A 144,179-nucleotide genomic window follows, 5' to 3' on the forward strand; every position below is an offset into this window, starting at 1 on the left:
TTTGGTATCTGTATGGGGATCTATACCTGGCTTCTTTGCAGATGGTACTGGAAATCAGTAATGCCCTCCACAAGCTGTCTGGTGCCTCTTCTTTGAAGTTTGTCTCCAAGTCACCACTTGAAGCCTGGCACACAATTTTGGCCCCTCCAACCCAGAGCTTGGAAAAGTTACTTTTTTGAACTACAACTCCCATCAGCCCCAGACAGCATGGCCACTGGATTGGGCTGATGGGAGTTGGAGTTCAAAAAAGTAACTTTTCCAAGCTCTGCTCCAACCTAGGATCCTTCTTAGATTAAACTGCCAGAAAGGGCTTATCAAAGAGCAAAGGTCAACCAAGGAACAAAACACTGATGTTTATCTTTACTTTAGAGATAAGTATTTATTGTCCTTAACCATGGACATGGGTAGGGGAATAAGCTTGCTAATTTATTTATTTCGGTGAGGCTCATGTGCCTTTTAAAGGTGTATAGCAGGCAGAGATCCACTGGTACTGGCTATGATGCTCCAAAATGCCAGATCTCACCGAACGAAGGAAATAGAATCTCCGGCTCCATTGTAGAAAATCAACAAGAGTAAGCAAACGATAAACATTGGAAAAAGCAATATATTTTCTTTCTCTCTCAAAACATAACAAACACATCAGACACAATTGACTCTCTACTGAGGTATGCTGATTAGATGGGCTGCTGGCTTAAAACTACAACAAAGTGCTAGAGCACGGAGGTAGAATATGTTGGCATCTTTAAGACTGACTATTGAGGTTTTCTCCACAAATCTTCAATGATATGCATTTGTCCACATTATAATATAATTCTAGGCTCACCAGCCTACTCTCAACCCCTAAAGGGCTGGCGCAATACCATTTAACCTATAAAAATAAATAAAAAAGAGGTTTAGATGAGAGGAGAAGAGGTCACAGCACCTTGTGAATGTATACATTTTGCAAGCTGGAGAGTAATGCTTTCTACCATGCTTAGTACTTTCTCTTAGGCATAGCTTTTATATGCTGCTAAAGAGATCTCAAAACCTCTTACCGCTGGATGATGCTATTGTTGAGCTGGAGATTCTGAGCTACTATTTTCATCTGGTCCTGAAGCTCTTGCATTCTGTTCAACACACACACAAAAAAACCATTGACACACTTATACTTCTGCAGTTTTCTCCAGCCAAGTGGCAACAGTGAAAGTTGGTTGGGTAACTTAGTAGAATGTGTGCACATACCCCCTCAATAACTGCCCACAGGCCACGTTCTCGCCTAATGAGCCTCTCCCATTTGATCTCTACACCACCATCTCTTTCACATGCCATCAACAATTAGCCCCACAGTGTGCTCTATGCCCTATTTTCAGTTGCTAAGTTCCCATACAATACTGTGTACATTTACAAAGAAACACAATTGCTGGGACTGAGATGGCAGTAGCCACCCCCATAAGTAACCAATATCTGATGCTGTAGCAATGTTTGGTTTAAGATCAGTGCTGCACAACAAGCTGATGACTACATAACCAGTTTGCATAAGTATGTGTGCATGTGAGCAAATTTTCCATTCATTCGCTTATTATCTATCATTGTGGATTGGATTTTTATGCAGCAATTTTCCGTGGCTATTTTTGAAAACAGATTTTTTTAAAAAAAATCTGCCTCTAAAATATTGATATTAAGAACAATAATTCCTATGCTCCTATTGGGTGACAGGGCGGGATATAAATCTAATAAATAAATAAATATATTTATATTTCTTTTCATTTAACAAAATTTCCTTTCAAAATGTCAGTATTTCCTTTCAAAATATTGATAATATCAAAATATTTTGAGGGAAAAAACAGACTGGTAAAAGCAGCGGCTGGCAGACAAAGAACTAGAATCAATACTGGCCTATTAAGTTGACTGAATGCTTTAGAAAAGGCACTGGCCAACGGATCCCATCCCTAATCTTTATTATGGTTAACTAATGATAGTATTTATATGGTTTTAGAACGATGAAAGCATTTCCTCAATGTTTTATTTGTTAAACAAAACTTAATTACTTATACCTACTACCATGTTTCCCTACATTTCTTGACAATTTTCTATTGAACAGCAAAGTACAGAAAATAAAGGTACTACCCATACACATTCTTTTCCCAATAACAAAGAGGCTTTCATTTTTTCCAAGAGAAGTATGGTGCATGCAAAATTGGCTTGAAAGCTGCAGCTTGTGCAGAATGCATCACCTAAACTGTTAAACAGAATAGCCTGTTAAGAGCATATTACACAGTCCCAAAGGAACTGCACTGGTTGCTGGTTTGCTATTGGGCCAAGTTCAAGGTCATGTTGACATATGAAGCCAATATGGCTCAGAACCTAAATACTAAATGGATCACCTATTCTCACACACACCTGCCTAGATGATACGATTGTGTGGGGATGACCTCTTAACTGTGCCACATTCATTGAGCACTTGGATTGTGGAATGTCCTTCCCTTTCAGCTTCAACTAGTGCTGACCCTGAAGCCAGTTAAACAGATAGGGTGGTATCCTACTCAGTTGATGGACATAACCAACTTAGGTTCATTAATTTCAGTGGGTCTACTCTGAGTAGGACTTAGCTGAACACAACCCATATTTATTTACCTAGAGTTTGGGCTAAATTGTATTGTTGAAGATGGCTGCTGTCCTTGTTGGTTTGTTGTTGTTTTAAGGTTATATTAGTTTTATATGTAAATGTGGGTTTAATATGTTTTATGCATTATGTTTATTATACCCTGCTCCGGGATTGAATTTTAATGAAGAACAGGCTACTAAATAAATAAATAAATAAATATTAAGCGATAAAAAAGAAATACTACTCCGTTTCAGAACATGGTTTTCTATTTTCTCAAGGGTGTGCATCACTTTTTCAAGGTTACCTCTCTTCTGGGACTGCCTTCAAGTCGATCCCGACTTATGGTGACCCTATGAATAGGGATTTTATGGTAAGCGGTATTCAGAGGGGGTTTACCACTGCCTCCCTCTAAGGCTAGTGCTCCCCAGCTGGCTAGGGCCTGCTCAGCTTGCCACAGCTGCACAAGCCAGTCCCTTCCTTGTCCGCAACTGCCAGCTGGGGGGCAACTGGGCTCCTTGGGACTATGCAGCTTGCCCACAGCTGCACAGGTGGCAAGGCAGGTGGCAAGGCACGTAACCCCTGAGCCACTCACTGTGGGGGTGATCTTTAGCTGGCCCTTGACACCCAGGAGACACGAGCAGGGATTTGAACTCACAGACTCTGGACTGCCAGCCAGGCTCTCCTCCCCACTGTGCTATACCAGCTGTCTACCTCTCTCCTAGGGTGCCCTATTTGCTTACATTTCTGGTCACATGCATTTTTTGCTTCTTTCATTCACATATTTTGTATCTCTGTAAAATCAAAGCAGGTAACATGGCCTTCTCAGTCTGAGATTTTTCATGAAGTACTGATTGTAGCCGGGTGGTGAAGAGACTAATCAATTTTCAAAAAAATTATTTATCCTTTTTAAAAAATTGTGTATGATCATGTTTTGGTCACAGAATATTTTGAAAAGCTTTCCCTAATGATTCTTAACTGGAAGCCAGGCTCAGCCTGGAATCAGCATCCCTGTGGAGAGTTTCCTGATCTCCAGCTTTTAATATAAACCTCAGACTGCATTGTGTGCTGGCCATCACTTAAGATAGGGAGCAAATGGTGAGAAACCCCATTGCAGACCACCTGAAAGGAGGTTATGGAACATTAATGGACTACAATTTGAGTACCTCTGTTCTAGAATATATTTTTGACTTTGTAGAATGTAAGGTAGATATTATAACATCATTAGTACTTATTCCTGTTTTTATCTTTTTTTAAATAATACTCTTTTTTGTTTAAGTTTTTTTTATTATATTGTTTTGTTTTTATGTTGTACTTTTTATACAGCTTAGAGATTTTTAAACATTAAGTAGTTTGGAAATGCTTTTAAATATATAAATAAAATAAAAATATTTTAGAACCTATTAAGTTTTCTGATCTTTCACACTGGACAATACCTCTTGTTCACCCAGGCATTTGCAGGTTGTTAATAATACTGAGACTGGCCTGCATCTGGCTGATCTACTGTGGATTTTGATGTACTTTATTGTGTTGATTTTATTGGAATCATACTGTGTTGCTGTGAACTGCCCTGGTATTATTGATGAAAAACAATATAGAATGTTTTAAATACATAAAAATAAATAAATGTTATAATACAGCTCACATGACATGCACACTGGTCTGAGGGGTGGTGGATATTTAAAAATGTTCCATATACAGCTTGTTGCCCATTCTAAATTATTACAAAGGTGTAAAGAGAAGCACATCCTGAGAACATCCAGCTTCCATATCCCTTGATAGTTACAGTTGTACACACATACCCAAACACCACATCTTGGTGTTTCTGGTTCAAATAAACTTGGGTAGGTGCAGAAGGTGTCACTTTGCTTTGGAGGATTCTCTGAAGTAACACATCCAAAGCCTGTCAAGAAAATGAAAAACACCACAAATCAATACAAGCATACCAAGCTCTTTTATGCTTGGTACTTATTTATTTTATTTATTTGTTAGATTTTTATACCGCCCCACTAGCATAGCTCTCTGGGTGGTGTACAACAGAAGGTATATACAATAAAATCACATAAATCGGTACAAAAACATATATATAAAAATCCACAAATCTAAAACCAAATTGAACATATTAAACTAAAATGCCTGAGCAAAGAGAAAGGTTTTAACTTGGCGCCGAAAAGATAGCAATGTCGGCGCCAAGCGCACCTAAACGGGAAGACTATTCCACAATTCGGGGGCCACCACTGAGAAGGCCCTAGTTCTTGTAACCATCCTCCGAGCCTCTCTATGAGCTGGAACTCGGAGAAGGGCCTTCGATGTTGAACGTAGTGTACGGGCAGGTTCATATTGGGAGAGGCGTTCCAGAAGGTATTGTGGTCCCGCGCCATATAAGGCTTTATAGGTTAAAACCAACACTTTGAATCTGGCCCGGAAACATATAGTTAGCCAGTGCAAGCGGGCCAGAACAGGTGTTATATGTTCGGACCGCCTGGTCCTTGTTATCAGCCTGGCCGCCGCGTTTTGCACAAGCTGTAGTTTCCGAACCGTCTTCAAAGGCAGCCCTATGTAGAGCGCATTGCAGTAATCCAATCGAAAGGTTACCAGAGCATGGACAACTGAGGTGAGGTCTTCCCTGTCCAGATAGGGACGTAGCTGGGCTACCAACCGAAGTTGGTAGAACGCATTCTGTGCCACCGAGGCTACTTGAGCCTCGAGTGACAGGGAAGGATCTAAGAGTACTCCCAGACTACGAACCCGCTCCTTCAGGGGGAGTGTAACCCCGTCCAGAACAGGGTGCATATCCACCATTTGATCAGAGAAATCACCCACCAACAGCATCTCAGTCGTCTGGATTTAGCCTCAGTTTATTAGCTCTCATCCAGTCCATTATCGCAGCCAGGCAACGGTTCAGCACCTTGACAGCCTCACCTGAAGAAGATGAAAAGGAGAAACAGAGCTGCGTGTCATCAGCGTACTGGTGGCAGTGCACTCCAAAATTCCTGATGACCGCACTCAGCGGCTTCATGTAGATGTTAAAAAGCATGGGGGACAGAACTGACCCCTGCGGGACTCCACATTGGAGAGCCCACGGTGTCGAGCAATGTTCCCCAAGCACTACCTTCTGGAGACGACCCGCCAGGTAGGAGCGGAACCACTGCCAAGCAGTGCCCCCAACTCCCAACTCCACGAGCCTCTCCAGAAGGATACCATGGTCGATGGTATCAAAAGCCGCTGAGAGATCAAGGAGAATCAACAGAGTTACACTCCCTCCGTCCCTCTCCCGACATGTCATCGTACAGGGCGACCAAGGCTGTCTCGGTGCTAATAGCGCCTGGAGCTGGGCAGCTTGAAATTATTAAAAACAAAGTGCTTTTAAAAGTACCAGAATCAAGTAATATGTATGAAAGACACAGATGCCACTGATATCTCTAGGGGAATCAAACTTTAAAAGCACAAAAACAACAGAGTGGAATGTATGGAATGATTCCTTCATGTAGCAGTTGAAGGTAGATTCTATTTCCAATAGATGGTGCTCAAAAAGGACCAGCCCTATTATTATTACTGTCTATATTAGGCTGGATTTAGGCAACCATGTTATTCATACAGTAATTGCAATTATGACTTCATTGCTTTTGACATTTTAACCGTTCATCATGTGATGACTCTCCAGAGGACCATCCTTTAATTACATCACTGGTTAGAACTTCTGCTTTTCATGAAGTCATCACAATACAGACAGCGTGTCAGTCTGAATTTATTCTTCAGTCATGTACTCCCTACAGTCTGAAATATCTCTGTGTTGGTCAAGAAGACAGAGAAGACCCTGAAAGCTGCTCTAGTATAAGGTTGTATCAAGAAAAAGACAAGAGGGATGGTAGACTCTTCAGGAGTTGTGTGTGGAGGAGCAGACTGAACTTAAGAAGAAAGAGCAGTCCTCAAATCCCACACGCTGCCCCACCACTTATCCTTGGGCAATTTTGTTTCATTTTTCTGGTCTTCTACTTAGTTATCCATTAACCTCACCTTTCAGAGAATGGAGCCAATCTAGAGTCTTGATTTGGCTGAATATATGAAAGTAAAAGCAATCAATTTCTATGGCAAAGTTACACATGGAGATCACGATGATTTGGATAATTGGGGTATTTAAAGCAATTGAGTACAGATAAGGAGCTGAATTCAACTAAGTCATTGTGTGAGTGGAATAACTTCCACTTGTGCAATTGAACTTTCTGTCTCTCTCGTGCATGCTGCTCTGCTCCCAAACCTGCTCCAGAGGGTTAGGGGAAACCCCAGGGCAGATTTGGTTTGTGCACACACAGAAGACATGCTGGAGGATGATGGGGAGGAAAAGTTCCATTGTATGAGAAGAAGTCATTTTGCTTGCACGCTGTCTTTGTTGGTTACAACCCATGGATTAGAGCTATAATAAATTGTCAATAGTTAAATTTAGTTTCAAGTTGCTGTTGTTTACTACAATGGCTTGAAGAAAAAAAAGTCACTGTACTTTATGAAGGTAATCCTGGCATCCTGATGTCTCTGCACTACAGGCAGCTAAAGATCTGCTCAGTTTCTTCAAATTCTTCCTCATCTCAAACACCTTCCTGAAGGAATAAGACAACAACTGAAGTCAAATAGCTGCTAATTTATTTTCTTCTATGAGGCACTTTGAGCTTAGGTTGCTCTAAAATGGAAAAGCATAAATGGTCAGCCACAAGGACTTATCAGGCACACAAAGTTCATCATGGACTGAACAGCCAAGCCATATAGCATTAATGATGTTCCATAAAAGTTATAATTTTTCCTTCTGGGAAGCTCTTTAAGATTTCTTCCCCATCTCATAACAGCAGTCACATCTAGCTGATCTTTTTTTATAGTAAGAAAGTAGAGGAAAATATAGGTGTGTCATGATTTAATATATTTTAAAGATTTATAAGTGGTTTTGGGGTGGAAGACCAAAGCAGAATACACTAAAAAATTAAAATGAATTAAGAATGGTGAAACACACAAAATGAAGAGAAAGCAGAATAAATTCCATTTTATTCTCCTCTAAGCCCATGGGCATTTATAAAGGAGATAATAAGGAACTTGTTAATCAAGAACAAAAAAGGCAATTAAAAATAAATATATACATACACACAAAAACCCTAGAAATCAAGGCATTGCTGAATATTAAGAAATAGTAAATGAAATCAAGCAATATGAAGTACATAGATTAGTTAACCATATAGATTTATCTATATTATTATCTTTTTTGCAAGATAATGTATCTGCCAAAACTGTATCTTGGGTATAAACTGTTAAATACTGGATGTTAAAACCTATAAACAGCAGGGGTGTGAAAACTCTATAAACTCTAATTTGATTATTATTGATAATAATGGTAATAGAAGTAATAAATTATTGATGATTAAATAAAGGGGATAGTTTTAAAGTTAAAAACACAGAGTGTGATCTAAGCCTGACTGATTTCAACAGGAAAGCTGCTTACTTGCTTAACTCCTTTCCAATGAAATCAACCTAACAGTGCAATCCTATATGCATCTACTCAGGAATAAATAATTTAATTAAATGGGGTTTAGTCCCAAGTAAATGGATATAGGATTGCAACCTTAAAGCATGCATCTTTGGCTAGATCAGGGATCGCCAGCCTTTTTGGACCAGAGGACACGTTTCAAATTTTGAGAGAGTGCTAGAGGCAGCAGTTACAAAATGGCTGCCATGGGTGCACCGCGTAACACAAAATTAGAGTAGTAATGGGGAAGCTTTTCCATAATTGTATTTCCATACTAGAAAAGGCTTGACCTGTTGAATCTCTGCCTGCCATAAAGCTGTTAAAGGCACAAGAACCATGTTTTTCCCCAATGCCACCCCTAAACCAAAGCCTAGGTTGCCATCCTCTACCCACTTACCTGAAAATAAACCCCATTAAACACGAAGAGAGTTACTTCTGAGCAGACATCGTACTGTAAGTTAACTATATAGTGCATTCTTTCCTCTTTCAACAAGCCTTTTAGGTTGAGACCTATCACAGTCTGTGTCTGTGTTAGAATTGCTTAATATGCTTTTTAATAATGTTTTTAACCCTTTTTTAAAGTTTTTTAAAAAAATGTTTAATGCTGTTTTGTTTCAATGTATTTTAAGATCTGTTTTTATGATGTTTTAAAGTGTTTTTAGCGCTTTGTTTGCCACCCTGGGCTCCTGCTGGGAGGAAGGGCGGGATATAAATTAAATAATAAATAAATAAATAAAATTCTTAATGAGTCTCTGGTCTTTAGCTCCTCCAAAGCAGAAAACATGCCTAGGCCTCTTTGTAAAGTTTTCACATAAGCCTTTTGGGGGGAGGTGGATACTTCTAACATTCACCCACACTTATTGTGTAGCAGTATTTGCAGAAATTTCCTGGTTGCTAGGGAAAAAAAGGCAGTCTATGAAGATTCCAAGAACTGGGGAAAAAGACAAAAAAAGACAAGTGCACTAAACAGGAGGGCAAAACAGCAGCTCTTTAGGACCTCAGGGATTTCTATTGTCATCCAAGCAACTCACTTATTAATCACAGCTCAAACTTCACTCATTGGCTAATAACACTAACAGGCAAGAGGAGCCAAGTTGGCTCATTTCACATAAATTACTTAGAAGAGTGCCTGCACATTTTGCTCCATAACTTACTTTCTACGTGGGCTAGACAATTTTTTTTTTAAAAAAAGAAAGCTCAGTTTCTGGGCTACCTACTGAAGGCCTTTGTGGGCGTCATGGCACATGGGTGACAAGTTGGCAACCCCTGGGCTACATCATATTCAGACTTATTAGGCAGCTCAGAAAGTATTTAAATCTGCAGCTGGATACCTGTCTTTCACTCATGCTATCTGCTAGAATGCAGTGAAATTATCTAGTAGTTGTATGCAACATGACAACTCCTAATATAAAAGCAATTATATTTTGCTTCAGCATTATTCAGAGGTGGAACTGATTTCTGCATATGCTTTCAATATCATCATTTCTTAATTTGATTCTTAACACCTCAGTTTTGACAACCCCATGACAGCTTATGTCTTAGCAAGAAAAAACTAACCATGACTAGGGATAAATGGATCTATTTGTAATCCAGTTCTTGTCCCTTTCACAAGTGTTGATCTCTTTTACACACAGATTTTTTTCAAAAGAAAAAGCTGTGTAATTTTTTAAAAGTACTTACAAGGTAGTCCGAGGGCTGACTTTGCATTTCCCCCCCCGCCTTCTTTTAAAATATATTCTACCCACTTGGAAAAGCTAAAAAGTGCACTGCTATTGTCCTGCAGGATGAAAATGGGAACAAAAATGCCCCTGGAACTCTGCAAGTGACAGGACATGATTATATCCTTTCTTTTCCAGGGACGTGTCATTTTTTCCCTTCACTTCCAGAGTCCCAGGGATGTTTTTAAAGCAATTTTCACTGTGTGGCAGCAATGATACACTTTGTAGACACCCCAAGCTGCTAAAATACCAGTTAAAGCAACAATAAAATAAATAGCCAGTCCTCAGCCCACCTTATGGAATTCAGTGGACTCCAGATTCTGAAGGACCACAATCTAATCCACATATTATCTAGGAGATGCAGATCAGGTGAGCCCATTTTGGAATTCAGTCCCACTGAAGTCCTCAAGCATCCTTAATTGTGACTGGTATTATCAGAATCCTTCAAGACCATTGAAACTCAACTGAAAAAGCTGCTGTGTTTCAAAAGCATTTTGCAATTAAAAAACCCAGTTGCGGCTGCAGTTACTTCCTTAAGTGACTGCACTTTTCTCCAATGTAATAAGTCAATGCATGGCTCTCCATCACCATTGGGCAATTTGCTCTTTGCATTATTCCCCAAACACCATTTAACCTAAAATCATTCTTTCTAAGTGCTGCTCTTTGTCTTAATAATGGCTTCATTCCAATCCAAGAACGTTGCTTGATGCTGAAAACAAAGAAGGCCATCAATATTCCAACTCAAAGGCTTGGGAAGATTTGCAATGTGTAGTCTACTGAAATGAGTACTAATGTCAATTCAACAGTATGCTTTTATTTATAAAGTAAACTATCCCGTTGTACACTATATCATGAAGAGAAAAATAAACTCTCATGCCTAGTTAATTCCAAGGTTTCAGAAATGCACTAGACATTAATGAGAAAAATGTACGTAAGTGAGTTTGACAACCAGTCACAGAGGTTGAAAAGAAGAAATGCCCCTTTAATAGAAAGGCAATGGGTCCTATCCAATGAAGTCATTCTGCCAGCATAAGGTCTTCTACCTGTGCAATTGAACTTCCTCTCCTCTCCCTGCATGCCCCCCAATCTGTTCTGGGTTTCCCAACTCTCTGGAGCAGATCAAGGGGTGAGGGGCACATAGGGGAAGGAGAGGGAGAGAAAGTCCCATTGCACAGGTGGAAGCCACTGTATGAATGGGATGACTTCATTGGATACAACCCAATATTGTTAACAAGCACCATTTCACCTCCATTTTGTCTCCATGCTATCACTTTAGCTCAAAAGTCTTCATTTTGTCTGGAAATGTTAGCTGGCAATCTAAAAATTAGGACAGAATGCATCTTGCAAGTCCCATCAATGCTCTATATTGAAATGTAGATGGTGATGTGTTTTAATCTTTTTAGTCTGTTTTTTAAACATTTTAAAAACAATTTTAATTACATGTTTTTAAGTATTTTTATTATTTTTTTTGTAAACTGATTGGTCTCCACAATCAAGCGGTATATAAATGTTAACTAAAAATAGAAGAGAGTGTTATAACCCTATGAATGACAGATGGTGAATTTGTGGCCTTCCAGATGTTGCTGGACTTCAGCTCCCATCAGTCCCAGCCCTCCTCATGTGTAGGCACTCCCCATAATTGGGACACCTGGTTGTGTGGGTACACATGAGCAGGCACTCCCATGTTGGCCTTTCTGTACAACTGTACTCAATTTGTGGTTGGGGGGGGGAGGAAGACCCTTAGCGGAGGTACAAGCCTGGGCCAGTTCTGGTCTGTACTTGAGTACGGATACATGCAAGTAATGAATATATAGGGCTTGTATCACTTATCAATCAGCTATTGAGGCTCTGAAGTATTGTGTGACTTTCCAGTTGGTGCTAACTAGGATCCACCTTCATCAAGGAGGATAGTGATTCACTACTCTTTTTTGGACAACTGAAAATGTTCCTTCTAGCTGCTATACCACTCTTTCGGTTTGTCTAAGTAGTCTATAGTTTTGTCTAAAACTATAAAACAACAACTAGATTTCTTACCAGCCTTTCACCATGAGGTCCCATGGTGCGTTACAACAATTTAAAAATGCATTATTAAAAGCAGTTAAAACAAATTACAATCAAAACAAAAGGTGGATACTAAAATATTTATATCAGGTGTCAAAAGCTAGGGTAAAGAGGTGCTTCCCTTAAACCTGGTGTGATTTTACAAGAGCTAGAATAAATTCAACCTGACTAACTCTTGAGACACCTAGGTTCAGGCACTCAGCAAGACTGCTCTTACACTGAGTTCAGGGTCTAAGACCAGCTATATAGTCTTTAAAAGAAAGACAAAACAAAACTAATCATCCCTGCCTAGGAAAGCCTTGCTGTAGCTATGGAATGACAGCTTTCCTCTCTCTAGCTTTCCAATTACCTCTCCTCCTCCCCTCCTTTCTCCCTAAACACTGAAGCATCACCATGCTTGGCTCTCTTTCTCACAGAGACCTGAGGATCTAATTCCCCTCCCACTGAGGGAAAAGTCAAAGTATAATTTATCTCATTTTCAAGATTTATACCCTGCCTTTCAATCAAATGATCTCCAAGGTGGCTCACAATGAATTCTAACAATATAAAGCAATTAACACTTCTCAGGTGGAGATTAGGAACTGGTAGCAGGTGACTATGCTGAGAATCTGGTCCCTCAGCTGCAGACAGTAACCAAATATGCATGAGCGTCCATGTGAATTATGTGAGGTTTTTATTAGGGTTGGTGAAATACTAGATTAAATTTGGTTTTAGCCTCATAGTGTTTGGCTGCCAATGTTGCAATGTGGTTTTTTGTATATGTAGTTAGAGGATTGTTGGGGTCATTAATTCCTGAGAGTGAGTATGTGTTTGTGGGGGGGCTGAGTTCAGGCGAACGAGTGCAGGTGTAAGTTGACTGAGGCACAGGTGTGTGAGTAGATGTGGAATTAATGGGTACTGAGTGAGCAGAAGTGTCTTAAATGAGCAGAATCCTATTTTTGAATTCTGGTGTTTTATATACTATATGTACTCTGTTTAATTCAGAAGGAAGTTAGTAAACCGCTTGTGATCTTTTCTGATGAGAAGTGGCATATAAATACTTGAAATATAATAAATAAATTTGCTATGGTGAGTACTCTCTTGAGATATTTGGAGCGGGGAGATGTAAAGTGAAGGCCTTACCCCAGCTTTCCTGTGCTGCCATCCTTATGAGGCTTGGCAGCAAGCCCAGAGGGAAAATCCCCTCCCTGGTAGAAATGTGCTTTGACGCATCACAGGATGCAACTGTTAAGGGGTGGGGCTTCTTTTTACGCAGGCCAGGTAGAATGAAGCTCCCCTCTTGAACACTTCTCTTTTCATCTCGGCCTTCAAACTGAAGCTTTTTCTTTCTTCTAAAATTTGTGTCTATCATGCTTGAATTAATCCTACACATATGTAATTCAATACAGCAACATATCAAATTGTACTTCTGTCACATAAGGAGGAGCCTGGAATGGGAGGGAAAGTATGGTGTAGTAGTCAGAGTGTGGACTAGAGCTGGGAGACCAGAGATCAAAGTCCTCTACAGCCATGAAGCTCACTGGATGACCATGGGCCAGTCACCATCTCTCAGCCTAACCTACCTCATGGGGAGAGGAGGAGAACCATGCATGCCGTGAGCTTCTTCGAGGAAAGGTGGAATATAGACATAATATTAAATAAATATTATTGCTTTAACAACAGCCAGTGAGAGTATGCAAGGAACACAGTTACCTCATTCTAGTTCCATGGGCCAAAAGACAAGCTTGATATTGCTGTAAACACTTATCCTGGAAAACTGAAAGGACTTTTTTGGCTAAATGTCCTAAATTCATCCTAAAAAATGAAACAAAATTAAATGTGCATTATTTCAATTCTTTTTATCATTATTTAAGCTTTTTTCCCATGGAATTTTATTTTGAATCAGTATCAAAATATAGGCAAACACATACAAACATAACAATACAACAAAACCAAAAACCAGGAACAATCCTTCATTTAATTATTTATTAAATTTATATCCTGCCGTTCCTCCCAGAAGGAGCCCAGGGTGGCAAACAAAAACACTCGAAAACATCTTAAAAACAAAAGACTTTAAGACATATTAAAACAAAACATATTTAAAATCATATTAAAACAAAACAGCTTAAAAAAACAGGTTTTAATTCCAGCACAGATGCAGACTGGGATAAGGTCTCTACTTAAAAGTCTTGTTGAAAGAGGAAGCTTTTCAGTAGGCGCCAAAAAGATGGTGCCTATCTAATATTCAAGGGGAGGGAATTCCAAACGGTAGGTGCCACTACACTAAAGGTCTGCTTCCTATGTTGTGTGGAATGGACCTCCTGACAAGATGCTATCTGCAGAAGGCTCTCACCTGCAGAACAAAGACGATCTTTCAGGCCTATGTTTTATCATATATAAGTTATATACAGCACATATATCAGCATCATATACTGATACACACCTCTAATTGATTGGAATTTCAACCAAAGTTTGAAGGGCTTCTGCACAGGAAATAAATGGGAACTATGTTGCCATAATATCTTTTTCAAAGTGAGGATTCTTTGCTTATTGCAGTGGCTGAGCAAATCTGTACATAATCATTTAAGCGTTTTTCTAAAGGGATTCTCACAATATGAAAGACTGGATTATTATAAAGCTCAGTGCAAACTTGCCATTGTTATCCTGCAAGTAATGCTTATTGATTTTTAATGAGACACAAATGCCAACGATCAAAGCATGCTCCTGTGCTGCTAAAAACCAACAGGATATTTGCCAAATCCCTTTGTTCAGAAAGAAATGAAACCTTTCTGGGTGATAGTGAAAGGACATACTGAAGTATCTTCTCATATCCATCCAGAAGTTAAGGGTTGTATTCAACATAGCACTAAGTAAGTAGTTCTGTCAGCACAAGTTTTTATGCTTGTGCAATGGAACTTGTCCCCCTTCTCAGAACAATTGTACGTTCCATGTAAAGCGACCCTAATGAGAAAAGGAATCCAAGATGGGTGGGAGTTTCTAAAAAAAGGAAATTCTAAAAGTGCAATGGCAAGCAATTCCAACAAGGAAAAAAGCGGGGAAACAACAGAAGAAGCCAATGTGGCTTCATAAAAAGCTTAGAGAGGACCTGAAAACAAAAAAAGGACACATACAGGGAGTGGAAAGAAGGCCAGGCCACAAAGGAAGAGTACAGGCAGGTATCACAGAATTGCAGGGATGGTGTCAGGAAGGCTAAAGCTGAGAATGAGCTGGGGTTAGTGAGAGATGCCAAAAGGAACAAGAAAGCTTTCTTCAGGTACGTCCATAGTAAAAGACAGAGAAAAGAAATGGTGGCACAGCTACCCAATGAGGATGGCAAAATGATAACAGATGACAAAGAAAAGACAGAAGTGCTCAATTCCTACTTTGGCTCAGTCTTCTCCCAAAAAAGGGGCTATGACCCTCCCGGGAAACATGAAGTAGAAGGGGCAGGATTGGAGCCTCAGATTGATAGACAAACGGTCAAGGAATACCTAAGCAGTTTGAATGTTCAAACTGGCAGGGCCTGATAAACTGCATCCTAGAGTATTGAAGGAACTGGATGAAGAACTCTCAGAACCGCTGTCTATTATCTTTGCGAAATCATGGAGGACTGGTGAAGTGCTGGATGACTGGAGAAGAATTAATGTTGTCCCTATCTTCAAAAAGGGCAAAAAGGAGGAACTGGGGAACTACAGACCAGTCACCCTAATATCAATCCCTGGAAAAACTCTGGAGCAGATTATAAAGAAGTCAGTCTGTAAGCACCTTGAAAACAATGCAGTGATTACTAGGAACCAACATGGTTTTATGTAGAACAAATCCTGCCAAACTAATCTTATTTCGTTTTTTGATCGGGTAACCTCCCTCGTAGACTGTGGGAATGCTATGGACATAATATATCTCGACTTCAGCAAACATTTGACAAAGTGCCCCATGATATTCTGATTAGCAAGCTAGCTAAATGTGGGCTGGTTGGAACAACTATCAGGTGGATTCACAGTTGGCTCCAGAATCGTACTCAAAGAGTGCTTATTGGTTCCTTCTCTAACTGGGCAGAAGTAATGAGTGGGGTACGACAGGGCTTGGTCCTGGGCCCAGATATGATAGCACTCTTCAAGTACATGAAAGGTTGTCACATAGAGGAGGGCCGGGATCTCTTCTCGATCATCCCAGAGTGCAGGACACAGAATAATGGGCTCAAGTTGCAGGAAGCCAGATTTCGACTGAACATCAGGAAAAACATCCTAACTGTTAGAGCCATACAACAATGGAACCAATTACCTAGAGAGGTAGTGGGCTCTCCGACACTGGAGGCATTCAAGAGGCAGCTAGATAGCCATCTGTCGGGAATGCTTTGATTTGGATTCCTGCATTCAGCAGGGGGTTGGACTTGATGGCCTTATAGGCTTCTTCCAACTCTATTATTCTATGATTCCCCTCCCACATATTCCCCCTAAGCCTGTTCTAGGGGTTCCACGAACCTCTGGAGCAGATTTGGTCAGCCTGCAGAGTGTGCGCGGGAGGAGGAGGAAGTTCCATTGTGCTAACAGTAATCCTTGTGCTGAAGGGGCAGGTTAGTAGAATACCACCCTAAGTGTCCAGTTACTTCCAGATCTCAAAGGCATTTACTTTCAGTAGACAGACTTATTTCAAAATTGACTTTTAGCATGACAACCTACCTATGATCATATGGGGGGGGGAACCATTTCTCCCTCAAGAACTTCCAGCCTGCCATCTTCTGAATGAGGAACAATTCATATTAGCCAGGCAATTCAGCAGCCATTAAATGCATGTGGCTGGTCTGCAAGTCACAGCAGTAATGCATGCAGAAGAGTACTTTGAATTGTGTATTTACCTCATATGGGCAACATTCTCAGTGGTGACGTGGCACTAATGTAGAAAGCACCCACACAATCTGGGCTACTGAAAGACACATAGTTGACACATGCATATACATTACTTGATTACTGTGTACTTGTTGCTTGACAGCTGATTATGAAGTAGAATTTGGGATGATGCAAGGTGATATTTATTTCTATTTCTTATTTATGACACAAAAGTGCTATCCATTGTGTTATAGTTGTGATAGCCTATTTACACATGCAACTCATTTTTCATGTTACAGTCATCATGTGATGAACATCCATGTGTGAACCATACCAAGTGTTTGGATCTTGCATTCTTTACCATATGAAGCTCAATCACACAAAATTGGTTCCTTAAGCAGTTGCCAAATTCTCAGGACACTTTGTGAATCAATTTATGGTGATTATATTTTTATTCTCCTTTTCAGAGAAAAGGTCTCTCTCTCAAAAATGTCTCACTGCAATACGATATTAAATGTGCAAGGCTGTGGGCAGACATGGTACACAAATGAAAACAAGACAAAGGCTATGGATAAAAGACACACAGGAGGAGTAGAAGGGAAAGGTCAAATAGGGAGATCCGTTTGACAGTACTAGAACACAGAGGTAACTTGTTAATAAATATTTACATCTAATTGGGGCCAGTTTGATCTCTCACTGCCTGTTCTTGCTATGATGGATATGATGGAGCTACCTAACAGCTGTTGATCTTCTGGCTATTGGTGAGCCAGGGCAAGTGACAACTGGAAAAATGTTCTTGATGGCAATAAGGGATCACTCAGTGACAGACCACAAGCTTGGCATGAGGAACATCCCTGATTCAATCCCTGGCATTTCCAGTTAAAAGGATCAGGCAGCAGACCTTGGAGAAGTACTGCAAATCAGAGTAGGCACTACTGAGCTAGATGGATGAATACTCTGACTTGGAATGGCAGCTTCCTATGTTCCTATGAGGAGAGGAAAGCCAGCTCCCTGTAGCTGCTCATTATCTCAGTGGATGGCAGGGGAGAAGCTAGTCATCCCTTGCCTGTGGGAGGAAGGGAGTTACTCTACAGACACAAGGCAACTGTAAGGTGGTTGTTATGTAATTGCCTCAATGAAATTATATTGACTGATATGGAATGATTGATTTATGGACCAGACCATCTTTGCATGAGCAACTCGGGAAAGTTTAATGGCCAACTGCAGACTGATAGAATACAAGCCAGAAGTGTCCAATATTCAGCGGGTCTGTTATACACCAACCTTTATACTTACTTATCCAGCTTGTGGATCTGCTGTTCATTGTAGCCCAGGCCTAGAAAGAATACACAACTTTATTAGATTTGCCAGGATATGACACTGGAACTTTCCAGCTGATAAAGAATGGAGAGATTCACAAAAAGTGTATATTGTGAGATGGCCCAATAGGAAACAGGGAAGTGTTGCTTGTCCAGTGAAAACCAATGGGTGTGTGCGTGTGTGTAGATTTCCAGAGGAGTAGCTGTCTTGTAACAAAACAGTTAATACAACAAAAACCTTAATGACTAGCAGATACAGGGTAGTATTCAACTAAATAATTGTGCAAGCAGAATGACTTCTGCTTGCACAACAGGACTTTCCCCACACACATGCCCTTCACCATCCCCAAATCTGCTTCAGAGGGTTGGGAGAAGACCCAGAACAGAGGGGGCCCAGAACAGAACATAGGAGGAGGAGAGAGGGAGAACATTTCATTGCACAAGGAGAATTCCTTGCACTTACTGTGTTGAATACATCCATGTTGTGAGATATCATCATCATCATTTAAATTTATTACACACCCTTCACCCAGAGGTCCCAAGGAGGGTCACAGCACACTACCATGGACTAGAACTCACTTCATCAGGTGCCATGGAGTCTCCTTTAAAAACACAAGACTCACATTTTCTTTTACAATGCCAACCACTCTCAGCAAGAGTTCTTCAATGGATTCCCAAACATTATCCTACAGAATACTGATAACCTCCACAACAGTCGATCAGCACTGTGAAAATGCCAAGCCGTCAGACACCAGCCACTCCTACTCCAGTTCTTCCCTACCTCATAGGTGGCCCAGGTAAGATTGGAAAATAAGGGGAAACCCATGTGCACTGGGCTTGAGCTTCTTGGGAAAATGACAGGATACAATTTAAAAAAAATACAAATATAGAGTACTGCTGGTTGCATTTTGGGGTGGAAGTGGAGACTTCAGATTTTAGCCAGTATGACCTGGGAGACCAGTGTTTGATTCCCCACACAGCCATGAAGCTCACTGGGTGACCCTGGGCCAGCCACTCCCTCTCAGTCTCAGAGGAAGGCAATGATAAACCACCTCTGAATACCACTTACCATGAAAACCCTATTCATAGGGTCAACATAAGTTGGGATCGACTTGAAGGCAGCCCATTTCCATTTTGTCAAGGCACTAAAAAACCCTGGAAACCAGTTTCCCAAGGACAGAAGAACAGCCAAGAAATGCATTACCTAATATAAGTACAATTTATTGTGCAAACCTGGATAAGTGAAGTGACCCATACACAGAACACTAACTCAGGGCTGGCTCCAGGTTTGAAGGAGCTGTCAGAGGAGCTTACCTGGCTGTGGCAACAGACAGTCAAGTAAGTACATTTAAATTTCCCCAAATCCTCTGGAGCAACACTACATCAAGGGCACTGGGGAAAAATCAGAGATGGGGTACCTGATGTTACTGTACTACAACTCCCATCATCCCTCACCATTGGCCTAAGGTTTTGGGAGTCCAACAACATCTGGAGTTCCTGATTCAATAGGTGTCTAGACCTAGCATCCCAACACTGGGAAAACAGAGCTGGCAGCAAGGAGTCCTGCCAAGATACTGGAGCCCTGACAGCTTTTCAAAGATGCCAGATGCTGATGCCAGCCCTGCACTGAACAAGAAGTGAGTCATGTTTCTTAGTGCGAAGCATGCTCCATCAGCATTGATGATTTCCCTTTACAGGCCCTTTCTCCTTTATTATACCCAACTGTGGTACATTCTAGGCTTTGGGAGGACCCCAGGGATGGAAAAATAAAAATAAAACAAAGCTCTCAACTTTCCCCTTTGTTAAGAAAGGAGAAACTTTGCAGGCACTTAAGAATTAATAACCTTTTGTCCCCCCAGAGTCTACACAGGCACTTAGTAGATATGAGCGTATGCACACAAAGACAACCACAACTTCCATGGTTTTTAGATTGGGGCAAGCAATCTTGAGATCAGTTGTAGCTTTCAAAAATGTTATCTTATCTGTACAGGTGCTGCTGAACAGATGGGTAGAATCCCAAAATATAGCAGTGCTCACATAGTATTTTGCTTGTTTCAAGATACTGCTGCTAAGATACCCTGGTTAGTGCTATTTTAGTATTTCAAGTGACCTGAGTAATCCAAGCCTTTTAAGATGCACCTCTTTTGGCAGCAGCTAACAGGCTCTGATGTATACAATCTGGGCAGGCTGATCATTATAGCAGAGACTAACATCATCAGCCACTCACCCCTGCATTTCCGAGCCTTCTTGAACTGGTTGTAGATAAGCTGCATCTTGTCAAGGCAAGCCTCCATCAGCTGGATGCTGAAAACCCAGTTATAAGACAGAAAGAAATGAACTAATCAGTTAAATCACATCATAAGCCAGAGACTGTGTCTGCTATAACAGAAGTCCCATTGGACCTGGTCCAGCAAGGAACAAGTGGGAGGCAAGACAGATATGGCAGTTAACTATCACAGTTAGATCTGGTCTAAGCACAGTCTTTGGATCACAAGAGGCAAGGCTGGTATGAAGAATCTTTACCAGAAATCTAGGATCTGATGTATGATCATACAATTTTTCTTGCAACCTGTCAATAATGTCAACCCACCAACACCTGCCCACCCCTAGAAAACAGAAACAAGGGAATCAGCTGTGGATGGAAAGTAAGATACATTGGCCTTTCTGGTGTATCTCCTATCAGTAAAATCTTGGGTTGCATCAGATATTGGGTTAATGTCTATTAACTCATTATGTGAAATATTTGTATGCCCCCGTCTCCTCCTTTCCTATTACTCCAGCATCTGGTCCATTACACTCTTTTCCATAAGTCTTCATAGCATCTTTGCAAGGAAAGGAGTTGAGTTGCTAATCCTATTTTACAGATGGGGAACTGGAGCACAGGCAGTTTTAAAAGACTTGCTAGGGCACAAGTACTCAGACAGAAGAACATTGCAGCTGGTTTTAACAATGTCCATCCTGTACATTCAAGGTTGTGATCCCCAATGAGTATTTAAATTAAACTGTTTTGAAATATATTGATTCACATGACGAGTTGTGGTTGGATTATATTGACTTTATTGATATCTGATTTCTGTACCTTGTTGGTTTTATGTTTGTATCTGTTATATATTTTTGTTTGTACTGTTACTGCTAAAATAATTAATAAAAATCATTAACAAAATAACAATGCCCATTCTGGTATTTTCAGTCTGTGGTAGTAAGGCCAATGTTGTTATCGGTTTTCCTGTACAATCTCTCAGTGCTGTGCCGGACACTGGAATGATCTATCCAGTGGAAGCCTTAACACTAATTGAGAATATGTACCAATCACTTTCAGCTGCCCACCCCCAAATCACTATAACTAATTAATGCAAGAAAAATAAACTAAATGATAAGTGATTTGCCTTCTCAAGCATGTTGGAGCTTCTCTTACACTCCTTGCTCAGCATTTTTTAGCAATGGAACTAAAATGAATTGTGTATTTATGCACCAATGTGAAATGTTTCACCCATGTACAACCCAGTATTGTACACAACTGCTATGCTGGCAAGCAAGAGATCAGTACAGGTTGTGCATGGCTGCCAAGGATTGAGAGCGCCAGGTGAGAAGAACAAATACATCCAAGAACACACACAAAACCCTTTAATGCTTTTTTCCTTCCTGTGATGTTAGTCATGGAGATTTCATAGCTTACAAGCCTCACTTCTTTCTCCAGCAGTTGTGCAGCAAAGGCCTTCAGAATGTGAGACTGGCTACTCACCAGCATACATTCATTTATTTAAAATATCACACAATAGATTCCAAGGTGGTCAGACATAGAAAATTAAATAAATAAAACTGTAGCATTAACAATAATATGAAGCAGCAGCTAAAAATATATAGATCACTAAGACATTAAATACATGAAAATGCCAGAGAAAATAAAAATGTTTTACCTCAGTGCTGAAAAAATGGTAAGGTAGGCATGAGTCACATCTCTTGAGGGAGGGTGTTCTGTTAGTGGGACAGTACCACCAAAAAAAACCCTTTGTTTTACATAGCACACTTCAGATAAGGAAACCACTTGGAGAAGAGCTTCAGCAGAAGTTCTGAAGACATGGGCAGGCATCACCCTTCTAGACCAACTGATACCCAGCAAACTGCTCCCAGGCCCAAGATAGTTTTCTATACAGGACCTTTCACTTTTTATGTCTATTATATTGCCCTCTTCCTGGCCCATACCCTACCCATATGATGTCCATCCATATGATGCTCTGTAGGTCAGCTGACTGCCTAGATAGGTCACATGATACTCCTGTAGGTTAACCATCCATATGACCTTATCACAACTCCAGGAACTCACTTCTGGTAGTCTAAATTATAAATAAAGATTGCATGCTGTCCACCAGCCAAGCTCCCATTACAGGTATGGGAAAGTGTTTCTTTTTAAAGTTATATGAACCTGTCAGGAAAGCCTTTAGCAGTAAATTGCTGCCTGAAACATCCCAGGGAATCATTTCTTTCCTGCATATATGCCAGACACTTTACCTTTTCTATACTGCCCCTTACATCTCATCACCATAATTTCATTACTTTAAATGTGATAATGTTTAGGCAATCAATTGGAGTTATTGTTAGATTGTTATGTCTTGAAATGATTTGAAACAATTGTTATGTTTTCAAAATGATTGTTATTGATGTAGTGATTTGCATTTTTGTGCTATTGTAAGCCACTTTAAGCATATTTATATGGAAAAGTGGGATATAAATTCAAGTAATAAATAAATAATAAATTCTCACTGTAGTTGCTTTCTTTCAGCTAGGTGCACGGGTGCAAGAGGGAGGCATAGTCAGGCACTACTCCATTAACTGAGAATACAATTACTCCCTCTTTGTCCACTTCAGCTTTCACCTCTCTAAGCTTTCTTCCCAAGCCATATTATTAATGCTGGCCAATAAATGGCTTTGTGACACTGACTATGATGAACACACTATTAAAATAAGTGACACGGTAAATATAGCCTTGATTAAACTCCAGCCACTGGGGAAGCAAACAGAAGGCTTCCAAGTGCAATCTCTTCTGGCTCTACTGTCTGGAAAAGTTCAGCCCATCCCTGTCTTTGTTTATACCTTAAATCTGTCCCACAAGATCCATAATCTAAGCAAATGACATTGTCTATTCAAGCTTTGGGTAATAACAGTCTTGAGACCAGGGGCGAAAGCATCCCTCAGTCTACCTATAATCTTCCAGCAGGAAATAGCACATTTTCTACAGACTAAGAAAGAGTGACTGTCCACACAGAGAACTAGTTCCTTGTAAATGCCAATAACCAAAGCTATTATGAGCAATACCACTTGAACCCATTAGACTGACATGGGCCATAAGAAAGATGATAGAAGGGATATTGTTTTATCTGGTACTTATAGTGGTTGTTTAAAAAACAATACCTAAAATTGGGCTTCTTTTAATGTTCCTTTTTTATTACCTGCTTTGAAAGCCTTTTTTGTAGAAAAGTGACATTTAAATATTTTAAATAAATAAAATTGAGCCATTTAACCCGTATTGCTTTGGCTACTTCAAAACACATAGATCAGATGGTCCATCTGCAAGTGCCTGGTCAGAAGAGACCACTTTCTAAAAGGAGATCTATAGTGGGTTATCACATAGGCCATAATATCCTGACACTAGGAAAAGACTATCCCTCTTTTATCAATAATATCTCTTGCAACCGTTAGAATGGGCTTATTGAGAGACATGGGTTCTTACTGGATGGGTACCAGGAAATCACTTGTAACAAGTGACATGTCTCTCCACCCCACACTGCTGGTTCAGCATGGAGGCATCAAACTGAAATTGGAGGGTTCAACTTATTTATTAATTTAGATGATTTATATACTGGCCTTTCACAATCCACAGCACCAAGCAAATTGCTAACAATACATAAAATCCATTAAAAGATAACAACCCTTTAAAAACACATAACACCACATCACTGAAAATCAATTACTAATAGCAGCAGTACTCAGGTCTCTGTTCCTCCAAATGATTGCCAAAAAGATACCTTAACAGCCTAAAACTATTGAAAGACTGGGCCAGGCACATCTTAGCAATGAGGGGCTTCCACATATGAGATACTTCCACTGAGAAGGTCCTTTCCCGGACCCCCACACCATGTACCTCATACCAAAGAGGGATCACCAGAAGGGCCTCATGTGCTGATCTTAGACTATAAGGCTGTCAATATGGAAGACAGTGTTCTTGTAGATACTTGGGTCCCAAGCCAATTAGGGCTTGAAATGTCCAAGTAGGTTCTGTAGCATGTAGAGCACTTCAGAAATCTAGGGCCACAGAGGTGGCAGAAAACAGAATAATGATCTTCCCATCTCAGTTGATCTTTAATAATAATCCTCCCCGTGTTTCCTCCATGATCACCACCCCCTGTACTGTATTTATAACAAATGGTTTAATATCACGAAAACACTGTGGATTTTCAGGGATTGGATATTTAAACAACAACAACCCTTCTACTAAGTATTACAGTTCAGGCTTATGTATATACTCAGAAATAAGCCCCACTGAATTCAGCTGGACTTACTCCTATGTAAGTGTGTTGCAGCCTTTAACACTGGAAATTATATTCTACCAACCTTCTGACTTCTTTTATTTGACTCATTTTCTTTCCCATTTCAGATAAAATGCATTGCACAAGTGATTGGTGTTCAGAGATGCTCTGGGAACATTTGGAAATTTGTTCATCAACCTGAGCCAGGAAAGACAAAACGTAAGACCACTGAGGTCTCATTACAAGTAATCTACAATTTTGCAGTTGGTTTTCAACCAACCATGTACATTTCTCTCTCACTCACTCACTCACTCACTGTTACTGTCATGCTGAAAATATTTTTGTTTCACCAAGGTGTTTTTTTTAAAAATAGTTCACTAAAAGCCTCCATTGTTTGAACTTCTCTGGTCACTTCACAATGACATGTCTCCAACAAGACAGCATTGGCTCAGTTCAGATTATTGTATCTTGGCTTAATAATAAGCCAAGATATGATGCACAAGCTTTTTCCCTGTGTGTTTCATCCTTGTGCCACACTTCCCATCTTCTCTTCTGGGCACACTGAAATAAGCCAGGAAGTCTTTAGTTCACCAGAGTGTCCCATTAAGTCTGAACCAGGAAACTGGCTAACATGTTTGGAACAAGGCAGGATACAGTTTCCCAGTTCAGATGTAAAGGGATGCTTTGGGAACATTTTTACTAGGAGAAAGGGTGGGATATAAATTTAACAAACAAGCAAGCAAGCAAACAAACAAACAATTAACAGAAGACTTCTGGGGTTAATTGTGGCTGGCTGAGGAGGGAAGGAGGGATCCATGTACAAGCATCACTAATTAAGTGAAAATAGACTGGGACAATCCCTGAGTAGGAAAAAGAATGCATTTGAAACCTGGACCATTTATTGCACAGTGGAAGAAGTCTTCTGCTTGCAAATGTACCGAGTGGGCATCTGATACCACAGCAGACAAATTCATGGAGGATCAGGCTATCAATGGCTACTCGGCATGATGGCTACCTGCAATCTCGGAGGCAATATGTCTCTGAATATCAGTTGCAGGCAAAAACAAGTGGGAAAAGTGCTATTACGCTCATGTCCTGTTTATGGACTTCCCATATGCATCTGGTTGGCCACTGTGAAAAGACAATGATGGATGAGAATGGCCTTTGTCCTGATCCTGCAGGGCTCTTCTTATATTTTTCATATATGTATCTGGAGCAAAACAAACCATTGGCCCACATTTTCAGGATGTTCAGAGCACCCAACATTGGATTATTTGGTACTCTAGGAGCAGGAGCTGCTGCCATACTACTCTCTCCCAGGCTACAAGGCTAATAAGAGATGTCACGGGCACACAGGAAGAGCCCAAGCAAGTTGCAGCTCTCTATCAAGCCAGCATTCCCCAACTTCCACTATTGTGGGGAGGAGTCACAGTTTGGGCTTCTCACATTTCCTTGGTGGCACTTCAGCAGCTCTTCTGCTACTAGAGTAACACTAGAACGCACCCTGCAAGCGAGTGTGAGCTGTGTCACCCTAGAAGCCATAAACTCACAAGGTAGGCTTAGGCAAGTTACTATTCTTCTCTGTCTCAGCCCCTCCTGTGAAAATAGGAAGCACTCTGAACACTTGGATTATGCTTTATGAATGCTAAGAATGACATATTACTTTCAGCAATAGAACAGAGTACACTCTTTTCCCTACATCCAGATGTGGTTGGACTACAGCTCCCATAATTCCTGACAACTGGCTATGCTGGATGGGGTTGACAGGAACTGGAATCCAACAACATCTGGCGGGCCACAAGTTCGCCATCCGTTGTCTCAAGGAGGTTACACCTTTGATGTGCAGAGATAGTGTGTGGAATAGCCCTTAGTCTCTCCTGCACAGGTCTTGATTCGAAGAGCTAATCAGCATCTCTTGCTCACACACATACATTATGCATACATTATTATAGATGTCCGTATCAAGAAGTTCTTAGATACAATCCAACTTTATCATAAGGCCTTAGCTCTCGTAGTAATGCTGAGCAGATATGTATAACCATACATCAAAAAAGGATCACCAGTGATTCCCTTAACACACTGATATTTATCAGTTGTTATATGGCCTCTCCTTTTCCCAAACAGCTTTGGCTCAGGTCAGACCTTCTGCATATAAAAGATATTGTCACACAGAATTCTCAGCTGTCCAGTTGTTGTTAACAGGTGATCATTGGAATAACTCACAGCTTGAAGTCTTGTTTTCATTTCAGCTAGACCTTTAATCTCTGGAATCTCAAGGTCTCCAGCAACAGTCTCAAATCTATTGTGGTGAATGGAAAGAAAAAGAAGTTTCAAAGGGGCTTATCAATCTCTAGAATGGCAAAGTAACCAAAACAGAAAAAAACACTCAATTTACCCAAGAAATTTCCACAGATACCAAGAGGAACTATTGTTAAAAGTTTTCAAAATGGCATCAGGAAGAGGTATGTTTCTCACCACCAGCAGCATAACTCTCATGCAACAGGTGTCCATATACAGCACTCTTAAATGCAATGGATGTCTTGCTCATGCCTCTGTGTGGTGGAAATCTGAAATCATATTTTCCCAGCAAGGAAAGGGGAAAGGAATTTGGAACTATACACAAACTGTGGAGAAAGGAAAACCAAAGCTTAGGAATCAAAGATGGAGGACAGACAGAAAGAAGACAGGGACAAAAGTGGGGCAGAGGAGCAGCTGTATTTGGAAAGGAGAACACACAGTGAGTAAATGAGGAAGGAAAGGTGAACTGGGATGTATGGAAGAGCAGCCAAGGTGTCAACTGGGGAACTGAAGATTGGGCATTTATTGGTTCATTTCCTGGCAGACAATAGCACTAGGTAATTATGGGCTTATAAAAACATTCATCCTCCTACATATTTGCCCTTAAAAAATTAGTAAGTCTTTTTCCCCACTTGACCAAAGCTCAAAATTATAGTGTTGGTCTCTGACTTCATCTTTGCGGCTCTACTATTTTTGCTGTATTCTATAATACAGAATATAAGAAGTCTCAGCCAGACTTTGAACAAATGTTCAAAAAGGACAGTCCCCTCTGTTACTGCTGACACCACCAAGAAAACCAGGCTGTTTATTGCACCCTTTCAACCAAACTATGTCCTCTTTCTTTGGCCTTAATTGTCTGTTAGCACAACACAGCTGTAAACAGCAGTGAGTCTTGATGTACTTAATAGGCACTAACAGCGGCCTGCTGTGGAAAATATGATATCAGAGCTCCTCCAGATGGTGATTTTCCACATTCCTGATTCAGTAATGTACTGTACAAATGGACAAGTGGGAAGCATTCCAGAAAAACCTAAGTTTCCTTTTTCCCAGGACAACCCCGCAGTGAGGGTATGACAACCATGTGGATTACAAGCTACACTTGACCCCAACCAAAGTGTCTTAGCTGAGTGCAGAAACAGGACTGAATTGACATATGAACAAATACATGTGAAACTGATATGAAACAGTTTAATTCTTCCATCCCTTGTTGCAGCCTGCTCCTACAAATATCAAAACACACAGGAGGAAGACAAACCTGTCTTTTGCCCTCTCCACCAGCCCTGGTGCCAGAGGCTGCTAGGCACTTGAATCACTGCAGCCCTTTCTATTGCTTATATGGCAGATAATTTTTAAAAAAGGACTGGATAGGCAATAAGACATAGTGAAACCTGAATGATCTAGATGAGCATCTCTCGCTCCTGGGCTGGCCAGGCAATGCACTTTGTGCTTCAACACACTCCTTGTACTGCAGAGCAACCTGCACATTTTGTCAGTCAGCACCTTTGGCAGGGACATATGTTTGTAACAAATCAAAATCTATGAACACAGGAAAGCCAGATTCTGCAGCAATAACTCTTTTCTGGCATATCTAATATTTGATCCATTTACTGATGCAAAACAATATTTTTTCCCTTTAAAAATAATCAAGGATCACTTTCCCAGAATACAAAGCAGCTTCTCACATCCCATTCCCAAGACATGAATATAGATACAGACATACGTACACACACAGAGCAAAATAAAAGGGAACACAGAAACAAAACCTAAATGCAAAGCGAAAAGCCCACTACACCCATGACAAGAGATATGCTGGTGGCAGCATCACATCTACAACTGAAGAGCAACACTTACAGCAGCAAGATCTTCATCTCCTCTCCCTGAGAACAACTAAGTATTGCCACTGTATCTTGCTTCTTCTCTAGAATCTGCAGGCATTTTGCTTTCAGGGTCTCACTGCAAAAAGGCAACATCACAATTTCTGATTATTTTGGTTTCAGATCACTTGCACAGACTGGTGTTTATGCTATATCGACACTTGTTTCATACTTTCCCACTTATTCCCTGTAAAAAAAATGGAGACTACTTCTTTTGACAATGAAGAAGTTAACAGAGTCCCCCGCCACTTGTTCCCAACCTTTAAAAGTACATGGATTCTCCCCACCCTTGCAACTAAATAGCAACCTGGGAGAGATTGTGATCTGGAAAATGGTGCATGGGAAAAGAATTAAGCACCACCTTTCCACTCCTGCTGCCTGGAAAAAATGCAGCTCTAAGCAGAGTTCAGTTGGGGGGGGGAATGGGACTGCCAATCACAGATCTCTCTTGTAATGTGAAGTTTGGCCCTTAGCAATCATTGTGGGGTTTTTAAGGGAGCTATCAGGAGCACATTGGCTTGGTCTAATTTCACAGACATGCCACTGATTTGTTTGCAATGTACTTTAGAAAGACAAGGATGCTTTGACACACACACACACCCTCCATACCCTACAGCAGGGGATGATCCAACTGATGTTCTAAGGACCTCAACACACATTGTCCAGCCATTACAGCCAGTTATTGGTTTCCCATTAGGCTCAGAGGAAGGCTAGAGAGTAGAAGTACCAAGGCATAACCTCTGTACACAAATAAGAAATGCTAGGCTTGGAGAAAATGGAGGTGGGGGTACTTCTGTCCTTGGTGAAACTGCTTCAAAGATAAATACCCTTCTACCCTTACTGACAAATATAGTTATATTTCTGTTTCATAAGGTTGTTGGTTTTATTATTTTTATATTGTATGGATGTGCTGTATTTTAATGGATTGCTGTATATTGTCCTGGAAACCATTGGGCTGAAGGGCAGGATATAGATCTTTTTATTATTTATTTATTTACTTACTTTGGCTAGCATGTTAGGAGTGGCAATAGGACAGCTTCTTTCTTTCTGCCACTGCGAGTGGCATCAATGCTGGGAGGAACAGCAGGATATAAATCATATAAATAAATAAATAAAACATTGGTGTTGGCTGCCTAGTCACCAAGGGTAGAGCTGAGTAAGGGAGGGCCAAGCTGAACTACCTGGGGTTGTTTCTGAAGGAAATGTATGTCTCTTCTCCCTTCCTCAGCTAAATATAAGCTCATTGCTTTGCCTAAGGTGCAAGTGTTTGAGCTCTTGTCCTGTGATTCTTTACCTGTGGGGAAGAGCCTGTGGCCAGCAAGATCTGCAGATCCAACAAGAGAAGAACTACATAATTGACCTCTTTGTTGACATTGTTCACCATAAATCCTGAGACTTTGTGATATTAGTTGTTGATTAGCTTCTGAATCCAATTCAAGCTGTTTGTGCTAACTTATGAAGCCCTAAATGACTTGAATGTCAAACATTTGAAGGAGCAACTCCTTCCATATTAAGTTACCCAGATATTAAGATTGGCTAGGGAGCCAAGTGAATTTTGGAGGGGCATTTGTGTGTGAGAGGGCCCATCTTTGTCATGGCCCCCAAGCTGTAGAATGTCCTTGGATCAATATTATCTGCTTTTAGTCAAAAGGTACCAATGAACCTATTTTTCCATGGGAGGTTGTGGGGGTATGTCCTGCTTTCAAGTTAGTCACCTCCTTCCAATGTTGTTTTAGCTGTTTTAATTATTGTTTTAATCTTTTTATGATTTTGCATATTTTATAGTGTGAGAGCTTCCACCCTCCCACTATGGATCCCAAGAGTCTTCAGAGCCCTAGGGTTCTACTGCCTTAAAAAACCCACTGGTGGGCTCTTCATACCGACTGGAGCCCTTCTGAGATCTGTTTATTTAAGCAGCCTTGCTTCCTCATTAATCTCTCTAACATCAGGTTTGTAACTCACCTCATCTTCCTTTCCCTCCTTGACTCACCACTGGGGTGGCTAGTCCCAGACTCTCTGTTTTTTCCTGCCTTCCACACTATGTCCTAAGCTACTGTTGCAAGACTTTCCCATAGTCCAGCTCTTTACTCTTTTGTTTTTCTTCTACTCCTTCTCTGTCCTTGCTCTCTCTTTCCTCTTGGAATCTCCTCTAAATATGCCGCCCGCCATGCCTTTATCCTCTGGCTGGTCAAGTGTCTCTTCTTCTTTGGCAGGCCTGTCCTGTCCAGCTTCTTCTGGTTTGTTCTCTTCACCTCTGCAGCTGACTATTGGGCTGACAACGTGAGCGGGAAAATTTAGATTTGATGTTATATTGTTTTTATGTATGTACTACCCTGGGATCATTTGAGGAAGGACAGGTTATAAATGTTGCAAATTATATATGTGACATGCCTTGGCAAAGGTGCAGTCACTCTAGATCTAAACCTTGTACGATTCTTTTTTTAAAAAATTGTGTTTCACTTTATATAATTTAAATAGTGATTTCTGCTATTGCTTTTAATTTTTAATAGAGTTCAGTTGTACCAGTTATTCACTTCTTATAACAGGTAAGACCAAATGCCCAGGTGAGCCCACGCTTAGTCCCTTTGTGCCTAACTCTAAACAGAACAGAATTTATTTTTCTTGTTTCCTGAACTGCAGGATAGGGCTATATCTTTTACCCCACAGTACTTAAGAGAATAATTTCTTCAGCAAAACAATTTAGTCCTACAAGCTAATAAAATAGCTTCTATGGCCAGCCCACATCCTGGGGGCGAGAGACAATGGAGATTCAGGACAGTTGTGATGCATCAGTTATGTTACCTTTTGAATCTCCACAGCAGCACAATTAATCTTAAACACACTGAAAGCTTATTTTCAAAAACTAGAATTTTAAATGTTGACAACTTCCATTTCTGAAAATGTATGTTTACCTTACTCTTGGATTATCTTGTTTTTTTGTGAGTTATGCTGTAATGACCATTAGCTACAAAACAATAAAAATCCAGCTGAATATTTTCAAAAACTAAAGAGAATAGATATAGGGCTTGTTTGCACATCACATTAAACCACAGTTAAATTGAACTAGGGTTTAAAGGTAAATATGTAGAGTGCTGGTGCTTTCTTCCTCTCTTGCTCCTGCTGCTACTGTACTGACAAAAACTAAGCCATGCTTTGGCTTAGTGTTATGCCTGAATCAGGCTCATGATTTGTTCCTCCCAAACAAAATCACAAGTGGTTAAGCCAAGAACAAACTCTGGTTATCATTCATGGTTTGTTTGAAGAGAAAAACCAAGGGCTCAGTTTGGATGTAATGCTAAGCGAGACCATAGCTTGTTTCCAGAAGTGTAGCAGAAGCAGAAGCAGAGGAGGAGTAAAATCCATGACTTTAGCAGCATAATTAGGACTGTTCTCATTGGTTAGGATGATCTAGATAGAGCAGTAGAAAACTCACAACAGAGGGAGCTGCCTCATAACTAAGGCTCTGGGTGCCTTGTGTGTGTTCTTCCACCCACTTCTAGTGATTGGCTTAAGCCCTTAGGTTTACAAGATCAATTGCTGGCTTCTTTTTCAACACTGCCCAAACAGGAACAGATGACACAGCTGACAGATGATCATTTTTACAAGATAAGCTTTTTGTCCTTGGGAAAGCTCCAGTTCTTCATCCATACTAAACTCTGATGTTCAGTTGGTGCAGCCTGCCCACCATTTTGCATCCTCCTGGATGCATTATGGGGGAATGGTGGCTGCCACAGAAAATAGAGAATTTTCAGCTGTTAAGAGGTCTTCTTTTTTTGGGGGGGGGGCAAGAAAAACAACACTGTCAGATATTGTCTCAGAAAAATGTCTTCTGAGGAATTTCAGCTCAGTTCTAGTCCCATCTCCACTCCAGTAAAGAAAGCTGGACACTACTGCTCTAGAGTTAACACTACAGTCAAAGCAGCCTTGGTAACCTAGACAACTACATTACATGAATAGTGATTAGAAGTCTATACCTATTGATATAAACCCTCTTCTGTAAAGGACTTTGAGCGTTTTTGTGCACAAGATTAGAAGAGATTGTCCTAAGAATACTGTGGAGTTCATTAGTTAACTGGATTCTCCATAAAATGTATGGAGCAGCCAGTAGCAGACATTGGTTCTGGTCTATTAACCGACTGTTTCCTTCAGCTCAGCTACTCCTTCCCACATTAGCAACATTATTATCTCTGTGCCTCCTTTTGACATTCTGTATTCAGAAAATAATTCCTAACATGCTGGAAAGTGTGACAGTTCAAGCTACTGTATCTATTCATTAAACACACACACACACAATCTTGAAGAGTTATTTTGTACATACAGTAGTTATAGGCTTAAAGTCCATAGGCATGTCTGCACAGACATAATAACTGCATCAATTTCCATATTATCTGCCCATTTATTTCTGTAACATGAAGCAAATTCACATTGTTTCACTGACTAGGCTGGAAACTAGTCATTTTGAAAAAAGCAAACTCGCAGGGAGGAATGAAAATTGATTTGTTCATCACAAAAGTTTCATTTTACATAAGACGCTGAATCTTTAAAACTCTTACCCAAAGCTCTTTCAACTGGATCTACTGGCACTGTTTTAATAAAGTACCAAGTGAATATATTCACTCAGTGTCTAGTACATGTATAAATTGGGTAAGCAGAATAAGCAGCACTGATAAATACCTACACTCTGGTCACTAAAATGCTTGGGTGTGTTCTTCATTACAACTTTCTTAAGAAAGAAAAGCAGCACTTTTGTATGTTACTCTATAGAAGGATTACAGGGACCTTATGCAAATAGTCAAACTCACCAAGTAGAGAGGGATCAGGATTGCACTGTCCCATCCTGCACTCCTTGGTGTAGCCCACCCCAGACCATCTGTGTATTGAAGCTAACGTTTACAGAAGGAACTGTACATATAGCGCCCCATGCACATAGATCTGATTTGTGCAATCTCTATAGCTTGATTTTGCAGTTATCAAATGACACAGCTGGGTCTACACTACTGAATGTTCCATGTGTATTCATCTGTACATGTGCAAGCCGATAGGTCCAGTACATGTAGAAAGCTCTACATGTGCAGACAGGAACAGGTGCCTGAAGGGAGGAGGGCAGCAAGATAGGTCAGCACAATCCTGATCCCCTTCATATGGCAAGTCTGAATGTTGAGCTAAAAAGACTTTGTCTGAAAAAGAAATGGGGAAAGCAAAAAGGAGACAATCAGTGAAAATGTGTCCTGGGCCACAGGACAACCCCACGTTTGCTCATTTACTACAGTAGGCAATGCTGATGTATGGTGTAAAACAAAAAAGGACACATACAGGAAGAGGAAGGAAGGCCAGGCCACAAAGGCAGAGTATAGACAGGTAGCATGAAATTGCAGGGATGGCATCAGGAAGGCTAAAGCTGAGAATAAGCTGAGGTTAGGGAGATATGCCCAAAGCAACAAAAAAGCTTTCTTCAGGTACATGCATAGTAAAAAACAGAGAAAAGAAATGGGGGTACAGCTACTCAGTGAGGATGGCAAAATGATAACAGACGACAAAGAAAAGGCAGAAGTGCTCTATTTCTACTTTGGCTCAATTTTCTCCCCAAAAAGGGTCTATGACCCTCCAAGAAAATGTGAAGTTGAAGGGGCAGAATTACAGCTTGAGCTTGATAAACAAATGGTCAAGGAATTCCTAATCACTTTGAACAAGTTCAAATCTGCAGGGCCTGAAGAATTGCTTCCTAGAGTATTGAAGGAACTGGCTCAAAAACTCTCAGAACCACTGTCTATTATCTTTGCGAAATCATGGAGGACTGGTGAAGTGCCAGATGGCTGGAGAAGGGCTAACATTGTCCCTATCTTCAGAAAGGGCAAAAGGGGGGACCTGGGTACTACAGACCAGTCAGCCTGACATCAATCCCTGGAAAATTCTGGAGCAGATTATAAAGCAGTCAATCTGTAAGCATCTTGAAAACAATGCAGTGATTACTAGGAACATTGATTTATGAAGAACAAATCCTGTCAGACTAATCTTATCTGGTTTTTTGATCGAGTAATCTCCCTGATAGACTGTGGGAATGCTGTAGACATAGTATATCTCGACTTCAGCAAAGCTTTTGACAAAGTGCCACATGATGTTCTGATTAACAAGCTAACTGGATGTGGGCTGGATGGAACAACTATCAGGTGGATCCACAGTTGGCTACAGAATCATACTCAAAGACTGCTTGTCAAAGGCTCCTTCTTAAATTGGGGGGAGGTAATGAGCAGGGTACCACAGAGCTCAGTCCTGGGCCCAGTGCTCTTCAACATTTTTATTAATAATTTGGATGAGGTGAAAGGAATGCTTATCAAATTTACAGATGATCCAAAAGTGGGAAGGATAGCTAATACCCTGGAAGACAAAAACAAAATTCAAAGTGATAGGCTGGAGCATAGGGCTAAAAACAACAGAACAACATTTAATAGGGATAAGTTTTATACTTAGGAAAAAGAAACCAAAAGCACAGTTATAAGATGGGGGACACTTGGCTCAGTAATGTGAGAAGGATCTTGGGATTGTTGTTGATCGCAAACTTAATATGAGCCAACAGTGCGATGTGGCTTCAGAAAAGGCAAAGGCTATAGTTTCCAAATCGTGTGAACGATTAGTTCTTCACTATTTGGCAACGGTTAGATCTCATTTTGAGTACTGCGTCCAGTTCTGACCATATTTTAAGAAGGATACAGACAAACTGGAACAGGTTCAGAGGAAGGCAACAAGGTTGATCAGGGGATTGGAAACAAAGCCCTGTGAGCAGAGACTGAAAGAACTGGGCATGTTTACCCTTAAGAAGAGAAGACTGAGGAGAGATATGACAGCACTCTTGAAAGGTTGCCATGTGGAGGAATGCCAGGATCTCTTCTCCATTGTCCCAGAGTGCAGGACACGGAATAATGGGCTCAAGTTGCAGGAAGCCAGATTTGAACTGAACATCAGGAAAAACTTCCTAACTGTTAGCAGCAATATGAGAGTGGAACCAATTACCTAGGTAGGTGCTGGGCTCTCCAACACTGGAGGCATTTAAGGGGTAGCTAGACAGGCACCTGTTGGATGCTTTAATTTGGATTCCTGCATTGAGCAGGGGGTTGGTCTCAATGGACTTATAGACACCTTCCAACTCTATGACTCTATGACCAGCCACAAAAATGTGCATATTATAAGCTGTTTGGGAAGACTGGAGGAAATGACCTGATTTGAAGCTTAATCAGCTGCAAAAACAGACCCTGCTCTCTTGCTTAAGGACCAGTAGGAGACATTTTATTTACCTCACCCAATACAGGCCTCTGAGAATGAGCTCTTGACACCGCAGAAATGACTGAGATATCCTTAATGTCTGGTGAGTTGCAGCAAGGACATCCTGAAGTAGAAAGCAATAGCGTATATGACTGTCCTGTATGTTGAGATTTTAGTTCAAAAGCAGGTAGACTGCAGGGCCTCCACCTTGGCTGAAAGCTTTCCCTCACACACATGTACACACACACACAGAGGCATGATCCACATCACACAGACGCTACACAGTGGGTGAGGATCTGGAGGTCAGGACACCAGGAGTGAATGGGTGGCTGGGATGGAAGGAGAATGCTGGAAATGAAAAGGATTGGCCCCCACACAGGAAATTCTCTCTTTCTCCCTGCCTGAGGTCAGCCATGTAGCTCAATAGCAGAGCACAGATATGTGAGCATGAGCTTTGGGACAGTGAGGTGGAGAAGAAGCAAGGTTGAGGAGTGGATATCCTCAGCTGGAAATCCTTTTCTTCTAAAGCAAGAGCAGCTAATGTGTGGCTGTCAGATGTTGTTGGACTCCAGCTCCCATCATCGAGGGAGATCTGGATCATGCTCTTCACATTTTAATATCCATTAACACTTTGCTGCACAATAAATGGGTGCCACATTTCCACACACTGATGTTCCACAACACTGATTTAAAGATATTTTTGTTAAATACATTTCCCAAAGTTAAAAAAACCAGAAGTAAATTCTCAGTGCAACAACTTGTCTATTTTGTTTCATTTTCATAGTAGCAAAGAAAAGATGTAATGAGATCAAGGCTTCAGAGAGTCACTGTCTGAAGCAGAGGTATTCTTACAATGTAAATCAGCTGGGGGGAGAGTTTTGTTGCTTTCTGTGGAATATGTGTAAGAAATGTAGCTTTGATGGCTTTTAAAAGGATTAGACATGCTGAAAGATTTGTCTACCAATGGCTATTAATCATTATAGTTAAATGGAACCTCCAAGTACAGAGGAAGTATACCCCTGAAAATTAGATGTTGGGGACCGGCAGCAGGTGAGGGTTGCAGCCTTGCTTGCCATTTGACTGCCACAGTTGGAAACTATTTGATTAGAGAGTCTTTGGGCTTCATCCAGCAGGGGGCTTATGTTCTTAAGCTGCAGCCACCCCAGAGGCAAGGCAGACATGGCTGGAAAGGAAACTGGAATTGTTTGGGAAATGTTTTTCCTACTCTTCTGTCACTTGCCTTACCTGGGGCTTGTACTGGTACAGTTCATCTCTCTCTCTCTCTGATCACAGATTTAGGCTCCCAAGCAGAATAACCCAACACAAGCCCTCATGAGCGAAGAAAAAGGATGGGCTGAAGAACCTGCTGCCTTTCCCAGCTATTCCTAGATACCAGCCATAAATCTTCAATTCCTATATTATCTGGGTGAAAAACAGACAGGGAGCAACCATTCAAAACTGTCCCTTGTCTTCTTCAATTTGAAACCAGGTTTTACCTTTGCTGTGCTGCAATCTGCTATGACATCAACTTTAGGGAGGAATTTGGGGAACTCCAAAGCCGCTAGAAAAATAAAATAAAATTAAAGTGCAAGTTTAGGGTAGCACCTTTTCCCATCCTTCCATTGCAATGACAGTACACTACTGCAACAGAAACCATAGCGAATGTTTCGCAAAACGTACACTATTAGGAAATAAATGCTGTGACTCTGCAGCTGTGGAGCTATAGTGACATCTAGTGCCCACAATATGCAATCCACAAATACTGACATCTATGTAACGTTGTTACTTTTTTAGTTGTCACACCATCTGCTACAAAGTAAAATACCATGTATTAATTAGATATCTACAGGCGGGCCCCGCTTATACGGCAGGTTCCGTTCCGGACCCCCACTGTAAAGCGGAAATCGCCGTAAAGTGGAACCCCATTGATAATAATGGGGCGTGTTGCGCAAAAATGCCGCAAAACCGCAAAAATCGGCTTTAAAAAGGGGAATTAAAGCCGCCGCATTAGCGGAACGCTGGTAAGCGAAGTGCCGGTAAGCAGGGCCCTACTGTATATATGTACAATGCCTCACTCCTAATGTGTTTTCGATATGTAAGTATTTATATACCACCTGTCATGAAAAACATTCAAGTGGTGTATAAAAATAAAAACAATACAAATATACAGTATACTAAAAGAGAATATAACACAGGCGGCCAAAAAGCTTTAAAAAATGACTGACATCATGAATCATCAAACACCGAGGCAAATGAAAGGTTTTCAGCATGCTGGGAGGTGTGTGTGTAGGGAGAGAGACTATTTGAGTGGGGACACCACCACAAAAAGGCCTTTTTTCTGGTTATTACCACATGGACATCTGCAGGTTGTAGTTCAACCAGGAGGGCTTCCAATTATGACTGCAGTGATCAGGCAGGTTGATATGGGAGAAGGAAGAATAACTACATGAAGTAGACAAGACTCAGTATCATGTATCCAACTAGGGACTGAACTGGATTTTTTAAAGAAAAGAGTATGAGACGCCACAGAATTATGGATCTATTCTTTTGTTGGCCATTTATTCCAACAGAGGGCAGCATAGCATGGCCATCCTGGCTACGAGCATATCTATAAGAAGCAATTCACGTTGTAAAAATATATTTGGACATAAACTCCATATGGGTGACACTAACTCCAATCAGTCTGTGGTGACGCAGGGAACTTCCTGGGTCCTACCTCTGCTCCATAAAAACAGGACTACGATACCAAATTTTTTAGGGAACAAACAAGTATAAACCTAGCTACGAATGCATAGTTGTAGTAAGCAACTGCTAAAGGTAGGCAAAAAGAAAAAAAGGCAATGCGCATGCCAAACTACGCAAACCCACGATCTCTGTATTTCAGCATCACTGGATCCTCTGGTTCTGTGCTCAGCATGATCAGAGGGCAGGTTTCAGTGGTCTTGGGGAAATGAGAAGCTTGTAAGTTAGGCTCCAGTTCATATGAGTGACCCTCAAAGAAATACTCCTGGTGATGGGGGGCTATATTTGTTTGCCTGAAGACTTCTTCTAAAAATATGGTGGCTCTGGAGAACACAAAGCAAAGGGATAATGGATCAGTGATTTCATGTACAAGGAACCTGTATCCATTCTTTATCCAATGCCAGGCAGTGGCACCCTCTCTAGAATTGCCTCCTCAGGGAAACTTTCCAGGCCAGCTTTGTTCTCACCTTCAAGAAAGTAATCAAAATGTCCCGATTCTATCATCATCATCATCAATTACCCACCCTTCACCCAAAGGTCCCAAGGCGGGTTACAACCATTTTAACATGCAACATTAAAAACAATTTAAAAACAACCTAAAATCCAAAAATAGGATGGGTCCTAAAAATACATGTCTCAGATGTCAAAGGTCAGGGTAAAGGTAGGTACTCAGGAGAATGCAGATGACTGCTGTCTTTAGCTGAGTTAAAAAGATCCAAGGCAGAGAAGTGAATGGCACCCTATGCCCCACCAAGTTGAGCTCCATAACACACAAGGCCAGCCAGGTTATTGGCAGAAAATCCTACAAGCACCTCTTCTTCTGCCTGGCAGTAAATATGTAATAATTCAATAGCTAAAACTTTGCTGCCCTTTTATGACACTGAAAATCTACTGCCTGAGGTGTCACCCCACTCTGCCTTATAGTAGGAGTGGCCTGGGAGATAGGGGATATTCTATCTGCTGTTGTTCTGTTAAGGGGTTTAAATTGGATTTTTAAATAATTATGGTTTCCAATTACCAATTTTACTTAGTTGTAAATTTTAGGTGCTTATTGAAGAGTATCAAAAGTATTATTGTTGTTTTGCATCATGAGGGCCTGTCGGGCTACATGCAAGAGTATAAACAGATTAAAACAAATAAGAACAAAAGCTCACCCGAGAGCATCACAACCTTGCTTTAGAGTTACAATTTTTGATCTGCTAGATGGCTGCACTGAGTGCAGAAGAAACTTAAATGCATCTACACACAGGAGACCGAAACTGGAATTTAGCCTAACATAGTTCTTTTCATTTCAGCCAACCATTTCATTTCAGTAAGGCTCTATACCTTTAAATATTATCAAACAGGTATCACAGAGACTTACTGAAGCTCACATAAGATGTCCACTTTAGCTTCCTGAGTCACCTTGATTATTTTAACAGAAATGCAGAATAAAATGTCCAAAATAAATTAAGATAACAATAACACTTATGGGACTAATCTTCCTCCCAGAATACTGGCATTCTGCTGTACTTTTCTGAAGACCAGGCCAAACAAAAAACCTTGATAGTGGTGGATTATAATGATAAAGATGATGATGGGTTGGATTCAAGGGAGAGCTATGTCATTGGTTCCATCAGCACAAGGATTTCTCTTTGGGCAAATGAATATTCTCCCCCTCTCCACCCCATGACCTCAATTTGTTCTGGGGGTTTCCCCAACTCTCTGGAGCAGATTTGGGGATGGTGCAGGGGAGGGGCGAAGTCCTGTTACACTAGTGCTAATCCTTGTGATAACACAATTATTTGGTTGAATTCTACCCAATAAATCTAGAAAATGATATTTTATTGAACCCACTTCAATTGATGCAGACTCTTTCAAGCTTTCTGCTTGAAGCTACTTGGAATATTCTATGTAAAATTTAAATAACTATCTTGTTAGTGACCACTCTCCCCTAATGCAACAATCATGGCACTAGTCACTCAAGTGAACTGTGACTCACCTACTGCTTCCTAGGAGTCAGCAATGTTTTGTGCCATGAGGAATTACTTCTGCCATGAAGGTCAGAACATGGCACCCAACACATAGTACATGGAATAAGTTCTCCATCAATTGTTATTCATAAAAAATTGTCAGGCAGTTTAACATTATGTGTATCATATCTCTAGATTTCATCAGAAACTGGGAGGGAACAGTAATTTAAGAGTGACTCTACAAGCACTTGTTTTGTATATAGTTGTTCCAAAAAATCCACTGCCAGAGAGATAATAGAAAGACACATTAGTAGTTGATTTGACCAAATGTCACAACTCAATATTCAAATCCAGAACTCATTTCCCCACCTCTAGAACGCAAAGTGCTGTCACACAGCAATTCTGAACATTGTTATTCATATGCAGCTTATGCTTTTTCAGCTATTTGATAGCTAATTTGCCAACCTATAGTAAAATTCTGGCCTGAGCATTAGTTCAGGACATTTGGATTCTACTCCCTTCTCTGTCCAAAGTAAGAACCCTTACGTGTTGTAGGAGTGGATGTAGATCTGATGCATGGTAGCTTGCGGCAAAGAGAAGATGTGGACTATCATCCTATGTAAGATGTCATTAGTTTCAGCAAAAAACTGATCAAAGCCCCAACACTCCTCTTGATTAGCTTCTAGAATGTTTGCGAGGATGGGGACGAGCTGTCTCTTCAGTCCACTGTAAGGAGCAGAGAAGAAAACCCATATGTTATTCCTAGTGTTACACTCACCCCAATTCTCCAAGCCGTGAGAAGTGCAGTGGAGATTGGTTTCCTTTGGAATAAGCTCATATGAGACTTCTGGTATTTAGTAATATTTACATTAACTTACAAATATACAGTTTGAGCCCAAGTGGAGATTCAGAGCATTAATAGCCCAATAGTCACTCCTCCCTCATCAGATTTCTATGAAGGGGCCTTACTCCATAAATATACTTCCAGAGCTCGTGTTCTCTGACCTGCAGCTTGTCACTTGGCTGAGCCTGTCTCTGAGGAAATTACTCAAGCTGCTTGCTTTGTTTACTCATTGAAGCCAGCCCACTGCATAACTTCATAAGAAATATTAGCCCCCTTCCCCAAAGGCTCTCTTCCAGAAAAGTTCAGCTAGAGCGGGGGTAGCTAACATAGTGCCCTCCAGATGTGGTTGGCCTCAATCATTACTGTCTACTGGCCATGGTAGCTGGGGCTGATGGGAGCTGTATTCCAATCACATCTGGAGAGCACCGTGCTAGCTACCTATGAACGAAACAAAGCAATCTTCTCCACAACAAGAAAGGGGACTTGGCCACTTTGCCTGGCCACCAAGGTAATCTCCAGAAGCCCTATTAATTCTCTTAATCCTCTCCTGTCCAAACACTAAATTTTACCTATCACTCCCAGTGTGGTGTAGTGGTTAAGGTGGTGGACTATGACCTGGGAGACCAGGGTTCGAATCCCCACACAGCCATGAAGTTCACTGGGTGACCTTGGGCCAGTCACTGCCTCTCAGCCTCAGAGAGAGGGAATGGTAAACCCCCTCTGAATACCGCTTACCATGAAAACCCTATTCATAGGGTTGCCATAAGTTGGGATCGACTTGAAGGCAGTCCATTTCCATTTTTCTCCTGGTTTCCACCTCATGAGTTGACATGCTCTCCTATTCTTGTGTCTTATCTTGCATAAATACATATGGGACACAGCTTGGAAGGAAATGTTTTGTTTTTGCAAACCAGAATGGTTGGTGAGGTGGCCCAAGCAGAGACGATCTACTCTATTTTTCCCCTATGGCTGGCTGTCAAAGTGCTTGCATGAAGGGAGAGTGTTATAAGTCTGCTTGATCCGATTACTCTTAATTAATATGCCAGATACTACAAAAACAGAAGGCAAAAATCTGTTCTCATAACACAACATTTTAAAAAAAACTTCATATTTGACTACTGGGGGGCAGGAGGAGGGAGATGCCATGCTTTACACAAGTTGCATCTACAGCAACATTACACCTCACTTCCCATGCCAACACCATACATTATAGTAAGTGTAATGCTTATTCCTGGTCTAAGTTATCTTACTTGTAGCAACTTGGGCCCACTCCATGCAAGTACCCTCATACACAACTGCACGGAAACAATAAATAGCAAGTTTTCTGTTGCATGAACTAGTCTTAAGAATAACAATAAGACCAGTGCATGCTTACTCAAAAAGTAAGTCCCACTCTGCCCGATGGGGCTTACTCCTAGTAACTGCTTTTCAGATGACAGCTTAAGTTAAAGGAACAAGGAACAGGATTTCTAAAGCCCTTGATCATTAGTTCATCCCATGTCTTTCTACTCACTGAGAAAGTTGGCATGTGATTGGTAGCTCATAGGTCCACACAATGGCCCCGTTCTCTTGCTCTTGGGTGCCTGCTATAGCTCCAGTAGGTTTGTCAGTTGTTATTTTATACCTGATGAATGGAAGAAACACCCAATCTTTACAAGTTAACAAGAATGATAGGATTCCCACCCTTGAACAAATTCCAGTCATAGTCATTTATGTTTCTCTGCCCCCATCTTTTTTTAAGGGTGCAGAGGACTAGTGGGTGAAGAAGAGATAAAGAAGGTAAGACAAGAAAACTTGGAATATACATACATGGTTTCCTTGTTCCTACGAGGTCCCCCAAAAGGGATAAATGGGAGGCTGCCTGTGGCTGCATGGTAAAAAGTGACCCCAATACTCCACAGATCTACAGCCACCCCGTAAGCCTTCCGTTGGGGCTTCTTCAACACTGCTCGCTTATACATGTCTGGGTGCTTTAAGTGATAAGATAAAAGAAAAGAAAAGCATTAGATCTTTAGGCATACCCAGTGTCAGTATTACCACCAGCTAGGGTTTAAAAGCCACAAGTAAAACAGGGAATGCAATCATTCATGCTAAAATTAGACATGCAACATTCAACAGATCAATTAATTGGATTAATCAGTGAACTAAAAGAAGTCTCCTATTAAATTGAGCAGCAGTTTTTAAAAAATAATTATTTACTTTTACTAGAAGCACTTATAAAAACAGGAGCTAAAAACTCCCATCTTAAGAAAGGTATTCTCTTTTCCCACACAAAAGGAATGCTTCTTCTAAGATGTGCATAGTCTAAAATGAAGAAAATCTTCTTGATTCAGAAATATTAGTTTTATCCAATAATTTGATCAATTAAAACTTAGACGATTTAAAATTACTTAATCAGGCCACAGCCCTCACTAAATATAAAGCACAGCTGGAAGCAGCCTGTTATTGCCTTAAAGTGGATTACTCAAACAGTTGACATCTGTAAAGGTGTCTATTTGATGGAAGTGACTCTAGACTACACCTCTAGACCATGTCACATAGAGGAACCATACAATACAGACTCATGTTACATCAGGCATTCTCAGATGGATGGTCTCTGCCAGAGGTGCAGCATGGAAGGAAGAGACATTTAAGTTTTCTACGGACTACACTGTATGAAGTTTGAATAGTTAAGGACATTTCTAGAAGATAACAGACCTCTCCAATATAGAGCATGATAAATATGCATTTGTTGTGCATACTGCAGGGAACTTCCCTTGAGAGTTGTGCTTTCACAATAGGAATATAATTTATTCCTAATACAAGACATGCTATAGTTTGCACTTGGGAAAAACTAGTCTTCACCCAGCTAGTATGCCAACTGCTATTGTAAGTGTCATGACCCTTGTGAACATTCATTCAAAAACTATTTCCTAGGGGTGGGGAATTGCAAAAGTCAGCATAACTACTTCCCCACAGCACAGTTACACATTCCCCGATTTATACCTGTGAAATGGTAATTGTGCTACTGGCATTAGAATGGTGCTAGCACAAGAACTAGCTAGGGGAAGAGATGTAGCTCAGTGGTAGAGCATCTGCTTTGAATGCACAAGGTCCCAGCTTCAATCCCTGGCATCTCCAGGTATGGCTGAGAGAGAGCACTGTATGAAATTCAGAAAGCTGCTATCAGTCAGTGTAGACAGTACTGAGCTAGATGGACCAATGGTCTCACTCAGTACAAGGTAGTTCCTATGTTCCTATGTACAGAGCCAAGAATAAAATCCAACTTCTTAAAAACAGCCTGGAAAAACTTCTCATGGAAGAATGATCTGATTGGCATGCTTCTATCAGATAGCTAAGCTCTCCACTTCATAAAGCTATGAAAACCTGGGACAGTGGGGAGAAGAGACCCTAAAGAGGCTTGAGCCATTAACAGCAGCATAACACAAAAATGCTGGGAAAAGCGGCCCCTGTAAGGGAATCCAGTCCCTGTCTTGTATGTTCCAGTCCACCAAAGTTTGGAGCAGTTCCCGTTCAGAGAGCTCAAGAGCTCCATAGACTAGACCTGGGGGCAGTTACAAACATAAATTTAAATGTCTTGGTTTGTTCTCAATAAAGAGGTTTGGTCACCATTCTACATAAGAGGACAATTTAAAGTACCCTCCAAACTTCCATCTGCTACATAGCTGCTCAAGACTAAGAGATAATTTTCAAAGTAAGGACTGGAAACCTTAACTTGAACTGTAATAATGAGACGTGTGCAAATATTTTCTGGCTGTGTGCCTGTTTTCAAATGGAGGAGTTTCTTAATCGTTACAGCCAAAGTCAATCTGTCATTTTTTTCCTCTCACAGAAATTCATGAGAGAGTCATCATGGTAAATAAAGGCATGAAATCCTTTTAAAAATCAGGAATCCAATGGGTCTGGTGAAGTATATTATCAAATTAAATAACTGGGTGCTTAATTCACTGTGACAAGATGTGGCAACGGCACTAAGTAAGCTGGATCCTCTAAACTCAATCTGCTTCTGAATATGTGTTATTGAGAACAAAGGGAGAGGGACTGTTTCCTTCAGGCCCTACTGTGCCCAAAGATCCAGCAGTGCTCTTATGTCCCTAGTAGTTGGGCAAAGCTGAAGAGCAGGGGTGGGGAACCTGTGGCCCTTCATATATTGGTGGACTCCAATGCCCATCAGCCCCAGCCAGCATGGCCAATAGTCAGGGATGCTGGGAGTTGTAGTCTTGCAACAACTGGAGGACCTTAACTTCCCACAGCATACTAGGGCAGAGCAACACCACACATTTAAAGCACATTCAGCATACATTTGAAGCACATGAATCCCACTACAGAATCCTGAGAACTGTAGTTTGTTAAGGGTGGTGGGAACTATAACTGTAAAGGGGAAATGACACTTCCCAGGATTCTTTCGGGGAAGTCCTGCACTTTAAATGCGAGTTGGATGCGCTTTAAATGTATTATGTGGATCTGCATTACTTTGCTTGCATATAAATAATTTTAATTAAATTTTAAAATGGGAAAAGCTACTAAGTTTACTGGATGACCATGGGCTATGCACCATCTGTCCGCCTAAACTGCCCCTCAGGGTGAAAACAACAGAGGGGGACCATGACCACCCCAAGGAAGAAGGACACACTTAAAATGCTGGAGAAATAATAATTTGTAAATAAAAAATTATAATCAGAGAGTGAAATCAGATACATATCAAGACGTAGCATTGATATGGGCTCCTGCTGGGAGGAAGGGCAGGATATAAATCAAATAATAAATAAATAAATAGTATGAAGAAATATGTATATAAGCATGAATGTAAAACATGTTTATTATTTACACAATCTGTAAAGACATTTATAGTGCAAACCTATGCATGTTTACTCAGAAGCAAGTCCCAATGTATTCAATGGGGCTTACTTAGACAAGGAAGCATGCACAGAACTGTAATTAAATGATAAGGAACTTCACTCACCCAATCCAAAAGTCAGAATCATGCCACCTTAAGCTATTTTGCAACTGTTTTATACTTGCTTTATGGTTATTGGATTTTAAATGGCTTTATTTCTTGTTGTGAGCTGCCTTGGTTTCCAACCCTACTTCACAGGGTTGTTGGAAATATTCCATATACACACATACTGGAGATGTAAAAATACATACACCCCATATAATAGTTTATTGTCAAAACCAGTTGGCCACTGCAGAACATTTTTTTTAAAAAAATAAGTATTAGTTTCATGCCGAATAAAACCAGTGACACCTATGTAAGCCTTGCCTAAGCGCTTAAAAAAAAAGGATCGGAGGGGGAGAGAAAGATTTACAACACAATCCTTTTCTATGTTCACTCAAAAGTCCCATTGATTTTCAGCATAATCCTAACCATGTCTACTCAAATGTAAGTCCTACTGAATTCAATTCAATTCAGATCACAGCCCACAAGTTGCGAAATGCTGCTACAGAGGGATGACAATGCACAAGGAGTAGGAAGGTAATGGGGTAGCTGGGGCTGGTGGAAAAACTCACAATTAACAGCCCAAATGAAGCTCGGGGGTGGTGGTGAAAGAGCTGGTTCTTGTTCATTCTGCCTACTGAACAAAGCACCATAAGCTCAATATAGCCTCTCTTTACCCCATTAAGAAAAAAGCTCAAGCTGGGGTCTGAGACTTTTCTAACAAGTGCAAAGCCCAACATAGCAGAAATGTTAAAAACCTCTCCCTCACCAGGTTAATGTATCCGCAGCAGTCATGTGGAACATAAGAAAGAGCCCCACTGGATTAGAACAAAGGCCCATCCATTCCAGCATCTTTTTTCCCCAGAGTGGCCAGCCAGGTGCATCTGAGAAGCCCACAAGTAGGACATGAGGGCAACAGTCCCCTCACACTACTGTTCCCCAGCAAATGGTATACTCAGCAGTGGCCAGTGGGGCTGGTTGCTGGCCTCAGTTCCCAATGCCATGCACAGCCAACAGTTACTGAGAGGGAGAGGGGAAAGGCAGCAGGGAGTTTGGCATGGTGTGGTTGCAGCATCAGATTGGCTCTGCTGCTGTGCCTGCACTGTGCTGAGCTCCCTCCTGCCTTGCCCCTCCCCCTCCCCCTGTTGGTAACTGGCAGAGGCATGTAGCAATGGGAAGCCAAGTCAGCAATGCAGCCCTGCCTGTGTCACCTACTAGTGGGCATGCTGCCCCTGAACGGGGGTAGTATGCAGCCATCATGACTAGCTGCCATTGAAAGTCTTATTCTCCATGAATTTGTCTGATCCCCTTTTGAAGCCATCTAAGATGGCGGTCATCTTCATATCCTGTGGCAGCAAATTCTACAGAGTGAATGATTGCTTATTTGTTTATAAAAATATTTGTATAATGCAATTTTATTAAAAATATCAAAGTAGTTTACAACAATTATAGCACAATAAAAAACACATAGAAGATACTTCCTTGATTGTCTGCACAAGCCTGGCAACGTAGAAATGTTTAAAAGTTAGAACAGAAGGCACCTGCTGAATCTCCACTGGGAGAGCATTCCACAGGACTGGATGGTGACATTAAAGACTCGGTTTCATGTTGGTGTCAAATGAGCCTCAAACAGCGTCAACTTGAGGGAATGACCAACTACGCTCCTCAAGATGATCTCAGTGATCGAGCTAAGATATAACAGTTCAAGAGGTCCCTAAGCTACTCTGGACTTAAGTTGTTGAGGGCTTTGTAAATTAATACAAGGACCCTGAACCTGGCTTGGTAGTAGATGGGGAGCCAGTGCAGATATTTTAACAATGGTGTCACATGTTATTGGCCATGTACCCCCATCAGCAGTCTGGCCTCTGCATTCTGCACCATCTGGAGCTTCTGGGCGAAGCCCAAGGGGGCAGCCCCACATAGGGTGTGTTGAATGTGATCCGGCCTCAGGGTTGCCAACACATGGACTACCGCGATCAGGCTACCCCTATTCAGGAATACCTGTAATAAGACAAAGCTGGTTAAAGGCACTCTTAGCCACAGAGGACACTTGGACTTCTAGTGACAGAGATGTATCCAGGAGTACCCCACTGCAAATCTTCTCCTTCAGAGGGTGTGCAACCCTGTCCAGAATGGGTAACTTGCCTATCTCCCAGGCATGGGAAGCATCTATCATCATCATCAAATTTATATCCTACCCTTTCTCCCAGAGGAGCCTAGGGCGGAAACAAAACTAAAATCTACTCTAAAACATCTTAAAAACAGACCTATCCAAAGAGCTTCCATCTTCCCGCAGTTTATTTGCCCTCACCCAATCCAGGTTATAGTTTCTTTTGTCTGCTCTGAATCGCCTATAATTCAGCTTCATGGGATGATTCTGCAGGATTCTCAAAACTTAGACAATCATTCTAATAGCACAACGCACAGTCACCTCCATTAAATTTTCCTTTATTCTGGAAACAGAAGACTGCAATGACCACTCTGGAAGTGAGTTTATTATGTTCTTTTGCTCTATGGCCATATTACTCTATTATAGCTAGAACAGTCTAGACTTCAGTAAACCAATTCTGTGCTCCAGCTGTGAAGTTTTTTTTTTTAGAATTATTTTTTCAGAAGGAATATGGAGTTTTCCTTTCAGAAATTATCTTTGCTGGGATTCTTAATTAGCCTTCTGCTTTACTCACAAGATATTCTTCTGTCCCATAAACTGATTCAAACTTTTCATCATCGTCCAGTTCTCGTGCAGCCCCAAAATCAGTCAGTTTATAGATACTTTGTCTGTCTTCTCCAATTAGCCGCATAATGTTTCCTGGTTTGATATCTCTGTGGACAACCCCATTCTCACGAAGATGGTTCATGCCAGCCACTAGAAAGGGAACAAACAATGTGATCATCCTTCTATTAAAAAGGCACTAGCAGTGACCAGAATTATCTGATCTTTCTCTTGGCTTTCTCATGTGATAAAAGTATCTTGAAGATAACCTGGACACAATGACAAAGTATTTCACAAAAATGCAATCCTGGGCATATGGGGGCCAAACTAGATGAGACATTATTTATATCTTCAGTCTTGGAATGCTTTCTTTTATGTGGTGTGGGAGCATCAAAGCTGGACTGGGACTGTATCAATGGGGGAGGGGAGCTTCAAGTCAGCCTTTCCCAACCTTTGAGTCCCCAGATGTTGTTGGACTACAACTCCCGGGGGGCAGGATAGAGAGGCAAGCTCTGGTGCTGGAAGAAGTTTATTAAAAGCTCAACGCAATCCAGAACTGGTCCTTCGTCAGGAGCTACAAACATTAAAACAAACTCAAATCACTATATTGAAGCCAACACTGGACTACAACTCCCATCAGCCCCAGCCAACATGGCCAATGGTTGGGAATTATGGGAATTGTAGTCCAGCAACATCTGGGGACCTAAAGGTTTGAAAAGGCTGCTTTTAAGTCTTTGATCTCATCACAACCCTTATTGGAGTCAGCCCCCCCCCCCACAGCACAAGGAGATTTCCTCTGACTGTGAAAAGTGTCTGTAAGGCCCCTATCCTCCTGATCCAGCTTAGGTGCTCCCCACAATGGCTATTTATGTCATAAAAAGCAAACACAACACAGCTAAAGCCATTAATAATGTCACATCTAGTTTGAATTGTTTGCCTAGCATTAGGACATAGGAAATATCTTATACCAAATTAGACCATGGGTCCATCTTACTCAGTATTGTCTACATCAGCCTTTCCCAACCTGGTGCCCTCCAGATGTATTGGACTACAATTCCCAGCAACCCCAACAGCATCCCTAGAGGGCACCAGGTTGGGGAAAACTGGTCTACACTGACTGGCAGGACTTCAGGTAGGAGTCTCCATATCTGGAGATGGCAGGGGCTGAACCTGGGACCTTTTGCCTGCAAAGCATGTGCTCTACCATTGAACTACTGCCCTTCCTCATACTATCTCATCACTGACTAGAAAGGCTGAGGTGGCGATGACAGCCAGAGTGCTTTTTCCAGCTTAGACTAGCATGCAGATGGCGAACCTAACTAGAGAAGTTGGATCTTACCTAAGTTGTCTGTGCACTTGTCACATCCAGACTGGACTAATATAATGTGTTATGCAGGGCTGTCTTTGAAGACCTTTGGGAAACTTAATCTCATACAGAATACAGTCACCCAGGTATTGGTAGCGGCCAGATAGTCAGAACATATTACCCTGCTTTTTGTATCAGTTGCACTGCTTATCGTTGCATTTCCAGGCCTGATTCATAATGCTGGTTATTACCTCTAAAGCCCTAAACAGCTTGGGACCAGGTCACTTTAAAGAACAGCCTGCATGCATGCAGTTCTGCTCATACCTTAAGAACTAGCTCAGTACCCACTCGTAAAGGCAATGAGACTGATGAGCATGCGTAAGATGGCCTTCTTGGTGGTGGCTCCACAATTGTGGAATGCATTTCCTGCAAAAATCAGGCAGGCCCTATCTCTCACTTTCTTTAAGGCAGCTTTCTCAAAAGCTGTTGTTGGGTAAGTATAAAATGAGGGTGGTTAACTGGGGTACGGCTACATTATTACTGCTTTATTATTGCTTATTGCTGCTGATTTTAATATTATATCCTGTTGAGGACTGTGTGTTTTAAAAGGTTTTATGACCTGGATTTGTATTTTATTTATTTTTACTGCTTTGAGAAGAGCTTCAGTGAAAGTGGCACCCTTACTAAACATCGAAGAACTCATATAGGGGCCAAACCTTATAAATGCTTGGAGTGTGGAAAGAGCTTCTGTCAGAGTAGCAACCTTTCTACCCATAAAAGAACTCATACAGGGGACAGACCTTATAAATAGTTTTATAACTGTTATGTTTGGTTTATTTATTTATGTTATGTACACTGTTGAGATTTATTGTTTAGTTATGTTTATTTAAAATGTGATGTATTTTTCCTTTTAATTGTACTGAATATGAATTGTATAGTATATATTGTATTTGTTTTTTATGTTGTAAACTGCCCAGAGAGCTTCGGCTATGGGGTGGTATAGAAATTTAATAAATAATAACGACAACAATAACAAAAAGCGGAGTATAAATCAAATAAATAAACAAACCTCACAGTATAAACAGAATGTGCTCTGGTTCCAGACACATTATTCTACTGTAATGGGAAGCCCCATATTATGGCTTAAAATATGCATATAATGTGCTGAAATCATTTACATATGCTTAGATTTACTTAGAAGATGCTTAAGAATTAATGAAATAGTTTATAAAGTCTGCATAATGCATAAAAGCCAAACAGTAAAACAGGAATAGTTTGAAATTGCCCCCCCTTTCCTCCATCTCCTGACTAAAGCTGTAATTTTCCTGAGAAACAACTAAAATAGACAAAGCATTACTTTCTCATGAAACTGAGTATGGTAAGAGGTAACAGGTCTGGGCAGACAGTCAGTGTGTCATGTAAACAGTCAATATGATGTAAGAGAATTCTTATATGGTGGGGTTAAGCTGACCAGTTGAGAAGAAAGACTCATCTGGAACATCTGATGAGATCCTGATGAGAAGTAGCAAAAAGCAGATAAGACCATGGGAACATACCTCCTCTTAGAAAAGAAAGCGTATAAAAAGCCAGGTTTTATAGCATTCAGGGCCCCTCAGTTCTGCTAGAGTGGGTGGTTGAAGAAAGCAGGAAAGAACCATCCATCTGTTCCATCCATGGCATCTGATGGGTGATGTATCATGACATGTACAGTGCCTTGCAAAAGTACTCAGACCCTTGACCAATGCTCTCATATTACTGAATTACAAATGGTACATTGTAATTTCATTCTGTATGATATTTTATTTTGCAACAATGAAACTAAAAATCAATTATTGTAAGGTGACATTGGTTTTATGTTGGGAAATGTTTGTAAGAAACATAAAAAACTGAAACATGTTGCTTGCATAAGTATTCAAATCCCACACATTAATATTTGGTAGAGCCACCTTTCGCTGCAATAACAGCTTTACACCTTTTGGAATAGGTATGTACCAGCTTTGCACACAGTGTCGGAGGGATTTTGGTCTATTCTTTTTGGCAGATTCACTCCAGGTCGTTCAGGTTGGTTGGACGTCACTTGTGGACTGCAATTTTCAAAGAGCGCCAGATTCTCAATGGGATTGAGATCAGGACTTTGATTGGGCCACTGTAGGACAGTCACCTTTTTGTTCTTGAGCCACTCCAATGTTGCTTTGGCCTTGTGCTTGGGATCATTGTTCTGCTGAAAAGTTAATTTCCTTCCAAGCTTCAGTTTTTTAGTGGACTGAAGCAGGTTCTCTTGCAGTGTTTCCCTGTATTTTACTCCATCCATTCTTCCTTCAATTTTAACAAGATGCCCAGTCCCTGCTGATGAGAAGCATCCCCACAGCATGATGCTGCCACCACTGTAGGGATGGTGTGTCTTGAGGCATGGGCAGTGTTATGTTTGCACCACACATAGCTCTTTGAGTTTTGGCCAAAAAGCTCTATCTTGGTCTCATCTGGCCACAAAACCTTTTCCCACATCACAGCTGGGGCACTCTCATGCTTTCTGGCAAACTCCAGACATGCTTTCAGATGGTACTTTTTGAGCAATGGCTTCTTTCTTGCCACTTTCCCATACAGGCCAGTGTTATGCAGAGCTCTTGATATGGTTGACTGGTGCACCATTACTCCACTTCCAGCCACTGAACTCTGTAGCTCCTTCAGAGAGATTGTTGGCCTCTCTGTGGCTTCTCTCACAAGTCTGCTTCTTGTTCGAGGGCTGAGTTTTGAGGGACGGCCTTTTCTTGGCAGTGCCTGGGTGGTGTGATGCAGCTTTCACTGGCTGATTATTGATCCAATTGTGCTCCCTGGGATATCCAAACACATGGATATTATTTTGTACCGTTTCCTAATCTATGCATTTGTATTACATTATCTCTCACTTCTGTAGAATGCTCTTTGGTCTTCATTTTCCTTCAGATCCACAGCCTGACCAATGACCCTTCAACAGTGGAGTTTCTTTCCTGACAATGTGACAGCAACTTTAATGGTTCACAGGAGGAGGCCAATGGTAAGGTAATTGTGTCCTCGACAGGGCAATTTCTTTCATCTGTGTAAACTGGGAGCTTCCACAGCAAAGGGGTTGAATACTTATGCAAACAACATGTTTCAGATTTGTATGTTTCCTACAAACATTTCCCAACATAAAACTAACCTCACCTTACAATAATTGATTTTGAGTTTCAGTGTTTCAGAATAAAGTATCATACAGAATGAAATTACAATGTACCATTTGTAATTCAGTAATATGAAAGCATTGGTCAGGGGTCTGAGTGCTTGTGTAAGGCACTGTATACCTATGTAATCTGTACTTTGGCTTTGTGATAGAGTTTAACCAAGTCCTTCAACTATTGTAACTTGTTTTAACTAAGATGTGCCTTTAGAGTCTTATACTTTGATGTTAAATGGATATCCAGGAATTTCTTTTATGCTGATATATATATATATTTCTATTTTTCTGTTTCTGCAATGATGGCTAAGGGCCACCTAGAATGCATTTTATTAGTCGCAGTGTGCAAGATATGAATAAATAGCATATATTGTAAAGACTGTTCTGCTATCTGAAATCTGACTCCCAAATAGAAAATTTCTGGGGCCTCCCAAAACAAAAATTCTTGAGTGGAGTCTCCTCTATTCTCCGCCTACACTAGATGACTGCTGTTGATAACCTGTGAGCTTAGGTGACCTAACATTCAACATGCAAGGACTCTATGTAAACAGGGAGGAAGGGAGAAAGCAATAACCCTCGACCCTATGTATTCACTGACAAGGGGGCCTTGCTGGTAACACTACCTAACTGGAGCTAGGAATCCAGCACACTGGGCTCTCCCCAACACAAGCTTCAAGCAGGGTCTTGCTTGGCCTAACATATTTGTGAGGACTCAATTTGGGTTGTTCACCTTTGCGAATAACCCCTTTACAATTCCTCACAGCATCCTTGCTCCTCACAAGAAGCATAATTGTTGCTGTTTACCATTTGGGTGAGCCTAACTGTATGAGGAGACACTAGGACACCCTATACAACCATAGCAATCTGTGCAGTGGTATGTATTTTGTTTAAAGGCTGTGAGAAGCCATTTGGAGGACATGAGCTTTGTCTTTCACCACAGGACAGTCACATTCTGCTTCAGCACCAAGTGATACTTACCTACACAGCGCAACACTATGAGGAACTCCGATTCTGTCAAGCCAAAGGCATTTTCTGGGTCTTCTAACAGGCTCAGCAGGCTCCCACCTGAACAGTATTCCATCACCAGCACCTTCTGTTTGCAGCTTTCCTGTGTTTGAATTTGAGGGCAAAAATTAAATCCTATCTGCAGGGGTTGAATTGCACATCTGATATTGTGAGTTCCATTACAGAATGTGCTGGTGCTCCAAACATCTCATGCTGCCACAAGGGAAGCTAGCATATATTCCCTACATGCCCAGTCTAAGTACAAAAACTCATGTTATATGCACTGTATTTACAGAATGCAACTTCTTTTCCTGAAGTAGAAGATCAAGATGGGAGGGGCTCCTTAACCCTTTCCCCTTATGCTGGTCCCCCCCCCCTGCTGAAAATCCACCTTGCACCAAACTGCTTTTGCCCTCATGGAGAAAAAGATATGGCTTGTTCTCTTAGGAGGTAAAAGTAATTGCAAGCAAAGGGGTTGCAATTTTCAGCAATATACAATATTTGGTTTCTGGCTAATTAATTTTTCTACTCAGAAAAGAGCTAACTGAAGAGAGCAGAGTAATGGGAACTAGTAAGCAATTTTCAGACACAGCCTAAGGTTTTCTATTTGATGTAATTCATCTGTGTGCAGAAGGAACTGGAGCCCATGCATGCACATTACCATCTGTATTATTATTATTTATTAGATTTGTTAGTCGCTTGTTACTCAAAGGACTCCAAGCGAGTTACAACACTGTTAAATACACAAATAAATATATCATACCACAAAAACAAAACAAAACAATAACCACCCCCATAACAGCCACAGGAAACTTGGGCAGCACAAACAGTATCATCGTAGTCTATCCAAGGCCTGGGAAAAAAGATAAGTCTTTATCTAGCACCTAAAAGATGTCATGAAGGTGCCAGGTGGACCTCAGTGGGGAGCGCATTCCCCAGATGGGGAGCCACAACTGAAAAGGTCCTCTCTCTTGTCACCACCGTCTGAGCCTCCCTCAGAGGGGGGAACTGGAGAAGGGCCTCAGAAGAAGATTGAAGGGTCTGGGTAGGTTCATGTTGGGAGAGGCGTTCCACAGGATATTGGGGCTCCGAGCTATAAAGAGCTTTATAGGTCAAAACCAACACTTTGAATTGGGCTCTGAAGCATAGAGGCAGCCAGTGTAACTGGAATAGAACTAGTTCACATGATCTATTCACCTCAAACCATCAACAGTCGGGCAGTCACATTCTACACTAACTGAATCTTCCATACTGTTTTCAAAGGCAGTCCCTCATATACCACCTTGCAACAATCCAACCTTGAGATTACTAAATACTGATTTCTATAGCCAGGTTATCCTGTCCAGATAGTGTCATACTCGGGCCAGCAGCCTAAGGTGATGGAAAGCACTCTGCACCAACAAGGTCACCTGTGTCTCGAGTGACAGCAATGGATACAGAAGAACCGCCAAACTTCAGAGGGAGGGTGACCCCATTTAGAGCAAGCCACAGACACTCAGCCAATCAGAAGAACCTCCCACCAACAACACCTCAGTCTTGTCTGGATTAAGCTTCTGTTTCTTGGCCCTCATCCAGTTCATTATCACAACCAATCACTGATTCAGCACATCAACTTCCTCACTTGCAGAAGATGAAAAGGAGAAACAGAACTGTGTGTCATCAACATAGTGATGAAAACACACTCCAAAACCCAGTCAGCAGTTTCATGTAGATGTTAAGCATGGGGGATAGAACCGACCCCTGCGTGACCCCATACTGGAGAACTCATGGAGCCAAGCCATGCTCCCCAAGAACCACATTCTGGAGCCATTCAGCCTGGAAATTTATCATCCCCCATCCAGGAGTCCTGCCCTCAAGGTTAGCTGCTGCAAATCAGCGATGTGTGTGTTGGGGGGGTAGGTCTTCCTCCAAGCATGGCCTAGAGGCTCTCCTCTTCTTATAGGGAGGGCAGCAGTGAATGCAAAGCAGTAGCAGACAACAAAAGAGTTTACCTGGTCTGCAGATGTTCCAGCTGCTGCACCTCTCCTGCCACTGCATGGTCTGAAGCCAGGCACACAGCCCCGTAAGAGGAAATTATCTCTATGTATATCGTGAAGGCATATAACAACAAATATATCTGGGAATGAGTCCCTGTTGGGTCAACATCTGAAAGTGTATTCCCACCAGAGGATGAAAATTAGCCCTCTTGATCACACTAGTGTTCTCCCCACAAAGTTAAACTGCCCCAAAGTAATAGAATCTAAGCACTAGTTTACATAAGAGCAGCCATGCTGGATCAGGCCAAAGGCCAATTTAGAACAGAATTCTGTTCTCACAGTGGCCATCCAGATGCCTATAGGAAGCCCAAAAGCAGGACCTGAGTGCAACAGTGCTCTCCCAACTTGCAATTCCCAGCAACTGGTATTTACTGTAGTTCACACAACAGCCAAACATACTGAAATTAGGGTTTAGCAAGGACCAAACAACATATCATAATTCATGCATAGCATGCAGTGACATCTCTGCTTTTTTCTTTTCATTAATTATAGGTGCAGAGGGTATGATAGTTATTAGCACTGCAGCGCATGGGAAGAGAAGATTTGTTCCTTCCCAGACATGAATGAGACAAAGATCCCACATACACATGTGACCTATGATGGTTATAAAGTTCTCATCGGATTCTAACCCTTGTAGCTGTACCAGAGGGAGGGAAATATTTTGTCCTAATCATGGCAGGGGAGGGAAAGGATAAACACTGTGATCCTATTAAGAATTTTTTTTGCTGCATCTGTAATTAAAGAGAAACCAGAGATGCAGCTTCTGCGTGACATGCAGTTTAGCCCTTAATGCACACTGAAAACAGATTCATGGCAACACAGAAACTTGGCTGCTTCACTGCTCCCAGATTGTTGCTCACTGCACAGCAAGACAAAATTTTCAAGTCAACTAATTGGTCATTGTGTGTGGGCTGGGTGAGTGACAAAAGGTTAGCAATCAAAATGACATCTTTGCTTTTCATTCCTCAGAGCAACATATGCTAGGATCTGTGCTTTCTGGCCCTGAAGAGAGACTGCAAAAGATAGAAGGGCAACACTAAACTTGGAAACCAGGGACAATACAAGCCAATAGCTTACTTCCAAGCTAGCAGACACAGAACTTGCCTCTGCTCCTTATTGGCATTTTCTATTTCCTTCATGATAATCAACACTCAGTCCTCTATTTCCTTATGAGGAAAAAATATGATTAGCCTTTCATTGGTGTGCTTAGACCCAAGTGTGCTTAGACCCAAGTGTGCTTAGAAAAAACACACTGTACAACTCTCCTGAGACTATACAAATTCAGAATGAAGGTACAAAAACTATATGATTTAATTTTCTGTGTCACTTAAAAAAAAAACCCCTCCCTGCTTATAGCACACAACAGAGAAGTCTAGCCTGGAACCCTTCTCACTGAGGCTAACTTTCTACAAGCAGGGAGGGATTTATTTATTGATTATGATGATGATGCAGAAGATTTCCTTAATTTGGGGTAGCCAACATGGTGCCTTCCAGATGTTTTGGACTTACAACTCTCTTCATCCCAGTGGCCAGGCTGGTTGAGGTTGATGGGAGTTGCAGTCCAAAACACCTGGAGGGCACTACACTGCCCAGCCTTATCTGAGTTGCTTTGCCTCTGATCTCACAATCTGGAAATCACAAAATCTTCCCCAGGTTAAAAGGTGTTTGACAATTTTTTTGAGATATATAGATATGAAAGGAAAAATTAGGTATATTCCCAGACAGATGTAGGTCATTGGCATATTTGTGAAATAGAAATATAGGAAGTGGCCTTATACGAATTCAGACCTGGTCCATTTGGGTCAGTACTGTCTACTCTGACTGGCAGCAGCACTCCAGTGTGTCAGAATTCCAGTACTTACCTGGAGATGCCATGGATTGAACCTGGAACCTTCTGCATGCAAAACAGATAATCTACCACTGAATTATTATGCCCCTACCCCTTCATTGAAAATGGAAGTTGATGAAGAACCTGGCACAAATAAAGTCTACAGTTGGGATTCTTTGATGAGCTAGTGGAGCAGCAAGTCTCTACATCAGGCTTAGCCAACATGGTACTCTCCAGGTGTTGGACTCCAGCTCCCATCATGCCTGACCATTGCCCATGCTGGCTGTGACTGGCTGGAGCTGTAGTCCAACAACATCTAGAGGGCACCACACTGGCTATCCCTGATCTGAATGTGGTGCTGAAGAAGGCGGTGTTGTGTGGCATACTAGAGTGTCATTGCCAAAAATAAATACATCATTCACAGTTCAACTCCAGATGGTACATTTTGCACAAACAAGAGACCAGATAAACAGAAGTGATGTTTAGGCCAGGCTAAAACAACAGCATGCTATATATGGTGGAGAGGACATATAAATGTTCCAGATAAACAGGATTTAGTAATAAGCAGTGTTTGGTTAAAAGGGTATTTTAGTGGGGAGTTATATAATGCTGTTACTATCACATCAATAAACCTTCAAACCATAACTTACAATCTCTTCCACAGCAAAGAGTTTGACAATGTTCTGATGGTTTAACTTCTTCAGCACCTCAAACTCTCTTATCTGTACTTCCTGAGGTCTCAGGTAACTGGCATTGTTGAAGACTTTGACAGCAACCAGTACTCCAGATTTCTGGTGAGGCAAGAGAGGAACACAGGGATTCAGGAACTATTTTCCATTTTACATAACACTGCAGCATGCAAATGTGAGAGGAGGGAAGCACATATCCAAACATGCAGCAGACACGTTTTATTTATTTAGTTTCATTTATGAAACATCCCAAAGTGATTAACAATAAAAACACAAACCCAAGACGGCCAACAATAATACAAATGCAATAAAATCGTTACAATACAATGAAAGAAAAAGAAGAACAGATAAAGCCAGTCATAAAAAAGAAGAAAGAAAACACAAACAGTGGCCAGGTTAAAATGAGCTGTACCTTTAAAAAACCCAGGAAAACAGAGCCAGTTCAACAGGCTGAATGCCTATCTAAATACAAAAAGTATTTGCCTTAAGAAAGGGAGCTAAGCAGGCCTTCCTATGAAGGAAGTTCCAAAGTGTGGCCACAGCCACTGAGAAGGCCTTGTCTCATGACTTCTCCAAACATGTCCCAACTAGTGGCAGGACTGAGATAAGGGCCTCTACAAAAATTCTCAACTCTTAAGCAGTCTTCTATGGGTAAAGGTGGTCCTTCAGGTAACCTGGTCTGAAGTCATTCAAAGGCACTAACTTTGAATATGCAAGCCATTTATATGTTGTGACTCCCCTCACAGTTGCTGCGATTTCCGCTACATCAGTGCAAACTCCCCCAAAGTCAGATCTATGCTGTTCTGTTGCAGTCGAGATTACAGCAGTCACATGGGGACCCACTTCACACAAAGTGCTCACTACATAGAGCTACACCCCATGATTGTGCCACATTCACATGAAGATGTATGTATGAATAGGCCCCATGTGGCACTTTTCCATAGGCAACTCCACCACTGTAATTTCTTGAGAGAATCGATTATGTCTGAAACAGCCCTGACAATAAAACCACAAGACTTATGTCAAATAAATCTAACAACCCTATAAATCAGCCCTCAGCTGCCACTAGGACAGACGGTTCTCCAGAAAGATCACCAATACAGGTGCCAGTGCCATGGTGGCAACTCAAACGAACACCCACACACATTCCAGAAGCAAGACCAGCTTTCTAGGTAAGCAGTAAGACCAGGGACATCCCAGCTATGACTGAAAACTCTGATCTGGGTTTGGCTGCTGACTCTTCAAATATCTCTTTAACCAACCATATAACAATTTTTGGATATTATATCCACCCCATTAGGGCAGCTCTGGTAAAACTCCACTTTCGATTAATTAAATTAAATGAGTTGGATCATAACTAACTTACACCCCACTGTCTTCACACATGTCAAAGTATGGATCCAACCCAATATTAGAGAAAATTAGTATATCATTTTACATTCTAGCTCTAAAATTTGTTTTACCATTGTATCATGTTTTATGATTTGCAATTCCTTTGTAACAGTGAAACAACTAATAAAATTAATTGATCAACAAAGTCACAGGGCATCCCAGTTAAAACATGCATCCTCACCTTGTTACGGGCTTTATACACACTGGCAGTGGCACCTTGACCCAGCACATCATCCGTTTTCCAGAGATAGTTCATCGTGTTTTGCATGGCCAGAAAGAAGGTGATTTGCCTATGAGCTGCAAGATAAACAGAAGCAGGCAACAACTGTCAATAGCAGGCAAGAGCCAGGCTTGATCAGGTTTTCCATCAATTTAGCTAATTCTCCTTTCACTCATGCTTAATGCACACCAAAGCTATAGAGGTGAACTTCGCGATGATTTGAAAGCATTCTCATCTGTGGAACAAATAAGGATGTAGAGTGATGGCAATAACTTACAGCACAATCCTAACCACGTCTACTCAGAAGTAAGTCCTGTTGAGTTCAATGAGCCTTACTCCAAGGTAAGTGGGTTTAGGATTACAGCCTTAATCTCTTGTGGTGTGGGAGAGGTGTGTTCAATAAAATGATGGTTCTTCCAAAATACTGTTTCAAATACTCCCACTTGAGATTTCTGAAAATGTCACTGGAGAAGGATTAAGAGACTTTGGATGGGTCTTATGACATTGCAGGAAACTGAGAATGGATGGGGATCTGGCAGTTCCATATTTGTTTATTATCAAGCAATTGTCTTGTGAGCAATATTTCCTTAGTTTTTGAAGGTAGATTGATGCAAGTGGAACCAATTAGAACATTTGTTGAAACAGACCTAAATATTTCCCTTGAGCAGAGAAGGGAAAAAGATATCACAGTCATTCTAAAAATATGGAAGAAATTTAAACATTTCTTGTCCCCAGCAATTTCTTCACTTGAGTTCCTATTTATGCAAAGATCTCTGTATGCAATGTTGGTTAAGAACTGGAATTTTCATTCTTCATCTGTATCTGGTAGATCCTTTTGTTGATGTTTCTTATTTTATCTAAACTACCAGTGTTTTTCAATTAATGGTCCCAGGCTATGGCCTGAAGGCACATGAGGTCACCACCTTGTTGAAGCTAAGCAGGTCTGGGTCTGGTCAGTGCCTGAATGGGAGACCGCCTGGGAACCTCATGTATCCAGAGCACAGCCTTGTCCTGATTTCTTGGATGAGTTTCGGTTGGTACAGCTTGAGGAAGTTGACAAGATGCTTGGACAGGTTTGTGCAACCACTTCTGTGCTGGATCCTTGCACTTCTTGGCTAATAAAAGCTAGCAGGGATGGAACAGCCGGCTGGGCCAGGGAAGTGATTAATGCCTCTCTGCGAGAGGAAGTGGTCCCTGGCCCCCTGAAAGAGGCAGTAGTGACACCACTCCTGAAGAGACCCTCCCTGGACCTAGAAAATTTTAATAACTATAGGCTGGTGGCAAATGTTCCATTCCTGGGCAAGGTCCTTGAACGAGTGGTTGCAGGCCAGCTCCAGACACTCTTGGATGAGACCGATTATCTGGATCCATTTCAGTCGGGTTTCAGGCCTGGTTTTGGCATGGAAACAACCTTGGTCGCCCTGTATGATAACTTCTGTCGGGAGAGAGACAGGGGGAGTGTGACTCTGTTGATTCTCCTTGATCTCTCAGCAGCTTTCGATACCATCGACCATGGTATCCTTCTGGGAAGACTGGCTGAGTTGGGAGTGGGAGGGACTATATGGCAGTGATTCCGCTCCTACTTGGCAGGTTGGCTCCAGAAGGTGGTGCCTGGGGAACATTGCTCAGCACCCTGGATTCTCCAGTATGGGGTTCCACAGGGGTCAGTTCTGTCCCCCATGCTGTTCAACATCGACATGAAACCGTTGGGTGCGGTCATCCGGAGCTTTGGAGTGCATTGCCATCAGTATGCTGATGACACATAACTCTATTTCTCCTTTTCATCTTCTTCAGGTGAGGCTGTCAATGTGCTACAGTGCCTAGCTGTAGCAATGTACTGGATGAGGGCTAATAAACTGAGGCTCTATCCAGACAAGACTGAGATGCTGTTAGTGGGTGGTTCTTCTGACCAGATGGTAGATGTCCAACCTGTCCTGGATGGGGTTGCACTCCCCCTGAAGGAGCAGGTTCATAGCTTGGGGGTTCTCAAACCTAGAACTATCTCTGTCACTTGAGGCTCAGGTAGCCTCGGTGGCACGGAGTGCCTTCTACCAACTTTGTTTGGTGGTCCAGCTACGTCCCTATCTGGACAGGGATAACCTGGCTTCAGTTGTCCATGCTCTGGTAACCTCCAAGTGAGACTACTGCAATGCACTCTATGTGCGCCTGCCTTTGAAGATGGTTCGGAAACTGCAGCTGGTGCAAAATGCAGCAGCCAGATTGGTAACAGGGACCAGACGGTTCGAACATATAAAACCAATTCTGGCCCACTTGCATTGGCTGCCTGTATGTTTCCAAGCTCGATTCAAGGTGCAGCTTTTAACCTATAAAGCCTTACACGGCTTGGGACCACAATACCTGATGGAATGCCTCTCCCAACATAAACCCACCCGTACACTACGCTCAACATCCAAGGGCCTCCTCCGGGTGCCTACTTGGAGGGAAGCTGGGAGTGTGGCAACAAGGGAGAGGGCCTTCTCAGTGGTGGCCCCAAATTATGGAATGATCTTTGTGATGAGGTGCGCCTGGTGCCAACACTGTTATCTTTTTGGCGCCAGGTCAAAACTTTCCTCTTCTCCCAGGCATTTTAGCATGTGTTTTTAAATTGCTTTTTAAAAATGTGTTTTTTAAATTTGTATATTTGTTTTTAATGTTGTTAATTGTTGTAAACCGCCCAGAGAGCTTCAGCTATGGGGTGGTATATAAATGCAATAATAATAATAATAATAATAATGTATACCACCTTGGGTTCCATGGTGAAAGAAAGGTGGGGTATAAATGAAACAAACAAACAATTAACGACTATATTTGAAAGTGATGTACTAATCCAAACGACGAAACTAAAATTTGAAAAACCAATAGGAACCCAGAAGATTTAAGAGTATGCTTTCTATGTTATAGTTTTTCTTAGTGATACTTAAAAATCAGAACAATTACATGGGTTACAATTATAAACACTATTGGTCTGGCAATATTTTGTAAGTTAGGCATTACATTTTCTCCAAATGGAAGGTTAGATGAAAATCCTGACAGGTTTCTAATTGCATGAAAGTTGATGCGGTATTCAAAATTCAGTGGCAAATGTCAAAGATGTAGGTTTTTAAAGCCCCCTTCCCCCAAAAAAATCTGTTCCAAGATAATTTTTTGAAAGGATGGTGGATATTATTGCTCTAGTATTAAATATTGAGCTGGTTTGCATGTAATGCTGAAACAGTGCAGAATTTCCCTGTAGCCATCATAGGAGTGAGGACTCAATCCTCTATTAATGGTGTTTAATGCTGACAAATCCACCCATCTAAAATGCATTAATGCCATTAAACACTTGCTGATACATGGCAGCTTTCTGTACCTAGCTGAAAAAATAAACTGTGAATGGACTTGTGTCAGTGAACAGTCTGGGAGCATAAAAACTGTATTACTTGATGAGTCTTTTGATTGGGAGACCTCTGTGAGCCAGCCCCTGCCCCCCTCATAAGAGTGGGATACAGGAATAATAAATATTTTAATATTTTGCCCCTGTTCAACTTATTGCATCTTGCAGCACGGTGCTACCACTTTGCATCTTGCTTATAGTGTGCCCAACCTGTTATTAGTGCAGAAGGGCAAGTCAGATAAGTTTTACAGAAGTCTCAAATCAGTGCTGATCCCAGTCTAAACTTGCTCAGCGGATCTGCTCCAGATAGGAAACTGCCTTGTAACTACCTGGTATTTTTTACTAGAGATTCCAGGGACATTCAGCATACAAAGCATGTGCTCTACAACTGAACTATAGCCCCTCCCAGGATTAAATGTCAAATTCCAAATGTCAATACATTATTAAATAGTTGAAACTGATGCTTACTTGGTGTAGTAGTGAAAATCTAGTGCCACGTATAGCTTTGGATAAAGAGGCCCTCAGAGATACTACTGGCTTTGAGGAGGAACTGGTAAGATAAAATCTTAATCGTGGGGGATTTTATTCTTTTTAATGCAGGAAGCAGAGTGTTTCCTCTTTCTCCTGCTATTTCGCAATCCTTTAATCCGTAATGCTTTCTGAATTTGCAAAAGGGTGATGGCACCTCCTCCTTGCTGGAAGGATTTTGAACTGCCTTCAAATTAGGATACTTGACAGTTTTGCTTTTTGGTCCAAGTGATTTCTGTCCCACTTTGCACTTGCTTCATTTTCATTCAGAGTTTCTCTTGGAAAAGAGATGTGAAAACTTGGATGTCTAAACATTTTGCAAGAACAGAGTCCTAAGGAGCAGTTGCTGTAAGCATCTAAAGTTAGAGAGGAAGTATTGTTACTACTTTAATCCTGGGAGGGGACATTTGGAAGAATTCCTAAATAATCTGAGGCTTTCATGTGTGTTTCTTTAGGGAAAGAGCTATAGCTCAGTGTTAGAGCACATGCTTTGCATGCAGAAGAAAGAATCCCAGGTTCAGTCCCTAGCCTAGCATCTCCAGGTAGAGCTGGGAAAGACCCTTATCTGAAATCCTAAAGAACCACTATCAGAAAGTGTAGACAAAACAGTGCTATCTGAACCAGTGTTCTGACTCAGTATAAGGCAGCTCCCAGTATGGTGAGTTGTCAGTGCAAGTGAGATCAAGTGAGGGTTTAGGCCCATGTTTAGGTTTGCTCATTGAATGTTGTTTGCTCAAAGCCCACAAAAAGGGCAGTGTCAGGCCCGAGGAACATTGAATATAAACAAATAAAGTAACTTTGGAAAGCCCCATCTCATGTCTACCAGAATCTGGCACATTCCCTGACATACTTAAAGAACATAGGCAAAAAAGTAATCATCTCAATCCTAAACTATATTAATCCATGTTAATAGTAATTACACCTATCTTCTTGTAGAGCATGAATTTTTTTTTTTTTTTACCACTGATGATCTCAGGCCATTTCTAACAATCTCACCTTCGCTGTCAGTGCTGCTAGCTCACTAACTTGTAGGAGTGAAGACTGCAAAGAACATTTCAATCAATGCAAAGAACTCACAGCCTTAACAGTTACCTTCACCTCACATGAATGAGCCAAAACATACATACCTCTTAACAAAAGTTCTAGTATTCCTACTACTCCAGGAAGGCAGAATATTTTAGTTTTCATTGTAATTTCTTATCTGTGGAGTTAGTCCCAAAACACACAGTGTAGAATGGTAGAAAGAAATGTTCTCTGAATGTTTTCCAATTTCCAAAGATTTTTTTAAAAACAGTTTTTATAATTTTAGTACTTTGGGAAGTAGAAACCTGAATCACCCAGTGTTATTGACGCACTAGAAGTTTTATTTCAATATGCACAGAAACAGCAGCTCCCAGAAACCACCATGTCAAAAGGGGCATCTTGCTAGCAGCACTAACAATACCTTTTAGTATTCCTTGCCAGGGCGTAGCAAGAAGGCAGATTTATGGAATGCACCTTATATGGATGTGGTCATGTTTAGGTGCATTAGCACCTTTGAGTAAATAAAGGCATCCACACTCAGCTCTCACAGGGGCACCTCAGTCTTAAAAGATGGTGAGGGAAATAGAACTTGGAAAATGATATGATATGAATATCCATTATTAATTTGTTTAGGACATCACAAAAGACTGTGAAATTAAATGAGCAATTGCTGCATCCCCTGTCAAAAAAAATCTCTTAAGTTCCTCCGGGGCCTGTTAAAGAAATTTTGCAAATGTTCCATTAAAAAACCTGCTTGCAGGAAAGTACACTCGCCTTTGCGTCTCTCTGTTCCTTGCACGCAGAAAGGACGGCATTGCAATGCATTTCAAAAGCGGCTTGCAGGCAGGAACAAAAAAACACCACCACAATAAGATATTAATATCGATATAGGATAGGGAGGAAATATACAGCTACGCCACTCCATCTGTCCCTCTCGTACAACTACCAATGTAAATCCAATGTACAATGCAACAAGCAACAGCTCCGCAGCATATCTTCATGGGTATATACGAGTAGAGGAGCTTACCTGAAATCGGAAAATTAGCTTTCTTACTCTCAAGAGAAAGCAACGATCGCGATTAAACTCCCCACCGAGTGCACCAGATGCCAACCGTGGAGGAAGGTGGACTTAGCCAGCAAGACAGCAGCAACCCCCATGCAAGCTCTACGCCAATAAGTTAGACTAGAGGCTCCTCTGGTTGCCCCAGAGCGACTTCCTGCTTTCTTTTTCTCTTAAAGGTACATGTCCGTATTCTCTGCCTGCCCGCAGTCATACGAAGCGGGAACAACACTGTACCAAATTCTCTTGAACTTTCCTTAGCGGAGCCCGCCCGCCCATTTTAACAAGTCTTTCTAAATAAATAAATAAATAAATGTGGAGCTGCGTTGTACGTATATCTTCCTGTTTTCGTTGGTATCTGCAGGTGTGTAACGTGAAAACCGACGCCTCCCAACCATGATTAACGTGTATTTATTGTAGGGCTGTTAACTTTTGACATGAAAAATAAAATAAAAATTAATACCCGAGTGGAGTCCAGAGGTGACGCCAGGAGCAAGACTCCTGAGAAAAGCTCTCTTCACCCTGCGGCAGGGGGCAGGTAAGCCCTCCCCCTCTTTTCCTATCGAAGGCCACTTTCCTTCAGACCTAATCTGTCAGGGACCCAACCAAGTATGGGCGGGGTCTCTCTCTCTCTGTGCCATTTCCTCTTCTCTTGTCAGAAGTCTGAACCATCTGCTTGCAGAGGGCTTTTGAAATTAGGCAGAGGGTCCTCGGTTGCCCACCTATGGTAGGCTGGCCCTACCATTAGGAGGCAGGTTCAGGGAGGGTCAGCAAGGTGGTGGGGGGATGGATCTGTGTGTGCATCTTCTAAGCAAGTCTGCTGCTCTCAAATGCGGTTAAAGATGCTACCTTTTCCTGCTCCATGCGCTCAGTTTGATATAAAAAGTAGAACTCTCTCTCTCCCCTGCTTCATAGGTAAAAACAGGCAACTGTGTAGAATAGAAACAGACACATTGTCCTGAGAAGCAACTCACCGAAACAAGTGAATTCACAGGTAGAGCACTCATAAGCCTAATCGCAAAAGGCAGCCAGTATATCTGTGGCTCAACATACTAGCCTGCCCCATGGCTGCAACAGAACTGCTGGGAACAAGAGCAAGAATGGGCTATCGCTTTCAGGCCCTGGTGGTGGGCGTCCCAGAGGTTATTGACTGGCTGCTGTTGATCCAGCAGAGCTTATTGTTCTTATTAGGGCTTGCTGGCTGCTCAGCAGGATAGAGAAATATCTGTGGAAGAACAATATTTTGTATCCTTTTTTTAAAAGATGTTTTGTTTTAATGTATTTAAAGTCTGTTTTTATGATGTTTTAAAGTGTTTTTGTTTGTCGCCCTAGGCTCCTGCTAGGAGGAAGGGTGGGATATAAATCAAATAATAAATAAATATCAGCTCAAGATATTTTCAGAATGCTGGATGACAAACATGTGGATAGCAGGGAAAGTGTCTAGATTATAACTGTGGAATGTCTGGAACTCTCCTATCTGGTTACTTTAATACCTTGGTATTTATCTCATCTGCCTTGGAATTTTAAGTATCAGTTTAGTAGAATACCATTTACTAGAATACTAGATCTACTAGGGCAACACATGGTAACAAGTGCCTTGCTGCTGAAGACACCTTTTGTTTAGGGAATTAAGCATTGGCTTCACTGAACCAACCAACCAAACAATATTTGGATCAGGTTCTCATAGGATGTCTTCAGGCCTTTGCAAACTCTGGGAGAGGTCACTATTAGAGCCAAGGATATTTTTCCTCAAGCCGTTTGCTGTTTCTGATCGATATTGTTCCTCCCCTTCCGACATTCATTTTTCTGTGATCAGGGGGGATCACAGCATTTTAGTGGCAGCATTTAACATGTCTGATCTCAGATTTTCTGGTTATCATAATACAAAGTGACTTTAATTAACAATTAAAAAGCAGTGGGGAGGCAATACGTACCTAAAATAATTTGTTTTAGAAAATTTCTGTCTTACCATTATGTTTTAAGAGAAAACAGAAAAATGAGGTATCACTCTGTATTACAGAGACAACTGCCACTAGTGCAGGAATGGACCTGGGGAGTCAAGTTCTTAAGGAGCAAAAAGCTCTGGTTCTAGTTGGAACACATGCTTGAAAAAAGATGGGCCAGGAGACTTCCGGGAAGGGTGACTTAGCCTGTGCCTGCTTTTGAGACGGGCTCCTGCCTCAAAAGAAGCTTATTCAGATATATCAGTCAGATTTTTTTTTTTTTTTGACTGATTAAACTTCTCCCGGGTAGGGAGAAACGAAGAGATTAACCTCAAAGCCTATTTTTGTTGGGACGACCAGATCTCATTAATTTATGGGACGAGGTCCAGCCGACGAAGGTGGGACGGATTTTCAACAACAAGCTCTATCTGATAAAGCGAACGTTCATCTTATCTTCTAAGAGAGAACGCACTAACAGGCAAGCACCCTTCTTTCTATATTTTTCTTTTACTTGACTTAAATTGTTGCTGTTTAAAAGAGATTTGCCAGATTGATCGGTTTTTGACATCTCACTGGGGAGCCATAACTTCTCTCTGCTACTCACTAATTAATAGCTTATCTCTGTTTTTGTTGCAAAAAGCTGTCCTGGATTTGCATTCTAAAGATATACACAGAAGAGGGATTTCTATTCCAGATTTTTATTTTGAAGAATATTATATTGTCTGAGACTACTCTCTTTTTGGTCTATTTTATTTTGACGAATCTGTTTCCTGACGACCGCCATTAATTGTTTCGATCCTGGGAACTGCATTTTGTTTACTTAAGCATGGAGAGATAAGGCTGTTTGTTCTGTTTATACTGTGATGTCACCAAGTTTGGAGTATTAACCCAATTGTTGCTGAAATAAGAAGTGGTTTTCCTATATTTTTCTTTTAAAATGGCAATTAAGAAAGTGGCTGAGAATCTGGAAATAACTATGTTTCAGAAAATAATGGATGAGATTGAGATAACGAAACAAAACCTGCGACAGGGTTGTAAGGAGCTGAAAATTGAATTGAGTAAAATGACGCAGGAGATTAAAGATATAGGGGTCCCTGTGAGAGAGGTGACCCTGGAAGGGGTCCCTGTGAGAGAGGAGACCCCGGAGATTGGAACAAACGTGGAACAGGAAAAAGATTTGGAGTCTATGGACTTTAGAAATAAAATCTATTGTTTGGAGACACAGGAGATTAAAGACATAGGGGTCCTTGTGAGAGAGGAGACCCTGGAGACTGGAACAGGGGTCCCTGTGAGAGAGGAGACCCTGGAGACTGGAACAGGGGTCCCTGTGAGAGAGGAGACCCCGGAGATTGGAACAAACGTGGAACAGGAAAAAGATTTGGAGTCTATGGACTTTAGAAATAAAATCTATTGTTTGGAACTCAATGTTATCTCTGAAGAAATTAATGAAGATTCTAGAGATAAAGTTATCAATGGCATGGATAATCTTCTAGACTGGAATGATGTGATGGAGCCCAATATAGAGAAAATCTATGGAATTAACTGCAGCCATGTGACAATGGAAAAACTTTTAAGAGATGACCCAGTGTATTTTGAAAAAAAAGAACAGAGATATGATTTTACAGCAGTATTTCAGCAACCTATTCAGAATGGATGGCAAGAAAATATTTGGGATAGAGGTAATTCCCATCAGACTCTTACTATATGACTATGGCTTTGACAGCAAGATTATTATGGAATACTGATAATGGAAGATTGGATACTGAAATTACTGGACTTAACAAGACTACTGAAGATGGAAGATGGAAAATGGAACTAATAGGGATAATAGAACAATGGCTACTGAAATTACTGAACCTAACAGATTCTGATGTGATGGATTAATTGAATTGTTTATTTTGACTATGGTTATGACAATAAGATTATCATAATTAGTAATGAGATGGATTAATCGATATGCTTATCTGGAAAAAAAAATTGATAGATATATTTCTTAAAGAATTGAAACCTCTCTTTGACTTTTTGTGGAAAGAATAAAGTAATGTTTATGAGATTTGATGATTAAGTAAGATAACTATTGGAGGAAAGTGATTTTATAATATGACTTAAGAGACAGGATTGTTATATATTATAGACTTATAACTGATTTGATCTTTGACAAATGGGAAGTCAATATTTTACTCTTTATTTTTTATTTTTTTTTCTTTTTTTTGTTTTTGTTTAACTATTTTTGATTTTGTTTTTTGTCTTTGAATGTTTTATGATTTCGTCTTGTATGTTTTATGAAAATCTGAATAAAAATTATTGAAAAAAAAAAAAAGAAAAAAGATGGGCCACACCATTTTAACACTGGGGCAGCACTTTGACTTTCTGAGCAAACACTACTGTACTTAACATTGCAATACAAAAAGCACCACAAGGTGGTAGTTTAGCTTCAAATATAAAGGTTGGAGGAGGACAGGCCTACCCAACAAAAGCCTGAGAAAGTGACAAGGAGAAAAATAGGTCTCTGGGTGTGGCCCTTCATATACAATGAGATATACATAATATGGGGTAAAATCAGGGCTAGGAATAATGCCACAGAACCAGCAATGTGGATCAGCTACCCTGACCTGACACCAAGAAAAGATAATCCAACAAGGCAGATTACACCAAGAGACAATCTGCATTGTACCAGAAATGCCGAAATGCCATCCTTAAGTCTTCAGAAAAGGTAGAAAGCGGAACTTCAGCAGGGTGCGCTGATGTTTTATTCAGCCATTTTACAGTCAAGAATAAATCTGCCTTGTGGTGTGGCACTAAGGATTGTTGCAGGGGTCAGACTGCACCTGGCTACTGTTGCAAGAAGATTCTTAAATTCTAAGAGATGTATCAGAAGCACAGGTACTGCTCACACAGGTACTGCTCACAATTCATATGTGCCCATTCCGGGGTCATCATCAATATCTATTTTCAGTGAAGGGGAAGGATCATAGCACATTAGCAGAGAATCTGTTCTGCATAGAGAAGACCCCTGATTCAATTCCTGGCATCTCCAGGTAGGGCTGGGATAGAACCCTCATCTAAAATTCAGTCTAGAGAGTTGATGCCCCGCAGTGTAGTCAATACTGAGCCAGATGAGCCGATGGTCTGACTTTATATAAGGCAGCTTCCTTTGTTCAAAACCGGAATGATTTCTGGAGTGTGTAATGAAGAAAAGATGCCACATATGCAAAGTGCCTTTTTCCTACCATTGGGTAGCCATAGCATATCCCCACATAGTTATGTTTAGGGTTCAAGGCTTCCAGACAGATGCCAAGGCTCAAGGCTCTCTTCTTAGAATTAAGCACTGAGGAAAATGTGAATGACAGAGAAGCTTAAGTCAGCGTAAATTATGTCAGTGTTAAGTCCCCAAAAAGGGGCGTTTGGGGGGACATGGTGGGGGAACAGGGCAAGGAGAGACAGACACCTATTTCCAAACCTGTCAGCTTGGTCACGTCACCTAGCAACCTGGCAGAAAAAGGCTGGCAAAAAGGGGAGTGCAAGTCAAATTCCCCCAAAATGCTATGAATGTTCTAAAAAACACATGTGGCTTCATCCTAGGAGTGTTTTCATACACAAAATGTTTAACATTGGTTTTGAGCTGCTCTCCTGGCAAATTCAGATTTGCTAGAGAAACTCTGCCCTGGCCAGCACAACAGTCTGGTCTAGCAGTCTTCTTTTGTTATATAAGTCATGCCTAGGCAGGGACCTCTGAATGCACTGGGCTGATAGCACTTATGGAATGAGAAAACACTTTTCTTACTTTGGGAGAGGGATTCATTCATCCTCCTCTTGGCATTGTCAGAATGAACCCCAGGATTATTACTTCCTATGAAACCTGAGACGGAGAGAACTGGTTACAACCAGCTGAATTTCAGCCCTGCACAAAACAGTTTGATTAAACATAAAAAGTCTTCCCTCCTCCCCACACTAAATCCTACTGTAAATAATTAACTCCCTGGAACATAAACTAAAGGAACTTTTAGAGCCATAATTACAAAAATATGATGTAGTTTCCCCTGTTGAAAAACAATATAAAAGGAGGTGATTAGATTAGATTAGATAAAATAGATAGATAGACAGATAGACAGATAACCATCTGAATTAGGAACCACACCCTTTGCTTAGCTTCCTCCAGCCTGGGATAGCTTGGTAGAATGCTAGCCCCCCTCTCTACCCTCAAGCTCCCTCTGCAACAGCCTGAAGATGAAACCCTTTGTAATCAGGGCATTGCAGGAGGTGGTTATGCTCAGCCACATCCTGTTAGTAACTAACTGGACAGGTGTGTTTAATCTAAAATGGATGAAAGCTGAGGAAGGAATATGGAAAGCATTAGAAGCTTTGGTGTTCATTAGTAACTGACATTCCTTAGTGAATCAAAGGTTAAGGCCAATGGAAGGAAGAACTGAAGCCTCCTGAGGATCAAGGAATGGGAAGAAAGCCTGGATTTTCTTGTTAGCCTGCTTTTTGCCCAGCCCTATCTCCCCATTTCCTTATGATGCTGCACATGTGAGTCTCCAGAATGCCCAAATCCCTTAAAAATGATAGGAAGGGTATGTCCAGATGGCAGCATTTCTTGTGGCTGGTTTTGTGCTGTGGAACTAAAGAGAGAGAGAGTGTTGAGGAGGAGCACTGTATAGTGTAATAAAAGAGGTACCAACCAACACAAAACGGATGTGCAATTCTCACATTTTGGAATGTACCATCATAGAGGAAATGGCTGGTTCTAGCTACCATATGAGATTTGTTTATTGTATTGTTGTTTTATGTATATGTGACTGAGATCATTTGATAAAGGGCAAATGACTGAGATCATTTGATAAAGGGCAGGATATGAATATTTCAATCACTAAATAAATGTGACAGACAGAACAACAATTTGGATAGGAGACACAATGGGCTCTATCCAGCTAAGGTCTATCAAGTGAAATTAATATACTTAAGTAAATCATGTGCATTAATTTCAGTGGTTCTACTCTGAGTATGACTAACATTGAATCCAACCCAATAACTCTATGACACCTTGTTCCATTTTCCTGACATTAGCTGTTCCACATGATTGAATCTGTTCTGGTCCTAAAATCAAATTTCTTGGCTGACCATATGCTCAGAAGCACCCTATTCCTTAATTGTAAGGTTTGTATTCAGCTACGTCCTACTAACCTAACTTCAGTGGATCTACTCTGAGTAGGACTACCATTGAATTACCACCCCAAGTGTAGAGAAGTCTCCCTGTGCCATTATTTTGATCTGGCTCTGGTTGATGGATCTTGAGGTGATAATAAAAATAAAAGTAGATCCATCAAGCCTGAAGTCTGCCCACCCTTGAAGTAGAGACTGGCTTCTAAATGAGGACACATGAGGCTTGTTGACATGTTACAATGAACACAGGTACAAGCTATCTCTACACATGTCTGTTTGTCTGAAAGAGTGTACACTTGTTGATTTGTACAGCTCAACTATTGTGTGCTCAGATACACAAACTGTACACTTGTTGTATGTAATGTGTGAACACTCCTGTGACTACCCTAGTTGTGTGGGAGGCAGTGCAGTTCAATGTATTCATATTTTTAGGGGCATGATTTACAGAAGTGATACTCTTCAAAGATTTTTACACCCCTTATAATTCTAAAAATTTTCCAGATAGCTTATAAACCCCCAAAGTAAAAGTAACATTTCTTTTTATTTTAAAAAAAGCTTAAATAAGCCTTCAAACAATAAAAGCAGCAGCTAAATCTTGTACAAGTGAACCAGTAACTGGGAAATATAATACATGAGTCAGTTCCATATATATCTGCTACTGTGCGGACAAATTCACGAGTGATTCATTCAGCATAGTTTACTCATTATTTTATTATCATTTACTAACTATAAAATTATATCAACATTAAATAGATCCTTGGGAATTTGTATTGATAAGTTAGGCAGCTGAAATTAACATGCAAAATACATTGTGATTTGAAACCACAAACCAAACATTGGGGGGACTGATATCCCAAAGTTAAAACATTCAGCCTTCAAATGCAGCATCTGCATTCTCATGGATCTCTAGCCGAGATATCTATCTGGATTAGATATCTAGCTTTTGCCACTGCAGCCACGTATTACAAGAGACACTTTAAACAGTAATTTGACTGAATTCTCACTCAACATTCAGTGGTGCTGGTTAATGAGAAAATTTTTATATTTTGGATTTGTGCAGTTGTTTTCTGCATGCGCGCACACACATAGCAGGTAGAATGAAAGGAACGATTCCCTCCCATACTTCTCTAGCTCCTTCATGGAGGCCTCCTCAGTGAGACTTCAAACTTGGTTCCCTTCCCTTGGTAGAATCTAGGCTGGTTCTCTTGGTAAAGCTGTTGTTATGTCAAGAGCTCTCATATTTTGACAAATCAAGTAGATGGGGCTGGGGTGTGGAGGAGGCAGCTTAAGAAACAAGAAGAAATCAAGTGTCAGGAGAACCTAATTTCAAATTGAAGCTGTATCAGCTATATAGTAGTAGTAGTAGTAGTAGTAGTAGTACAGTATCTTCCAGACTGACATTGCAGACGGCTATAAGTGTGCAACTGTCACCACAAACACAAAGTGACAATGTCCAAAATTGTTAGTTTCTTGTCAGGCTGGGGCTGATGATGGAAGCTATAGTCCAAAACATCTGGAGGGCATTAGGTTGGGGAAAGCTGGTTTAGATCTACTACAGTCCTGTAAGATATATGACCACACTATTAAACTCTTTACCTGCCTATCTCTCCTTAAAAGGATAGATTATTAAAGATTTTAGTAACCCAGAAGATAAAAATATCCATTCCCTCTCCCTGTTAAAGCCACTTTTGCTTCCAAGTACTTGAACCCTTTGGTCTTCCTCTATTTTACATTAACAAAAATGTGTTTTTAGCTTATGTTACAGCCCATGTTTTGGAAATTCCTCTGCCACAAAACATTTGACAACTCTTCAGAGCTTATCAGAATTTCAGCAGCTAACACACATGGAAATGTAGAACTTTTTTTTTTTTTTTTTTAAACGTGATCAAAATCTCTTTATTATTCAGCTGGCCAAGAATTCACTTCTAAGTCAGCTTTGTCCTACTCAATACAGAAAGGAATATTTTAAAATAATCAGACTATTTTAAACCAAGGAAATCCTAGTCAGCATATTTGGCATCATACCCTAAGGGAAGATACTTGGAAGTAAACTCCATTGATAACAGTGAGACTGCCAGGTTAATACATTTAGGACAGAGTTAGAACTAGCAGGTCCACAATAAAAGTTTGGAGTGTATCCCAGTTCCCACCCCCTAAAAAGGAAGGTTCCTGTTCAGGGTTCTAGCTAGCCTGGATTAGTTAGTGAAGGGTGCTGAGAGTTGCCAGGATATGCCCTGTTCCCCTCACAGACCTTCAATCAGAGTGGCTGACTGTTAAACCAGTCTGGCCACTGGAGCTCTGTCAGTGGAATAGGAGTCTCCTCTCAGCACCCTTCACAAACTACACTTCCCAGGATTCTCTAGGGGAAGCCATGACTGTCTAAAGTGAAATAAAAGTCTGGTGTGGGTGTGGCCCCCTGATTAGGCAAGACCAGCAGCTGTGAGTCTGGCTTTTAGAACATTGACAGTTGGTTCTTACTGAGCATGCCCGACATTATCATTGAGTTCAAGCCAAAATTTCTTAAATTAATTAAAAATCAGCCAGGCATTTTTTAAACTTTTAAACTGCAGAAAATGGTCAGAGTATGGGGCAAGGTCAGTAATAGGATTACAGATACTCTGTGAACATGGCTGATTTGTAATGAATTTCAACAGATTATGAGAACTCTGACAGAAAAAAGTCCAAAGGGGCTCTGGGGTTTTTTCCTCTCTTTTTACTCTTTGAACTCTCTATTCTCTCTGACTGTTTTGTGTATTGCCATGAAAATTTAGAATGTTGTTAAGCAAGCGTTTCTGAGTTCAGGACTATAAGTTTTGTAAGGTTTTGTTTTGAAATGAGCTTATGGGAAGCATCAGAATGGCATGGGGGTATTTTCAATTTAACATTGCAGAATGTGAAAAATCCACGCTGGCTATAATATACAGCCTCTCTTGCGGCTGTATAACACACAATAAAAACACAAAAACATTACAGTAAAATGCATAAAATACAATTAAAATACATAAAATGCATTATGCATACACATACACACACATACAAACATACATATGTGTATATATGTGCATACACATATAAGAGAGTGAGAATAAAAGAACTTAAATGCTAAAAATAAAAGATAAACTTTAAACAGTGTCAGGCTGACCTGTCTGTCCCAACCAAAGGCTCTCTGGAACAAAATAGTTTTTACAAGTTTCCAGAAGACCATCAGGGATGGAGCAAAGCAGGTTCCTTGGGGCAGGGAATTCCAAAGTCTGGGAGCCACAATTGAAAAGGCTCTCTACTGCATGCCTGTCTGTCTAACTTCTTTCATTCCAGGCACACAGAGGAGACCAGAGACAGATGATCTTAAATCCAAGGTAGGAACATATGGATGTAAGTGGTCCCTTAAGTACACTGGTCCAAGGCTGTTTAGGGCTTTAAAGGTCAAAACCAGCACTTTGAATTGGGCTCGGAAACAAATTGGGAGCCAGTGGAGTCGATAAAGCACAGGGGCGATATGCTCCCTGCACTGTACTCCTGTTAACATTCTGGCTGCTGCATTTTGGATCAACTGTAGTTTCCGAATCGTTTCCAAAGGCAGCCCCACATAGAGTGTTACAGTAATCAAGCCTCGATGTCAACAATGCGTGTGTCACTGTGGCCAAGTCAGCTGCTTCCAGGAACTGACGCAGCTGGTGGACCATTTTGAGTTGGCCGAAAGTACTCCTGGCTACCGTAGTCACCTGATATTCCATCAGCAGGGCAGGATCCAGAAGAACTCCCAAACTGCAGACCTGCTCTTTCAAGGGGAGTGCAACCCCATCCAGAACAGGTTGCAACCCTATCGCTGGGGCAAATTTTCCCCTTGGCCAGCAACACTTCCATCTTGTCTGGATTAAGTTTCAGTATGTTAGCCCACATTCACCCCAGTACTCCCACCCTGCCATCAGATGGGAGAGATAGATATATGTGTGTAAATAAAACCATATATCATAAAGACACCACAGTCATCAGTGACCTTCATTCCAATGAAAGGGAATCCAAGCTAAGGAGTCTTGCAGCTTCGAGACTGGGGTACATGTAGCAATATGAATGTGAAACTTCAATTTCTGAACAATTATATGAATTGCTGGATAATTTCTTTTCTCTATAGACTTAACTAATAGCAACATTCCAAGTTCTAGATGCTCACAGGTCCTTCTCAGGCCATTCCAGTATTTCAAACATTCCTTTTCTTTTACTTTGCAAATGGACATACTTCTGCATTTCTAGGGAGCCTCCCCATGCATACGTAGGAACCCAGTACCTCATTTGTGGGTGGGCCCATTTTGCACTGAACAACCCAAGTTTGCTATTAGAGGGAATTGTAATTCCAATCAATATGTCAGAGCTGCTGTACTTGTAAGAAATGGGCTTTCCAAGAATGTTGAAGTCTGCTTAGGACCGGACAACAGCTATGCACAGGATTGCATGGAAAGGAATGGAGATATGAATAGGGGCATCACTGGGGCTAGGGGAAGACAAAAGGTAAGACTTCCTCCCTGAATATTTGGACCTTCATTAAATATTCCCAAGCTTTGATCAGCAATGATAAGGACTAAAACCTGCAGTATGAAACCGGGCTTTTGTTTGTTTGTTTAAAACCTTATGCCAAGGTCAGTTTCATCTAGGATTCCTTTAACACAGTGGTTCTCAACCTTTTTTGCTCCATTCCCCTCTTTCACCATTGTTCAGAATATAATTCCCCCCTTCCCAAGATAGTCTCTCATAGCGTGTTGACGTTTCGCGAGTGATGGTGGTGTTTCTCGTGAGAGAAAAATTTCTTAGTTTATATTATAACAGAATTTCTTGGAGCACTTTCTGGCCTTTAAATAATAATTTAATTTTGCAAATGAAAATAATGCTGCATGTTCAAGAATCGATTTTAATCTGTGACATTCAATAAACTTTATTGAATGTCGCAGATTAAATTAAAAACAAACTACAATTTTACAGATTGTACATAATCTACAGGACATCACACTTTGCTGAATAGTGGTCCCAATTACCCCCCGGAACCCTAAAATCCCCCCCGGGGGGGAATTCCTCCCTTGTTGAGAACCCATGCTTTAACACATGGGGATGGTCTTTGGGTGTTCTTGCACCTGCATGGGAATAACTTATTATGGACAGCTCCTGCATGACCAGGACAGCATTTGAATGACCCATCAGATAGGATTGGAAATGGGAACTGATTACACAGGCCTTTCCAATGAAATTGACACCCCATGGGAAAGATCCACGTGATTGCGCTCTGCTATGTGGCTGGATAATTTATTCTCCAAGCCATGTAGAACACATAGTTAAGCAACTCCCACATGAGCCACATAAACTATTTGATGACACAGGAGATCAATGATCACTGACATGTTAAGCAATCTCTGAAGGATTGCCACAGGAGAAGTGGTATTTTGTTGATGTATTTCCCATTCAGGTGTGGGTCATGAGTAGGCTTCCTTTGCTTCACACATGGAAGTGCATAAATTGCCTTCAAATCAATTTCCCTGAACTTTCCCATCCTGCTCCAGAATCTCACTGATTCCCCCCTCAACCCATCTGTTTTTCCTTTATGCAGATCATGCTGACAGCATCTCACTGCAGGCTTCTGTTAACACCAACTCATAGCTGAATTTTCCTCAAAACAATGCCAGTCATTTTTCTCCTATGCATGGCTGCCTTCTGTGCCACATGGGGATTCACCCTTCCATGCTCAGAATGCTGATAGCTGAAGTGAAGCAGGAAGCAAACTGCAGCTATGCAAGGCAAGTGGGTGGCTGCCAAGGGAGGCAGTGACCTAACATGTTTTCAAGTCCCATTCTATATGAGCTTATTTATATTTATTATTGCCACTTACATTAATCTCTCTGTGGATCACCAAAATTATCTCAGTGGAAATAATGGCAGCAGATTCATGGCCGGTTGTTGGAGCATCACTGAAGACTCAGCAGTAGAGAAGGCATACAATCATTCACGTTTGTTAAAAAAAAAAAGGTAAGATGCCCACAGGATTTTTTTTTACATATTTTAAAACTGCATTTCCAAGGCACAAGAGAGAAATAGGTTACACACAAAATTGTCTGAGTTATCTTCCATACAACTACATCACTGTGCAACTGGCATGCCATTGCCTCTTGCTTCACAGTTGAGATATAAACACATTGCACAAAGGTAGGATCCCAAACTCAGTCCATGACCAGATGTCTTGCTTAGAGCTCCAGTTTTGTTACAGCAAAACAGAGTCAATCCTTGCAATTCACCCTTGCTAAGTTAGCTGACCCTTCATGTAGATTCAGCAAGAAATGCCTGTGCAATAAGTTACCTATTTTGTTTACATTCTGTTCTTGTTATCTTACAGTGGTTTCAGATTTGTCACATTCACAGAACATTTTTGCATCATGACATCTTGTCTGCTCAGGAATCCCTAAATATATGTCATGACCCCTCTCTGTATTGCAGAGGATTCCAAGGCACATCCTAGAGTATACACCCTCATCATCTGACCAGGCTGGAGTGCACTTGGCTAATGTGGCTGCATGTGTTTCATTAGAGAGACCAGTGTGTTCCTGCAGAAAATGGCTGTGGCCACAGAATATAAAAAGGAGAAGCTACAAACCAGTGTCAGGTAGATTAGGTAGGCTTAGGACCTAATAGTGAACTGAAGCCTGAAAACCTTGGAGCAAAACTTGCCATCTTCAGAGGGTTTGGTAGAAAGCATTCAGTCACTTTTATATCTTAACTTTTAAAAAAATCTCCTTCGTCCCACTAGTTGCAGGGATGGGGAATCCGCAGCCTTACAGATGTTGCTGGACCACAATGCCCACCATCCTGACCATTGGCCATGCCAGCTGGAGCTAATGGAAGCTGAAGTCCAAAAACATTGTGAGGGCCACAGGTTCCCCTCCCTGCACTGATAGATATCAGAGCAGAGAGGAAAATGTATTCAACTTTTGAATAATGGTGTGGGAGGAGGATAGACCCCACTTTCTAAAATGCTGCAAGTTTCAATTCTGTAAAGGTGCACACTTTCAAATAGTACGTGCCAACTCCTAGCATTGGCATTTATAAACAACTGTACATATTTTCATATACTTGATTAAAACACACTATTCCATAGAGACTGCCTTGTGCTCTGCTAAGGGTAGCAGTGAAGTCCACAGATGTGTCAGCCACTAAAATGGAATCCTGCAGGAATTGTGGTAAATGTGCACATGTGGAACCAGGAATATGTAATCAGGGCCAGCCTTAGGGGTGGGCAAGCTGGGTAGTCACCCGGGTCCTGAGCTATGGGGGACAGCAAGCTGAATTTGGTGGTTGTTTGTTTTAATGTATGGTCTGCAGTGAGCCACAGTGGCAAAAAGCAAGCCTCTGTAACTTTTTCAAGGTTCTAGAGGTTGTTTGGGTACTAACTACAAAATGATCTTCCTTCAGTTAGTTTTCAAGTATGTTTCTTTTTCAGTTTCCACTTTGATGTCATTTCTGCTAGGTAAAAATCAGTGGAACACAGCTTTATTTTGAGGCAATGTTACCAAGCATTTATCAATTCAAATACTATCAATACTAAAAAAATAATAATAAAGGTGTAAGATCAAGTAGCTCCAGTTACAGAATTTGTTGTATAGAGAGAAGGAACAGGGAAGGCTTTAAGGAGCAATTCTGTGGCAGAGCAGAAGGCCTGTTCTTGTCACAGAAAGAACTCCAAGCCTGCCATTCAAGTAGTGAGTGAGTGAACGCCACCTAAGATTTCCAGGCAAGGTGCCACCGGAGAGTAACTTTCTGCAGCAGTTACCACCAGCAAGAGTGGTGTGAGGCCAGACCTTAGTGAAGGAATCTTTCCTGAGTGAGTAGAGAAGGCCAGCAGCAGGCCCCAACCAAGAAGACCTGTGAGACTGAGCCCCAGGAAACAAAACTCTGCCAGAAGGGGTTTGGAAGGTGCTTAGCAGAAGCACAACCCTTTTCCACATGTAAGAAAAAATGAAATACATCTGTCATGCTGCTTGATCTCAGGACAAGGAGGAGCTGCAAACGAAAATTCTCACATGTAGTCCATGTATGCAATAATTCTTGCATGTGACCCCCCGTTTTGTACACACACTCATGGGCCCTTGTAGGGGGCAGCAGCAGACCCCAGCATCATACCTGCACCAGGCCCCATAAACCCTCTGGGTGGCCCTGCACAGCTGACCATGGGGTGGGAGGGAGCACCAAAGGCACTCCTTGCCCACAGCCCTATTAATTATAGGGCCGCCCTGTATGTAATGATTATGTGGATGAAACACAGAATTCTGAAGTGCTTTGTATTCCTTCTCCTAGGCACTGTGGCATCTTTCTCCTCACCTCCATGTGTATATTTTTTGTTTATCATCATATGGTATCTATTTGAGTGGTGGAATGCTAGATTTGTTGACTTGTTCACGCAGGGGAACTTTGCTACTATTACTATTAGCTCTGTATGATTTCATGTAAATTTAATTTCTCCTCCCTCCTCCCACTTGGAACTAAACATAAAGGCAGCAAAAAGAAACAAAAGTACATGTTGAACACTAATAAAATGCACATTATGAATTTAAGATTTCTAAAATTATTATGCCAGGTTAGGTGTGCCTGTATGTTACAGATCAGTGCTTCCCTCTTCACAACACTGAACACATATATTTTGTCTGTCTTATAGCTAAAACACACGAGCCAATTATTCCCTGTAATATGTAAAGGGCAAGAAACATCTGAGTGAACACTGAGAACTACAAATAAATGGAGAGTAAGACTATCAGTGGCTACTAGTCATGATGGCTATGTTTTACCTCCACTGTTGGAGGTAGTAAGCCTCTGAATACCAGTTGCTGAGAATCACAAATGAAGAGGGTATTGTTGCGCTCAGGTCCTGCTTGTGGGTTTCACACAGACATTTGGTTGGTTACTGGGAGAACAGGATGCTGGACTAGATGGGCCATTGGCCTGAACCAACAGGCTGTCTTATGATCTTATGTACCTCACAGGATTGTTGTGAGGATAAAATAGAAGGGGGAGAACCCATATGCTACCCTGAGCTCCTTGGAGGAAAGGTGGGATAGAAATATAATAAATAAATGTCTTTAACACAGATCAGACATTACACAGTTTTGTCTGTAGGTCAGCACTTGCACCATACCCAAACATTTATTTCTCCAAAACTATTGCTAACGACAACAGATATATTTGTTTTCCCTCAGTACGGATTTAACAATTCCAACACATTTACTCCTCTAATACTGTACAATACTGTACCAAAAAGAAAGAAGAGATGTATCTCCAATATTGTACATAGTAGTATATATACAAAGTACAATTTTACAGTTTGCTTGTTTTTTTTTTACTTTTAAAGGAAAATATATACACCATATATATAGATTGGTGTAGAAGAAACAATGGAAATTGCCTTTAAAACAAGAACATTTCATTTCAAACCCATTAAAATAATAGTAGGTAATTAAAAAACCCCAAATAATCTAATGCACTGAATGGACCCAAACCTGATTTTGCAGGATTAGATTTTAAAACACAGAAATTGAACATTGCAAGACTGTGCAACCTAACTGTGTTACATACAGTAGAATAAAGACATTGCTGTCATTCCTTTTCAAATATATATGCTTGAGCATTTGGCTACATGTATTACTGTCTTATACATCACCTGCTCATATTTTAAGTATATTGCTGTAGCAGTTTGGCACCCACAGAGCCCAATCCATGAAGCTCTGCTTAGGCAGACTGCAGCTTTCAACTTCCAGAGAGAGAGAGAGAGAGAGAGAGACAGACAGACAGACAGACAGACAATAATTGAAGGATTAATTTCCATCACATGGAACATCTCACCTGTATAGATAAAAAATGGCCTAAAAGATATTGGTTCATAAGTTCTAAGATTGTATTTTTAAAAAACTAAGAAATATTTGCACTGGAAGCTCTCAATTTTTTTTTTAAAAAAAGAAGCAACAATTCAGAATCTTAAATAGATTCCCCCATACTAGCCAGATCAACTATGATGGAACTATCTGTTAAATCTTGTTTCCTTGCATTTAAGCATTTGAATAGGTATAGTTGTCAAAACCTTTGAAAAGCAGCTACTGCACGTGCATACTTGTTTGTGCGCTAGACAGCAGAGAGGCAAGGTTGGCTTTTCCAAAGCTTTGTGCGGTCCAAGCCTCATTTATAATTATCTGAGACAAAAAAGCATTTCCAGAAACTATCTGTAAAGCTATAAGCAAGGTAGAATTCTTGCCATGAATATTTAGGACTCACCTATCTAGAGTGTCATTTGAAACAATTTAGCACCACATTCAAATCCAAAACATTTGCTTAACTAACACATGCACACACACAGCCCTTTTGAGAAACTGCAGCCTAAAAGACACCTAGAGAGAGACTTTCTGGGTAAACATCTTTCTGAAACAGTAAGCTTATAACCAAATCATGACTTGGTTCTGCTTTCTTCCTGTGTCTTAGGTACATCTTTCATTACAGTTTTATAAATACTCTACTGTAATCTTGCAGTATTTTAAAGCAAACTATGCACTGCACCCCAGAAAAGTTCAGTGAAAGGAAACTTTAATCTTAAAAGGTGTTCAAGTCCTTTGGGCTCTGATCCAGAAAGCCTGTCAACAAAAACTAGATATCAAAGGGAATAGTTACATTCACAATGCTCAAGTGTTCTCGTGCATCGGGGCAAAGACTAGAACTAGGAGTTGGAACCAGCAGCTTGAGAGCTAGGTTTAACCCACTGAAGGCTATTATCAGACACTCTTTCCCTCTCTTCCTCTTGAAATGGTTCAGGAGTGGGCGAGATGAAGTCAAAGGAGGCAGACATGTCAGGGAAATGAGGGACCCTTGCCACCCTACTACCCTCTGAATGGAAAATGAGAAGGATGGAGGATCTCTGCTCTCCCTGGTATGCTTCTCTCTCCCTCCACCCATTTATCTGAAATGGGAGGGGGATGGGAGAGAGAGAAGGGGGAGGAAAAAGAAGACTGGCCTGCAATAGTTGCCAATCAGGGTCAGATATAATTGTCCTGGTCTCAACTAACAGCACTCTATTCAAGTCAAAAGTTGCACAAAGTTACAGTTATATTATGCACGGTTATGCAGAGACATACATTTTTGCAGGTGTGAACCTTGTGGGCAGAAATAGTGTCTGCAGGAAAAACCAGGCCTTCACTTAGCCAGGAGCCTCAGTTGTGGTAGAGGCTCATTAAAAGCCGAATGCCATTCCTGCTGCTTTGCTCTGGCATTTCTATTTCCTATCAGTGGAGAAAGATGTTATCTGAATAGAATAGTATTCAAACAAACAATTGTGTAGTAATAAGAGAATGAAGTATTTCCTCCCCACCACAAAAAGCCTTACAAGGCTTAAGCATGTAAATGATAGATTTATTCATGGTCACAGGGTAATTTAATATCCAGTGCTTCATTATGCAGTCGGCAGAGGTATAAGGGAAACAGGTCTTTTAGCACTGGAGTCATATTTCAATGCATTGACATGTGATCTAAGCCTAGAGGTTCAAAAGGACCTTTAGATCACCACTGCTTGAAAGTAACTGGGATGCTTAGCAATAAGTGAAACATGTTATTCAATTGTCAGCTAGAAAAAATAAGATGTTAACAGCTCAGTCATAAGTACAGAAACTCCAAAGATTATCAGCTAAAGTAATTTTATTTCCCTCCCAAATGTTTATGTATTACCCCCATATATTTGTTAAATGACAATCTTGCACAAGACACTAAACTACATGGTTCCAGATCTCAACATTTTGCTTTGCACTTGACACAGGTAAATCTGCATTTCTCAGGTAGATTTAATATCCTTTCTAAAAAGGAAGGCTATAAAGAATATCCCAGCTCTACCCATGTCATTTTATGGGCATATCTAAACCACAGACAAATGGAACAATCTTCTGCATGGCAGTAAGTCCCACTGTGTTCAGTGAATATTCCCAGGTAACTGTGAATGGGATTGCAGTTTTCAAAAAGAGTATTTGTAGTTCCATGTGTGTGTAAAGAGGAAGCTTAGAGATTTCTAAGAGAACATCTCTCCAAACAAGACTGATCAGGATTCTTTGTGGGACAGCCATGAGAGTTAAGTGATATAAAATCAATATGGTTTGTATTGTAATGCCTAAATCAGCCTTTGGAACCTGGTGCCTTCCAGATGTTTTGGACTACAGCTCCCATCAGCTCGTGCTGGTTGGGGTTCATGGGAGTTGTAACCCAAAACATCTGGAAAGCACTGGATTGCTGAAGGCTGCCCTAAATCTTCAGTAATTCATCCACCAGAGATATGTGGAAAGCACCTCACTTTCCAGTAGTGCAAGGGTATGAAAATCTTTGCAACAGAAACTGATCCAAGCTGCCTAGCCTAGAGATTTTAAATTAGGCAATTTAAGTAGTTTATGATTTTTAAAATAAATATTCCTTGGAGCTTGCCTATGGAAGGATGTTTTCACATGATCATGGCACACATTTAAATTCCAGTTGGACAGCATATGATATGTTGTATATCTTTTGACATTTCTACTCTTTTTCAGTAGGTTCTCCTTAGTGTTGAGGTCAGCCAAAAAGAAAAAAGAAAGTTATATACAAAAAGGTCATAAAAATATCAAGCCATTAATTATTATTTTTAGCCAGTTTACATCCATATACCAAAACACTCTGAAGACATGAAAGAACATCTTGTTCCAAGGTGCCCTGGGTGACTAGTAGAAGGCATGGTATAAAACCTAAACAAAATAAGGCATTGCTAGTATGTGCTTAATATGTTTCCTAGAAAGAAATTCTACCTCCATCCCTGCACCTCATCTTGTGTAGTAGTGACATAACACTAGGCCTGCTTATGCCTTGGGCTAAAGGGAGCTTCATGTGCCTTTAATGATAGGAATAAGGGATTTAGATTTGCCTGTCACAATGCTGCAGGGAAGGCAGAAGTTGTTCCTACCTAACCGGCCATGTTGCTGCTACAGGCACAAAAGCCCTGCTCTGGCCTAGGGGTTGGCAACCTTAACATGATCTTACAAGCCTAAAAACCCAGTAGTTTTGCCTGAGTGAAACACTAATCTTTAAAAAAAATAAAGAATTAAGATTCCTGGATCAGAAGTCTGTCCCACCCTGAGAATGAATGATCAGGCTGCAGCCAGACAAGATCCAAGATGTAGAGGTAACATACACATGCACACAAACGTGTGTTGTGTGTGTGCACACACCAGTGTATTTAAAAGACAACAGCTAGTAAAATGTTACAGAAAAAACTGTTCCTGCCCCCCAAATATTTCACAGGGTTTCTTTTCTATCACTGTTTGTGAGATTGTCAAGTCTTCCTTTAGACATAATTTAAAAACACACATTTTTTCCTAACTTGTAAGGATATTAAAAGAAAATGTCTAACAACCTTATATTAATCTGAAATGACTACTGTAATTTTGTTCACAGATTATGCATTTTGCTTCTATTAAAATATCAGTTACCAACTATTTCATTCATAAAACCACAAGAAAACAGACTGCATCTCACACCCAGAGCATGAGAGAAAACACGTTTCAGTTCCTTATCTTGCCCTTACAGTTGAGGATCAAATAAGTGTGATGGAATCCATTTTAATTCAGTGTTCCTTTGGTGGGTCATGATAGAGGCAGCAGAGAAATTCCGAGTTAGTTATGAAGTCTGCATTTCCTTTTCCTTTTTAAAACGATTGCCATCTTGAAAAATAAATTCCCATTCAATGCAAACATGAGTCCATATAGTCTGTTGGAATTCAGAACAATTATAATCCATCACTGTAAATACCAGATACTAAGATGATACATTTTACTATCTGTAGACTACATACAGACATGATGGCCTAGCACAGAAATATGCTGCATGTCATATTTTATTTTATTTGCCTTATGCTGCCATATCACAAGCTCACAGGAGGCCGAGACACAAGCTGGGGGTGGGGTGGGGTGGGGGGAGAGACAGAGGAGAGAGAAACAGGGTCAAGCTGATAACTCAGATTACCAGTTCCAGAGATTAGGATTGTTAAAAACTGGAGGGGTTGGCTTGAACCTCCCTCTTCTTGGGAAGAACACTGAAGATGTACGCATTTGGAAATGCTACAAGAGAGACAGAGGAAGAAGGAACAGTAGCTGATTTTCAAAACTTAACCCATGTTTTCATTTTGTCTCCCGAGTCTCCATGAGAGTACACTGATGCTGTTTTAGAGAAATTGTTTAAAAATCTAATTACAAAGCATTAATGCTGCTTTTAGCCCTGGAAGCACCAAGCAAAAAATACACGTGGGGAATGTTTAACCATGCAAGCTCTCATACTACTTATTTTCCCCACATAATCACTTCAACTTTAAATGAACACATGCACATGGGCATGCGTCAAACCAAGACTATGCTTGTGTGGCACTTTTCAAGGTTTTCCTTTTTTAACATTGGACAGAAAACATATGCTTAAGAATATGTACTCCTGAAAAAGCTGCAAGCTATAATGTGAACTTAACTGACCTTGTGTGGCACCATTGTGCACTGTAATAATGCACAACAATTAGCCCCAGGCATACCCAAGTCCACCTAAACCAGTGGGATCAAAAACATCCATGGATGAACAATACTGTATTGTATCCCTGTAGTGGTTGAAGCACAGAAGTCCTTTCTATCAACCTCCAAGACATGAGGACATTGAAGGTTTCTGTTAGTGACCAGACACTTGAACAAGGCATTGACTGTTTACCAGGAACAGACCAATCAATTCTGTTTTTTCTTCACTGAATTCACAGTGACCTGATACAAGACTTTCTGTGTCTCAGGCTACACAGTTGTGATGTCCTAGCATCACTGGCGATGGAGGTGCAAAATGAGACTTAACTAGCCGGGGCTTTCCTGTTGGGAGTATCCCAGGCAATAGTATCTTACAAACTAATCTTCAACAGAAGTTCAATACTAATTAAATAGAAATTTCTAGTGTCTCCTTAACAGGGCCCCCTCATCTGAAGCAAAAATGTTATATTCACAGTAGTGTTTTAAGTTCAAACAGTACAGGACTTGTCAGTAGACTGTTGAGATGCTGAAGCAACTGCAGGGCTTGTGGTGTTTGTTTTGGGGAAAACTGTAGGCTTTGGCCTGGTTGCTGGAGGTTTGACCTGGGCAGCCATTTTGACAGACTTTGCTGGCCTGAAGGTGCAGGGAATGTCGCTTGCTGTGCTGGCACTCCTCTGGAAAGCTGGTTCAGAGTCTTTGAGGATCTGAGTATGCAAAGGGCTGGAAGGCTCCGAGGTGGGTGCCACAACAGGGGAGGTTTTCAACGGCTCCAGGGTGTCAAGGACAACATCTGGTGTGTGCTTCACACTGCTTTGCCTTTCCAGCTCCCGGAGCTCATTTAGAGCAGAGTTCATAGTAGCTTCAATATCCTGCAAAAAGAGAGAAGCTGGAGGTGATTACAGGAGCTAGAAACTAGCTTGATTAATTCTCTGTGGCGTCTCAAAAATATTAAGCAAAGGCAAACAGTGGCAGACTCAAAAGGCCAAAGCTGCCCACTACCATTCTTGCCTTGCAAGGTAATATGGATAGGATGGGAAACTGAGCAATCAGAAGACCAGCATACTGCTGTGTGAGGTTGGACATCCAACCCACCAAAACCTTGTATTTAGGGTTCAAGAGGTACAGATTTTAGCTGGATCATACATGTTTTCATGGTTACATGGATGGACTGGAGCCATATTCCCCTTACTCTCTATCAATTGTATCTCTTTTAACCCTTGAAACTAGAGCTCAGGAAACCAGTGGCCTCTAAGGTTTTATTCTGACCTGTCAGGTATGCTTTAACTTGGATTCCTGGATTGAGCAGTGGGTTGGACTCAATGGCCTTATAGGCCCCTTCCAACTCTACTATTCTACGATTCTATTACCTTCTTTTTTTCCTTTTATTTATTTTTATAGCACTTAGGTTGGTAGGACTGTATGTGTGGTACAAAGTATACTAAGGACAGGTTACTGTAGAATTTCAGTCAAGAGTGCATGCCAATTAATAACATTTTTCTAAAGCCATCTCCCCCTAGTCAGATGGCTCATAGGAAAACACTAAAAGTTTTGTGAAGATGCTAACTTATTCCTCTTATCCTTGAGGAAACTGAGACTCCTTAAAATGAGCAATTGCCTAACCCTAAACCTGCAACATGGCACATATTAGCATTTCCTCACTGAAGACACTTGCTATTCTATAGTGTTTCAAAAATCCACAGACTCCTTGAAGATATATGAAAAATGTTGCTCATATGACACTTTCTTCTCACCTTACATGAATGATGCAGGAAATGATGCAAGGGCCACAATCAAGCATCAGTCCAGTGTTTTGTTTTAAATCTTGGCTGAATCATGACCTACAAGTTTACTTAGACATTCAGCTGTGGATGTGGCCTTGACTGGTACAACAGAATTCTTGGACAGCTGCAGTGATTTAGCTTTTCCATGACTCACAGCTTAGCTACAACAGTTTGTTTCCTCATAGGCATTTTTAGGCACATAGAGAAGTAAATCAGTCAAGGAGGAGGATGAACCAAAGATAAGTACCCAATTCCTCCCATCACAGTCTGAAAAGATTGTAAAGCAAAATACAGATCTCAGAAATACTTGTGTCAAATGCAAGACAAGTATCTCATGGTGTTTGAAATGACACCTGAGAAGACATGAAAGTGGAGCTCTAATTCAATACAGCACATTTTTCTTCTATTGATGGTATTTCTCTGTGGAAATACTGGCAGAGAGAAAGAGAGAATGGATAAAAGCAGAGTTTAACTGTAATACAAGAAAGGCTGATATATGTCATTAAAAACATTGCAAAAAGATATCACAGCAATGTGATCCATAGGTAACTTTCTCATAGACAAAGAATTAAATGCACCACCAGTGCAAAGGTCATCTTCGCAGGAGGAGGATTGCAAAAGGTATTACAGACTAGGCTATGGAACAAGGAGTACAGAAGTTGTGTCCTCTGTTCAGGCCACTTAGTATAGCCAAGGCCCAGCCATGGTGGTGATCTCTACCTCCAATCTGTAATGTCAAAGAATGTGAAATGCCTTATGGAACGTCCAGCATCAATTCCAACATGTACCAACATGCTCTTGAAACAGGAAAGATGAGAACACATGTGTACAGGATTGCAGCCCATAGTGTTTATGAACTGGTGATAGGTTCTTCTCATATGAGCATCTTAAAATAAAGAGCTGGACAAGAAAGAAATCTGTCTCCGCCTTGCTACCCACAGGTGGCGTGCAATAAGAGATGAGGGCAATGGGTGCTAGATAGTATATTGCAAGTTTTTGCCTGCTTATTTCCAAGATCAGACTTCTGGAAACTTTGATACACCACTAAGTATGTCAAGGAATGATCTGTTAATATTCAGAGGTATACTTTAATATACTTCCTCCCCCCCGTTTAGAATTAAGATTTTTTTAGAATATACTGATACATGTCTTAACTCCCAAAATAACACAGAATAAATGATGAAATGAAGCATTTCTAGATACTATAGATTGGGCCAGGACCAGGGAGTAAGTATAAAAGCCATTACCTTCAAAACAATAACAAACTCTTCCTCTTTATGAATCTCCCTTTGGCATCTTACAGCCTTGTGGGTCTCTTCCCCCCTCCCTTCAGCATCTGTTCTTGGAATGCCTAGCTTTGTAATAAGAGATTCAAGTGTGTTTAAGCTTTTGACAGATCCATCATGGTGTGAAAAGCAGAAGACCTGGCCAAGCATGCAAGGACAGTACATTTTACAGTTGGAGAGGAAACCAAGGACAAAAATGTACCCTGAGCACACAGTATAGCATCGACAGGCTTAGCTGGATTGCCATTTCTGAAGACTGGAAAGATATTTCAAGCCTCTAGCAGTATTAAACAAATGATTTCTGATATATTCTAAGGTTGCTCAGCTCTATACACATGCTGAATTATTTTTGTTTACCAACATAAAAATTCGGGTAGTGTACCAGTTTCCCTGCTCAGGTTTTAGGAGGTGATATGCATTATTACTGTGGAATGGAGTTTGGATTTAATACTAAAAATCGCTAATCAAGCTAAATCAGCTGAAGGCTTCCCTAGAGAAGACAAAACCACTGGGCTCCCACTGTGGATGGATGGATGGATGGATAAACGCGTAGGCTTGTGTTTCACTCTGGACCAATAAAATTAGAATGTTGCATTATCAATATTGTGTGAAAACAGTACTCATTTCAAAGGTGAAGAAGAGGAGGAGAATCACATGATGGTGAGGACTTTAAAGTTCTTTCTCCCTCTCATCTGGACAGAAATATCTAAACAAGAGAGATTTATTTACTGTGTAGGCTTTATGCTAACTTAGTCTAAGTCTCAGCACCCACATCCAGCCACAGTTGTGTACATACCAGTGAAACCATTCCCTATCCCTGCCAACAGAAACGAAGATATCTGCTTTGTTTGAAGATAGCTCCTTATCACTGACTGAAACTGACTGAGAAGCAAGAGAAAATGGACTAGGAAAATCCTATACAAACAGGACGGGTTGCTGTGCTCTTTCGTGATCCTTCAACCCCTAACCACAGTCAGACAAATTCATAGAACTGGCTGTGCGCTTAAAACACAGACATCAAACACCCAGTTTTTCAAACATTCTGGACTTTGAGATTCTAACACAGCACTAGGACTACAAATTTATTTCTTTATTTTGGTAATAGACCCCTGAATTTTGGAATACATAGAATATTAATATTGTATACAGCTCTATTTCTGCCAAAGCCTTTACAAGCATTTATCCCAAATGATTCAGGGGAAACAGTTACATGATAAAGCTTTATTAATCATAACAGTAACTGGAAAAGACACAGCATAATGAAGTAAGATGGGATTTTTAATTCAGAAAATTGTGCTACAGAAAACAGGATGGGTGAGAGTAGTCATGATGGTTTTATGGCAGAGCTATGACCTCCATTCCCTGACTGCTTGTCTCATAAAAGTTCTACATTATCAACTATAGAAACAGAAAAGTAGGAATATACAATGTTAAAACAGGCATGCTTCCACACACTTCTCACCAAGGTGCATCACCTGAGTGGCAAGAGATGAGTTTTATTATACAAGATGATAAAATCCAATGGAAGAGGTATGTGCTATATAAAACACAGGAATTCTAGAAAGCATGTGGTCCCTTTCAACTTCCATATTTGTATCTAAAAGTCCTGGCTGAGCAGAAAGAGGTAAAGTTAAGTGACTTCCTGCTTGCCTTGGGAGACTTCTGATGCCGGAAGCACAGGAATCTGGCCAAATACCTTAATTCTATACTGCCTGTGAAAACTGCTTATATTTTCAAAAACCATATTCAGAAGGAGCTGTAGTTCAAAACATCTGCAGGGTACCAGGTTGGGGAAATCTAGGTTGGGGAAAACTAACAGGAAACATACTCTACCATTAGTATTCTGCTATGACTGGAACTAAGAGGACTAGGTTCTTATAGTTTTATCCATCTCGACGTTTTAGCAATTCCCTCATGGATATGTAAAGAGTGGAAACAATTAACCTTCTCTCAAAGTTTAAGTGAGTCACATGTGATCAAAATCTGGTCATGTAGCCAAGATTCTCAATAAAATCCATATGTCAGCACCCTAACTGGTACTCTTTGATACAGGTAATTTTTAACCTTTATGAATCTTTGGAAATTGGTCTTAAGCTGCTTAAACATAGGAGCTGTTTCATGCTTTTTTGATTGACTAGACATGCAGCAATCACAAACCGAGCTGACGTTTTAGAACTGAACAGAAATTTAAATTTTTTCAAATTTAAATTTTTTTTTAAATTCAGAGGTTACCTCAGAATTCAAAACTTGACTTGTTTTGATCACCTCTAAGGGGACATTTCCTGATCTGAAGCAAATACTGAAGCAAAATATAAAATATTGATATCAAATAACACTTGTTGCCAAATACACAACATTCACAGAACAGGTAGAAAATATTTGAGTATTATATGAAGGTTTAATGAATATTCAACATCAAAATTCATAAAGGATATATATATATTTAAGAGAATGGGTAACATGGGGTGGAGATATTTTTTGGTACTGTATGAAAGTTAAGCCCCATCTTACCTCAACCTGGCCTAGGATCTTATTACCTGTGCAATGACTTCAGGATCCATGGGGCGGTGGTTATTAAAGCTCTTTGACCTTCCTGCAGCCACATTTTTCCGGATGTGGGGGCTATCTATCCTGTTCTTCAGAGAGGCATGCCGGCTGAGAGAATTGAGGCTCCCATGGCCACTGATGGAGCATGCATCTGGTACCTCCTTTGGGAGACTTTGGCTCATAATGGGTTGTGAGGAGGGACGGGAACTGGCCATGGCTCCTGCTGGAGCTGGCTCTCCCAGGGAGCTGGGCAGACCATGGCTGTCACTTTGACGGAAAGCTCTTCGTATGCTGCCAGACTCGGGTCTCTTTCTTTGCCTGTCATCATAAAAGCAGCATTGGAAAGGGTTTTTATAAAGTGTTACACAAGTAGCATTTCAACAGAGGCAATCCCAGAAAGGCAATGAAAGCATACTGAAATAATTAAATAAGCATTCCATAATAATTCACCTTTTTCACTCTGCTTGTAATAACAAGCCAGCATGAGGCTTAGTGTGTTGGAACAGGAATGGGGAGCCCAGGTTCAAATCCCCACTTAGCCATAAACCTCACTGGGTGATCTGGAGCCAGTTATCATCCTTCAGTCTAACCCACTTATGAGGAAAATGGGGGAAAGAATCATGCATACCCCTCTGGGCTCTTTGAAGGAATGGCAGGATATAAATGTAATATATAACTGCTTGATTTAAATAGCAGGTTTCAACATTCTTGGCAATCAGATGGAAAATGTTTCATTATTATGAAGTAAACACTTAAACAAGTGTTAGCCTATTGACCTAAACGTCAAAGCTGCAACTAGTTGTATATTTCTGATGGGACAAAAGATGAGCAGGGATGCCTTCAAAAGCTAAATGAGATGAACTATTGGCCCAGCACATCAAGACAATTCAAGGATTCTTAAGCATTTAAAAAAAAAATATGAATGAGAAATGCTTTCCATTACAACAAACATATGCAGCAGCTTAGGAATGGGTTTATTTATATTTATTTATATATAAAATACCTGCATATTGCAATGTCATAAAAATATCAAAGTGGTTTACAACAATCATATCTATACAATAAAAACCCATAAAAATTTAAAATCACAGATCACCCATTGACCATTACAGAAAATATTTTCTTAATTGTCTGCACAAGCCTGGTGTTACAGAAAGGCTTTCAGCAAACTTTTGAAGGTTAACATAGAAGGTGCTTGCTGAACCTCTACTGGAAGAGCATTCCACAGGACTGGGCTGATGACACACAAAGGCTTGGTTTTCTGTCAATGTCAAATGAGCCTCACTAATCTGGGGGACAACCAACAACACTCCTCCAGATCATCTTGGTGACCGAGCTAGGACATAAGGGTTCAAGCAGTCCCTAAGGTACTCTGGCTGTAATTTGTTGACAGCTTTGTAAATTAATACAAGATCTTGAACCTGTCAGTACTAAATGAGCAGCCAGTGCAGATGTTTTAACCATGGCACCACATGTTGTCAGCCATGTGCCCCCAACAGCATTATGCACCAGCTGGGGCTTCCGGACCAGGTCCAAGGGCAGCCCCACACACAGTGTGTTGCAGTAATCCAGCCTCAAGGTTACCAGCACACGGACTATAGTGGTCAGGCTATCCCTTTTAAGGTTCCATTCTAAGTATCTGTCTCACAGAGCAAGCAAACCATTACAAATTCAGACTAGATTCATTGTCGTAGAAAACAATGAGCAGAGAGTCCAATCCTTTTGAGGAAGTGGGGTTAGTTGGGCATGCTTTTGTTATTCCAGGGAGAACAAAACACTGGATAGGAACCGCAATAATGTGAAGTGAATTGCACTGTTGGCTTATCCTAGTTAAGCCTTTAAAGCCAACCATAAGGAACTCTTTTTTATGCATGTGAACTTTTGGGTAGCTCTACTGGGAATCATATAAAAAAGAACTAAGAGATTGTTATTACTGGTAGTAATGATGCAGATAGTGTGGCAGGAATTCCTTCTTTTGAGATTGATGGAACACAATGGGAATGGAGAAAGATGGGAGAATGGTAGATTCTCAGGCACTCAATATACATCCTAATATACACAGAAAACATTCTTCTACATAAAATAATGCCATCAGGACAGGACTTTGGGGCAGATGTCCAGCGCCCCACTCAGAAGAATGAGACCCCTCACCAAATATGGCAGGGCTGGACACATTACCCCTGGATGGGATCACACTTTCCCTGAAGGAGCAGGTCTGTAGTTTGGAGTTGCTCTTGGATTCAGTGCTGTCACTGGAGGCATGGGTGTTCTCAGTGACTGTTGTTGTTATGTGCCTTCAAATCGATTACGACTTATGGCGACCCTATGAATCAGTGACGTCCAAGAGCATCTGTCATGAACCACCCTGTTCAGATCTTGTAAGTTCAGGTCTGTGGCTTCCTTTATGGAATCAATCAATTTTGGTCTTCCTCTTTTTCTACTCCCTTCTGTTTTCCCCAACATTATGGTATTTTCTAGTGAATCATGTCTTCTCATTATGTGTCCAAAGTATGATAACCTCAGTTTTATCATTTTAGCTTCTAGTGATAGTTCTGGTTTAATTTGTGCTAACACGCAATTATTTGTCTTTTTCACAGTCCATGGTATGCACAAAGCTCTCCTCCAACACCACATTTCAAATGAGTTGATTTTTCTCTTATCCACTTTTTTAATTGTCCAACTTTCACATCCATACACAGAGATCGGGAATACAACACTATGAATAATCCTGACTTTAGTTTTCAGTGATACATCTTTGCATTTGAGGACCTTTTCTAGTTCTCTCACAGCTGCCCTCCCCAGTCCTAGCCGCCTTCTGATTTCTTGACTATGGTCTCCATCTTGGTTAATGACTGTGCCAAGGTATTGATAATCCTTGACAAGTTCAATGTCCTCATTGTCAACTTTAAAGTTACATAAATCTTCTGTTGGCATTACGTTAGTCTTTGTGACGTTCAGCTGTAGTCCTGCTTTTGTGCTTTCCTCTTTAACTTTCATCAGCATTTGTTTCAAATCATTACTGGCTTCTGCTACTAGTATGGTATTGTCTGCATATCTTAAATTATTGATATTTCTCCCTCCAGTTTTCACACCTCCTTCATCTTGGTCCAATCCTGCTTTCCATACGATATGTTCTGCATATAGATTAAACAAATAGGGTGATAAAATACACCCTTCTCACACTCTTTCCGATGTGGAACCAATCGGTTTCTCCATATTCTGTCCTTACAGTAGCCTCTTGTCCAGAGTATAGGTTGCGCATCAAGACAATCAGATGCTGTGGCACCCCCATTTCTTTTAAAGCATTCCAGAGTTTTTCATGATCTACACAATCAAAGGCTTTGCTGTAATCTATAAAGCACAGGGTGATTTGCTTCTGAAATTCCTTGGTCCGTTCCATTATCCAACGTATGTTTGTGATAAGATCTCCGGTACCTCTTCCTTTTCTAAATCCAGCTTGGACATCTGGCATTTCTCGCTCCATATATGGTAAGAGCCTTTGTTGTAGAATCTTAAGCATTACTTTACTTGCATGGGCTATTAAGGCAATAGTTTCCCTGGGATCCCCTTTCTTTGGAATTGGGATATATAGTGAACGTTTCCAGTCTGTGGGCCATTTTTTCTTTTCCATATTTGTTGACAATTTTTTGTCAAAATTTGGACAGATTCAGTCTCAGTAGCTTATAACAACTCTATTGGTATGCCATCTGATCCTGGGGATTTGTTTCTACCAAGAATTTTAAGAGCAGCTTTCACCTCACATTCTAAAATTTCTGGTTCTTCATCATATGGTTCCTCCATGAATGAATCTGTCATCCTGGCATCCCTTTTATAGAGTTCTTCAGTGTATTGCTTCCATCTTCCTTTTATTTTATCTCGGTCAGTCAATGTGTTCCTCTGTTGATTATTCAACATCCCTACTCTTGGTTTAAATTTCCCTTTAATTTCTCTAATCTTTTGGAATAGGGCTCTTGTTCTTCCCTTTTTGTTGTCCTCTTCTATTTCTATACAATAACTACTGTAATAGTTCTCTTTGTCCCTACGTACTAGTCGCTGTATTGTTGCATTTAGGGTTCTAACCATGGTTCTATCTCCTTTTGCTTTCTTTCTCTCTTTAACCATTTTAAGCGTTTCATCAGTCATCCATTGAGGTCTTTCTCTCTTTTTAGCTAGGTATTATCTTTTTGCATTCTTCTCTGATAATGTCTCTGACTTCAATCCATTGTTCTTCTGGTTCTCTGTCAACTAAGTTTAAAGCCTCAAATCTGTTCCTTATTTGATTTTTATATTCTTGTGGGATGTTGTTTAAATTGTATTTTGGCATTATGATTGCTTTGTTCTTCTTCTTTACCAGCTTCAGTTGCTAAGATAGCTATGGCTGTTCCTGGATCGGGAAAACTCGACAGTTGTCCATGCACTGTTAACCTCAGGGTTGGATTACTGCAATGTGCTCTATGTGAGGCTACCCTTGAGGTTGGTCTGGAAGCTGCAGCTGGTGCAGAACACAGTGGCTAGGTTGCCTGTTGGGGACATATAACACCTTGCTTGCTAATCTACTACCAGGCCAAGTTCAAGGTTTTTGTACTAATACATAGTCCTTATACAGTCCAGGACTAGGTTGCAACTGGTACAAAACGCGGCGGTGCGCCTGATTAAAGGCAACTGCCGGCAAGATCACATCACTCCAGTGCTGAAGGGGTTGCACTGGTTACCAGTTGTTTACCGGGCCCAATTCAAGGTGTTGGTTTTGACCTTTAACTCCCTACACAGTTTCGGCCCAGTCTATCTGAAGGAGCGCCTCCAGCATCATCAGCAATGCCGCCCTACAAGATCAGCCTCAAAAGACCTTATCTCCATCCCACTAGTTAAAACAGCCAAACTGGTGAGGAATAGGGAGAGGGCATGTTCAATTGTGGCCCCCACCCTGTGGAACTCCCTACCAAATGATCTCCGTCATGCCCCCTCTATGATGGACTTCTGCTGGGCCTTAAAGACCTGGCTCTTCAGGCAGGCTTTTGGGGTGAGTTAGGTTTTATTATTCTGGTTTGAGATTTTAAATGTTTTAATGTATTTGGATGTTTTATACTGTACATCGCCCAGAGTGGCTGGATAACCAGCCAGATGGGCGACTAATACATTCAATAAATAAATAAAATAGTTTACTTGGGAGGCTGCCTTATTCCTTACATACCCAGTCTGCAGGTCTGCAGGAGTTTTTTCCCCTGCAGGTTCCACAGTAACTAGAGCAGGGCTTGATATATAACAGGTGCCCACTATCTGTACTTTCCAAAAACAACTGCAAACATTTTTGTTCCACAGGCTTTCCCAGCTGGATGAATGGGTCTTGGCCATGGGTGTCAATTTTGTTTTGTTTTAAATATATCTGCTCTTATTTTTATTTTTAATGGGTTTTTTGCTGTTTTTATTTGCCTTGAGATGATTTTAGAAGGCAATTAATAAGTGGATGATGATGATACTATATAAACTAAATGTAAACATACTGCCTTCAAGTCAATTCCGACTTATTGCAACTCTATGAATAGGGTTTTCATGAGGCTGAGAGGCAGTGACTGGCCCAAGGTCACCCAGTGAGCTTCATGGCTATGTGGGGATTCAAACCCTGGTCTCCCAGGTCGTAGTCCAACACCTTAACCACTATACCACACTGGCTCTCACTGTATAAACTAACCAAGTGCAAAATTTAATGGATTGATCAAGGAATAATTGAAGATGATATCCTGGCAGGATATGGGAAGTATAGTTATATTGTACTTTAAACAGCCCTCACAAGGTGGCAACTTATGACAAGAGGAGATCCATTAAAGTACATTTCAGTTGTCAAACCATAAGAACATACTATCATAAGAAAGCAGTCCAAAGAATCAAGTGGCACAAAAACAGTGTTAAATAGATAAAACACAGATAAAATTCCTCATTCTAAACAATGAACTCTTCTTTGTGCAAAAATGAAAAGCTGATCATTATCATCACTCCCAAAATTCTGCCCAAAATGGTTCACAACATATCAAATAGACAATAAATGCAACAATTCAAAAAGCATAGTGAAAACAATTATGACAATAACGTCAATAAATACAGAAAATAAATCCATACATTATATAAAACAATACAAATAAGCTAACCTAGTTTAACACCTTAAAACTAAATGAGAGAGAATAATGCCCAACTCAGAAATACAAATAATATACAAAACTGATATTGACTCTTACTTATTGATATTTGCAAGATAAATGTCTGCAACGTGGCTCCCACTTGGACAGTTGGAGCCAGCTCTGGCGGTCACTTTTTCTTCAGGTGGCTCAGAATTTACTTCTATTTCAGATTTTGGGCTTGATCTTTCTGATACGCCATCCTCACTAGAAAGGAAAAGAAGTCACAACTATATAACCTATGCTATATACTCAAGATATGCCACAGTAGGTGTCAAGAGCCAGATTTCTTTTGCTTTGTATTACATCTGATTTTAATGCTTTACTCAAAAGCTGTGTGGTGTACTTAGACCCTGAAAGCAGCCAAAAGTTAACTTGCAAAAGATGCTCTGTCCAAGGGGATTTTATTGACTACATCGAGGAGCCTGGTCAAATGAAGCAACGGGCAGATACATAGGAGGGCGGACTGGATAGCAAGGGGCCTCTAACCTAACTATGAGGAAAGACCTGGTCATGCTTAGCCATTAGATTAATGAGAGACATGGCAGCAACCTTGTGATATCTGAAGGGCTGCAATGCAGAAGATGGAGCAAACCTGTTTTGCTCTAGATAGAAGGCAGGGCTAAAATCCATTGGTGGAAATCAAAGGGAAGCAGATTCTGACTAATCATTAGGAGTACCTCCTAACAGTAGCAGCTGTTTAAAGATGGAACGGTCTGCTGCAGGAAGTGTAGGCTCTCCTTCACTAGAGGTATTTGTGCAGAGGTTGGATGTTACAACTACAGCATTCCTGACAGATTTAAGATTCTGGATTGCAGATCCTGGATTAAGCATGGGGTTGGACATGATCCCTTCCAATTTTATATTTTTAATATGCTAAGGTGCACATAGACATTTCAAGACATCCTCTTCCTCAGAAGCAATGTTAAACCTGAATTCTGTTTCTCCAAGTACTGTGCCCTTATGGTGTTAAAAGGTAACATACGTGTCTTGGACAACGATGTACTGATGGGGGATCAGACCATCAATTCCATTGTGACGGCCCTCCCACCAGTCATCAGAGGCTCGTTGATAAAGCAGGAGAGAAGCCCCCTTCTTAAAAGAGAGTTCACGTGCTGTGCGGCCAGCGTAGTCAAATTTGGCTATTGCTTCAATAGGTTCACATTCTACAAGAAAAAGAAACAAATTTTAATGAATTCTCATGTTTATAATCCAGCAAAGTTTAAACCATTGGCCTCAAAAAAAGAAAAAGAAAAAAAGGAGAATTTACTTCTTCAAAGATCTACATATGTTGTCAGTAGAGATAAAGGTCAAATGCACATTAAAATGGAGAACAGGCCAGTCAGAAGTACATTATATACCCTCCAAATTGGAATGGGTTCAGTGCAATTAGCAAAAATGGTCACATATGTTTACCCCTTTGGTGAACCCAAACCAACTAGACTGGCAATCAAGAGGAAGGTCAGCAGAATTTCCAGACACACAGTAGTAATAAAATCTGCACTGAGCAGCTAATTGTTCAGATGGACGAGCCAGGCCACAGACAGTTATTATATAGCCACAAGAGTGGCTGTATACTATAGCCAGCATGGATTTTTCACATTCCACAATGTTAAATTGAAAAAAACCCATAGGCTCATTTCAAAACAAAACCTTACAAAATGTATAGTCCTGAACTCAGAAACACGTGCTTAACAACCCTCTAAGTTTTCATGGAGATACACAAAACACCTCTGTTGGACTTTTCTCTGTCAGTGTCAGTGGTCTCATAATTTGTTGAAATTAATTAAAAATCAGCCATGTTCACAGAGTACCTGTAATCCTATTACTGATCTTGCCCCATACTCTGACCTTCATGTTCTGCAATTTAAAAGTTAAAAAAATGCACAGCTGATTTTTAATTAATTTAAGAAATTTAACATTAGAGTCAATGATAAGCACCACTCACCACATGCTCAGAGGCACGTTATCAAATTCTTCGAAGCTACACAGGAAGTGGATTGAACTGTGAAAGACCAACCCAAATTGTGTTTGCATTTTGACAAATTTGTAGGGCAGTACAGTATCTCAGAGGAGATCAGATCTCCTGCTGCCTTCTGCATTCACTACAGCTGCCCAATTTCCCTGCTTTTTAAAGTTTAATAGAAATATCTGTTGGCTATAGGTATGTTCTCAAACCGCAAGGGTTTTTTTGCCTATTAGTGAATTAAATAAAGCCTGGTGGGACCTTAATGGCTCCTTGGGCTACTGGATCTTGCAGAGTCTGAAAGCTGCAGTAGAACTTCCAGTCACCTGCTGCTGTGGTACTGCAGAGCAGCTGAGAGCAAGCCAGCAATCCCCTCTGCCTGCCTGCTGCCCTGGGCCCCATTGCACAGAGTCCAAAGTTCAAGACCCCTGGTGCATCACACATTAAAAATAACTTAGACCCTGATGCATGGTAATCTATAAGTCCGGCTTGTAGTCAAGGTGGTATGAGTCCAACGAGTATTCTTTCCCTATTCCTTTGTAGAAAAACCATGTCAGAAATGATATGACCTTGGAATACATGCTTGTTAACGCAATAAAGATTCCAAGGGCATGAATAAGATCTTAAGTGCATATCTAAATATATCCACTATAAAAGTGACAAAGCTGCTTGGAAAGAGTGTTACAACAGTAAAGGTACATCAGGACCCTGTGAAGTGTATAGTTAGTGGCAGGTTTGTTGTTACATAGTGGAATGGCCCTCATGCCCATTGGTTTTTACAGATACTGCTCCATAGGGTAGAAGTTATTCCAAGTGATTGTGTTTCCTAAATCCCAACAGGCATTGCGAGCAGAGCCTCCCTGCACTGAAGTTGTACCCCATCCCCATTGTAATCCGCTCTACGGCTCTTGCCTACAATTCTTTATTGTATTCTACCTCTGGCACTTTTGTGATTTGTTATCCCAGGCCATACTACATTACCACCAATCGTGACCTCTATAGTTGATCTCCTGATCTCAATCTTGAGCCCTGTTCTTTCCCCCTCCCGTCTCTGATGGCAAATTTTGCTTGGCTCAGATGAACACACTCATTCAAAAGCACCTAATTTTTTAAATTTATTTTTAGTTTGGTTGGGTTTCTTCTGGGCTGATTTTCATTACACAACAAGTCACCACATAAAAGCCCAATTGGGTAGCAATTTAAATTATTCCTCAGGAAAGGTACACGGTCAAGGAGGGAGCCCTAGTTTGGGAAAGGCTAATGGCGATCTTCTCTCAGGAAGTACAGGGTGAGTATGCCTGAAAGCAAAGGAACTTCAACACTGTTGATGATCCATCAGCTTTTGGAGCCCTTGTAACCAAGCAACTGAGTTTTATCCCTGAGGCTGCAAAGTACAGAGACTGGCTGAAAGGCAAACAAGCACATCTGTAAGACTGAAACTTCAGTAATGGATTTTGCAGAAAGAGTTGTCTGACCTATGGAGCAGCTCACAGACAGAGGACCTGAGTAATCAGCCCACACTAGTTATCAAGGTGTTTACCAGGGTGACAAATAATGTTTTTAGCTTGGTTGGGATTTTCCCCCCAATTCATATTCCTTGGATTGTGTGGCTCCCTATTTTCCTCTGGCTTGTTTAGTGTTTGGCACCAATAAACATATTTATTTTTTTAAAAACGAGTCTCCTTTCTGCATTTTATTACCAGGAAGGGAAGTGTATATTTCATCTAGCAATTGTTTATTATACCAAAACCAGCAGGACACTCAGGTTCTTTTTTAACTTCCAATATTCCTTTTTGGAATTTAGCCTTCAGCCTGGCAAGGATATTGAACTGATAAGCCCAGTAGGCCTGCACTACAGGGCTTGCACTTGATGGCAGCTGGGGATAAATATCAAACATAGCCACTGATCCTCCTCTCAGCTTTGAACCTGGGCACAGCCAGTTAGTCTTGTCCATGAATTATTACTCCACGCAGAAGGTAGTTTGTACTTACTGTAAACGGTCTTTCTTCATGGATGACAAGAGGTCTCCACATGTGTACTATAGCTCCCCCTACAGCTCGAAGACAGGAAATGCTTCAGGAAATGTTTTTTGCTCCTCCCTTCCTGCTGAGGCTGTTTTCATTCTTGTAAAGCTCTGCCAACAGCCTCAGCTCATCATAGAATATATAACACATCGAAAAAACACAATAGATGCAAGAACATGGAAACTGTTAACCAGTCTGGGAGAGTCCCAGAAATGTGCGTAGTCGTGGCACCCCATAATATGTCCCATATAGCCAGCCAGGTTAGGGAGGACCGTGGAGACCTCTTGTCATCCATGAAGAAACACAGTTTACGGTAAGTATAAACTGTACCTTCTCTCATGGATGACAGAGGTCTCCACGTGGGACGTACTAAAGCTACGACCTAGGGTGGGTCAGATGGAGGCAGGACCTGTTAGAGAACTCTGTGACCAAATGAAGCCTCCGCTGATGCATAAAGTTCAATTTTGTAATGCTGAGTAAAGGTAGACGGGGATGACCAGGTGGCTGCCCTACAAATTTCTTCTATGGAGGCATTAGTGGAGAACGCTTTTTCTCTGGGATGAGAGGGATTAGGACAAAAGGAAGGTAGGATTATTTCCTGCTGCCTATGGAATGGTGAGTTCACTTTGGGAACAAAGGCTGGGTTAGTTCATAGCACCACTTTATATTTATGGAATGTACGCACATGTTTTTGTATTGAGAGGGCTAGCAGTTCAGATACTCTGCGAGCCAAGGTGATAGCTACGAGGAATATCAATTTGAAGGACAGGACCCTGAGAGAAACAGATACAAGTGGCTCGAAGGGAGGTTTCTGAAGAGCCCTGAGGACGGTATGCAGGCTCCATGATGGAAATCTATGCAGTACTGGAGGCCTTAAGGCAACAGCTGCTCGCAGGAACTTTTTGAGAAGAGGATGTGCAGCCAGAGAAGTATTGCTGGTAGGTAGCAGGATGGATGAGAGAGCCGATGTTTGTTGTTTTAAAGTATTTGGCCGCATGCCCTTTTTCAAACCATCTTGTAAGAATTGCAGACCTTGAGCGACCACTGCTGACTCTGGAGAGTTAGCTTGTGTGGTGCACTAGGAGGAGAAAGCTTTCCATGTGGAAGGGCGTTTTGCTGACAGGAGGGTATTCACCACTTCAGAGGAGAATCCTAACGCTAACAGCCTATTGCGCTCAATCTCCATGCGGTTAGTCTGAGCCATTGTGGGTCCGGGTGTAGGAGAGGAGCCTGATGGAGCAGGTCGTGTTGTGCCGGTAGATGAAGCGGCGGGCCTTGTGCCAGGCAAACTATGTCCAAGAACCAGGGGCATCTTGGCCAATAGGGGGCCACGAGGACCACGTGAGCTGCTTCTGTTCTGATTTTCTTCAGTACTCTGGACAGTAAGGGAGTCGGTGGGAAGGCGTAGAGGAGGCCTTTTGGCCAACTTACTGCCAGAGCATCTTGTCCTTCTGCTCCGCGACTCCTGAATCAGGAGAAGAATCTCTTTGTCTGGTGATTGTCGTCCGAAGCGAATAGGTCTACTTGGAAGTTGCTGAACTTCGCTTGGAGAGACTAGAATACTTCCACATTCAGAGCCCACTTGCCTGGGAAGAGCTGCTGTCTGCTCAGCCAATCCGCCATTATGTTCAGGTGACCCTGGATGTATTCTGCTGAAATTGAGGACAGGTGTCTTTCTGCCCACAGTAGCATTGAGGTAGCCTCTAGGTTCAGAGTTCTTGAGCGGGTACCTTCTTGTTTGATCAGGTAAGCACAAGTCGATGTGTTGTCGGTGCGAATGAGGACGTCCGGAAAGGCGAGGATTGGCACGAAGTGCCGAAGAGCTAGGTATGATGCCCTTAACTCTAACCAGTTGATGTTTCTGGTTGCCTCTGCTGTCGACCAGCATTCTTGAACATATTGCCCCTGGCAGTGCGCTCCCCAACCGTGGAGGCTGGCGTCGGTGGTGATGACTGTTTGGGGAGGATCCTGTAGTGGGACTCCTTTTGATAGGTTCCGTATTTCCGACCACCAGGTGAGGGAGCGTTGGACCGGAGATGGAAGGAGAACATGACGATGGTTGCGTAGTGCAATGTCTGACTGCAACTGAAGTAAAAAGGTTTGAAGTGGGCAGGAGTGCAGGTGCGCCCAGGGAGTGATCCCTATTGCTGATGCCATCATGCCCAGTAGTTTGGCAAGCAACATCACATCTGGGGATCGAAGTTGGGACAAAGTAGTTGCTAGCGAGGCAATGTTCTGGACTCTCTGTGGCGACAGGGAAATGAGCTGTTGAGCCGTGTCTATAGACGCCCCAAGGTGGAGCAGCTGCTGAGAAGGGCATAGATGGCTCTTTGGGGAATTTATGAGAAAGCCGTGACCTTGCAAGAAGTCTAGTGAAGCGTGGACTTCCTGTTGGGCTTGATGGAAGGAACTGGACCGGATGAGGTCATCTAAATATGGGTATATGTGCAATCCTTGCATCCAAAGACCTGCTACTAATGTCACCATGACCTTGGTGAACAGTCGTGGAGCTGAAGCCAGACCAAAGGGAAGGGCCCTGTATTGAAAGTGGCGGCTGTTGTAATAGAAGCGGAGTAATCGCCTGTGAGATGGGAATATGGGGATGTGCAGGTAGGCCTCTTTTAAATCTACTGAAGCCAGAAAATCCTGTGGAAGAAGAGCTTCTCTGATGGACGTAAGGGTCTCCATCCTGAAGGTTCTCTGGGTCACAAATTGATTTAAGAATTTGAGGTTGAGTACCCCACACCAGGATCCGTCCTTTTTCCTGACCAAGAAGAAGATGGAGTAAAGACCTGAGAAAACCTCTCCTGATGGTACTTCTTCTATGGCGGAGATATCCAACAGGTGATGAATCTCGCCTAATATTGCTTGGTGTTTTTTGATGGAAGTGGCTAAGGGAGAGGGAAGGAATCTGGTGGGCGGGTACTCTGTAAGTTCTATCCGGTACCCCTCCTTGACGATGGTGAGTACCCACTTGTCCTGGGTCGTGTGTTGCTAACGGGAAGCAAAGTGGGTTAGGCGACCACCTACTTGTGGTGTCGGCGGTGAGTCAGAAGCGTTGTTGGTTCTGATGTCCTTGTCTAGTTTGGTTGGGGGAGGGCCTGGAAGACGGGGTCTGAGACTTCTGTGGAAATCTCTGCGTGGTCCAGTAGGAGCGCCTGCTTTTGAAGTCACGTGCCCTGGTGGTGAGCCTGGAGCCACAAAAGGACTGGAAAGGGTAAGAGGAAGAGGCAGGATGCTTAAAAGTGCGCCTATCCTCTCACTTTTGGGATGGCATCACTTTCTTTTTATCTCTGGTCTCTACGAGGACTTGAGTGCCTCATCGCCGAAGAGCTTGGTACCTGAGAAGGGGACAGAGGCTAGGTTGGCACGTGAAGCTGCATCCATATCCCAGTGGTTAAGCCAGAGATGTCTTCTAGCTATAACTGCTGCTGCCATTGCTCTGCAGGAAAATTGGGCAGAGTCCATAGTGGCATCTGCTATGAATGCCAGGGATCTAGATATCTTGAGTAGAGTCTTTCTGAGTCTAGCTGGATCTCTGTTAACATCATCAAGCAGGTCTTCAGTCCATAACAGGCTGCTCTGACAAATACAGAAGCCGAAGTAGAGGCTCTTATTGAGAGTGCAACAGCTTCGTAAGAGCGCTTCAGAGCTGCGTCAGATTTGCGCTCAATGGGGTCCTTTAACTGAGCATCTCTGTCCTGCGGCAAGAGGGCATGGGAGAGTAGAGCGGAAATGGGCCCATCCACAGCTGGAATGCGAAGCTGGTTCATAACGTCAGCATCTAGGACATAAAACTTATTGGAATAGTTAGTACCTTTTCTGCATTGGAGAGGCAAGTCCCATTCTAACTTCATAATATTTTTAAAAAAGGTGGGCAAAGGCATGCATCTAGTGGAAGGCTTAGGGACGGGGAGCACTAGAGAGCTCTTAGATAAGGGCTCCTGTTGTTTCTGGGTCACATTTAAGTCCAAGGCTGCCACTACTTTACGGAAAAGAGGTGCAAAATGAGCCTCTACAAATAATCTAGCAGACTCAGTGGTTCCGCTCCTTTCTCTCTGATAGATACCAACAGGTGGCATTGGGGGAGGACGTTTCAGACCCTTGGCCTCTCAATTGTGGTGTGCCACAGGGTTCTATCCTCTCTCCCATGCTATTTAACATCTATATGAAGCCGCTGGGGGCAATCATCAGGAGATTTGGGCTGCAGTGTCATCAATATGCGGATGACACTCAGCTCTATCTCTCGTTTAAATCTTCACCAGAGTTGGCTGTGGAGACCTTGTCCAAGTGCCTGGAGTCCGTGAGTGGATTGATGGGAAGGAGTAGGCTGAAACTGAACCCCGACAAGACCGAGGTACTGCTCGTGGGGGACAAGAGAAGGTTGGGAACCGTTGACCTGAAGTTCAATGGGGTGAGTTTACCCCTAAAGGACCAGGTCCTCAGCCTCGGGGTTGTACTTGATTCCAAGCTGTCCATGGAGGCTCAGATTTCGGCTGTGAGCCGGGCAGCTTGGTACCAACTACACCTTATACGTAGGCTGCAACCCTACCTTCCTGTTCATCAGCTCCCACTGGTAGTACATGCCCTGGTCACCTCTCGATTAGATTACTGTAATGCGCTCTACGTGGGGTTACCCTTGAAAACGGTTCGGAAACTACAACTTATTCAAAATGCGGCGGCTCGATTATTCACAAACAGTCGTCGCCGGGACCACATCATGCCAGTGTTGTTCGATCTACACTGGCTTCCAGTTGTTTTCCGGGCCCAATTCAAGGTGTTGGTATTAACCTTTAAATCCCTACACGGTCTCGGCCCAGTTTATCTAAAGGAGCGCCTACAACGCCACCAATCATGCCGCCTGACAAGATCGGCCACACAAGGCCTTCTCTCAGTCCCGCCAACCAAAGCAGCTAGGTTGGCGGGCACTAGAGAGAGGGCCTTTTCAGTGGCGGCCCCCACCCTCTCGAACTCCCTCCCACAAGATCTTCGGCACATCTCTTCCCTGAATATGTTCCGCAAGGCCTTAAAGACCTGGCTTTTTCAACAGGCTTTCGGGATTTTTGGGGAGGCTTAATATTCTTCTGTTTAAATGCCTCCTATTATGTATTGTTTGTTCTTATAATTTATATTATTTCACTGTATTTTTGTATTGTTTTTTGCCATAATTATTGTATGTACGTCGCCTAGAGTGGCCATCAGCCAGATAGGCGACACATAAATTAAAATTTATTATTATTATTATTATCCATATCTGAGCCTTCACTCCATCCCCCTTCTTCATCAGACTGGTCTGCGTCTTAAGAGAGGCCTTGCTGAGTGCTGTGGCCTCTAGCAACAGCATGTGGGGAGGGTGAAAGTACCCTATCAAGGTGTGGATGCGCACTTGAGGGTCTTTTGGAGGTTGGGGGTGTTACGTCTGCATTATCCTGTATGGACGGAGAATGCCTTTTGGATGTCCTGCCGCTTGCTAATTCTGTAACAAGCTCCCCAATCATGGCCTCCTTAAGCTGTTGCAATACAGCAGGGGATAGCAGATCAGATAGGGACAACTGCGTTTGTTGAGGCATTGCATTAGAACCAGGCTGGGATGGGGGGGTAATCTGCATGCACTGAATTGGGGAAACGTATCTTCTTTGCTCCTCATCTTCAGATGAAAGACGCTCCAGTTCCCTAGGCCCAATAGGAACAAGGTGGGGGGGTTCTGAGGAGCGCGGAGGCTGTGTCGCCGAGAGGACCGCAGTGCTATTCTCAGGCAGGAGTAAAGGCAAGTCATGGGAAGCATCCACTTCAATAAGTGCCTTTTTCTGTTGTAGCGCAGGAGCGGCCTGAAAAGCAGCAGGCAAGTGCTGATCCAAAATGGCGGGCGCCGCATCGCGAGCAGCCGAAAATGGCTCCACTAAAAGGCCCTGTGCTAAGGAGGCAAGTGGAGGGGACTCACTGACTCTGGCAAGCTTGCGGGGAGCAATGGAGTCCATCCGAGAAGTGGTGCCCTCAAGAGGGTCGTCTCCGCCAATAAGCAGCTGCTGCTGAACATTGGCGGGAATCTGGGGCGGGTGGAAGCTGACTGCAGCCGAGGCTGAGTACTGCCCTGCCTTTTTTGAGTATTTTTTCTTCTTTGAGAGTAAGATGATGTCTTTTCCATGCTTGCAGGAAGTGGAAGGCAGAAGAAATGAAAGTGAAACAAGAAGGACAGAGAACTAAAGGTAAGTAAAATATATATTTTATTATTATTATAAAACAAGTAGCAATATTAGATAGCTGGAAGATAGGCCGAAAAAACCTGGAATACAGGCAAACGGGAGGAGAGAAGCTAGTCCAGAAAGGAAGACAGCTAGAAAGGGTGTGCTCCGAGCTGAGCCAGGAAAGAAAACTGAGTCTCAGCAGGAAGGGAGGAGCAAAAAACATTTCCTGAAGCATTTCCTGTCTTCGAGCTGTAGGGGGAGCTATAGTACTCACGTGGAGACCTCTATCATCCATGAGAGAAAAGCTCCAACATTGCTGCAATTATTGTTCCCTCTCAGTTGTCATTAGCACTTGACATAGCAAGAAACAATGGAATTGAGGGAGAAAACCATTTAATCCAATTCTCTGTTTTAAGGCAAGCCTGTTAAGCCTGTTAATGTAAACCTCATGATTACACGGTGATTATAGTTAGGATGGATTACAGATTATAAATAAGATGGTTTAGCACACACAGAACCATAAACAGAAAGCAAACAGTCTCATGCCAGAGGTAAATTGCCTAGTTAATGAAATAGTCTGCTTGAGTGTCCAGACAGTTCAAGTAAGCAAGTCACAAGAATCTCACAAAGGGAAATTCAGAGACCACAACCCTTCTAATCTAGTATATCTCTTATCTTGCTACCTTGACAGCAGCTCACTGAAATCTTAGAGATCAGTAAAGTATTAAAACCAGCACATCAGTTTTGTAGTTCCAGCTAAGAAACACAACAAAATAGCTTAAACCCCTCTTGCCTTGCCACTAAATAAGCCTATATATAGATATGTTCTCGTTCATAAGAAAACTATTGTATTGATGTTGGTGAATAAAATGGTACTTCAGACAGTGACACTGTAATTTTGTATGCCAAGTTTCTAGAGATGGTGAAGGACACTAGCCTTTTTTTTTGCCAGTCACTTGCTGATATTATTGCTAAAGATCACACTTGCATGCCAAAATGGCTTTCCTATCTTACCCCTAACAGACAAATTCTGCAGCTTGTGCTTGGGACCTTTCAGGACCTAACCCTGAATAGGCAATGTAGAACAATTCCATCTAAGCTGTGGTTTGCCAGCATACTCAAGTTTGAAGATCCTAGAATTACTTCTATTACTTCTAACAGATAAAAAAACTCACATAACTCAGCAAAAGAGGGTTGACCCAATGGTAACACTAACATAGTTGGGGAAGAATTTCCTGGAGATAAATATCTACTGCTGATTGGGCAACCCTACATAGCAACAGTAGCAGCTGGCGGTGCCTACAGCTACCTGGCCTCAGCATTCGACCTTCTGGACATCTGTGAGCACGAGAACTCCATTAAACTGAGCTCCTACATCAACCCGGGGGCCATCAATGATGAGTTCCTGGCCAACCTCTTCCAGCACAGCAGGCAGCAGGAGCATGTGGCCAAGGCCAGCAGCCTGGAGTACAGCAGCAGTGCTGGCATTGAGGCAGGGATGCCAGGAGGACATTTTCCCACAGGGCAGCAGCCCACTCTACAGCTATGTGGACAAGCTGGACCCCACAGCGGTCTACGAGCGCCTAGGTGGCCCCCCCTCTGCTGCCCAGTCTGCAGCCATTGCTCATTAAGCAGGAACCCCACAAGGATGAAGTGGTGGAACTGGCCACCCTCTACCTGCCACCCCCAGGGGGAGCCTACTGCAGCCACCTCCAGTACCAGGTGGCGCACTGCGCCTAGATGACAGTGCGCAAGTAGCCCACGCCGCTGCCACCGATCACCTCCATCAGCAGCACCACCTCTGGCTCCATGCCAGGGCTGCACCATCATAGGGCAAGAGCAAGGCGTCTATGGACATTGTATTGTTTGTATGGTATTTTATGTTTTATTGTATATTTTATTGTATATTTTGTATGTTACTTTGATATTTTAAATGAATTGCCATCTACCTTAGTGTTTATTCATAAAAACAAGCTTTACATTGTTTTTATGATGATGTAAGCATTTAAAAAAAATATATGATGATGTGAACAGTTCCTAGGTCCCTTCTTTGTTGCAAGACTCTGGAGGTGAGCTGTGTTTGAGCCTGGGTGTCCCACTTGGAGCCGAGGAACACAGGCACACACGGTTCAGTAAGGTTTTCCCTTTTTATTAAAATTACATGAATCTTAAAAGCCTTACGACTCATTCAACTAACTACACTTTCTGGGAACTATTTCCCTGACTAATGCTGTCTAAAATTCGTTCCGGTCACAGAAGTTGACTCAGCACTCCCTCATCACCACCCACTTAAGTAGGTTTCTCTTTTGCGCTCCTTCAAACCGCCGGCCGTTGCTCTTCGCACCTTGGGATTATGCGAGAGCGTGTGGAGAGGGGCTGGACCTTGACTTCCCCCTCCGACTGAGGGGCTGGTAGCCTGGGCAGGAGTGGGAATCTGCTGGATGCCCAGCTGGGAATCTACCAGTTGGTCAGGTGGTTCCTGTGCCACTGGAGAAGGCGGCATGCTCTCGGCAGTGACCTCTGACAGCTCTCTCTGCATTTCCACAGAGTTGGGGAATCTGCAAGCCCTCCTCCCTCAAACCCTCAGTCAGGTCCTCAAAGTCAGAGTCCTCCTCCTTGTCCTTGGTCAAAAGCCAGGATGGATGTATGGAGTCCTGGATGAGAGCCATGACCCTGTGAGGGTGTGTATGTTAGAAGCAAAAGGGACTGATATGGGGTTTATTTAATAGTAATCTGTGTTGGCACTACACTTGTATATGTATTATTGTGTATTTTTGTAACATTTGTTGTTTAAGCTTATTTTGTATTACATTATATTTTGTAGCATTATAGGATGATAGTACAGTAGGGCCCCACTCATACGGCAGGTTCAGTTCCAGGCCCCTGCCGAAAAGTGAAAACCACTGGAAAGTGGGGCCCTACTCAGCTGTAGTGCAGGAACTCTCCGTGCTCCAGCTGACAGCGATCAGCTGTAGAGCATGAGCTCCCCGCCCTACAGCTGATTGCTTGATCAGCTGTAGCATGGGGAGCTCCAGCCGCCACGCTCCAGCTGACAGCAATCAGCTGGAGTGCGAGAGCTCCCCGCGCTACAGCTGACAAGGATCAGTGGGAGCATGTGAGCTTGCCACGCTACAGCTGAACCCTGTCAGCTGGAGCACGCGATCAGCTGGAGCGCGGGGAGCTTGCACACTGCAGCTGATCACTGTCAGCTGGAGAGCGGTGGCTGGAACTCCCTGCACTACAGCTGATAGCCCTGCTGGTGCCACCGTATCAGCGGAATGCCGATAAGCGGGGCACCAACAAGCGGGGCCCTTCTGTATATTTTTGTCATTTCTATGGTTGTAAACCACCTTGAGTGCAGTGGCGTAGAAAGACAGTATACAAATTAAAAATGAAATGAATCAAAAGAAACTACAGCAAATTAAGATCTCTGTCTCAGTGACTACCTATAGGCAGTGGGCATTGTCTATGATCTGCCATCAGACAGAATATTTTGAGTCCAAGAATCCATGCAAGCTGCTTAATTACCAACGGCCACTGTAAGAGTAGTCTACATCTGTTTACACCCTCTTTTTAGGAGGTCCTCTCCTTGATGGGGGACTGGTGTTAAAACAAGGGACAGAATGATATCAACCTGCAAAGATTTTGCTTATTAGCTTTTTACTAAAAAATTCCCTTGGAAGCATTCCTTTGCATTTTCCACCAAAGTCATTTTGCATGAGGGTTGTGCATGCAGCTATTTTTGGGGGTGTGGGGAAGAAGACATTTCAATATCTCATCCCAAATTTGAAAGGAGATGGTCAGCTTTGATGAAGCCATCAGACACTGCTTACCGTCATCGCTTGTATGGCGTTCAGTGGCCATATCCTGAGCTGTATCTTCTGTGGAAGCTGTCTCTCCATGAGGGCTTTCACTGCAAGAAGAAAGACAGAGAGGGCTACATTGATGAGATGTTTTCCTGTTTTCTTTAAAAAAAGGTGGTGGATAAATGGTAAGTGGCACTGGGGGTATTCCAGTTATCTCTGATTTTTTTTGGGGGGGGGAAGCAATGTTTGTTGGTGACATGCAATGGATGTAGTTTTGACAGTAGTAATACTTTGTGGTTAGGGTAACCTGAAGCCTGGTGAAGATGTGAAGTTGCCATATGCTGAATCAGACCCTTGGTCCATCCAGTCCAATATGGTCAATTTTGACTTGCAGTGGCTCTCCAAGGTCTTCAGTAAAAATCTTTCCATCAACTATACCTGACCCATTTAACTGGTCATGCTGGGGATTGAACCTGGGATGAGTTGTAGTACCATGCCATGGCCCCTTCCTAAAACATTTTGCTAATGCAATGAAATGCCAGCAAACAAGTGGCAAGGAGTGTGTTGTGTTTGAGCTAGGAATGGATACTTAGAGCAAGCATCTTTCAGCTGGTGCAACACAAGATGAAGTTCATGTTGCAAAAGCTACAACTCTGAATAGGATCTGGCTCAGATGTTAGGCACTTGTAGACTTTGTGAAAGGGCACAAAATGTACATAATTAAACAAAATAAAGTATCATTGTCTGTCTCCCAATGGCTTCTTGAAAATTCAATGTGCTGGTTTTGCCTTACAAAATCCTACACTGCTTGTACCTCAATACCTAAAGGAATGCATATTCCCATGTGTCCCTTGCCCATGCCCTGAGGTCATATTTGTTTTTAATGTTTTTAATTGTTGTAAACCGCCCGGAGAGCTTCAGCTATGGGGCGGTATACAAATGTAATCAATCAATCAATCAATCAATCAATCAATGTAGACCCTTCTCCAAGTTCCCCCTCAAAATGAAATCTGGAAGGTATCTATAAGGGAGAGAGGGCCTTTTCAGCTGTGCCACCCCTCTGTGGAATGGTCTTGCTAGAAAGGCCATTCTAATGCTTTATAACATCCTTTTTTGACACCAGAGATTCTTTTTTTTGTTCTCCTGGGCTTTTTGACATTTTTTAAATAATCTTTTATTGATATTATTTTATTATGGTATTCACAGAATAATGGCCATTTGGCCAGATTTTAGCTTTTGTAGCTGGGCTGCCTTTTGCTGGGTTTTTTATTTGTGTCTGCCTATACCAGATTTTATGACCAAATTCCATCTAATGCTGGATCAGTTTTATTGATTTATGGTTCTATTGAGTTGTTGCATGGTTGTTTTCATTTCATCTATTTTACTGTGTATGCTGCCTAGAGAATATTTTTATTAGGCAATTCATAAAGTAAACTAAACCAACCAACCAACCAACCAATGGTTTCATTCTATACACACAATGTCAGGCCCAAGGGTCAGAATAGACGAATTAATATTTCAGTTATGTTGGTCTGAATTCCAATCCCCCCAAATAATAATAAAAAGACACCCGTCATGCTGTAGCAGTAGATTTCCTACATTGTCAGGAGGCTGGACTAGAAGATCTTTGAGATCTCTGCCAACTCTAGGATTCTATCAAGAAAAATAGGTTTATTTTCTCCTATTTAGTTTTTTTCTCCTCCTGCTCGTACGTTTGTGTTTCCCATTTTAAAATTTCACTAAGCTGCTATCTTAGATTATTGGGCCCCAGAAGCATTTAAGAATACAGAGGCTACTTGAAACAAGTTTTGAAAAAGTATTAGACCCTTAACATAATACATGCTATGTATTTTATCCAGCCCACCACAGGCACAATGCATTCAATGCAGAGACATCCAGAGATAGGGAATAAGTGTGTCCTGTTCCCCTTGTTCATCCAACCAGGATATTTTGGGGATTGGAAGGTTTGCGTATACTTCCATATCCTGATGTAGCCTTCCTCCTCTCCCCTGGGTCAAGGAAGGAAGTTCTAAGCTTATCATCTGTGCCTTAATGGGGTAAGGAAAGACAGTGTGGGTGGTATTCAAATAACTTGAATTACTGCTAGCGCAACATGATTTCCACCCTCTCCTCCTCCTGCATGCACCCACACTCTCCCCAAATCTGCTCTGGAGGTTTAGGGGAACCCCTACAACAGATTTAGGGAGCATGCAGGGGAAGAGAGAAGAGAAAGTCCCACTGCGCTAACAGGACCCTGATTTAGAGCTACATTGGATACAAGTGTGTGTGTAGAGCCTAGGCAGGAAGCACACATAGGCCTCCCATTCATGCCACCCCTTGCCTGGTAAGGAAGTATTCTGACATGCTGAGTGCCCATACAGTGCAGCTGGAAGGAAAGACAAAGTCTGTGATGCCCTTCCTCAACCTTTTTGAACATCTGGAGATGTAAGAAATTGTTGTGGATGCCACAAAATTCCAATTTCACAGGAAAAAAACTAAATGGGCAATAAATCTCTCCCCTAAACCAAAAAAGTAGTTAGTCTCTCTGCACCAAAAAGAAAGAACTCTTCAAAAGAAACAACCATCCTCCTCCAAAAATCCATTTTTAAAAAACAAAGAAATTAAAAATTGGGAAGGACAGGGACCTTAGTGTAATCTATTAGGACAGAAGGGGAAAAATGGCTATGACAATTCAGACATTTAGAAATACCTCAATATTAATTAAAAGGCACAATTTTGGCCTATTATGATAGAACCAATATAAAAATTAAAAATTTATTTGTGTATATTGGTAGATTGGATTTTGGACTCTGACAGCCCCAAATGTGCTTACAGTTATACGCTTCATACCATTTGTTTAAGGAATTAACTGACCTACTGCTATTTATAAAAGTGTTTGCATGCATATTGAACAAAATTGAGCATCTCATTACAGTTAATCCATATAAGACCGCAGCTTTTTAGCGCATCTAGAATCTGCATGTTAGGAAATGTCAGGCAGTCTTCCTATATTTTTGAAGCTTAATAAAGCATTTAAAGTCAAAAGTTTCAGAGATTTTGAGATAATGTAGCATATAACAAAAGTGTACTAATGTACAGTGGAAAGATATGATCTCATTCCTGTTCCTCCACCCCCAAAAGCTCAACTCTCATTCAGAATTCTTTTCCTTGGTTGAAAGAGATACTGTCTTTCTAACTTTTATGTGGCCATTTTTATGCTGTAATGAGGCAGAATTTAAGACAAGAAATGTTGTTACAATGTTTTGAGAGAACTAGCTTAGTCACTAGGGGACCCCTCTGCCACATGCAAACCTCCGAGGTTCAGAACCCTCTACACAGTATTACTTAATCCTACAATTCTTATGAAGAATTTCTGGTGATGACCACTTCCCAAAGATGGTACTACTACCAGCTCAATTATTCTGCATGTTAAGTTGATGGACTGAACTCCTTCACCTTGAAACGAAGAGATGTAGGATAAATTCATATGATCAAGTGCTTTTCTACAAACACAATGATTCTTATCACCCCCATGATCACCCTGTGTTGTATAATTGCATGCATCCTGGTCTTGTAGCATGCAGGCAAATTCATTTCCCAAGGTTTCCCAACATCGAAACTTCTCACTAGTTTGTCCCAGAAATGTTGAACCATGCAAATGGATTGTGGTGCACACAGACATCTGAAGTGAATGGAAAGTCAGCTCACTGTAGAAAATGAAATGGACACCCAAGTCCACCCACTGATGAGACAAAAAGACGTAGTAACAAAAAAGAAAAAAGCAGAATACCTGCAATGTTTAAGGGGCTTTTCACATTCACACTTAAAAGGATGCAAAACATGTGTCCCAATGAAAATCGGGCAACTTGGCAGGACCATTATTATTATTTAATCCAGCAGGCTACCATTTCGAGGTCCTATCTGGAGAATACGTCCTCTGCCACCATTTTTGCCACACACACCCCGTCACAAACCAAGGAGAAGAAAACACTTAAATCAGGAGATCCCTAATTATTTGAACCTGTGATCTCATCTGATCCAACAAGTTTTAAACCCTCCACCTCATACCCTTTATATTGTTTGGACAGCAATCAAATTGTGATAAAAAAAAGAAAGAAGGATGCAATGAGATACTTCAGGACTGGATGTGAGAATCTTATGTTGTAGGACATAAACCTGGTCTAAACCATGGAGAATAATAGAACCAAATTGCTTTTGAAGCAGCCTTTCATCAAGAGTTTGCTTGCAAGCCATTTTAAATACCATATTAGGTATTTTATACTGTTATCAGATTATATTTCCATCATTATTTATTTTTATATAACAATTTTTTATTTTCATAAAATTAAAAAATATAAATACAGATAATATGTCTCCAGAAAGAAGGTTACAGCTAGAAAACTTTATAACAATATCATTTAAGATTTCTTGGCAAATTCCTTCATACGATTTAATTCTATTCCAGTACAAGAAGGATCTTCAACTGTCCATCACTGTAGATTGTCTATTTCCCCAAAGTCTTTTATAATGAGTAATTTTTATCATCACAAAAGTTTGCCAGGAACTTCACAGCCCATGTCCAAAGTAGGTAAGTTTGATTTCTTCAAATATGTTCCATGAGTTTAGATGTTCTGTTAAACTCCAGCTGCTGAAATACCAAGACACTCATTTCTAGACCCCTTTCCCAGCTGAAAATACCTCTACAAAATACCTTTATAAAGGCACTAGCAGAAGCACATTTTTAAGTCTTGTGGTCATTTTGTGACTGACTTGGGTCCTGAAACAACAGGATAGGGTAAACTAAACAAAATAAAACTACAATCAGTAGCAAATGAAAGGAAGTAAAGGCTTCATTTTTTGGAAATATGAATACAAGGAAATACTTTGCAGCTTAGGACTCAGTGTCTGCACTAGGCATAGTAATTCAAAGGAAAGGGGTCATTTTGATCATGGTGCAACCAAGTGTGTCATTTTGACATTCTTCTTTTCAGTGAAATAGTGGGCAAGAGCAACCGGCTGCTCCTCTACTGCAACTGATGCTCTTTCCAAGCAACCCCCTCCCCCGACAGGAGCTGCTCCAGCTGAATTGTTTGCAGATGTGAGCTTCAGACTGAATGCGCAGCCAGGCCTCCTGGGTGGTGGGCTGGAGAGAAATGAAGGTTTCAAATTTTCCCCCTTGTTGCTGTTGCCCTGAAATTAACCCAAACTGCAGCTTTCTAAGTTCAGCTGCTATTGACCTTGTCTCTGAAGTAAAGTCGCTCAAGACATGCAGAAAAACGAGAGGAATGTCAGTGATGAATTCAGGCAATGTGTCTGCTGTGCAGCTTTCACCAACAGATTACGGCAATTACCATAACGCCCTTACAGACAGTTTCATGGACATTATCCTTCAGTATAATGAAGCACAGTCATACAAGATGCTTTCTGAATCCTCAAGGCCTGCATGTTTAGGGTAGAAAAACTCTGTTGTACTTAGGACTCTGAATTACAGCCATCTTGCCTTTGCTCAATATACGACTCAGAAACAGGATAAATTCTAGGACCAGCATTTGAAACAGGAAAATGACTATAATCTAACTCTATGCCCCGTTCACTTGTTACCCATTACCTCCTACCGTACCAGTAATCCTCAGTGCTTCCACCCAAGGTGTATATAGGGCCCTCCAGTTCTCTTGGTCCTGGGAAGACATTCTCATGTTGTATGATTATAGTTTTGATGAGCTCATTGACATGTGCTTGGCAGGAAACCTGATCATGGCCTTCAGGCACTGACATCAGCGTGGGCCCAAAGCAGATGGCTAAATTGTAGGGGTCCATCATATTCTCTTCACTGAACTGAGATAGACTGCAGAAGACAGGGAAGGAATGAGAGGAAGAGGGTGAATTATGAGCAACAATATTTACAACTCTCAGTACAGAATGAATTGCCAAAATGAAGGGGGATTAGCTCTGCCTGCTAAGATTTTAAAACTTAATCTAATGTGGCAAGAATATCTTGAGGTGGCTTAGGAAAAATGATCACCACCCTACACAGTGATGGTATTTATCAAAGGAACTGACAATTTTTCTGTTTTGTTTGCGTAGATGATCTTTCTCTGACAATTTGCACTGAATGCATATTCAGAGGACTTCCCTGCTGACTACCACAATGATTTCTTTTTTAAGCAACCAGTACCTTTTCCATTTTCTGAACATGCCTTCAATTAACACATAGGGCATTTGTTAAAAGTGTGCATGCACATGTGTGTTGGGAAGAATCATCATCTAGTTCCCTTTTAAGGAGGCTTATTCTCCATGCAGATTGAATGTTGTTGCCAGGGATTTATTTCTTGGCATTTTGTTCAATGCACCCTGCCTGGATAGCAGCTGCAGAAGCAACACCTCATATCCAGCCAAGAAGCAGATGAAAGTGTGACTGAGCCATGGTGCCACATGGTTCACAGCACAAGGCTGTAAAGAACCTGGCAACCAACACACCCCTCTGACTTTTTCCATTTGCACCCTTCCTCACAGCCAACATTTATCTCTCCTTCCAGCTGCCCAAGAACTGCTGAGAACACTAAAATGACCTGCCAACATTCAAAATGGAATGTCAGTCATGGGCATTTTGAGCATTAGTCAGTGTGACACGGTGAAAATGTTTGCAGTTAAACAAACAAGGCTCATAGGGACAACTTTTTTTGAAAGGTTGATGGACCTCACCAACCCCACCTGACTATGGCTATTTGGAAATTATGTCTGCATTTGCCAAAGCAAATTCAAGTGCTGCTGTTTAACCTATAGATCTCAGAAGAAGAGGTCTTTTGCCCCATATTTATGCAGCTTTCCTTCCACCAAGGCTCATCAGAACCCTTCTATAAGCATTCACCTGATCCTCTGAGGCTTACATCTATGTAGAAGGGGGCCACATGCAATCCAATGTCCCTGTGCAAGTGGGCTTCCCTCAAACCTTTGTCTGAGCATAAAGATCTGAAGAGGGCTTCTATGTGCATTTCCCTGAATGCACATGGAAACTTCTGCAGTTGGGATGCCTGCCTTATTAGTGTTTCCCATCGTGCAGAGGCTTCTAAGTATGTTCAGCAAAACCCACATAGAGTTCCTGTCAGAGATCTGTGTTCAAAGCACAAGGGTCTGAGAGGAATTCATATGCAGGGGTGGGGCATGTATGCATGCATACCTCTGCCCCTCTACACAAATATTTAGCCCCTACATGTTTCAGGCAAATGACCAAAGGCGGCTAGAATCTCAGCTTCCTTTGAAAGAATTTCACTAAGTTTCTGCATAGACCTACTTGATAAGTGGAAATAAGCTTTTAACTGAGAAAGTGTTCAAGTATAAAGGTTGATTTTAACTGGGTATGTTATCACATGCTTTATATTGCAACTCCCTCCCCCTCTATACACCTTACTGATGGGGCAGGCTCAGTAACTGCCTATTTATGTGTGAAGAATGAACTTTACTAGCTATCAACATCCAATATCTAGCACCTAGCCATCAGCCCTTCACATTCATACACAGTATTATAAAAACAAACTCCTTCCTTCCAATGTTTGAGTGCCCCTTATTTAAAACAACTGTAAAGTTACCTATTGGAAGAATGAGTTTCCTCCATACTAATACAGTTGTCTTAACCAACAGGTTTGTGTGATTAAATCTTAAAAATGAATCCGTTAATTTGGGCATTTCAGGGCCCCTGTTAAGCACAAAACAGAGTTATTAGATGCCTGGATAATTCATCTTGAAACATGCACTGTTTTTTAGTCCAGTTCTTTGAATAATGAGACACTATTAAGGGCGGAAGCAGCCATTCACTTCAATGACTTTAGAAACGGCATCTGAGAAATGGGGATCCCAAGGCATGGAAGAATTTCCTAACACTGCTGTGGAAAGTTTCTATTTGTGAACTGCAGGAAGTGTTGTCTTTCCTATCTAAAAGTATCTGGACGGGTGGCAGGACAGTGGCACACTTTGTGGGGATATGTTTTTGAATTTTCCAGACTGCAATAAAGACCTCATTGTTTTCCAAAGCAATACCACACGAAGACTCAAGATAGGCTTATTTCATCTGAACAAAAATTATCCAGTACCCTAGAATGATATATATCCCTAAAAGTTAGCTATTTTAGCAAGATTTCCATTTAAAGACAGGTAACAGCAATAATGGCCATGATTATTTTTGCCAATAGAATGCTACCTGAACAAGAAAAAAACCCCACATGTTGGCTTTTTATTATATGCCATATTTTCCATTAAGAAACAGTATGAAGTACATACACACACACTACTGATTTTCTACCACAAGATGACTGCCTCTTCCTACAGTAAGAATACAAGTGTTATTTAGAGATGCGGGGAAGCTGGGGTAAGCACACAGACGTCAAGTAAAAGGAGACAAATGCTTTACACTTAAGTGATCAGGAACTCAGTTTTGTTCAGAGTTTGAATGACTGAAGCACATGCACAACTAAAATCTCTTTATCACTAATCTGAAGATTGTCACATAATAGGTAATCATGGTAAAATGAACAGATGCTGACAACAGCACAGTCTCCAAACTGGCCATTTTCTGAAATGGCTGATCAAGGAATAAATCTGATGCTGTCATCTCAGACTACATCAGCATACACAATGTACATGCCATGGATTTTAATAGGGGCATTTGCTAGTACTGACCCCATGTCTTTAGGATTAGGCTGTGGAAATGGCTCTGTAAAAGGCACTGCTCTAGCCCAAATAACTTTGATTTCAAGAAGGAGGAAATGTACAACCAGCACCAGTGTAATCTTTTGCATCTCCACCTAAATCCACAGTGCTAAGAAAGTGTATTCTAATGTAATTAGTTAGAAAACCAGCTGTCTTCTTTCTTCTCAGACCTACATTGCCAGGGCGACAACAATGGCATTACTTACTACTCTTCTTCAACAGATGGCATCACCAATCAGGTTGAACTGGCCTAGTATCAGATGAAACACATGAAGGAAAGATCCCTTAGATATGACCCTGAATTTATCTGGGGCAATACGTACTTGGGTTTGATTATGAAAACAAGTTTCCATGCTATCTTTTGCTTACTCATGGATAATTAGCAACTTACTCCCATTAAGCATCTATCATTAGCTACCCAAAACCACATCAATTCTCCAATGACAGTCCTAAAAGAAGACAGAAGAAGGGGGATGTCTGCATGTGAGTTTCCCCTCTGTCACCTCTGAAGCACCAATTGAATACATCTTACTCCTGTCAAACGGCATTTGTCTACTTCTAGCACCCATCCTGTGGAAGCATGCGCAACAGCATAGAGGGTGAGGTGGGGGAACAGCAACAGCATGAGGGCTGGTTCGTATGCAGGAAGGACATATAAAAGTCCTTCTGATGGGTACTGTTTGCTTCTGGACTGCAGTGAAACATCAAGCAGAACCATGGAAAACTCCTGGGCAAACTTACCTTTACTCTGTATAATACAAATTACACTCAGTCACAGGAAGGTAGATTTTGGCTGATCATTAGGAGGACGTTCTTAATGCTAAGAGCACTTTGACAATGGAACCAGTCACCATTGTGTGGGGGTGGGTGGGGGGGTGGGCTCTCTCTTGCTAGAGGTTTTCAAGTAAAAACTGGACAGCAATCTGTTGGGGAAGCTTCAGATCTGACCTTCTTGAACCAAGCAAGGCCCTCCAACTCTACAATTTTTACCCTGCAAACCAACACTACAGATCCCTCTGTGGCACTTGAAGAATACTTACTGATTGAGGAATGCAAAGAGGTATCTCATTACAATCAAAGTGGTTTTAGGCAAAGTCAGGAGGACTTTTCGGATGTGCAGAGCTCTCTCTTGCAGATTGTCCATTGCTAGAGGGAAGGAGGAAAAAGAGTAGAAATTGCTGTTTAACCACACAGTAAATGACAATGCAGCATCCATGCAAACTTTACTTTGCTGCTTTGAGAACTGCATTTATACAGATGTAGGAAAAATCCAGTGTGGGGCTGTAACGTGTGAAGGTTGCACTAAAGTCTATTTTATCATATGTACCTGCATTGGGAACTTACTGCCATTTGTAACACTTCAAGATGCCACATGAATTAAAACAGACATGTGTGTAAGCTTCACACATGATGAACATATAGACATTTCTTCACAGAACCTTTTGTGCAGTAGCCCTTAATGGGGGGAATGGGAGGGAAAGGGCAACAAGGGAGTTGGAGGTACTGCTTGGCAGTGGCTCCGCTCCTACTTGGTGGACCGTCTCCAGAGGGTAGGGCTTGGGGAGCATTGTTCGACACCCTGGACTCTCCATTGTGGAGTCCCGCAGGGATCGGTCCTGTCCCCTATGCTTTTTAACATCTACATGAAGCCGCTGGGTGCGGTCATCAGGAGCTTTGGAGTGCGTTGTCACCAGTATGCTGATGACGCGCAACTCTATTTCTCCTTTTCATCTTCTTCAGGTGAGGCTGTTAATGTGCTGAACTGTTGCCTGGCCGCGATAATGGACTGGATGAGAGCTAATAAACTGAGGCTCAATCCTGACAAGACTGAGACACTGTTGGTGAGCGCCTTCTCTGACCAGATGGTGGATGTTCAACCTGTTCTAGATGGGGTTACACTCCCCCTGAAAGAACAGGTCCGTAGCTTGGGGGTTCTTTTCGATCCATTCCTGTCTCTCGAGGCGCAGGTGGCCTCGGTGGCACGGAATGCGTTCTACCACCTTCGGTTGGTAGCCCAGCTACGTCCCTATCTGGAAAGCGACGACCTCGCTTCAGTTGTGCATGCTCTGGTAACCTCTAGATTGGATTACTGCAATGCGCTCTACGTGGGGCTGCCTTTGAAGACAGTTTGGAAACTACAGCTAGTGCAAAACGCAGCAGCTAGACTGTTGACGAGGACTAGGCGGTCCGCACATATAACACCTGTTCTGGCTCGTTTGCACTGGCTACCTATCTGTTTCTGGGCCAAATTCAAAGTGCTAGTTTTGACTTACAAAGCCTTACACGGCGCGGGACCACAATACCTAGCGGAACGCCTCTCCCGATATGAACCTACCCATTCACTACGTTCAACATCTAAGGCCCTCCTCCGAGTTCCGACTCACAGAGAAGCTCGGAGGGTCGTAACAAGATCTAGGGCCTTTTCGGTGGTTGCCCCCAAATTATGGAACAGTCTCCCTGATGAGGTGCACCTGGCGCCTACACTTTTATCTTTTCGGCGCCAGGTTAAAACCTTTTTATTCTCCCAGGCATTTTAATCTATCTTTTAGCTTTTAATGTTTATCAGGTTGTTTAATTGTTTAATATGTATGCTTTTACTGTTTTTGTGATTCTATTGTATTCTATCCTATGTTGTGCACCGCCCTGAGAGCCTTCGGGCTGTGGGCGGTATAGAAATCGAATAAAATAATAAATAAATAAAATAACAAAAGGAATTTGCATGAGAAAGGGCTGACCACTTCTTGAAAACTTTTATGAAATATTGCACAGAATATGACTCAGGGAGGATTTCCAGTCTGATCCGGAAAAAGTATTTCAAAGCAGAGAATGTGAAATCTATCATCAGGGTCCATGCAGAATGAGAGAATTGAATGTTGTATGCTGCACTTGCCACAACACAATAGCCCATTACAGCTAGCTTAGTAAGGTGGGTGTTTTAAGGAAACCTTTGGCATAGTATTCCACAGATAGATTAACATAACTGAAGGGTGAGGTAAAGAGCTCTGTCTATAGCAGTCTAATGGGAAAAAGTGGGCAGCATAAATCCTTGGCTCTGGAAGTCCAGAATTATTTGGCAACAGACTGCTCTTTTCATCTAACAGGAGTTAAACTGTGTAGACTTATTTGCTGAGAGAATGAAACCACAGATCCTTCTAAAAGGAGCTCTCCTACGTGCTACTTCAAAGGCTGTTTCCATCATGGACTTTCTTACACTCGGACAATGGATTCATTGTTTGCTCTTCGAATGAGTCAGGAGGAGTTCATTGCAAACTCAGAGTCACAAGAACATCTTTTTTTTAAGCATCCTTGAAATGACAAAGTTGTAAGTTAACAACTTAAGTTAAAGTCATTTTCTATATTCTGCACAGAAACACCATTAAGGAACAACCCTTATAGTTATGGAAGGTAACCAGCCCCCCAAAAGACACAGCTGCTGGCTTTCTAAAAATATATACAACCCAAGACACATTGTACCTACTAGGTCTTCAAACCATAAAGACAGCAAGGCCAATAAAAAAAAGTTTAAAAGAGCAAGACAAACTATTAGGAGGCTCCTTTTACAGTGAACCTCCTTGTTACTCAATTTGTCTTTAATATAACACCTCCCTGGCATTTTATTAGTTGTTTTAATATATTAACTGCTATGGAATTCCTAGATGAATATAAAACATTTACAATGAATAATAAAACAAGCAACTATACATATTGATGACATAACTGTCAGAGGGTCAGTGCTATTGAGACACAAATAGAAAGAGGTCCTTTTTCCAACTCTGGACTTGCATTTAACACTGCAACCTTAGTAACAAACTGGTGCATACAATCGTAGTTGGCTCTAAGACAACCTTTTACAATTCAAGTCTCTTACTTGTTTTCCTTGAGATACTGTCAAAGGATTAGAGAATGTTCTGAGAAGGAGCAATATGGTTTTAAAGAGATAGCTTAAGTCTTACAAGTGCCGGGGGGTGAAGAGAGGAGATTTTGTAGAGACATAGAGGATGGATAATGAGCAAGTTTCCTAGAGTATACAAAAAGGCTGTACTGTGTAAGATGTTATCATTAACTGAATTTTGTGGGGGCACCAAGCACGGAGGGAAAAACATGTTGTACATCAAAAGGTGCAAAAATCTGTATTTAACATATTGTAGAAGTTGGTTTATCCTCATGCATTTTTTGCCAGACATGCTCTTCTTCAGGCAGAATTCTTAACGTATTTGATTTTTGTAGGGGATAGATTCATAGGGTTGTATCCAGTGTTAGTCCTACTCAGAGATGACTCACTGAAATTAATATGAATAACCTAGGTCCATTAATTACAATGGATATACTCTGAGTAAAACTTAAGTTGGCTACAACCCATAAATATTTTTGCATCAGTTAATGTTGTTAACATTTTTTATTGTTTACATACAAGTTATAAACACTTTAAAATTGTTATTTTAACATATCTCCCGCACAACAATTCTGCTTCAAAATTGCATCTATGCAATATTAAAGATTTTTGCACCTCTGTGATTTGCTACTCATTTTTTCACTTGATAAGGTCACTCATCTTTTTTATTATATTTATTTGCCTTATCATCAACTGATTCATTTCATCCTTGTGTTACTTACTAACACAGGCGATCAGGTCATGAAAGATTTCCTTGGGGAAAAGGGGATGTTCTAGCCCACGAAAGTAGAGCTTTAGAACTCCTGCTATTGAGTCCATATCATGGTCATTTTGGTCTCCAGCCAATGGATCCTCCCCTGGTTACCACAAAACAAGAACAAGAGAACAAACAGCAAAACTGCATTTTAAAATACAAAATATCAAGTCATCTATTAGAAGAATGAATCCCAGATAGGGAGAAATAATAGGCGGGAGCCCAAGTGGCTCACAATGTGTATCCTACAATAATTTTGAACACCTCTCTCCCTAGAAGCAGGCATTCAACGTAATGTTAAACATAACTACACAGGGTAAGTAACACCTCTCAGCCCCCTTCAAAAAGCCAACCAACATAAGGTTAACATGATTACATAGAGTAACAGGGACCAAGCTGCAAAATGTAGGTTCTTCACTCTCCTGGCATATATGAGTTAACAGTGCTTCTGTTAGAGGCAACTGAGAAAAATCCCAATTACCAGCCATCCACAACTTGGAAGATAGGTGGTGCTAGACTGACAAAGCTAACAAGCACACAGGTATCTGGCCTGATTGTTAATCTGCTGGAGTTTATAGGTTTGATATTGGCCAGAGACAAAAGAAAGATATGCATGGAAAGCTTGCTATTGGACATAATCAGATTTGATGATGGGGCAAGCCTTCATGAGGTTTGGCTATTATCTTAACATCACAGAGGATAATAAATAGGCCAGTATGAATTAGCATTATCCCCAATATTAACTCTCACCAAGGGGTCTTGAGGAAGTAATAAACTCACAGACATTATTGTTAACTTGCTTCGTTTAGTACCTCTTTGGCTTTGACATGGCCATGAGAGACGAAATGAGAAAAATCAATGTTATTCGCTGTCTGTTTTCTCTAAGCAGCCTTTAATAAGTCATCTATAAAGTGTGACCTTTTATGTCTGACATGCTCATTCACCCAGCACCCACAAAAAAATTTCCTTGAACCCTTACAGATAATCTTTTATTCTTAGGCACAGCAATCTCAATAACCTCATGGCTGATAAAATTACACACATATGTACTGTTAACCAGTGGATCTTTGACATCGTTCTCGGTTTATACTAGGTAGATTCACTAATAGGCAAAAAACCTTGTGGTTTAGGAACATACCTATGGCCAACAGATATTTCTATCAAACTTTAAAAAGCAGGGAAATTGGGCAGCTATAGTGAATGCACCAGGGGAGCAGGAGACCTGACCTCCTCTCTGAGATATTGGACTGCCCTACAAATTTGTCAAAAAGCAAACACAACTTGGGTTGGTCTTTCACAGTCCAATCCACTTCCTGTGTAGCTTGGAAGAATTTGGTAACATGTGCCTCTGAGCATATGGTGAGTGGTGGCAACACCTGCAATCAGGACTGCATCTCCAAAGATGGATAATTACATTTTTTGTATGTTTGTTGGTGTTCTTCTTACTTTGCTTCTTTCCTGTGTTAATGTTGTTTCTACCAGAGCATGGAAAAGTTACTTTTTTGAACTACAACTCCCATCAGCCCCAGCCAGCATGGCCACTGGATTGGGCTGATGGGCGTTGTAGTTCAAAAAAAGTAACTTTTCCAAGCTCTGGTTTCTACAGAGAATCTAATCTAGAAAATGAACCGTTGGTTCTCACCTGGAAGGTGAGATTTTTTCATTTTTTTATATTTTTAAAACCAGGAGGGGGCGCTGCAGGCTAAGCGATCTGTTCCCTCCTTAATGAAGACATGGGAAGCGGTTGTGTCGGGCGGCCAGCCAGCTGGAGGCTGGGGGGAGGCGGAAGCAGCGGCCCGTTGGCAATCTGTCTGCTGACAGGCCAGGCAGCTGGAGGCCGAGCAGAATGTGCGCCGGCGAGCCACACAGACCCTGCTGGCCGGCGGAAAAAACTCCTGGCCCCACTGTGCCGCCTGGTGCTGGCGGGGTGCGGAGGACCCACCGGCCAGCTGATCGTCGGCTTCAACAAAAGCACTGAGGTTGGAAAGGGAAGGTAGAGTGGATCCGCCGGGCAGCCGGATCCCTTGCAAAGACTGCAGCCGCAGCGAGGAACTGATCCCGTCTGCTGGCGGCTCCCCTGGCAGCAGCTGCAGCCGCAACAGGGAGCATTGCCGTGGGGAAGGACCGCCGCCACACCACCCTGGCAAGTCAACGGAGAGGCGGTAAGAGGGGGGACCCCTCAGGGGCGATATACCCCCCTCTTGGCCTGGGCAGGCTCCCGAACATGTGGTTCAGTGGAGCCCAACAAGATGGTGCCCGTTCGTGCCAAAAATTTTAAAGACCCCTAAAAAGTCTGAAGAAAAAGGGGATGGGGGGAAGAATCTCCATCCCCCTAGCCCTTAAATAAAAAGGGGAAGCAAAAACATAAGGAGTTAACCCCTAAGCAAAAAACTCACATGGAGAGTAGTTCTGATGCGGCTGCCTTGGACCAGGACAGGAAATGAACTGGGGTCTGCAGGCCAGTGACGCCCCCTCAGACTGCAAACGTCAGCACATTTCCTGTCCTTGGACCAGATGACAGACTACTACCCACGTGATGGACTGGCATCCAGGGAAATTTTTATTTCTCTCATTATTCATCCTAGAAACCTGTGTCAAATTTATTTTTATTAATTTCAAAGCCTTTTTATTGGTCAGTGTCATATTATGGTGAAGACATCCTTTTGTGTTTCAAATTGGAGGTTATGTTCTATTTCTATTTTGGGTGCATTAACAGTTGAATCTGAAACTATAGTTTGATGTAAAATCAGACTGATTACAATATGTTGCTACTTCAGCAATGACTCTAGCTGTTGGAAAAAAACAAGCTTAGCCTGCCCAAGATACATGCTTTCAGCCTGCTATGTTTAAACTACTTCATTTAAGGCAAGGTGGGCACAGTCAATTGAAAACATAGAGCACACCTAGCAATTTTGTAGAATATATTTCACCTCCCACTGTTTTATCTTGTGCAAATTGAGACACTCCTGAGGTCCACTGGAGACTATTCTGCAGAATAGTCAGTGCCATTATTCCACAATTATTTTTGGAGTTTTTTTAGTGTAAATTTTGCAAAATGTTGCTGTACTTCACATATTCACAGAAACAGAAACAAAAGAAAATGATTTACTATGGGAAACTTCACTAAAATTGCAAAGTAAATCAGACATATTTAAAGTGACTATCTCAACTCTATCAACTGTTTTAATCATGTTGCTTCCTCCCTGCTAAAACAAGATCAGCAGGGAGGAGATGAGATTGGGTGGGTTGGCACTGGGCGGAGGGGATGGCCCTTTCCTTTCCAAAAGGAAAACATTGTGAACAGTATCATTGCTTTTCAGCATTTCCCCCATCGTTTTATTCTACAGCAGGCACATGAAGCCTCCTACCCAAATTTAAACCAAAGCTGTCCCTGGCCACATTCACACCAGACTGTTATTTCACTTTAGGCAGTCATGGCTTCTCTCAAAGTATCCTGGGAAGTGTAGTTAGTGAAGGGTGCTGAGAGTGGCTAGGAGATGCCCTGTTCCTCTCACAGACCTTCAGTCAGAGTGACTGACTGTTAAACCACTCTGGCCACTGCAGCTCTGTCAGGGGAATAGGAGTCGCCTCTCAACACCCTTCACAAACGACACTTCCCAGGATTCTCTGAGGGAAGCCATGACTGTCTAAAGTGAAATAAAAGTCTGGTGTGGGTGTGGCCCCCTGATTAGGCAAGACCAGCAGCTGTGAGTCTGGCTTTTAGAACACTGACGGTTGGTTCTTACTGAGCATGCCTGACATTATCATTGAGTTCAAGCCAAAATTTCTTAAATTAATTAAAAATCAGCTAGGCATTTTTTTTAACTTTTAAACTGCAGAAGATGAAGATCAGAGTATGGGGCAAGGTCAATGTCAGGATTACAGGTACTCTGTGAACATGGCTGATTTTTAATGAATTTCAATAGATTATGAGAACTCTGACAGAAAAAAGACCAAAAGGGATCTGGGATTCCCCCCCCCCACATTTTAGACTTTGAACTCTCAATTCTCTCTGACTGTTTTGTGTATCACCGTGAAAATTTACAGGGTTGTTAAGCAAGCGTTTCTGAGTTCAGGACTGTAAGTTTTGTAAGGTTTTGTTTTGAAATGAGCTTATCGGAAGCATCAGGGGGGTATTTTCAATTTAACATTGTGGAATGTGAAAAATCCATGCTGGCTACAGTATACAGCCACTCTCGTGGCTGTATAATACTTTTAGTGAAAAATATTGTGTGTTGTTACAAGCAGCCCTTCAGTCTGACTGGTGAACGCAGATGCCATGTTTTGGAAAGATGAGAAAACACAATGACTTGAAAGTACCCCTTTATTTCAGCTGCAGTAGGTTTAGATTAAAGTATATATGCCTGGATTCTAAGAAAAGTTCACAGAAATTTCCTGTCCTTTCCTCCCCCCTGCAGCCACCTGCACCTCCCAAAACACTCTTCAGTGTGTCAAGGGTCTACACCCCATTCCACATTCTTGAGGATGATTCTGACTTTCTGTGGAGTCTTTGGGGGTGGTACAGGTGGATGCGGGGGGGGGAGACTTTATTTCCATGATTTCCCACAAGTTAGCTTACCTTAAGATCCAAGCCATAGTGTCTCAGGAAAATAGGGTTCATTAGCAATTGAAAATACCATAAATAAAATAATTAATAAAAAAGGCTGACTGGAAATGTCATGTGCCTTCAAACAGAGAGGCACTCATTTGGATACAATCTGACATGGCAGACGTGCAACTACAAATACAGTTTATATGGTGATGTGACAAGAAGCATAAGCTTAAGTGATTTTAGATGCCAAAGGTTGTTGAGCATTGGACTCTGCCTGCAGCCATGGTTAAGATGTGGATACTGTCAAAGACAAAATACTATCCTCATTTATGTCTTCATTCTCAAGTCTCTGAAATTGATAATTCAGAAGCAAGTAGATGCATTGCTGAGAATTGCGCAATACAAAACACAACTACTCTTACCTCTCTCAAATGCATTTTTGATATCATTCACCTCAACCTGAGATCCTGATACCCTGAATATCCCTTCATGCTGGAGTCCTGTAAAGAAAATAAGAGAAATAAATGACAACAAAAATAACGAAGCAGGTGATATGCTTACAACATTCCTTAAGTAGAAGAATATAAGATGGCAGGTCATTTGAGCTAAAAATGGTCATTTGCTGCCCTGGGCTCCTGCTGGGAGGAAGGGTGGGATATAAATATAATATTAATATTATTAATAATAATAATATCAATAATAATAATAATAATAATAATAATAATAATAATAATAATAATAATAATAATAAAATGGTGAACCACCTACAGTATGAATTTCTCCTTCTGCATAGAAACAAATATCAGAATCATTCTTCCTATAACTAAAATGTAATTACTGGTCAAATTTAGCAATACGGTAATATTACAACACAGTTTAGGACAAATCCAAATTGAGATGGCAAATTGACCCAACCATAAATCCAACTTGTTTAACAGATAAAATCAGCACAAGTGGCACAAATTATCTGGTGTCATTTTAGTCAACTGACTATTACTATTAAGAAAATTTGATTTAACCTTACAAAAAGTTAACATGATAAACAAAAAAATTTAACACAATTTTTTTAACACATTGTCAATGTTAATTCCAGGTTATTGTTTATTTGCTTGGATCCAGAGTAGTGCAAGTGAAACTCTGCTCACTCAATGGGACTTTCCTGTCTTCTCTCTACTGTAGCCCTGCACTCTTCAAAAAGTCACTCCTCAGGTTTGGTGTATCCTCCATAACAGCAGTGGAATGTGGCATAGGGGGCTGCAGTGATGGTGGGTGAAGCAGTGAAAGTCAGGTGAGGGGACTTTCCCATTCTGTCTATTACATGTTGGTTCCATGAACACCATTGCTGACTGAATTAGAACTCCTAATGCCTTTTTAATTCTTTTTCAGGGTAATTTTTTATAAAGGTACACCAGCACTGATGTAATAATATAGCAAAAAGTCAGCAGAATTCACAGTCAGATGCTGTCAAAAATTATTATAATTTAATTTTTTTACTCAAGTCACCTTTGCATCACGGAAGCCAATACATCTGATTAGGATGGCTTCTAAAAGACATATAACAATGAGCAAGCATCATGGTCCATGTTTCCCCAAACAGTGGAGTTCATAAGGTGGCTATTCTGTAATGAGAAAGATTCTGGAGAGAGAAAGAGGTGGGGGGAATAACCTCAGGGCTTGCTGGGCTTATCCTGGACTGAAATAGAAATGTTCATAGTGTCCAGGATTACAGACAACATGTTTGACTTTTACAGATGATGATGCCTTCATGGCACATTCTCCACCCCCAGAAGCTTGTAGTAATCACTCTACCTTAAGGTGAACTGATATATTTACTTTATCATTATCAAGCACATGAGAGGCATGTCTGGAAAAGACTAGACCTGGGCATATAGGGAGTGTGTATACCCCATATATGTCCTGCTTACACACCATCACCATCACTTGGCTGCAATGGGGTGGAGCTTTACCAGCAGATTCTAAATAGGTAACCCTAAAAAGAGCATCAGTCACCCCGCTCTCTTCAGGGCCTATCTCCAATCAGGCATGACTTCTCTCTTACTACCTGAAATTCACCTGCTGCCTGCTTGGAGGAGTCAGATGATGGTGGAGCCAAGTGCACTCAGCTCTTCTCTAATGCTTCCCTCTAGGGAGGAGGAGAATCACTTGCAATCTTGTCCTGAGAGCAACAGAAATCACTGAGTGTTTTCTAAGGGAGAGGGCCTTCTCAGTGGTGACCCCCAAATTATGGAATGATCCTCTTGAGGAGGTGCACCTGGTGCCAACACTCTTACCTTTTCAGCGCCAGGTCAAGACTTTCCTCTTCTCCCAGACATTTTAGCATGTGTTTTTAAATTGCTTTTTAAAAATGTGTTTTTTAAATTTGTATATTTGTTTTTAATGTTTTTAATTGTTGAGAGCTTCGGCTATGGGGCGGTATAGATAGATAGATAGATAGATAGATAGATAGATAGATAGATAGATAGATAGATAGATAGATAAGAATAAGGGATAGAACAGCAGAGAACAATGGGTGGTTTGTTTGGGTTGTTCTAATTGCCACCCAACCAGTGGACTGTTTTAAGAGACAATGGAATGCTGGAGCAGCAAAGGAAACTAGGTGACTGTTTTATTGTTTTGGTGCTCCAAGTGCTGCTACCAAGAAAACCAGCAGAAGGCTGGTGGGCTGTTCAAAAAGGCTTTACAGGCCAGGCCGCTGACCTTCCTCCAAAGGGTACAAGACCATTGTCTTACTGGGCAACCAGTGTCTTAACAATTATGGAATGTCTCTTCTAAGTTTGCATCTGTTTTGGAATTGCTTTAAGTTTTTAAATTTCTTGTTGTTTGCTACCCTGGGCTCCTGGGGGCCCCCTATAATTTTAATAAATTAATAAATAAATAAGGATTAAGCAATTGTTTGAGAAGTGCTATAACTAACAGTAACTACTTGTGCCATCAACTGAAAGAGGAATTTTGGTAGCATCTACAAGTTTTTAAAATGATTTACAAAGGAAGTAAGATGAATTAGTGATTTTCAATTGGGGTTCACTCAAACTAGAAATTCAAATTAAGGTAAGATTTTGTTGAGTCAACAGTCTGCTTTGTACATCACACTAAACCAAACCATGACTTAGCTGCGAATGTGCAGCCTCCTTTATTTATTTATTTATTTATTTATTTCAATTTTTATACCGCCCATAGCAAGGCTCTCTGGGCGGTGTACATTGGATAAAAATATATATATTTACATTCAATCTAAAAACCACCTGATCATCAAATCAACAATTTAAACATACAACAAAAGTGAGATTAACATAATAAACCCATATTAAATACAAATCAAAAGTAATTAGAGAAAAAAAGATGAAACATAACTATCTTTACAACATTAAATACAAATACTAAAATACTAAGAATATTAAAATGCCTGGGCAAAGAGGAAGGATTTCACCTGGCGCCGAAAAGATAGTAAAGTAGGCGCCAGGCGTACCTTGTCAGGAAGGGTGTTCCATAATTCGGGGGCCGCTACCGAGAAGGGCCTCTTTCTTGTAGTCACCTTCCGGGCGTCTTTCTGAGTAGGCACCAGGAGGAGGGCCTTTGATGTTGAGCGCAGTGTACGGGTAGGTTCATATCGGGAGAGACGTTCCATCAGGTATTGTGGGCCCGTGCCGTGTAAGGCTTTATAGGTTAAAACCAGCACCTTGAATCGGGCCCGGAAACATATAGGCAGCCAGTGCAAGCGGGCCAGAATCGGTGTCACATGTTCCGACCGCTTGGTCCTGGTTATTAATCTGCCTGCTGCATTCTGCACAAGCTGCAGTTTCCGAACCGTTTTCAATCAAGGGCAGCCCCACGTATAGTGCACTGCAGTAGTCCAATCTTGAGGTTACCAGAGCATGGACAACTGAAGCAAGATGTTCCCTGTCCAGATACGGGCGTAGCTGGGCTACCAGCCTAAGTTGGTAAAAAGCACTCCGTGCCACCGAGGCCACCTGCGCCTCAAGTGACAAGGACGGGTCCAGAAGGACTCCCAAGCTGCGTACCTGCTCCTTCAGGGGGAGTGTAACCTCATCCAGAACAGGTCGAACATCCAACTGGTCAGGGGATCCATTTACTAACAGCATCTCAGTCTTGTCTGGATTGAGCTTCAGTTTGTTCGCTCTCATCCAGTCCATTATCGTGGCCAAGCATCGCTTTAGGACCTTGACAGCCTCACCTGAAGAAGATGAAAAGGAGAAGTAGAGCTGCGTATCATCAGCGTACTGATGAGAATGCACTCCAAAACTCCTGATGACAGCACCCAGCGGCTTCATATAGATGTTAAAGAGCATGGGGGACAGAACTGATCCCTGTGGACTCCATATTGGAGCGCCCAGGGTGTCGAGTAGTGCTCCCCAAGCACTACTTTCTGGAGACGACCTGCCAGATAGGAGCGGAACCACTGCCAGGCAGTACCTCCAACTCCCAAATCCACAAGCCTCCCCAGAAGGATACCATGGTCGATGGTATCAAAAGCCGCTGAGAGATCAAGGAGAATCAACAGAGTTACACTCCCTCTGTCTTTCTCCCAACAAAGATCATCATACAGGGTGACCAAGGCTGTCTCCGTACCAAAACCGGGCCTGAAACCCGATTGAAATGGATCCAGATAATCGGTCTCATCCAAGAGTGCCTGGAGCTGGGATGCAACCACCCCACTCCATGAGGGGAGACTACAGGTGCTTTGCTCCTCCCTGGTCGTTCTCTGCATTGTTCTAAGCTGTAGTTTGACTTAGCATGTCATCCAAACCCAGGCCCATAGTTTAGCTCTCCCAGAGAAACCATGAGCTGTAAATCATTGGAGAAACTTTGGTAGGAATGTGATATAAAATCAGAACCTTGTGCCTTTCCAAGCAGAGCCTTCCAAAAAAGGCCAAGCATACAGAAATAACTGTGCCAAGTCAATTAAGATGACGGATTTTCTAGGTAAAGGTCACAGCTTGGGTCATTTAATTAAGATCATTTGTCAAGGCAGAAATGCTAGGGGAATCTATCAAATGGTTTATAGAAAATAGGTTGCTACATAGTATGAAAGGAAAGCACGTAATAGCAATAGTCTAAGGTAAGGGGTCTTCTGCTTGGAAGGATAATTATTCATTACATATCAAAGTGAAGATGTATTTTTCATTTTTCATAATGTTTTAGTACAAAAACCAAGGAGATAAGAGCAGCAGAGGAAATGTATATTATCTCCAATATAGCTGAATCTTGATTTTGTTTGAAGATTACCTATGTCAAGCTTTGCCCTTCTATTGAAAACTGAGTTGGTGAGAAAAATTGTATTTGGCTGCATTTATCAGGAATCTGCAATTTACTAAAGCTTGAATCAAATGTTAGAATTTGGATCAGCAGAGCCTTCAACCACTGCTGAACAAAGACTATGTAGGAGACCAGCAGTTTGTTTTGCTACGTAGGCATAGGCATATAAAATCAATTTATAGCTCGGGTGTAATCATCAGGGAAATGTTCCTAACCTCACATAACCAAATACTATACCCATCTCTAGGTGTGAGAAGCCTCCACAAAAAAGCTCCTGGAGAAATAGAAAAGAAAGACTCACCTGACACCTATGATCTTTTCAGTGCCAAGTGAAGACCCTCTTTATTTTTCCAGGCATTTTAATGTCTTTTAAGAACATCAGTGTTTTAGCTCTGATGTGTTAATGTATGACTGGCCAGTGATGGTTTTATTTAAGTTTTTTTTAAAAAAATCTGAGGTTTTATTCTAATTTTAATAGTCCTTGTTGATTTTTTAAAATATTGAAATTTTTTTTAAAAGACATTGTTGATTGTGTGGTATACAAATGATGTAAATAAAAGGAAATGAGACTAAGCAATCAGGTAGCCCTGGAAATATGTAATGTTGACTAGCCCAAACCAGTAAGAAGTAGAGCTTGCGATAGTTAGATATGCTATCTTGGAACATTACCAGTAGGATAATTGAGGTGGCACTTAATTTGATGTTGGACAATATAATCACAAATAATGTCATATGGGGAACATGCTTATGAAAAGGAGAATTATTATTATTATTATAGGAAAATTACTACTGTAAACATAAACCAGATAAAAACATTTTAAATACCTGAAGATCCAAATTTAATGAGAAAGAATCTTGGGTGGAACACTTGGAAGTGACAGCATATACCATTCTGAATCTTGCATATTCAAAGGATGACAACTTAGTCCCACCTTAGTTTAAAATATTTGAGGGGGAAATAGTTCTACAAATTGTTTATGGAGTTGAAGTTTAGGGCATGGTGGACATTGATGGGTCAGAAGCTGTTGAAAGTTGTTGGTTTTTGTTTGGTTTTTTTCTATACACCACAGTAGCCAAAAGCTTTCCAGATGTTGCTGGACTCTAACTCCCGTCAGACCCATCCAGCATGGCCCGTGTTGATGGGAATTATGTATTTATTTATTTCTTATTTGATTTATATCCCACCCTTCCTCCCAGTAGGAGTCCAGGGTGGCAAACAAAAGCACTAAAAACACTTTAACACATCATAAAAACAACTTCAAATTATATTACAACAAAACATCTTTAAAAACATTTTTTTAAAAAGCTTTAAAAGCATCTTTTTAAAAAAGGTTTAAAATGTATTTTTTTAAAAAGGTTTAAAAACGTATTAAAAAGCAATTCCAACACAGATGCAGATTGGGGTAAGGTTTCAACTTAAAAGGCTTGCTGAAAGAGAAAGGTCTTCAGTAGGTGCCGAAAAGATAACAGAGATGGTACCTGTCTAATATTTAATGGGAGGGAATTCCAAAGGGTAGGTGCCACCTATGTTGTGCAGAACGGACCTCCTGATAAGATAGTACAGTAGGGCCCCACTTTTCGGCGTTCCGCTAATACAGTGGCTTTCAATCAGAGTAAGACCCCACTCATATGCTTTTCCACTTGTACTGTGTTTCTCGGGCGTCAGGCACCATTCTATTGAATGAGTTCCGCTTTTAGGCAGGTTTCACTATTAGGCGGGAGTCTGGAACATAACCCACCATATGAGTGGGGCCCTACTGTATCTCCATGTAAGGGATAAGATGGGTATGTAAGGGATAAGACGGTCTTTCAGATATCCTGGTCCCAAGCTGTATAGGGCTTTGTACACCAAAACCAGAACCTTGAACTTGGCCCGGTAGCAAATGGGCAGCCAGTGCAATTCTTTCAGCAGTAGGGTGACATGTTGGCAATATCCTGCCCCAGTGAGCAGTCTCACCACTGCATTTTGCACCAGCTGCAGCTTCCGGGCCAACCTCAAGGGCAGCCCCACATAGAGCATATTACAGTAATCCAGCCTGGAGGTTACCAGTGTGTGGACAACAGTGGTCACGCTATCCCGGTCCATAAACTGCCGCAGCTCCTAGACACTGAGGTCACCTGGTCTCTAGCGACAAAGATGAATCCATGAGCACCCCCAGACTATGAACCTGCTCTTTTAGAGGGAGTACAACCCCATCCAAAGCAAGCAACCGACCAATTACCCAAACTCGGAAACCACCAACCCACAGCGTCTCTGTCTTGCTAGGATTCAGACTCAGTTTATTGGCCCTCACCCAGCTCACCACTGAGCCCAGGCAGCAGTCCAGGGCTTGCACAGCCTCTCCCAATCCAGATGTTACAGAGAAATAGAGCTGGGTATTGTCAGTGTACTGCTGACGCCTCGCCTCAAATCTCCTGATGACCACTTCCAAGGGCTTCATATAGATGTTAACCAGCATGGGGGACAAGATGGTACCTTGCGGCATCCGACAGCACAACTGCCAGGGGGCCAAAAGACAATTACTAACATCATCTGGTGGACACCACATTGACTACTCCTGCTATACACTCACAACAATTATGAGAACCAAGGAAGAGTTTTATACTATTAACATGTGAGTCCATAGAAGTTGCATATACAGGAGACAGGGTTACTAAAGATATGACACAAAAACAACTAGCAAAAAAGCACCCAGAGTAATGCAACCAAAAAATCTGAAACTTATTATAAATTGTGAAACACATGTGAAATGTAATGTTTATTTTAAATTATAGGTTAGTTCCAGATGAACGGAAGGATTTAACTGCTATTATAGTCAGGAGGCAAGTCTCAAATGTGATAAAATCAGGATGCTTAGATGGATATGGAATATAACTTTCTAACTTGCAGTTCACAGAGATGGTAGAGCTTCTTAAAATTAATTCATGTTCAATATCTTACTTGTTTGGATGTAACAATATATCCCTAATGAAGGCTTCCAGACTATACCAACAGCCTAACTGAAAAAAGGTGTGTCAAAACTGCTGTTAATAAATTGCTTGCATATAGGTGGCCAGCTACTTTTGGAGGCTGTAGTACAATATGTTATTCTGTCCACCATATATGGGTTGGATCCAAAATCTTTGTTCTGTGAATGCTCTTTGATGAGTGGTAGGGGATTTCTTTTCATGAAATTAAGTCTGGATCCAACCTTATGTCTCCAATGGAACATTCCTTTCATATATTTTTTTCAGAATTGCAGCCTGTAATGACTTCTAGAAAATCTATTTGTTATCAGATAACAAAATGTCTGTTACATAAAGTAAATATATTTGTGTTAGCTACAAGGAGATTAGAAAAAAATGTCCAGCAAAATGTAGTACCTTGATCTGGGAGTCATTTCTTTTAAGATATAATATAGCCAAAGATAATATAATTTCCATTTTCTTGTACTATTTAAAAACATTATGGCAGAGGATACCTTATTTCCTGTGGAACAATGTTTATTCCATGCATCTTTTAATTTGTGACAATCTATGATTTTAAACAAATACCCTTGCTGAATCTAAGAATGTTTGGTTTAGTGCTTGGAACCACATGTATGCTATCTTGGGTACCAGGGTAGAAGAAAGGCAGGATATAAATGTAAGAAAATAAATAAATGATAAATACAAAAGAAGTATCCCATGGTGTCCTTCCCTCCGCTGCAAGGCTTTCTGATCCAGCAGAAGCTCCCATTTGTACAATAGTGAAGGAGTGCCCCCAAATTCTGTTCCAGAGGATGGAGAGAACCTTTTGGAATAGCAGTAGAGCAGGCATGGAGGGCTGCAGGCAGAAAGGGGTATTGGAAAACCAACAAAATTGAGTTCCCACTCCACTCTGGTTAGAAATAGTTCAGCAATATGCAAGAAGTGCCTACTGAAATCTTAAAACTCAAGGGAATCTTGTGTATGTTGTCTTGTACTTACGGTTATTCATGACAAGGGGTGTCATAATAACTTCGAATCTGCCCCTTGATTAGAAGAAGTAGTTTACACTATTTATACAAGCGTTGCCTAGACATCTTATCACAGTATTTGTGACCATATTTGTTTATCAAATTTGTACCCTGCCTTTCCACATTGGGCATTCAAAGTGACTAATACAATAGTCGCTATAAGAAACAATTGGCAAAAACTATTAAAACCACGTATAAAAGTAACTAAAAAGAGAACGGATAAATCAGGATAAGAGCCTATCAATAAAAACCACTAACAAGAGCAGGAAACAGTATCTCAGCAGGTTAAAAGATGGAAATGAGCAAACCTCACTAGTTATGAAGTGCCAAAACCTAGTTACAGCCACCGAGAAATCCCATTCTTGCATTCCTACCAAACAAACCTTGGATGTTGAGAACACACAAAAGGGTCTTAAAAATCTAGGGAGATTTATAAAGGAGAGGGGGCTATAGCTCAGTGATACAGCACATTCTTTGCATGCAAAAAGTCCTAGGTTCAATCCACAGCATTGCTGGGCAAGGCTAGGAAAAGACTCCCGTCTGAACCCCTGAGGAGCTGCTACCAGTCTGTGTCGACAGTGCTGAGCTAGATAGAATAGATGGGCTGATTTGGTCTAAAGCAGCATACGATGTTCCTAAATAAGGCCTTCAGGTAGGCCTTTTAGGTCTTTCGTGTCATAACCAGCACTTCAAATTTTCCTCCATATGCAATGTATTTAGAATTGGTTCTAGATGTAAACTATGTGGCACGGCAGTACCATAGATCATGAATACACAACTGGTAGCCGTAGGCTAAATCACAAGTTTCAAAAATGTGGTCCGTGGATCACCAGTGGTCCACAAGGTTCATTCAGGTGGTTCACGGCATATCCATATTAATATTCACGTTAATTTTTAATTGTATTATTAATTGTATTTTGATTGCTTCTTATATTTCTTATATTGTATTTTGTTGTTTTATAATTTGAATTCTATGGAATGCAAATTGTAATACAATATAAGAAACAAAAGAAGCAATCAAAATACAATTAAAAACATGCAGTGCCTAACACAGCATATTATAAATGTTACAAAAGGGAGAAAAATAATTAAGTGGTCCACCAAGACCATCAGTGATTTTCAAGTGGTTCAGGAAGAAAAAAAAAAAGTTTGGAAACCACCAGGCTAGATCTTGCCTTAAGGCCCTTCCAAATTTTAATTAAGGTATTAGTAAAAAGCTTGACTATGGTTTCACTCATAAGATGAAGGAAAAAATCACTTTGAAAGATGCCATACCTTAATGTAATAAACAGAATAAGAAAAAGAAACGTATCAGAATATAATGTGTATGTATATATTGGCATGAATTGCTATGCCATAAATAGGAAGCCCTGACTACAAAATGGTGCCAATTTTATTGTTGAGCTTTGCTGTTCATGAGGTGGTCCAATATACTTTGGGCTCTTGGATCACAGTCTGGAAAACAGAGTGGCCTCCAAAAATACAGTTGGGAGCCATCCCTGCCCCAAGCTGGTTTGACTTTTTTTAAAAATCCCTGCCTGCAAACTTTACAGGACCATTCCAGATGATTAAAGTCATGTTTGTCCATTTAAAACATTTCAAAATTTCCAAGCCATTTTACAATAGCACAAAAAAAAACCACAATACACACACAGTGAGGCAGTCCTACAAACAATCACAAGTTGTGCTCTACTTATGTATTTTGGGTCTGTACTTTCCGCAGAAAGGACATTTTTAATCCAAGTCCTATCTTTATTCCTTTCCTTTATATTCCCTCCCCTTGCCATGATGGAACTCAAAGCAATGTCCGTAATGCTTTATGGAACCAATGCTGTGTGGAACCAAGAAGTCAAACACTACTCTTTAAGGTTGTCTGTCTCCAAACTTACCATGTCTGCTAATGAATCGTATGCAGCTCTCTACCACCAGGGGAATTGCTTGGCTGGAATCCTGAACAACAAAATGAGAAATATGTGATGAAAAGAATAGTCAAATTGTTTCACGACTTTTTGAAATTTTATAGTTCCAACATGCACATTCTTCAGAAAAGGCTACAAATGGAGGACTGCTTCCCATCATAGCAGGCACTGTTCAATTTATGTTTTTCTGTGTATTCTTACACTGGGGAGCCATGAATAGTTATTGGATTTTCAGTGTTTAAACTGCTAGATCACACACACAAGTACATGTTAAGAGGAGGTCCGGATTAAACCTGAAGTTGAAATTTTATTCACTCTCATAAAGAATGGTAAAAGAGAAGAATTTCAGCATAATTGCCATCATTTAATTTTATGGATATGTTGAAGGTGATGATTCCCTACACTTCAACCATCTATTCATTATAACATCTTGGGCTGCAATCTAAACCATGGATGGGGAGTGGCAGGGCTTAATGGATTTACAGCACCACCATCACATCCAGCTGGGGCAGAAAAGTAAGTGTGTGTGTGTGTGTGTGTGTGTGTGTGTGTGTGTGTGTGTGTGTGTGTGTGTGAGAGAGAGAGAGAGAGAGAGAGAGAGAGAGAGAGAGAGAGAGAGAGAGAGAGAGAGAGAGAGAGAGAGAGAGAGAGAGAGAGAAACCACTGCACCAGCGTGGAGCTGGTGCAGCAATTGGGAGATGTTTCAAAACAAGCCAATTTCAAGCCATGGATGATGAAGCTGGCTTGGTTAACAAACCAAAATGTGTTGTAAACCATGATCCCTGGTTCATATGAAACAACAAGCAAGGATCCATGGAAACTAAAAGTAAATGCCTCTACATAAACCCTTCCATATAGGAGG

The 144,179-nt window shown here is 41.3% G+C and overlaps 2 protein-coding genes and 1 non-coding gene across 14 annotated transcripts in view; 1 reads left to right on the forward strand and 2 right to left on the reverse strand.

Annotated features, from left to right (window-relative positions):
• Positions 1–409: 409 nt before the first annotated feature.
• On the reverse strand, positions 410–67,863 carry IKBKE (inhibitor of nuclear factor kappa B kinase subunit epsilon). Of its 7 annotated transcripts, none has more exons than XM_061632104.1 (22): positions 67,761–67,863; positions 60,764–60,879; positions 59,152–59,292; positions 54,611–54,740; positions 49,105–49,286; positions 48,266–48,421; positions 43,291–43,451; positions 42,995–43,105; positions 41,184–41,363; positions 38,812–39,008; positions 37,440–37,504; positions 35,976–36,067; positions 28,664–28,765; positions 26,738–26,813; positions 24,600–24,712; positions 20,218–20,294; positions 17,968–18,007; positions 13,559–13,660; positions 7,080–7,176; positions 4,384–4,484; positions 1,035–1,106; positions 410–868 (listed from the first exon to the last, which is right to left on the reverse strand). In XM_061632104.1, the coding sequence occupies exons 2-22, from the start codon at positions 60,848–60,850 to the stop codon at positions 841–843; spliced, it is 2,310 nt and encodes a 769-aa protein (XP_061488088.1). In that variant the 5' UTR covers positions 60,851–60,879; positions 67,761–67,863; the 3' UTR covers positions 410–840. The 7 variants fall into 7 exon arrangements, 6 of the variants coding, with proteins under 6 accessions (XP_061488088.1, XP_061488087.1, XP_061488086.1 ...); XM_061632103.1 differs by lacking the exon at positions 67,761–67,863 and adding an exon at positions 67,250–67,395; XM_061632102.1 differs by lacking the exon at positions 67,761–67,863 and adding an exon at positions 66,754–67,071.
• On the forward strand, positions 44,530–44,601 carry TRNAS-UGA (transfer RNA serine (anticodon UGA)). The gene has a single exon. It is a non-coding gene; the product is annotated as a tRNA-Ser (tRNA).
• A 17,033-nt stretch (positions 67,864–84,896) lies between the features above and the next one.
• Positions 84,897–144,179, reverse strand: part of SRGAP2 (SLIT-ROBO Rho GTPase activating protein 2) — a 332,663-nt gene continuing 273,380 nt past the window's right edge. For 3 of the 6 annotated variants that reach the window (XM_061632118.1, XM_061632116.1, XM_061632117.1), the window contains exons 14-23: positions 143,288–143,348; positions 132,549–132,626; positions 127,543–127,677; positions 123,969–124,074; positions 119,846–120,070; positions 114,253–114,332; positions 101,229–101,409; positions 100,304–100,450; positions 94,064–94,391; positions 84,897–89,328 (exon numbers count right to left, since the gene is read on the reverse strand). In XM_061632118.1, the coding sequence (XP_061488102.1) occupies positions 88,948–89,328; positions 94,064–94,391; positions 100,304–100,450; positions 101,229–101,409; positions 114,253–114,332; positions 119,846–120,070; positions 123,969–124,074; positions 127,543–127,677; positions 132,549–132,626; positions 143,288–143,348 (1,722 nt within the window). In that variant the 3' untranslated portion in view covers positions 84,897–88,947. The other 3 variants (XM_061632120.1, XM_061632121.1, XM_061632119.1) reach the window with 3 other exon arrangements.

This window comes from Rhineura floridana, chromosome 6 (genome assembly GCF_030035675.1).
Source record: "Rhineura floridana isolate rRhiFlo1 chromosome 6, rRhiFlo1.hap2, whole genome shotgun sequence".
Lineage (NCBI taxonomy): Eukaryota > Metazoa > Chordata > Lepidosauria > Squamata > Rhineuridae > Rhineura > Rhineura floridana.

Coding starts and splice junctions, on each gene's coding strand:
- IKBKE (XM_061632104.1), bottom strand. CDS start 60,850: ATGCAAAACACGATGAACTATCTCTGGAAAACGGATGATGTGCTGGGT. Junction 39,009..41,183: donor TACATCCACTCCTACAACAC/GTAAGGGTTCTT, acceptor TGTGTTCTCCAG/AGCCACCATATTTTTAGAAG. Junction 18,008..20,217: donor GAAGGCTCGGAAATGCAGGG/GTGAGTGGCTGA, acceptor TATTCTTTCTAG/GCCTGGGCTACAATGAACAG.